Source organism: Erythrolamprus reginae, unplaced genomic scaffold (genome assembly GCF_031021105.1).
Source record: "Erythrolamprus reginae isolate rEryReg1 unplaced genomic scaffold, rEryReg1.hap1 H_3, whole genome shotgun sequence".
In the NCBI taxonomy this organism is placed as follows: Eukaryota; Metazoa; Chordata; class Lepidosauria; order Squamata; family Dipsadidae; genus Erythrolamprus; species Erythrolamprus reginae.
The window spans coordinates 865887-1010065 of NW_027248484.1; the positions used below are offsets into that span (position 1 = coordinate 865887).

The following is a 144179-nucleotide window of genomic DNA, read 5'->3' on the forward strand; positions in this document are numbered from 1 at the left end:
GTATGATTGTCTATTTATACTGACCGACACAGCAGGTTAATCTGCCTTTTTGGCTGAACTCTCCTTGTTTCTCATCTTCTCTCTCTTGGACGTAAGATTATATTAATTCTTGCTCCTCCGCAGGCTCAGCTCTGACCTTCACAAGTTTTTTACAGATCAGGTACAGAAGAATTCTTCTGAAGAATCCAGGACTAGTTTTTCCTGCATCGGAAGACAGAATCTCGATTAAAAACCGGTTCCTCTTCCTCCATTCCAATGTTTCTGTAAGACCAGGTCTATCTCTCGTCTGTCTGTCCCGTTGCGTACCATTGTTCAGTTGGATGGTTAAAACTGTGGCGGTACTAACTATCCTCCACCCCAATAAATTATTATCCTGTTGGCTTGATCTAAGGCGTGTCTGATTAAAACAAAAAATAAAAATTCTCTGGGTTTTTCTCGTTGTGCAATATTTGAAGTTGGTTTTTTTTTTCTTTAAAAAAAAGTTAAAATGAGGAAGAGCATCTTTAAAGCCTCGTTTAAGATTTATTTTTAGATTGGAAAATTCTTGGCTTCCAAGAAAGTAGGCAGTGAAAAATTGCTTCGTAAATGATGGCAGTTCATATGCAAAGGATACCTTCCTTAAAAAGCAGACTTAGGAAATAAATAAAATACCCGCTAACGTAGTATGCAGAGAAAGCGTGGTTGTAGTTACTGCAAGGGGGAGTAAATGGGGAGTCAGATGCATTTTGTTACGGTGGGCTATGGTGCACTTCTAAGTTGATCGTTCCAATTGGCTGAAAACCGAAACCTCTACGATAGAGGTGTGTTGGCAATATTGTTTTATCGCTTGTTGTGAGCCGCCCCGAGTCTTCGGAGAGGGGCGGCATACAAATCTAATAAATTATTATTATTAATTATTTTACGTTGGGAACTTCAACTCCCAGAATTCCACAGCCAGCAACTTCCCAGCTCTAAAACAAAATGTTTTTGTGTTTGTTTTATTGTTAGTTTAATTTAGTTTATTTAGATTTGTATGCCGCCCCTCTCCGAAGACTCGGGGCGGCTAACAACAATAAAAAACAATGTAACAAATCTAATATTAAAAAGTAATCTTAAAAAAAAACCCCAATTTAAGAGACCAATCATACCAACAAACATACCATGTATAAATTCTATAAGCCTAGGGGGAAGGGAGAAAAAAAAAATTCAATTCCCCCATGCCTGACAACAGAGGTGGGTTTTAAGGAGCTTGCGAAAGGCAAGGAGGGTGGGGGCAACTCTGATATCTGGGGGGAGCTGGTTCCAGAGGGTTGGGGCCGCCACAGAGAAGGCTCTTCTCCTGGGTCCCGCCAAATGACATTGTTTAGTTGACGGGACCCGGAGAAGGCAAACTCTGTGGGACCTAACCGGTCGCTGGGATTCGTGCGGCAGAAGGCGGTCCCGGAGATATTCTGGTCCGGTGCCAGGAAGGGCTTTATAGGTCATAACCAACACTTTGAATTGTGACCGGAAACTGATTGGCAACCAATGCAGACTGCGGAGTGTTGGTGTGACATGGGCGTATAGAGGGAAGCCCATGATTGCTCTCGCAGCTGCATTCTGCACGATCTGAAGTTTCCGAACACTTTTCAAAGGTAGCCCCATGTAGAGAGCGTTACAGCAGTCGAGCCTCGAGGTGATGAGGGCATGAGTGACTGTGAGCAGTGAGTCCCGGTCCAGATAGGGCCGCAACTGGTGCACCAGGCGAACCTGGGCAAACGCCCCCCTCGCCACAGCTGAAAGGTGTTTCTCTAATGTGAGCTGTGGATCGAGGAGGACGCCCAGGTTGCGGACCCTCTCTGAGGGGGTCAGTAATTCCCCCCCCCCCGGGTTATGGATGGACAGATGGCATTGTCCTTGGGAGGCAGGACCCACAGCCACTCCGTCTTATCTGGGTTGAGCTTGAGTCTGTTGACACCCATCCAGACCCCAACAGCCTCCAGGCACCGGCACACCGCTTTGAGTCTAAGGAGAAGGGTGGCATAGAAATCTAGATAGATGATAGCTAGATAGCTAGAGGCCAGATTCTCCTCTGATCAACTGGGCAGATTGATCCAAGTTCTTAACAGACAATGCTCTCTTTGTCTTTCGCCACAAGTCTTTCGCAAGTCTGTCGCTCCCCAGGAAATGTGTTGCAATATCTAGAGGAAGTACCATTTCATTGGTTTGCAAGAGTCTTCTACAAGTCCTTCCTCAGAAGAGAGTGTTTGTGGCTCAGAGTTGAACTGTAGGGGTGTTCGCTGCTTTCTTCCTCCCCCAACCCCATGTACTTGTTTATTAAATGTAAGGAGCTGTCCGTCTCACAAAACAAGCGACTTCAGCAAAAGAGAAAACCTAGAATGGTGATGGCGAATCTATGGCACAGGCTCACAAGACAGAGTGGTTGTGGGTTCTGCCTCCAAAGGACAATTCCACCTGTCCGTCCATCATCCTTGGGGGCGGAAGCTTTTGCCTCCCCTCAGAGAGGGTCCGCAACTTGGGCGTCCTCCTTGACCCACAGATGAGTTTAGAACACCATCTTCTCAACTGTGGCGAGGGAGATGTTTGCCCAGCTTTGCCTGGTGCACCAGTTGCGGCTCTATCTTGACTGGGAGCCTCTTCTCGCAGTCACTCATGCCCTTATCACCTTTAGGTTTGACTACAGCAATGCTCTCTGCATGGGGCTGCCTTTGAAGACTACCTTAGCTCCTCTGAGTCCGCTTCGGAATGAGTGGCATATAAGTACAATAAATAAAGAGCGTTCGGAGACTACAGGTGGTGCAAAAATAGAAACATAGAAGACTGACGGCAGAAAAAGACCTCATGGTCCATCTAGTCTGCCCTTATACTATTTCCTGTATTTGATCTTACAATGGATATAGGCAAGAAAAATCTTGAGCACCCGGTTCTTATCTAAAAAAGGTCTTAAGTAGAGGTGTTCTTAAGTAGAGGCACCACTGTAATAAAATAAATATTTGAGGGCACATGATGCTTTGCCCTGTGTCAGCTCCAGGGTGCACATGTGTGCTGACCAGCTGATTTTCAGCATTCTGGAGGATGGGGGGAGGCCATTTTCGACCGCCCCAGGCTTCAGGAAAGCCTCTGGAGCCCATGGATGCTGAAAACAGCCCAACTAGAAGTTAGAACTAGGAAACTGCAGTTGAATGTTTCCAAATGTAAAATAATGCACTTGGGGAAAAGGAATCCTCAATCTGAGTATTGTATTGGCAGTTCTGTGTTAGCAAATACTTCAAAAGAAAAGGATTTAGGGGTAATGATTTCTGACAGTCTCAAAATAGGTGAACAGTGCAGTCAGGCGGTAGGGAAAGCAAGTAGGATGCTTGGCTGCATAGCTAGAGGTATAACAAGCAGGAAGAGGGAGATTATGATCCCGCTATATAGAATGCTGGTGAGACCACATTTGGAATACTGTGTTCAGTTCTGGAGACCTCACCTACAAAAAGATATTGACAAAATTGAACGGGTCCAAAGACGGGCTACAAGAATGGTGGAAGGTCTTAAGCATAAAACGTATCAGGAAAGACTTCATGAACTCAATCTGTATAGTCTGGAGGACAGAAGGAAAAGGGGGGACATGATCGAAACATTTAAATATATTAAAGGGTTAAATAAGGTCCAGGAGGGAAGTGTTTTTAATAGGAAAGTGAACACAAGAACAAGGGGACACAATCTGAGGTTAGTTGGAGGAAAGATCAGAAGCAACATGAGAAAATATTATTTCACTGAAAGAGTAGTAGATCCTTGGAACAAACTTCCAGCAGACGTGGTAGATAAATCCACAGTAACTGAATTTAAACATGCCTGGGATAAACATAGATCCATCCTAAGATAAAATACAGAAAATAGTATAAGGGCAGACTAGATGGACCATGAGGTCTTTTTCTGCCGTCAGACTTCTATGTTTCTATGTTCTTTTGCTGGCTGTCATTTATCTTCCAGTTTTGTGATGGGCTCCTTTTTTTAGACTTAAAAAACCAGAAACTTTTCTCTGTTCAAAAGGATTCTGAACTGCGACCCCGCCAGCTGTTACGAAACAAATGGGTTTCCCCCCTCCCACTTTTCGGCGAAACCCCTCCAGACTCATGACGCCTTTGCACAATTGACACACAAGGGATTGAAGGAACTAACCACGTTCCAGGACATTCCGGTTATAATGGTGGAAAGGGCTAAAAAAACAAATAAAAGGAACTAGATCGCAGCAGCATCTCTACATTGGGTGGGTTTGTGTCTGAAGACGTGTGTGTGTGTGTGTGTATCTGAGCTTCAGCACCACCTAGTGACTTAAAGCAGAAAAATTAAAACTGGGTGCCGATTGGAGAGATTTGGCTTAGGGTTGCAAGTTGCTTGAAATGTTACATATACAGGGGGTGGACAAAAAAATGGAAACACATTGCAGCTCTTCCTTGGAATCCAGATTTATGAAGCTCTCTTTGAACAGTTTTTGTGGAATCAGGGTTCTGTACGTGTCTATTGAGCTCTGTAGTGATTTTAGGAGCTGCGGTCTGGCGATCCACTCTAACCATTCGCTTTAGAGTCCGATGGTCTCTCTCAGACCACTTCGACTTTCGACCAGACCTGTGCTTGGCTGAGGACGTTTTCCCTTCTTTCAAAAGCAGTCATGACTTTGGAGACTTGACCTCTTGAAACGCCAAACATTCGGGCACTTTCTATTACACTAGTGCCTGCCATTCGAGCACCAACAATTTGGCCTCTTTGAAAGTCTGAGAGGTCTGCCATTTCTAGAAGGTTATAACCCATTTCCTTAAATTTCTGTATATAAAAAAAGGTAGTTTAAAAAAGCATATCAAATAACAGAATTTAAAAAACATTAAAATATGTCAAGTTTTGATTGATTTGAACGTGTTCAAACATGATGCCAAAAAGTCAAGTGTTTCCATTTTTCTGTCCACGCCGGTCGTTATACCAAACGGCTAAGCCGTGGAGAAATATCTGGAGCTGAGGAAGCAAGTTCTTGCTACAGTTATGCTCATTTTTGCTTGACTCTGCCAGGCAGGGCGATCCGGTTTTTTTTTTACATGATTTCCCCCTGACTTTTAAACATTTTAATAGTTTGTTTCCTCTCCCGATTTATTCTGGTTTTTTTCACAAATTCCCTAATAATTCCCGAACTGCCGATTTCCCTGGTAATTCCCTGATTTTCAGGTTTGCTGGACACCCTGATCACTCCATAGTGCTTTTACAGCCCTAAACAGTTTACAAAGTCAGTGTCTCACCCCCAACAATCTGGCTCCTCATTTGACCCACCTCGGAAGGATGGAAGGCTGAGTCAACCTTGAGCCGGTGGTGAGATTTGAACTGCTGAACTACAGCTAGCTGTTTGACCGTTGCTGTGTCCCTAGGATACGTGATCCTCTTGGTCAACCTTCTGACAGGCAGTGTGAAAGCCGCTTAACAACCCGGGTTACTAACCTATTCAACGATTCGCTTAAAGACGGAGGGCTCGAAAGGACATACAATGGGGCAAAACCCACTTAACAAATATCTCATTCAGCAACGTAAAGGTTTGGGCTCAGCTGGGATCTTACGTACAAAAGCTGATTAAGGACAATTATCTTTCTCTTGAAATGATCCCATAAACCCTGGGCAATTGAATGAAGCTAGCAGGGTGTTTACTGGCCCATTGCCCTTCTGTCGCCAATGTGGAGTTATATTCAGCAGATATACAGTGGTACCTCTACTTACGAACTTAATTCGTTCCGTGACCAGGTTCTTAAGTAGAAAAGTTTGTAAGAAGCAATTTTTCCCATAGGAATCAATGTAAAAGCAAAGAAGGCATGCGATTGGGGAAACCACAGGGAGGGTGGAGGCCCTGTTTCCTCCCAGGAGATTCCTAGAGAGGCCCCAAGTAGGCTTCTCCCCGCCTTTTCTGGCTGTTTCCTCCCAGAAGATTCCTAGAGAGGCCCCAAGGAGGCTTCTCCCCGCCTTTTCCGGCTGTTTCCTCCCAGAAGATTCCTAGCGAGGCCCCACGGAGGCTTCTCTCTGCCTTTCCTGCTTACAGTTTCTGAGGCTTGGGATTGTAAGTGGAAAATGGTTCTTGAGAAGAAGCAAAAAAATCTTGAACACTTGGTTCTTATCTAGAAAAGTTCGTAAGTAGAGGCATTCTTAGATAGAGGTACCACGGTATTCTCATCATGCCCAGAGAGAGACATCTCTGCCTCTACCTAGGACTGAATTCACAACCACCTGACTGTGAGGCAAGAGCTCTACGTTTAGGCCACCACACCACTGAAAACCTGGTAGGACAATAGCTTGAGAAAAATAAGATGTGGTAGAAAGATCCCAGGAAGCTGAGGGAAACCATAGCCAGCTACCGCAGAAAATAAAGAATCGTGGTTTAAAGCTCTCATCCGAGACCTATAAAATACTAATGATGCTCAGCTATGCTCCCCAGGCAAGAGCAGCACACGTCCGGTATAAAGTATTTATTTTATACTCAACAATGAACACAAATCCATCTTTTTTTTCGTTTTGCTTTTTACAGTAAATAAAAACGTAATATTCCCCTTTCATGCATGATCGCCGTATTAATCTAAGCCTTTTTATTTTAATGTGAAAAAATAAAACGTCCCTTCCTCCATTTTTTGTAATTGTACGGTTTGAAACGTCCGGTGACGATGTGCGTTAAACGGAGATGAGGATTTTAAAAGTTACGTGAAGCCCGTTGAGAGCCGTTGGGGTTTAAGCTAAGTGTTGTTTTTTGTTTTTTCTTCCCTTTGCGCACGAAGGGTTAGAAATGGATCAATGGATCATCCCGTGAAAATAAATAATCTAAAAGGTCCGCAGATCCCCTTCACCTAAGGATCACTCTTGCTTCTAATACGTGCATGCTTTCTTCGCCGGCCAAAAGGGAGCAATTTTTGGAAAGGGGAAGGAGGGCTGAAAGATTGATGGATGTTTGGACTAACAAACCATCTTCCTAGGAAAATAACAGGAGTTTTACTGCAGTTCATACCCCTAGAGGGCCGAAAATTCTCTTTTAACTAAGCCTTCCACTCTTTGGGGGTTAAATGATGTATTTTTTAAAAGAAAGTTTACATTCCTGCCCCTTGCTAGAATTAATAAGATGTATCGTTCCCCCAACCCAAACGATGGCTATGATGAATCGACGTAAGTCATTTCTTGGGTTTTTTTTCCCACCTCCCCAATTAGTAGCAATTTTTTTCTTTGGCTCATCTGAAAATTCATTATTATTATTACTACTACTACTATTATTTTGGCACCTGTCTACAGGACGCCTTTGTGAATTTTCAACAACTCCCTCCACCCCGTTTTTCTTCCTCCCCACTTGTGACAATCAAAAAGTCCTTAATTGGTGAAATGGCTGGAATAAAATGGTAGCCTTTGGGGGGGAAATATATATATATATATATATATATGCCGTATACATATCTATATAAAGCAACCAACGTGTGTTCTGGTTTTATTTCGTGGGCCTGGAAAGAGGAGGGAAATACTGCTTGGAAAAAAAAACTACAGAAGGCGCCTTTTTCGGTCTGCTGCCGGCATTAAGAAAAGTCCGTTTGATGATCGCAACAACATTGTGGGTTTTTTTCCTCCTGGCTACCCCCAGCGCTTGGGGTTGGGTTTTTTTTCTTTTTACATAAATAATATAGACCAAAACATTATGAACATCTCAGCAAACCTTCTTCTTTTAAACATAACAAGGGGCTCCCTTGAACCTGTCGAGGAACGAGTGCAGGATTCGTTCCCAATTGTCTTTTTGTGGGTATCATTTTTTGTCGTCGTGGTGGGGTCTCGGGTAAGCACGTGGTCAGATGCCAAAAAGGATTCAGGAGGGTCTCAATCCAGCTCGATGGGGCTGCTGTTTTCCTGTTGCTCTTCTTCCGTTTCCTCCTCTTCCCCAGCTACCATGAGGCTGTTTAAAAGGTTGCCTGAGGAGGGAAACCCAAGAGGCTTAGGGACGCTCGTTTCGATGATGGGCCCAGGATGGAAAGCTGACCTCCCCATGCCAGTAAGAAGCTAGAAACAAGAAGGTCCATCCTGCGTCTTCAACTCACCTAATAGCCCTCCGTAGGATGACGATTGTTTTGGAGGGACGCCAAAGAAGAGCTGTCCTATTCTGTCTAGGTACTGGAGAAGAAAGCACAGGGGGAAAAGGAACATTACTTGTGGCTCATCTTAGGCACTGCTCTATCTACAGCAGTGTTTCCCAACCATGGCGACTTGAAGATATTTGGACTTCAACTCCCAGGATTCCCCAGCTGTGAGCTGCCCTGAGTCCTCGGAGAGGGGTGGCTGTTCTGTCTGGGTTCCCCCAGACCTCAACACCAACTGGAAAAACAGCCAGACACGCTGGTAAAAGCAAAAGCACTTTATAGCTTGAAAAATAAACACAGAGAAAAACCTGTTCTTCCCAACAGACAGGCTATAAAACTTTACAGCAGAGTCCTGATGTCCAGACAATACAGCAGCCTTCTTGCTGGCACACCCACCACTGTAGAGAATAAGACCCCCACCTTTTTCTCCCAAGGTTTCAGTATTCAAAGTCACAAACCAGAATTCCAAGACGCCAAAGATCACAGCCAGGTCCCAGGACTCCCAAAGATAATACTCCACAAGCCAGGAAGGGTGGGTCTGCCTTTTAGCCTTTCCAGAGAGCACCACACCCAAACCCAGCTGTTGCCTCTTTAGTGCTGAAAGTACCTAGCTAATTGGTCCCTTCGCTGGGTTGCTCTTCTCTGTCGCAGATCGATTATTGCTTGGGCATTTTCCTCTAAGGAATCCAGGCTGCTTGCTGGGGAGAGCTCCCTCTGGGGGGGGACTCTGGCTGTCCCCCCTCTTCTTCAGCCTGAGATTCCTCCTCCTCGTCTGCCTGCACCTCCTGTTCCTCATCCTCCCCCTCTGAGCCGGAAACCGACAGAAGATCAGCCGTTCCCTGAGGGGCCTCAGACGGAACCACAACAGGTGGCGTACAAATCCAATTAAATTTTAAATCTTGGGATAAAACTTACTTCGTTATACATAGGATCCCGTTTCAGCGAAGGCTGATATTGTTCGCACAATACTGTAAATACGGTCAGCTTTCCTCTGGAAGAGAAAGAGACAAGCCAACACACACGTCTCGTGTGAAACTTGGGAGAGGCTTGGAAAAAAGGGAGCGCGTGTTTGGCGGCTTCGCGAAAGGCTTACCCGTCGACCGCCAGCAGCAGAAACCAGATGAAGTTAAGCAAGGGCTGTACGAAGGGAGGCCCGCTCTCTATGGAAGGGTGCTTTTCCGTGTACGTCGTGAAAACCACCAAGGCGCTAGTTTTGTTTTTCAAGCAGAGGAATCTGAAAAGGGGAAATGAACGACAAACTATGTGTCTATGGGCATCTTCTGTCATTCAGGTCACAGATGTCTCAAAGACACTGGTGCTTTTTCCAGGAGGGGAGGTGGAGGAGGAAGAGAACAATGAGGAAGGAGGAGGATGACAAGAGGTTGAAGAGGAAGGAGTAGAGGAAGAGGAGAGAAGCAGTGGAGGAGAGGACAGGAGGAGGAGAACAAGGAGGAAAAAGAAGAGAGGAGGAGAAAGAGGACAAGAGGAGGAAGAGAACAACGAGGAAGAGGAAGGAGGAAGGTGACAAGAGGATGAGGAGGAAGGAGTACAGGAAGAGGAGAGAAGCAGTGGAGGAGAGGACAGGAGGAGGAGAACAAGGAGGAAAAAGAAGAGGAGAGGAGGAGAAAGAGAACGAGGAAGAGGAAGAAAAGAAGGGGGAAGAAGAGGAGGACAGGAGGAGGAGGAAGAAGAGGAGGCAATGAGAAGAGGAGAACAAGGAGGAAGAAGAGGAGAGAAGGAGGAAGAGGAGAAGAGGAGATACAGGAGAAGAACAGGAGAAGATGAGGAGAGGAAGAAGAAGAGAAGGACAGGAGGAAGAGGTAAGGAGGAGGAGGAGAAAGAGAATGAGGACAAGGACAGGAGAAGAAGAGGAGCAATGAGGAGAGGAGAACGAGGAGGAAGAGGAGAGTAGAGAAGGAGGAAGAGGAGAAGATACAGGAGAAGAACAAGAGAAGAGGAGGAGAGGAAGAAGAAGAGAAGGACAGAAGGAGGAAGAGGTCAGGAGGAGGAGGAGAAAGAGAATGAGGACGAGGACAGGAGGAGAGAAGAAGAGGGAGATGAGGAAGAGGGAGAGGACAGGAGGAGGAAGACAGGAGGAGGAGAAGAGCAGGAGGAGAAGTAGTATTAGTAGTAGTAGTTTCACTTCACATCCAAGAATTTTTGGATGCACCTTCAAAACACCTTCTTCCTCCTCAAGGAAAAGGAAAAAACTCAGTCCAGATGCCTTCCTGGAAAGGCATCTCTGCCACAACCATCAAAGGCGATCAAAACAACTTCCAGGGAAGATCAATCTAGCAGGTTGGGTTGAAACAGGCATAGGCAAAGTTGGCTCCTCTACAACATGTGGACTTCAACTCCCAGAATTCCTGAGCTAGCACGATTGGCTCAGGAATTCTGGGAGTTGAAGTCCACATGTCATAGAAGAGCCAACTTTGCCTACCCCTGGGTGGGAAGATCAATCAAATCTCTCACCAAATAGTTGAGGGTGAGAAACAAATGGCCAAGGTACTACTACTACTATTATTATTTATTGGATTTCTATAAGATCCAAGGATGTGGAAGGGAACACCTACTGTAACACAGCTTGAGCCACGAACATGTCCACTTCGCTGCGATACCCCTTGGCGGAGGAATATTCTACCAACATATTTGCGCAGCCCTCCCCATCCGTAGAGTGCAGGAAGTGATAGCGAGATTCACAATAGTTCTGCTCTAGAAGAAAAGTGACATGAGAACAAGGTCAGCTTCGGACGCGCGCTCCTTCAGCAGGAACGGTGGAAGCGACGTCCAGGTGGGTCCACGCCTTGCCAACTCAGCCCAACTGGCTTCCTACGCTGTGTGAGGGCAGCCATTGAGGTTGGTAAATTATGGCGTCTTAGCTTGGCACCACGTGCGTATTCCAGCCACTTCTGGGTTGTGGGACAAACCAAAGTCCAGTTAGAGTGGAGGTCACTATTTTTATAGCTTACATGTTGTTTTTATTGTTGTTGTTAGCCGCGCTGAGTCTACGGAGAGGGGTGGCATACAAATCCAATAAATTATTGTTATTTATTATTATGTGTGAGCCATTTTAATTTTGGGAAAATACAGCAAGAAGTCCGAATCAAGTAAAAAAATATACTGCTCAAAAAAATAAAGGGAACACTCAAAGAAGACATCCTAGATCTGAATGAATGAAATATTCTCATGGAATACTTTTGTTCTGTACAAAGTTGAATGTGCACAACAGCAGGCGAAATTGATTGTCAATCAGTGTTGCTTCCTAAGTGGACAGTTTGATTTCACAGAAGTTTGATTTACTTGGGGTTATCTTCTGTTGTTTAAGTGTTCCCTTTATTTTTTTGAGCAGTGTACCTTAAGTCAGTGTTTCCCAACCTGTTGTGGTTAGCTCTGGCCCAGCTCCTGCCCCAAGGACTGTGGATGTGGGGGAGACATCCACATGCTGCAGGCCTGTTTTGCCCCCGGTGGAATCTGCTGATGAAGGCTCCTCTGACCAAGAAGACATGAGTGACAGGGAGGAGGAGAGTGGGGCAGACAGCTCAGGAGATCAATTATCTAGCTCCTCCTTGGATTCAGAACAAGAGTTCATGATACAGCCACGCATGCAGAGAGCGATGCATAGGCAACAACAACTGAGAGATTATTATCAAAGAAAATGAGGCCACCTGTGGTTGGGTGGGGCTGTGGTCATTAGTGAGGCTGCTATAAATAGCAGCCTATGGGTTTGGCCATTGTGGAGGATTATCTGATCGTTGTGTTTCGTGACTGCTTTGCTGACTTTGACCTTTCGTGTGCTGATTTTCCCCCGCTATGAAACTAAACCAGAGCAAAGGGTGTTTCACTTTGTGAAAGAAGAAGGACTGTGAATTGCCTCACAGCTGCAAGCTAAGTATCACAGAACTGATAAGGGACTTGTACAAATTACCAGTTTGTTTGGAGACCAGTGCTCTTGGCTATACCAAAAGAGGGCTTGGTTTAAGGGAATTTTCATTATAAAGAACCTTGTTTTGAATTTTCAAACGTGTGTGTGTCTGAAATTGTATCTGTGCATTTTTGGGAGGATTCTATCAGAGAGCTCGACAGAACATGGGACAAACCAAAGTCCAGTTACAGCGGAGGTCACTATTTTTATAGCTTATGTGTGAGCCATTTTAATTTTGGGAAAATACAGCAAGAAGTCCGAATCAAGTTAAAAAAATGTACTGCTCAAAAAAATAAAGGGAACCCTCAAAGAACACATCCTAGATCGGAATGAATGAAATATTCTCATGGAATACTTTGTTCTGTAGAAAGTTGAATATGTGCACAACAGCAGGTGAAACTGATTGTCAATCAGTGTTGCTTCCTAAGTGGACAGTTTGATTTCACAGAAGTTTGATTTACTTGGAGTTATATTGTGTTGTTTAAGTGTTCCCTTTATTTTTTTGAGCAGTGTACCTTAAGTCAGTGTTTCCCAACTGAATTCTGGGAGTTGAAGTCCAAATATCTCCAAGTTGCCAAGGTTGAGAAACACTGACTTAAGTGTGCCATAGAAAAAGTAATTTTATATTTTCATTTTTGGGTTCTTGTGAGTATAAAGGAGGGGACGTGGTTGCTCAGTGGCTAAGACGTTGAGTTTGTCGACCAGAAAGTTTGGCGGTTCGAATCCCTAGCACCGCGTTAAGGGGTTGAGCTCCAAACTAGTATTTCTCAGCTATGTTAAGATGCATAGCCCTCAATTCATAGAAACATAGAAGATTGACGGCAGGAAAAGACCTCATGGTCCCTCTAGTCTGCCCTTATACTATTTCCTGTATTTTATCTTAGGGTGGATATACAGTGGTACCTCTACTTATGAACTTAATTCGTTCTGTGACCAGGTTCTTAAGTAGAAAAGTTTGTAAGAAGAAGCAATTTTCCCCATAGGAATCAATGTAAAAGCAAATAAGGCGCGCGATTGGGGAAACCACAGGGAGGGTGGAGGCCCTGTTTCCTCCCAGGAGATTCCCAGAGAGGCCCCACGGAGGCTTTTCCCCGCCTTTTCCAGCCCTGATTCCTCCCAGGAGATTCCCAGAGGTGCCCAACGGAGGCTTCTCCCTGCATTTTCCGGATACAATTTCAGAAGCTCGGGTTTGTAAGTGGAAAATGGTTCTTGAGAAGAGACAAAAAAATCTTGAACACCCGGTTCTTATCTAGAGAAGTCTGTAAGTAGAGGCGTTCTTAGGTAGAGGTACCACTGTATGTTTATCCCAGGCATATTTAAATTCTGTTCCTGTGGATTTACCAACCACGTCTGCTGGAAGTTTGTTCCGAGCATCTACTACTCTTTCAGTGAAATAATATTTTCTCATGTTGCTTCTGATCTTTCCCCCTACTAACCTCAGATTGTGCCCCCTTGTTCTTGGGTTCACTTTCCTATTAAAAACACTTCCCTCCTGGACCTTATTTCACCCCTTAACGCAGTGATTTTCAACCTTTTTTGAGCCACGGCACATTTTTTACATTTACAAAACCCTGGGGCACATTGAGTTTGGGGGGGGGGGCGGCTAAAAAAAGTTTGGACAATTTTTTTTCTCTCTACCTCCCTTTCGCTCTGTTTCTCTTTCTCCCTCCTTCCTTCTCTCTCTTCTTCTTTTTTCTCTCTCTCCATCCCTCTCTTTCTCTCTTCCTACCTCCCTCTCTTTTTTGCTCTCATTCTCCCTCCCTCCATGTCTTTCTCTCTCCCACCTTCCCTGTCTTTCTCTCTCTCTCTCTTTCTCTCTCTCTTGCACTCTCCCTTTCTCTCTCTCTCTCTTTCTCTCTTGATTTCTTTCTCTCTTTCTTTCTCTCTCGATTTCTTTTTCTCTCTCTTTCTTTCTTTCTTTCTCTCTCTCGTGTTTTCTTTCTCTCTCTGAGCTTCGCAGCACACCTGACCATGTCTCACGGCACACTAGTGTGCCGCGGCACACTGGTTGAAAAACATTGCCTTAACGTATATAAATTCCTCAAATTCCCCAGCCAGCAGGACCTCAGAAGGAATCTGCAAGATGTATGGCCCTCAATTCCATGAAACTGATTCTCAGAAGCAGCCACACGGGAGCATGGTAGATGTCCCCTCACACAAATTCCACTGTTGTGCGCAACTCTGAAGGATATAAACCAGGCACACTGGAAGAGCAAGCAGTCCAACTCGAGGTCCCCACCTTTCCATAACGTGATAGCCAACAACTGGTGTAGTTTCGGATGACCCAGCTTCCCCGATCCACCGCTGGACCACTTCAGGGCTCTGGAGACAAAAGCTACTCTTTCGGGTGAGTTTTGATCCATCAGGCTGAACATTTTTGCCAGGTTCTCTAGAGGCAAGTCAAAGAGGGCAATTAGGACAATATTGAAGTGACTGGGCTTTTTTTCTTTTAAGAGACAACTTTTTAAAATAATGTAGCAATCACACCCATCCCAATTCCCACTGAAGGTTCTTGAAGACAGAGACACTGAGTGGACCTCTCAGATGCAAACCTAGGAGCTGTTTCCTCTCCTAACAAGCGAATGGAGGGAAAAGATTCTTTTTTTTTAATTAAACAATTTTTTATTTATAAAATATCTGTCATCTGCACCTCTATAACTGTCTGGTTTGGTGCTGCAACCCAACAGGACCGACACAGACTTCAGAGGAGAATCAGAACTGCAGAAAAAGCAATGGCTGCCAACCTGCCTTCTATGGAGGACCTGTATTCTGTCAAAAAGAGGGTGGGGAAAATATTTACTGACCCCTCACATCCTGGACACAAACTGTTTCAACTCCTACCCTCAAAACGTCGCTACAGAGCACTGCACACCAAGACAACTAGACACAAGAACAGTTTTTTCCCCGAACGCCATCATCACTCTACTAAACAAATAATTCCCTCAACACCGTCAAACTTTTTACTAAGTCTGCACTTCTATTTCTACTAGTTTTTTCTCATCATTCCTATCACCCATTTCCTCCCATGTTGACTGTATGACTGTAATTTGTTGCTTATATCCTAAGATTTTTATTAATATTGCTTCTTCATTGCTTATTTGACCCCTATGACAATCATTAAGTGTCGTACCACATGATTCTTGACAAATGTATATTTTATTTTATGTACACTGAGAGCATATGCACCAAGACAAATTCCTTGTGTGTCCAATCACACTTGGCCAATAAAATTCTATTCTATTCTATTAAAAAAACCCATTAGATTTACATCACAATGTAACACAATACAGACAAGTAACACACACACACACACACACACACACACACACACACACAGAGAGAGAGAGAGAGATTAAGGTACAAAATGGTCTATTCAGCATTTCACATTAGTTTCCCCCTCTTTTCTTTTCCCATTTTAAAACTTTCCGGTATTTATTTAAATTTCTATTTGTTTAAATATTTCTCTTCCTTACTTTCTATCATTTGATATTGGTTCTCCTCTCTATCCAGTTATATAATTTATCCCAGGTTTCAAAGTAATCTGTATCCAACTTATCCTTTAATTCTAACGTCAATCTGTCCATATCAGAGAATGTTAAAATTTTAAACAGCATCTTAGTTTTTCCATTTCAGGACGTAGGCTACCCTTGCCAGTTAAGATATATAACATCAGATATACTCCCCCCCTCCTCACATTTATCAATAGTTATTTGGGGGGGGGGGGGGGATCTTGATGCAAAGGCTTAACCTGGAGTTCTTGGAGAGATACATCTCCCTTAATGTAGAAGATGATGTTGCCAAGGAGCAAAGTTTGTATGTTTGGTTTTATAAATAAGGGTTTTTTAGTTGTTTTAGTATTGGATTGGTACATGCTGTTTTTATCACTGTTGTTAGCCGCCCCGAGTCCACGGAGAGGGGCGGCATACAAATCCAATAAATAAGTAAATAAGTAAATAAGTAAATAAGTAAGTAAGTAAGTAAGTAAGTAAGTAAGTAAGTAAGTAAGTAAGTAAGTAAATAAATAAGGAAGGAAGGAAGAAAGGAAAGAAGTAAGTAAGTAAATAAATAAGGAAGGAAGGAAGGAAAGAAAGAAGTAAGTAAATAAATAAGGAAGGAAGAAAGTAAATAAATAAGGAAGGAAGGAAAGAAAGAAAGAAGGAAGGAAGGAAATAAATAAGGAAGGAAGGAAGGAAGAAAAGAAAGAAGTAAGTAAGTAAGTAAGTAAGTAAGTAAGTAAGTAAGTAAGTAAGTAAGTAAGTAAGTAAGTAAGTAAGTAAGTAAGTGTGGGGTTACCAGGAGGTACCCAGGCTGCAGAGAACTCCAGATCAGACACCTTATGGGGGACACTTTTCCTCCTGGCTCTTCATTTTTGTTCACAAATCTCTTGAGATAAGCAATCAAGGATAGAGGGGAACGAAAACCCCCCCGAAATGACAGGAGGTGTTCCAGATGGGCAGCTCCTCAGAGCATCTGGATCGCTTCAGGCTTACCGAATCAGACTGTCCAAAAAGCCATGGATAAAACTGTTGAGACTTAGGAATTGAGAGCTTTGGCAAACCCTCCCACGCGCGCTTATGCAGAGGATTTGAGAGGCCTGCAGAGTGCTCCTGGGGAGAAACGGGGTGGGGTGTGTGTCTAAAGCCAAAAATGGACCCATTTTGGGAGAAAAGGAGAGGTGCAGAGGGCTTGGAAGGCCTATAGAGGCCAAAACCCGACCACGATAAAATGGAATTGGAAAGCAGAAAAATTGTGGCACACAGTTTACAAGTCTAAAGGATGGGGAAAAACTCAACCAGGGAAGCCACTCACCTAATAGCTCATCCGTCACTTTCGCATCTGATTTTTCTAAGGATTCCAGAACAAGCATGGAGAGATCAGCAGCGCTATTTTGCTGAAAACAAAACAGAAAACAAACTTAAATGGAAGAGTTTGAATGAATTCCGAGGAATCAGGGGGGAAATAAAAGGCTGGTGAGGCTGGAGAAAATATACCGCTCAAAAAAATAAAGGGAACACTCAAATAACACACCCTAGATGTGAATGAATGAAATGTTCTCATTGAATATTTCATTTGCACAATTCCATTTGCACAACAGCAGGTGAAATTGATTGTCAATCAGTGTTGCTTCTTAAGTGGACAGTTTGATTTCACAGAAGTTTGATTGACTTGGAGTTATATTCTGTTGTTTATTTTTGTTATTTATTTTTATTTTTTTGAGCAGTGTATTTTTTTTTTGGGTGGTGGTGGTTGTAAATTAAATATTGCTCCTATTAAGAGTGAGGGGCCGCAAGACACTTAAAGATGGCCGAACTGGGTAATATGGAAAAAGGAAGTGGAGGGTAAGCCCCAGACAAACCAGGTTCACAAAAAGGAGGTTTGGGGTCTGTGGGAAGGGGTGAATAGCAGCCAGATGGAGAAAGGGAATGTGTGAACCAGCCTTGCATGCAGGCGCCCACTTAAAGACACTTATCTATCTATCTATCTATCTATCTATCTATCTATCTATCTATCTAATCATCTCCATCTATCCATCCATCCACCCACCCACCCACATTGTTTTATTGTTGCTGTGAGCCGCCCCGAGTTTGCGGAGAGGGGCGGCATACAAATCTAATAAATAATAATAATAAATAATAAATCAATCTTACTTGATTGTGACTGAAGAAGAGCAAAGCCCCTGAATACATGAGCTCTCTGGCTTCTGCGTATTTGTTCTGCGACATGTACCTGCAAATGAAAAGATTAAAAAAAAACCTTATTATTATTAAAAAAACAATAAGTTTAAGGCAAATGTTGGAAGTGCAAAAAAAGAATGAGGCACTTAATAACCACAGGAAGAATGAAAAGTAGCCGTAATACACTGCAAAGTGACAGGCTCCCAAGAGGCCTGGGAATTTCGTAGAGAGACCCTTTCAGAATTGCAGGAGGCCAAACAAAGAAGTCAGAGCTTGCAGAAGACAGCTGGGTAAATCTGTTGGATCTGACTTGGTTTGCCTCTCTCAGCAAACCAAGTTGCTCATTTACCTCTTAACGGAAGGTAATCTATGGTTGTTGTTTTTAAAAATAGACCCTAAGAGATCTTTCTTACAACAAAGGCAGATGAAGAGACGGCAATGGTGCTATTGATGGGGCTCTTCTTTCTTTCTTTCTTTCTTTCTTTCTTTCTTTCTATCTATCTATCTATCTATCTATCTATCTATCTATCTATCTATCTATCTATCTATCTATCTATCTATCTATCTATCGGATTTGTATGCCGCCCCTTTCCGTGGACTCGGGGCGGCTAACAACAGTGATAAAAACAGCATGTAGAAATCCAATACTAAAACAGCTAAAAACCCTTGTTATAAAACCAATCATACATACAAACATACCATGCATAAAATTGTAGGGGGAAAGAATATCTCAGTTTCCCCATGCCTGATGGCAGAGGTGGGTTTTGAGGAGCTTACGGGGCCGCCACAGAGAAGGCTCTTCCCCTGGCTCCCGCCAAACGACATTGTTTAGTTGACGAGACCCAGAGAAGGTCAATTCTGTGGGATCTAACCGGTCGCTGGGATTCGTGCGGCAGAAGGTGGTCCCGGAGATAATCTGGTCCGGTGCCATGAAGGGCTTTATAGGTCATAACCAACACTTTGAATTGTGACCGGAAACTGATCGGCAACCAATGCAGACTGCGGAGTGTTGGTGTGACATGGGCATATTTAGGGAGGCCCATGATTGGTCTCGCAGCTGCATTCATACACTCAAAGGAAAGATGTGACACCTGTCCATCAACCAGAAGATGACAAGCCAACTCTCAAGTAACCAGGAGAGTTTCTCAACCTGACCCATTTAAAAGATCTGTGGGCCACACCCAGAATTCTGCAAGTTGATGTCCACACGTCTTAAAGTGGCTGAGGTTGAGAAACACAGCGCTGGAATGTCCACAGTCATCACAACAAAGTGAACTGCAACACTTACAAACCTGCCACCAAACTGAAACGTGGCTTGGAATCACTAACTTTGCAACAGAAAATAACTTTTTGGGGCTGGGGGACGCCCATTTTTCTGAAAAATGGGCCCATTTCTGCAAAAAAACAGGTTGCAAAGAGGTTTTGGGAGGCTTGAAGAGTGTTCCTGGGTGCATCTCACACACCGGTGCATGTTATAGTCCGAAAAATATGGTATTTCAGATCCTGCAGAATGCAGCTGCGAGAGCAGTCATGGGCTTCCCCAAATATGCCCATGTTACACCAACACTCCGCAGTCTGCATTGGTTGCCGATCAGTTTCCGGTCACAATTCAAAGTGTTGGTTATGACCTATAAAGCCCTTCATGGCACCGGACCAGATTATCTCAGGGACCGCTTTCTGCTGCACGAATCCCAGCGACCAGTTAGGTCCCACAGAGTGGGCCTTCTCCGGGTCCTGTCAACTAAAGAATGTCGCTTGGCGAGACCCAGGGGAAGAGCCTTCTCTGTGACGGCTCCGACCCTCTGGAACCAGCTCCCCCCCGGAAATTAGAATTGCCCCCACCCTCCTTGCCTTTTGTAAGCTGCTTAAAACCCACCTCTGCCGTCAGGCATGGGGGAATTGAGACCCTCTTCCCCCTAGGCCTTTACAATTCTATGCATGGTATGTATGTATGTATGTTTGGTTTTTATATTAATGGGTTTTTAATTGTTTCTAACATCAGACTACTATTGTACACTGCTTTTATTGTTGCTGTTAGCCGCCCCGAGTCTCCGGAGAGGGGCGGCATACAAATCCAATCAATCAATCAACCAATAAATCAATCAATTTCTCTGTCTCTTGGCACGTGGCTCCAAATAAGCTGGGGGTTCTTTTTGGAAAAGATGCCCACACAACTGTACTAATATTATGGAGGGAAGGGCAGGAGGTGAGGTAACAAATGGTCAAAAATAGGAGGGCTGGTTGAAAATATTTGCAGCCTGCATATATCTGTAGAGCTGCTGCTGCTTGGACACAACCGCAGACCATTTAAGTAAAGAGCCTGTTTTGCCACAGAATCCGTCACATTGGTTCCATGCACTGCCCATGTGCTTAACAACCCTGAATTACGTTTTGCACAAGGGATTGCAATCTGTGCAATTTTTAGCACCCGAGATTCTAGAATAGCAATGCCTCAAAGGCGTTGACAGACCTGTGATGGAAACCCTGCTTCTGGAGAAACATAGAAGAAAAAGACCTCATGGTCCATCTAGCCTGCCCTTATACTATTTTCTGTATTTTATCTTACAATGGATATATGTTTATCCCAGGCATGTTTAAGTTCAGTGACTGTGGATTTATCTACCACGTCTGCTGGAAGTTTGTTCCAAGGATCTACTACTCTTTCAGTAAGATAATATTTTCTCATGCTGTTTCTGATCTTTCCCCCAACTTTCCCCCAAGACTTCATGAACTCAATCTGTATAGTCTGGAGGACAGAAGGAAAAGGGGGGACATGATCGAAACATTTAAATACGTTTAAAGGGTTAAATAAGGTCCAGGAGGGAAGTGTTTTTAATAGGAAAGTGAACACAAGAACAAGGGGACACAGTCTGAAGTTAGAAACATAGAAACATAGAAGACTGACGGCAGAAAAAGACCTCATGGTCCATCTGGTCTGCCCTTGTACTATTTCCTGTATTTTATCTTAGGATGGATCTATGTTTATCCCAGGCATGTTTAAATTCAGTTCCTGTGGATTTATCTACCACGTCTGCTGGAAATTTGTTCCAAGGATCTACTACTCTTTCAGTAAAATAATATTTTCTCATGTTGCTTTTGATCTTTCCCCCCAACTAACTTCAGATTGTGTCCCCTTGTTCTTGTGTTCACTTTCCTATTAAAAACACTTCCCTCCTGGACCTTATTTAACCCTTTAACATATTTAAATGTTTCGATCATGTCCCCCCTTTTCCTTCTGTCCTCCAGACTATACAGATTGAGTTCATGAAGTCTTTCCTGATACGTTTTATGCTTAAGACCTTCCACCATTCTTGTAGCCCGTCTTTGGACTACCGATATTTCTCATTGGACTTACGCCTTTAACTGTTTCCAGGCCTCTGGAAATGAGGGAGAAACATAGGAAAGTGATAGTTCCATTCCAAGGAAAAGGAGGATTTAGAATCCCATCTGTGAAATTGTAGGAGGAAGAATACCGCAACACTTTTTTTAAAAAGGCCGACAGGAAAAAAGTCTAATTGTGTTCATTGTATCATTAACAAAAAGAAAACTGTAATGGTTACAGCTAATAACCCTGATCCAAACTATGCCTTCTTTGTTTCCTTTTACATCCTACAATGTATCTTTCTGAAATATACATATATTTGAGCTTCCCAGCAGATTCCTTTGGCTCATTCTCAGCCCAACTAATAATCAGCGAGTGTTTGTGTACTAACAGGCAATAGTGCCAACAAAACTAAAGCAGGGGAGATTATTGAAAGATTATGAGATTATTGTCACTATTTCAGTCATCCCGAGCTTTTTATTTTCAAAACAGAGCCGGTGTAATTTTTCAGGGGGAGAATTCACTTTTGCTACTTATTTAATTCCAATCTTACCCATATTTCTCATGCAACGATGCCTCAATTTTAGGGCTACGTTTGAACAATACGCCGTAAAGCCAATCTCAGCCAAGCCAGGAAATGGCATTTTGCCTGTTCCAATCAGTTGCATGGTAGAGAATTACTCGAAACCAGCACACCAAATACGTTTGTCATATTCCATTTAAAGGTCACACACATTTCTCCTAGTTTGGCAGAGGAGGTGCGCAGCGCACGCCATTACAACTCAGATCATAGGTTAATTATAATCCTGACACTTTAAGTATTTAAACAGTGGATGATTTACTGCTGCTTGGGGATATTGAGACAGTTGAGGACACCAAACAGATAGAGTGGCACCTCTACGTATGAACTTAATGCGTTCCGTGACCAGGTTCTTAAGTAGAAAAGTTTGTAAGAAGAAGCAATTTTTCCCATAGGAATCAATGTAAAAGGAAATAATGAGTGTGATTGGGGAAACCACAGGGAGGGTGGAGGCCCTGTTTCCTCCTAGGAGATTCCCAGAGAGGCCCCACGGAGGCTTCTCCCCGCCTTCTCCGGCCCTGTTTCCCCTCTGGAGATTCCTAGATAGACTCTACAGAGGTTTCTCCTTGCCTTTTCCGGCCCTGTTTCCTCCCAGGAGATTCCTAGAGAGGCCCCAAGGAGGCTTTTCCCTGCCTTTTCTGGTTACAGTTTTGGAGTCTCGGGTTTGTAAGTGGAAAATGGTTCTTGAGAAGAGGCAAAAAAATCTTGAACACTTGGTTCTTATATAGAAAAGTTCGTAAGTAGAGGCGTTCTTAGGTAGAGGTACCACTATAGATAGATAGATAGATAGATAGATAGATAGATAGATAGATAGATAGACAGACAGACAGACAGACACAGACAGACAGATGATAGATACCATAGATAGATACCATAGATAGATAGACAGACAGACAGACAGATGATAGATAGATACCATAGATAGATAGACAGACAGACAGATGATAGATAGATAGATAGAGAGAGAGAGAGAGAGAAAGAAAGAAAGATAGATAGATAGGTAGGTAGGTCGGTCTCAAATCAGGAGCTAGTGTCTTCTCAGAGCTCCGTTTTAGGAAAGTACAAAGTATTAACGAAAAAAAATATATCTGCAGAATAGCTGTCTCCATGCTAGGCTGGGAATATATCTTCCAGAACTCCCAAAAATGAAGAAAGGTGACCAACACTATCAAGAAAATACAAGATTAGGGAAAGGAAGCTGAAAAACAATGCTGAGATTTACAGGCAGTCCTTGACTTAACAACCACAACTGAGCCCAGAATTTCTGGTGCTCAGTGAGACAGCTGTTAAGTGAATTTTGCCCTGTGTTAAGTGAATTACTGCACTTCCTACATTACTAAATTGGTCGTAAAATGAATCTGGTTTCCCCATTGACTTTCCTTATCCGAAGGCTGTGTGACCCAAGGGATGGTGTAACCGTCGTAAATGTGAACCAGCGGCCAAGCATCTGAATTTTGATCACATGATGTTGCAGGCGCCGTAAGTGTGAAAAAGGTTCAAAAGTCACTTTTCCCAGGTGTCGTTGTAACTTTGAATGGTCATTGAAGGAACAGTTGTAAGTTGAGGACTACCTTTAATTCTTACATATGACTGTAACCCATAAGAACATTAGAGGTTTTTTTGATCTTGCTTAGAAGAACAAATACAAAGGCTAGAGCCGATGAGAAGAAAATTGACTTCTGCTGTTATCCTTTAATTACTAACTACATTTAATTGCTGTATTTTTCAGATTATTAAGACGCACTGATGTATAAGACGCACCAAGATTTCAAAGAGGTAAGAAAAAAAAAGTTTTTGTCTTCCCTGTCCCTCAGGGGCACTCTGCAGGCCTCCCAAACCCTCTGCGCACTCAATTTTTGCAAAAAACATGCCCATTTTTTGGAAAAATGAGATGTAAAGACAGGACTTTGGAAGGCCCCAAATGGCTGTATTTGGTGCATAAGACACACCGACATTTCTAGGGGAGAAAAAAGTGTATCTTATACTCTGAAAAATATGATACTTTATCATTGTCCTTGCATGTATATATACAGTATACTCATACAATGAAATCCACATACCCTGTTTCCCCGAAAATAAGGCATGTCAGAGGTTTTGCAGAATTTGCTAATATAAGGCACCCCCCGAAAATAAGGCGTAGTCAAGTTTACATACGGTACGGTGGAAAAACATACGGTACCATTCAAAGCTGTTCATAGCGGTACCGTAATAATGTGGCGTCCCCTGCTGGCCCCTTCCATCGCTTTGTACCGTCCAGTACAGCAGACACAGTCTGCTGCTGTCTCACCGCCATTACAGTCTCCACTACAGTGCGTAGACTGTAGCTCCTCTGGTGGCCGGAAGCTGCAATAGCGGGAGTATACTATTGTACCATATAAGTGCCATCGTTTGTGTGTGTGGGTGCCATACTGACAGGTACCGTACTGTAACCAGTGTACCGTACAGTACACTTTCTTTGGGGGTGTCAACTTTTCTGCCTGTGAATTTGTCTTATTTGAGAAATATAAGGCACCCCCCGAAAATAAGACGTAGCACAACTTTTGGAGCAAAAATTAATATAAGACAGTGTCTTATTTTCGGGGAAACACGGTAATACCCAAAGACCAGGCTCAATACACATAACAATCCCAACCCCCCCATCACAAATTCCCCCCTGAACCGCCCAAACATCCACACAACAGACCAAGTAATACTGTCCAACAACTCACTGATGGTGATCATCCTTTAATTCATTGTTAAGTGCAATTATAGCTCTGGGATAAAAACTATTCAGAAAATGTGTTTTAGCACATCACAGACACTACCACGCAAGAAAAGCAGTGTAGTCCAAACTCAAATACTTCTTGTCAGACTGGCCATAATGAGGCCCTGCTAATTACTGCCAGCATGGATTCGAAATAATTACAGAAGTTTTGCAAAAGAGAAGCTGGTATCTTAACAAGAGGACCGAGAGAAGCAAACTTTCCTACTCATCAATATTCAAGAGTGATTTTTGTCTCTTTTTTTCTTGGACCATTCAGTCAGACAACCAGGTAGATAACTATATCCTTCTAAACTCTTGGTAAAATAAAAAAAATCAACATTTTAGCTTCTGGTTCAGAAAAAATTACTTCCAGGAACTACCGACCCATTTCCAAAACGGTATGATTGGGAGGTGAAATATTCTGGCAAATATTTTGATCTATCATAGAAACATAGAAGTCTGACGGCAGAAAAAGACCTCATGGTCCATCTAGTCTGCCCTTATACTATTTTCTGTATTTTATCTTAGGATGGATATATGTTTATCCCAGGCATGTTTAAATTCAGTTACTGTGGATTTATCTACCACGTCTGCTGGAAGTTTGTTCCAAGGATCTACTACTCTTTCAGTAAAATAATATTTTCTCATGTTGCTTTTGATCTTTCCCCCAACTAACTTCAGATTGTGTCCCCTTGTTCTTGTGTTCACTTTCCTATTAAAAACACTTCCCTCCTGGACCTTATTTAACCCTTTAATATATTTAAATGTTTTGATCATGTTCCCACTTTCCCTTCTGTCCTCCAGACTAGACAGATTGAATTCATGAAGTCTTTCCTGATACGTTTGATGCTTAAGACCTTCCACCATTTTTGCAGCCCGTCTTTGGACCCATTCAATTTTATCCATATCTTTTTGTAGGTGAGGTCCCCAGAACTGGACACAATATGGGGTCTCACCAACGCTCTATACAGCGGGATCACAATCTCCATATTTAAATGTTTCGATCCTGTCCTTCTGTCCTCCAGACTATACAGATGGAGTTCATGAAGTCTTTCCTGATACGTTTTATGCTTAAGACCTTCCACCATTCTTGTAGTATCCATAATATATTTTCACTAAATTCAGTGTCAAACTTTTATTTTATTTATTTATTTATTAGATTTGTATGCCACCCCTCTCCGTAGACTCGGGGCGGCTAACAACAGTAAAAAGACAATATGAACAAATCTAATATTAAAAGTAATATAAAAAACCCCAATTTAAGAAACCAATCATACATACAGACATACCATGCATAAGTTTTATAAGCCTGGGGGAAGGGAATATCTCAATTCCCCCATGCCTGACGACAGAGGTGGGTTTTAAGGTGCTTACGAAAGGCGAGGAGGGTGGGGGCAACTCTGATATCTGGGGGGAGTTGTTTCCAGAGGGTTGGGGCCGCCATAGAGAAGGCTCTTCCCCTGGGTCCCGCCAAACGACATTGTTTAGTCGACGGAACCCGGAGAAGGCCATCTCTGTGGGACCTAACTGGTCGCTGGGATTCGTGCACCAGAAGACGATCCCCGCTGTTGATTGCTAGCAAATTTTCTTGTATTTGGTGTGATGGGTACAATGACTTTTGGATCCTTAATCTATTTTTCAGCTTGCCATCAACCCATCAAATTTTGAATCTCAAAAATGTCCCTTCTTCTACAACTCCTTATCACTCCATAATGAATGCAAAACGCGTACAATCTTTTACATTATCCATGGTTTTAATCTTATGTGAATGACAAATAATAAAGAGCACGTAGAAAGAAGTTTCAACTCTTTCCCAGATTCACCGAAAGTCCAACCATAAGCTTTCTATAGGACAGGGGTAGGCAAAGTTGGCTCTTCTAGGACTTGTGGACTTCAACTCCCAGAATTCCTGAGCCAATCATGCTAACTCAGGAATTCTGGGAGTTGAAGTCCACATGTCATAGAAAAGCCAACTTTGACTATCTCTACTACAGGAGTACTTAGGCTAACCTATATAATGGGTGGTGGGTGTGAAGACTTTCAATAGCATTACTGTGTTCTAATTAGGTGCCAGGTTTTGTGATTTACTATTGATGCATATAATAGGTGTGACAGCTGTCAAAAAGAAGACAGTTGAGCAGTTCATCTGACCAGTTTGGAAAGATGCTAAATCTGTCATAACACAAATCCGAGAGTTCGGAACACCATGAGCCCAATTCGGCTTATTCAGAATTAAATAAGGCTGCTTTCAAAGGGACTTACCTCCAAATAAAGACAAACAGATTTATTGTGGCAGGAATTTTGACAAGCTGGAGTCCACTTTGTCAGATGCCTCTGAGGAAGTGAGATCCAACCTACAAAAGCCTACAGAACAACAGAATTCTTAGCCTTTTCTTAGCACTTGTGTCTTTCCCTTTTCAGGCACCATTAAGACCAGCGGTTCCCCAACTACGGCCCGCGGGCCGCATGTAGCCCACTGAAGCCATTTATCCGGCCCACGGGTGAGTGACGCAACACAGTGCTCCATCTAATTTTCTATGAATAAAATGTGGTATTTTGTTAGCAACTAATATCAATCATCAAAAAAGTTGCAAAAGTTTTTTTTTCTAATTTTGTCATCCAGTTACATTCATTTTCTTTTAATTAAATTCCCTCCTTAATGGTCCTTCAAAAAGTACACCAATTATATTTCTAACTTATTAACCATTATGCCAAAGTGCTTCCTTCTTTCTTTATACATTTTTCTATAAGCCAAGAAAACCTACAATCAGATGTTAACAAAAGAAAATTAAAAACAAAACATAAACATATATGAATTTCAGACTTCTTCCCTCCCCCTAAACAGTACGTTCCCATTCTGTTTTTACTTTAAAATAAGGTATGTGCAGTGTGCATAGGGATTTGTTCATAGTTTTTTTTAATAGTCCGGCCCAACAGTCTGAGGGTCAGTGAACTGGCCCCCTGTGTAAAAAGTTTGGGGACCCCTGATTAAGACAGCTGCCCTCAATTTAGTACTCTCCAAAACTGTAGAAATATTCAGCCAATACCACCATAGGATGGAAATCTGGAATCTTGGAATCTCAACACAACAGAAAAGCATCAGTTTGGAGAGGGTCGCATTATGCTGTTAACTATCACTGGGCTGCAATCAGATATAAAATGAGCAAAATAAATCTTGATTGATCACATCCATTATTTTTTTTTGGCTGAGGTGAACAGCAGCTAAATAGGATTTTCATTCGACTTCCCAAAAATCTATTCCTTAAGCCAGTGATTTTCAACCTTTTTTGAGCCGCGGCACATTTTTTACATTTACTAAACCCTGGGGCACATTGAGCGGCGTGGAGCGGGTCTAAAAAAAGTTTGGACAAAAAAATTCTCTCTCTTCCTCCCTTTCGCTCTATTTCTCTCTCCCTCTTTCTCTCCCTTCCTCTTTCTCTCTCCATCCCTCTTTCTTTCTCTTCCTTCCTTCCTCTTTTTGCTCTCTTTCTCTCTCTGTCTTGCTCTCTCTCTTTCTCTTTCTCCTGCTTTCTTTCTCTCTCTTTCTCTCTCTCTTGCTTTCTTTCTCTCTCTCTTGTTCTCTTTCTCTCTCGGTCTCTCTTTCTCTCTCTTGCTTTCTTTCTCTCTGACCTTCGCGGCACACCTGACTATGTGTCGCGGCACACTAGTGTGCCCCGGCACACTGGTTGAAAAACACTGCCTTAAGCGACCACGTTTCTGAAAAACAACCAATCTTTTTCAAAACCGCTTAGAGTGGCACCAGGTACCATGTTATTTTTTTTGGCATATTCATCATCTCTAGGGTGAAACAATTTCACTATATTGATAGTCAAATTGTTCCAAATTCATTTGAAAAAGGCCTATAAATAAATGCACTTTGATAGATTATCTAATACAATCCACAGCCATTTGGTGAGTTCATGGAAATTTCTAGAACAGCAGGCAAGCCAAACACTTACAAAGAAAACGACACCTCAAAAGTTGCAGTTGGGGGCATTATTGATCTTATTGTATATGTATTGAAGGTTTGCACAGATATTGCATTTTTCTGTTCTTTTTCAAAGCCTCTTCATCTCACTTTTTATTCTCCTGGGCTTTTAGGCATCCATCCATCCATCGCTATCTCTCTATTTCTAAAAATATGCTGCTCAAAAAAATAAAGAGAACACTGAAACAACACAATATAACTCCAAGTAAACCAAACTACTGTGAAACCAAACCACTTAGGAAGCAACACTGATCGACAATCAATTCCACATGCTGTTGTGCACATTCAACTTTGTACAGAACAAAAGTATTCAATGGGAATATTTCATTCATTCAGATCTAGGATGTGTTCTTTGAGTGTTCCCTTTATTTATTTATTTTTGAAAAGCATATATACATTGAGGGCCGTAATTCAGCAAAGCAGATTCCAGTGCAACACAATTTTCTGATGTTATAGGCAATTTTTAAGATGCTACAAAGTCCACTTGTATGTTTGTGTGTACATCCACCCATCTCGAATGGAATGTGTGCCGTTCTGCACAGAAGTATCACAAAGAAGCCTTTTAAGTTATCCTTTGGCCCTACCTACCGCCAAAAATGAAGTTGTATATATTTTTATTGCAGCTCATTTAATTACAAGCAAGGGGATGGATGGGCGGGAGGCTATTTTCAAGCTTATTGCTCTTTAATACTGAGTCTTCGGAGAGGGGCGGCATACAAATCCAAATAATAAAATAAATAAAATAAAACTGCCTAAAGTCAGGCTGTGTGAAACTCACGGTTTGCAAGCCACATGCATCACCCGCTGGCCACGCCCGGTTTAGCAAAGGAGAAGAAAGTCACGATACGTCACGTGGATGACAATGTGAAGATGCAAGTTTGGCAGCTCTGGTTTAAACCATCCATCTTAACAGTTCCCGACCAGCCTATTTCTATACATTCCAGATTAGATTAACCCTCTTTTTCAATCCTCATTACCTTTGATCTGGATATGAAATCACTACTCAAAGGTTTTGGGCTTCATGCCTCAAGCGTCAAAGGCCCCAACCATAAAGGCCAACAGAAGAATCTTTGAAACTGCAAGAGCACGAGAGAATGGACTATCTTGCCCAGAGTCACTATGGATAGTGAGATGGGTGAGATAGGAAGAAATCAATCAAGGAATCTGGTGGACAGGATAATGAATGAACAAGATGCATTGCTCCTTGGGTTCACACCTGCTCCCATTCCCAAAGAGAGATTCAACCTAGAAATAAGGAGGAACTTTCTGATGGTTAGGGCAATCAGCCAGTGGAACAGCTGGCCTGTGGAAATTATGAATGCTCCAAAACTTGAGACTTTCAAGGGGTGATTGGACTGCCATTTGTCCGAAATGGTGTAGGGATTCCAGCTTGGGCAGGGGGTTGGACTAGATGACCTACAAGGTCCCTTCAAATTCAGCAAAAAAACATGTGACATATATGTATGTATGTATGTATGTATGTATGTATATATACATATATATGTAGACATGTGCATCGGTCCTATTATTGGCGTGGCTTCTCTGTACGAGATCTCGAACAGATATGGGCTATGGAGTCCTTCTTCTGCCTCCCCCCGCAGCACTTTCCCATGTTTGGGCCCAAGCGGTCCCTTTAAAGCACTGGAACTGCTTCCCTTCACAATCAGGAGGGCTGTAAGTTTGATCCTAGGTAGAGGCAGGTGTAGGGTCTCCTGCTTGGGCAGGGGGTTGGACTAGATGACCTCCAAGGTCCCTTAAAACTCTGTTAAATGTTAAGGGTGGTCTTCAACTCCCAGAATCCCCCTTGGAAGTTGAAGTCCACCCATCGCGCTGCACCAATAAGGGTTACTCCCTCCCCCACAAATCATTCCTATGAGTGGTGATCCTTATTACCCCTATTTAGGCCAGCCATGGAGGGGAGAATGGGCTATGGAGTCCTTCCTCTGCCCCCCCCCTCCCTGCAGCACCTTCCCACCCCTGCCTTGGCTTCCCATGTTTGGGCCCAGCTGTCCCTTTTAGGGCACTGGAGCGGCTTCCCCTCACAATCAGGAGGGTTGTGAGTTCGATCCTAAGTAGAGGCAGGTGTAGGGTCTCCTGCTTGGACTAGATGACCTCCACGGTCCCTTCCAACTCTGTAAAAGGTGATCTTCAACTCCCAGAATCCCCCTTGGGCACTGGAGCTGCTTCCCCTCAAAATCAGGACGGTTGTGAGCTCGAGCCTAGGTAGAGGCAGGTGTAGGGTGTCCTGCTTGGGCAGGGGGTTGGACTAGATGATCTCTAAGCTCCCTTCCAACTCTGTTAAAGGTGCTCTTCAACTCCCAGAATCCCCCTTAGGGCAGGGGTAGGCAAAGTTGGCTCTTTTATCACTTGTGGACTTCAACTCCCAGAATTCCTGAGCCAATCATGCTAACTCAGGAATTCTGGGAGTTGAAGTCCAAATGTCATACAAGAGCCCACTTTGCCTACCCCTGCCCTAGGGAGTTGAAGTCCACCCACTGCGCTGCGCCAATAGAGCTCCCCCCCCCCATTCCTATGAGCGAGGACCCCTCCCTAGCCCGGCCAAGGCAGGGGAGAATGGGCTATGGAGTCCTTCCTCTCGCCCCCCCCCCCCCAGCACCTTCCCACCCCTGCCTTGGCCAGACCCGGCGTACCCGCTCCCCCCCGCCTCCTCCTCGACCAATGGGCTTTCGAGGGCCTGGAGAAGGACACGCGGCGCAGCCAATGGCGTGCGGCCGGTGCCCGGGCGCGCCAATGGAAGTGTCTGGAAGGCGGGAGGTGCGGGAGGAGGGCCGCCCTCCCCTTCACGCACCTGAAGAAGAGAGTCCGATACATCTGGTGCGCCTCGTAGTAGTCTCCCTTCTCCACGCTGGCGCGGAGTTTCCCCTCGACGCGCTGGACGCCTCCCCGGTTGCGGCCGCTGTTGCCGCCGCCGCCCTTCAAGGCCTCCTGCTCCGCCGCCATGACTGCGGGGCGGGGAGAGAAACGCCGAGGCGACCCTGGCCGGAGCTACCTCACGCGACGTCACGCACGCTTCCGGCGCCGCCCACTCAACAATGGGGCGACGGCGGCCGGCGAGGGACCTCTCGCGGGAGGAGGGAGGGGGGACGAGGGGGGGGAAAGGGGAGTGACGTCGCGGTCATGTGATCGCCACCTGCCGGCGCGGAGGCGGTCCCCGCCGGCGTCTCCTAGGCGACGCCGCCACAAGGATGCAGCTTCTGCTGGACCAGAGCATCCTTCAGGCCGAGGTGTCTGCGCCGGCCCAGCTGCATGGGGGCCCCGTTTTTCTTTTCAGCAGCTGGGCTGCTTTCATACCTGTTTGGGTTTTGAGGGATACTTGGGGAAGGCCAACTTCTTAATGAAGTCGGCCTTTATTAAGGCCAAGTTTATTTATTTATTATTTATTTATGTATTCGATTTTTTTAATGTCACCCTTCTCCTTAGACTTAGGGTGGCTTACAACATGTTAGCAATAGCACTTTTTAACTTTAAAGTTAATGAAGAGACTTAACAAGGTATCTTGACAAATGTATCTTTTTCTTTTATATACGCTGAGAGCATCTGCACCAAGACAAATTCCTTGTGTGTCCAATCACACTTGGCCAATAAAATTCTATTCTATTCTTAATGAACTCAATCTGTCTAGTCTGGAGGACAGAATGGAAAGGGGGCAGGGTTGGTCAGCAGGCAGGACGGAGTGGAACGCAGTTCCACTGGTGGAAATGAAGATGCGTGTGCAGCTCCAGCTGATTGGCGACTGTCACTTAATAATAATAATATAATAATAATTTATTAGATTTGTATGCCGCCCCTCTCCGAAGACTCGGGGCGGCTAACCACTTCCTGGATTACTGGTCTCCATTGGGCTCTCCTTTTTCCCCCTGCGTCTGCATCTGCGCTCCTTGCTTTTTTCCTCTTTCCTCCTTCCTGGCCTTGGACGAGCTTCCCTCTCTCCTGCCCGGCTCCCCTCCAGCCTCACGCGGCCACCTCCCGCCTGAGGTGCAAGGAGAAGACATGGGTGGAAGCGGCGCTGGCAGCATTTATGCTTCTGGCAGCACCCGTGTGCCTAGCAACCCAGCCTGAGCCGAGGGGGGCGACCGAGGAAGGAGAGCGCGGGAAACACGAAGCAAATTGTCACTCCAGCGAGCGACACTGGTAAGGTTTAAGTCGAGGACGTAACAGGTCACTTGAACAATGATGATCATTCAAGCCACTCCCACCTGATCACATGGCTGGCAAGCCACTTCTATCTACACCAGTGGTTTTCAACCTTTTTTGAGCCACGGCACATTTTTTACATTTACAAAACCATGGGGCACATTGAGGGGAGGGGGGCGGCTAAAAAAAGTTTGGACAAAAAAATTTCTCTCTTCCTTTCGCTCTATTTCTCCCTCCCTCTTTTTTTTCTCTCTCCATCCCTTTTTTTCTCTTCCTTCTTTCATCTTTTTTGCTCTTTCTCTCCCCCTCCCTCTATGTCTTTCTCTCTCCCACCTTCCCTCCCTCTCTCTCTCTTTCTCTCTCTTGCTTTCTTTCTCTCTTGTTTTCTCTCTCTCTTTCTTTCTCTCTTGCTTGCTTTCTCTCTCTCTCTTTCTTTCTCTCTCTTTCTTTCTCTTGTTTTCTTTCTCTTTCTGAGCTTCACGGCACACCTGACCATATCTCGCGGCACACTGATCTACACATCACTAAGCCACACCCACAAAATTAGCCACACCCACAGTGTGGCAGTAAAACATTTTGCTGCCCATTACTGGAAAGGGAGGGACATGATCGAGACATTTAAATATGTTAAAGGATTAAATAAGGTTTGCGGGGGGGGGGGAAGTGTTTTTAATAGGAAGGTGAACTCAAGAACAAGGGGGCCCAATCTAAGGTTAGTTGGGGGAAAGATCAGAAGCAACGTGAGAAAATGGTCTTTCGTAAGCTCCTTAAAACCCACCTCTGTCGTCAGGCATGGGGGAACTGAGATAACTTCCCCAGGCCTATACTGTTTATGTATGGTATGTTAGAAACATAGAAACATAGAAGACTGACGGCAGAAAAAGACCTCATGGTCCATCTAGTCTGCCCTTATACTATTTCCTGAGTTTTATCTTAGGATGGATATATGTTTATCCCAGGCATGTTTAAATTCAGTTCCTGTGGATTTACCAACCACGTCTGCTGGAAGTTTGTTCCGAGGATCTACTACTCTTTCAGTGAAATAATATTTCCTCACGTTGCTTTTGATCTTTCCCCCAACTAACTTCAGATTGTGTCCCCTTGTTCTTGTGTTCACTTTCCTATTTAAAAACACTTCCCTCATGTTGTGTGTGTGTTTTCTTAAATTATGGGGTTTTTTAGTTTTAATTATTAGATTTGTATTGTACATTGTTTTTCTATTACTGTTGTGAGCCGCCCCCCCGAGTCTGCGGAGAGGGGCGGCATACAAATTTAATAAATAAATAAATAAATAAACAAACAAACAAACAAATAAATAAAAAATAATGCGATTTGACTGAAAGGGGCTTCAGCGAGGGCAAAATGGACTTCCCCAAGGCCGAAAATCAGCTTGCTATTGTATGCATGTGCGCTGGAACTGACACAGGACAACGCCTCGTGTGCCCTCTGATGTGACTCCGGTGTGCCACCTGTGGCAGGCATGCCATCGGTTCGCCAACACTGGTCTAGGCTTTTAGGAAAGAGAGCCCTGCAAGGGAACACGCCCATATAGAGGTTCAGCCTCAACCGGTCTGGGCGTTCCAAGTGAGGCTTTCCCTGTGGGAGTTGCCAAGTCAAACGAGATTAACTATGCCGAATCCCAGAGACAAGACCTACTTAAGGCAATTGTTAGAAACATAGAAGATTGATGGCAGAAAAAGACCTCCTGGTCCATCTAGTCTGCCCTTATACTATTTCCTGTAGTTGAGTCTTCGGAGAGGGGCGGCATACAAATCTAATAAACTATTATTATTAATTATAAATTATTATTATTATTATCATCATCATCATCTTAGGATGGAGATTTGTTTATCCCAGGCATGTTTCAATTCAGTTCCTGTGGATTGACCAACCACGTCTGCTGGAAGTTTCTTCCAAGCATTTACTACTCTTTCAGTCAAATAATATTTTCTTCTATATTTCCCCCAACTAACCTCAGATTGTGCCCCCTTGTTCTTGTTTTCACTTTCCTATTAAAACACTTCCCTCCCGAACCTTATTTAATCCTTTAACATATTTCAATGTTTCAATCATGTCCCCCCCTTTCCCTTCCCAGTTGAAAGCAAACCCAAGGGATGTTTTATACTCTTGTGTGAGGATGGAATATACCAACCACGTCTGCTGGAAGTTTGTTCCAAGGATCTACTACTCTTTCAGTGAAATAATATTTTCTCACGTTGCTTTTGATCTTTCCCCCAACTAACTTCAGATTGTGTCCCCTTGTTCTTGTGTTCACTTTCCTATTAAAAACACTTCCCTCCTGAACCTTGTTTAACCCTTTAACATATTTAAATGTTTTGATCATGTCCCCCCTTTTCCTTCTGTCCTCCAGACTATACAGATTGAGTTCATTCAGTCTTTCCTGATACGTTTTATGCTTAAGACCTTCCACCATTTTTGTAGCTCGTCTTTGGACCCGTTCAATTTTGTCAATATCTTTTTGTAGGTGAGGTCTCCAGAACTGAACACAGTATTCCAAATGGGGTCTCACCAGCGCTCTATATAAGCGGATCACAATCTCCTTCTTCCTGCTTGTTATACCTCTAGCTATGCAGCCAAGCATGCTACATGCTTTTCCTACTGCCCGACCACACTGCTCACCCATTTTGAGACTGTCAGAAATCACTACCCCTAAATCCTTCTCTTCTGAAGTTTTTGCTAACACAGAACTGCCAATGCAATACTCAGATTGAGGATTCCTTTTCCCCAAGTGCATTATTTTACATTTGGAAACATTAAACTGCAGTTTCCATTGCTCTGGCCATTTATCTAGTAAAGCTAAATCATTTACCATATTGCAGACGCCTCCAGGAATATCAACCCTATTGCACACTTTAGAGTCATCGGCAAACAGGCAAACCTTCCCTATGAAACCTTCCCCTATGTCACTCACAAACATATTAAAAAGAATAGGACCCAGAACAGACCCTTGTGGCACACCGCTTGTAACCTGTCTCTGCTCAGAATACTCGCCATTAACAATAACTCTCTGATGTCTACGCTTCAGCCAACTTGAAATCCACTGAACTATCCAGGGATTAAGTCCAATCTTCACTAATTTATCTATCAGTTCTTTATGTGGGACCGTATCAAAGGCTTTGCTGAAGTCCAGATAGGCAATATCCACGGCACCACCTTGATCCAACACCTATTTCCTTGGGAAATAGTTCTGACTTGTCATTCTAAACCCAGGAAAGGTAATACTGAAATATCCGCTTTGAATGTACTCCACTGTTGTCTTTCTTGAAGATACTAACCCCATGGAAATCAGAAATAATGGACGTACTGTTACCCTTGAATATTTTGAAATTTTTCCTTACATGCATTACTTTCATGTAGATTTCTGTGTGACAGAAATAGAATAAAGGTTCTGTTTTTGGTTTTGCCTGCTCCCTATGTTTGCTAATACTTTTAAGGAGTTTGATTCCTCCCCAACCACTTATATTATGAGAAGCATTCAGTATAAATATCCAAAAGGAAACTTTATTCTTATTTCCAAATATTACATGCACTTTCAAAAATTAAAATTCTTAAACTTTTTTCAATAGCTTCTGGTCAGTTAGGAGGCAGCAAAGGATACCAAAGACAAATCTTTTGAAAAAGCATTTACAAAAATACATTGCACAAAGTCCTATCTCATTTAAAAAAAAATAAGTTAGTGTTATGCAAAACAAACAAACAAACCCTGCCCTTCCCTATCTAGATTTATACAGGATAATTTGGAATCATTTTCTTAAAACTGTCAACAGGTTTTACTAAGCTTTTCTCAATAGCCACTAGTTCTACTGTAAGCTTAAGTCAGCCGAACAAGTGGCATTAAAGAATAAAACTTGCTTTTATAAATATTTGAGGACTCTTGTGCAACATGTGGGGGAAAAAAAAAAAACCAGCATGTCTTTTTTTTCTGAAATCAAAGTTCACCTTCCAAAAACCCAGGACTCAAAGTACCATTTTCATAGGGGAAAAAAAAGGCTTTTCTGAGCCAGATCCTGACAACATTTCAAAATTAAATTTTAAAAAGGAAGCTGAATTGCCAAGGATTCTGTTTAACGACTTTAAGGGAATTTCCCCACAGAATTTAATAATAGTTCCAGGTGCCATCCTGAATTTGATAATCCCATTTTTATTATGTGCATATGCATGCTTGAAAGAGAAAAAAAAGGTAAATATACATCCTTCTTTTTTGTTTTTGGAGAACCGATTGAAACCGGTGGCTTTTGTGCTTTTCCATATATTTGGCCTTGCGAAGTTTCCCCTGAATTTTTCAGAGATTAGCAGCAATCCCAAAGGACAGAGAGAACTCTGAGAAGAGTAAACTGCACAAAACCCAACATGCGAATAAGCTCCAGGCCTGAATTTTACTGGCAAACTGCTTTCTTTGACCTTTAGTGTTCCTGCTTTAATCTTCTATTCCCGACTCCGTCTCTACATTTCCTTTTCATTATGTCCCGTCACACGGTAGCCAACTACTATTATGGATCTGTCTAATTCAATCCCATCCAAACCATTCTCAATGTAACCATGTCCTTAATCCACCTACCTCACTCGGTGCTATTTTGCCTTCAACAATGAGTCGACTTACCAATTCGCTCCATCTCTATTTTCTTACTAGAAACCCATTAAATTAGACCCAAGCCCTTACTATGTTAAACAATCACCGCTCATATTCATTTGGATGTTAAAGGATTTTTTTTTTGTTTTCCAAAATATATTTAAGGGAAAATGTTCTAAACCTGAAAGATGAATATAAAAGCAAACTTTGGTTGAAATCAGAAATCTTCAATGTAAGAATTAAATGTTGTACTGGAGCTGATGAAGTAGCTTTGAGGATGAGCTACTAAGGATTTTCCTCCAGGAAAACTCTGAGCAGTGGTAACGGGTTCGAGGTTTGTGCTGGAATTGCATCTGATTGGGAACATGCTAACTTTCACCAGCTATGTTATCTTAATCATATCCAGGTGCAGAAAAGTGTCCCAATATTACAAAAAACAAAAAACAAACCAGATTCCTAAGGGTCATAAGGAAAAATAATAATAAAAACTGTATGTTCTGACTTATTAAAAGAGGGGTTAGTGATTTTGCTAATTGGGCTTAGGAATGAGAGCAGTGGCATTCAGGGTTTTTTCGCCTCCTTGAGAAAGAACATTTAAAAACATAAGGTTGTCTGGCAGTTACAAGCTGAGCATCTTGAGCAAATAACCATTAGGTTTGGGATACAATTTTGTTGGCAATCTTCTACGTTTAGCCGAGGAAAAAGTAACACAACCTTTCGGACGTCGCACCTCTTCATCTTTTAAAGACTCCAGTGTTCAAAATTTCCCTTTATAAACTTAAAAACAGAAATTATGTATAACCAGAGTAGGAAAATAAAGCGTAGTGTTCATTCAGCAATTCGCCCGTGCACTCTGAAGCGATAGAGGCACGTATATTCTGCATGGCCCCAGTTGGAAAATATTCTGAGCTCCACTATTTGGAATGCTTTTTCAGTGGTCTCCTAAAAGGAGGGGAGAAAAATAAACAAAAATGGTATTAGAAATCCACCGGAGGGAGTCCTGAGTTACAACCACAATTGAGCACAAAATTTCTGTTGCTAAATGAGACAATTTAGCCCCGTTTTATAATCGTTCTTGCCATAGTTAATCATTGCAGTTGTTAATTTAGCAACCAGGTGGGGGTTGCAACTTACCTCTGCTAATGGAGTTGATACGCTCGCAGTTCTTTGTTGTTGTTGTTATTATTATTATTATTATTATTATTATTATTATTATTATTATTAATTTATTAGATTTATTTATTAGATTTGTATGCCGCCCCTTTCCGTAGACTATTATTATTATTATTATTATTATTATTATTATTATTATTATTATTATTATTATTATATTATTATTATATTGCGGCTAACAGCAATAATAAAAAAGCATATAATAATAATCCAATACTAAAAACAGTTTAAAAAAACCCCCATTATTATAAAAACCAAACACACATACAGACATACCATGCATAAAATTGTAAAGGCCTAGGGGGAAAGTGTATCTTAGTTCCCCCATGCCTGCGGCAGAGGTGGGTTTTAAGCAACTTACGAAAGGCAAGGAGGGTGGGGGCAATTCTAATCTCTGAGGGGAGTTGGTTCCAGAGGGCCGGGGCCGCCACAGAGAAGGCTCTTCCCCTAGGCTCCACCAAGCGGCATTGTTTAGTTGACAGGACCCAGAGAAGGCCCACTCTGTGGGACCTAACTGGTCGCTGGGATTCGTACAGCAGAAGGCGGTCCCTGAGATAATCTGGTCCGGTGCCATGAAGGGCTTTATAGGTCATAACCAACACTTTGAATTGTGACCGGAAACTGATCGGCAACCAATGCAGACTGCGGAGTGTTGGTGTAACATGGGCATACTTGGGAAAGCCCATGATTGTTCTCGCAGCTGCATTCTGCACGATCTGAAGTTTCTGAACACTTTTCAAAGGTAGCCCCATGTAGAGAGCGTTACAGTAGTCGAACCTCAAGGTGATGAGGGCATGAGTGACTGTGAGCAGTGACTCCCAGTCCAGATAGGGCCGCAACTGGTACACCAGGCGAACCTGGGCAAACGCCCCCCTCGCCACAGCTGAAAGATGTTTCTCTAATGTGAGCTGTGGATCGAGGAGGATGCCCAAGGGTGAGTGGCGGGGCACGCAGGTGTGTGTTGCAGGCGCTCATGTGCACCAGAGTAATATTTGGCTTATGCGCATGCACGGGAAGACATTCTCATGAGAACATGCGAGTGGGCGCGTGAGATTCCCGTGATATTTTTGCTTTTGCACATGCGCGGAAGCAAAAAAAATCATTAAAAAATCACTGAAAATCTTGCGCGTCCATCCGTCCTCTCACACGATTTTGTTTCCTGCCATGTGCAAAGCCAAATCTCGCTCCAATGCGCGCTAATAACACAGTAGCTAAGAGAATCTGGACTTGGCTTGCTGGAAGGTTACAAAACGGGAATCCCGTGACGTTGGGGACACTGACATTAAAATAGGACTGGCAGTTGCCAAGGGTCTGAATTTTGATCATGTGACCACAGGGATGCTGCAGTGGTGGTTAAGTTTGAAAAATGGTCATGAGTCACTTTTTTCAGCGCCGCTGTAACTTCAAACAGTCACTAAACGAACTGTTGTTAAGTCATCAACCTAACTTCCAGCAGACGGTGGTTGGTAAATCCACAGTCACTGAATTTAAACGTGCCTGGGATAAACATAGATCCATCCTAAGATAAAATACAGGAAATAGTATAAGGGTGGACTAGATGGACCATGAGGTCTTTTTCTGCCGTCAATCTTCTATGTTTCTTTTTTTTTTTTAATAGTTTTTATTATATTTCAAAGGTAAAAAAGGAAGAGCAAATATATCTTATTTTACATCACTGTTTCGACATATACTTATATAATCATTGTGCTTATCTTCTTAATTATTTTGTAAAGATATTCCATGTCATTTCATAGAAACATAGAAGTCTGACGGCAGAAAAAGACCTCGCGGGTCCATCTAGTCTGCCCTTATACTATTTCCTGTATTTTATCTTAGGATGGATATATGTTTATCCCAGGCATGTTTAAATTCAGTTACTGTGGATTTATCTACAACGTCTGCTGGAAGTTTGTTCCAAGGATCTACTACTCTTTCAGTAAAATAATATTTTCTCATGTTGCTTCTGACCTTTCCCCCCAATTAACTTCAGATTGTGTCCCCTTGTTCTTGTGTTCACTTTCCTATTAAAAACACTTCCCTCCTGAACCTTATTTAACCCTTTAACATATTTAAATGTTTTGATCATGTCCCCCCTTTTCCTTCGGTCCTCCAGACTATACAGATTGAGTTCATTTAGTCTTTCCTGATACGTTTTATGCTTAAGACCTTCCACCATTCTTGTAGCCCGTCTTTTCAAAAACGAAAAGGTTGTTATATCAACAATTAAGAATAAATTCTAAACTTTCTATCTAAATACTTTGTACATTCTTGCCCTTCATTCAGCCATAACCCCCCCCCCCCCCCATTTAACTGTTTTGTAACAGTTCCGGATTTCTTTAATTGTTGGTATGCGGCATATGGCGGCCGCGGTTTTTAAAAGGTTTTATGCTGACATACACTTTATCTAAGGTCAGTTTGGATTGAGTTTAATATCAAATCGATTGAAGATTTTCAGAATCTAGTATTTGTTCACTATCATTGTTATTTTCATGTATCTTCTATGTTTCTATGTTTCAAGGATGAACATATGTACTATTTTCATGCTAGATGTTTTTTTTTATGCGAAGCGTTAAAAAAAAAAAGAGTTTTATCTTCTGAAATGGTTGACCTACCGAGACGGGAAACATCTGTAATGGTTCTCCATCCTGATCATAAGTATACTGGCCCAGAAGTATTCCCTCTTCTTGATACTCGTTTTCAAGACCCTGTCGATACAAATGGTCCGCATAGCTCTGAATTCTTGATAAAGATGAGCGGGTCAGTTTTAATGGTCAGACTCGGTGGCCTCCAAAAAAGACTATTGTTTATTTCTTTTGCTGCCCATCTCAATAATTCAGCCCTTAAACCTTCCACCCTCTTTTCCATTCCTGATCTCAGAGTGAACAATCACTTCCACATCTGTAGAGTTCAAAGTAGCTACTTTATTGAAGAGATGAGGGGGAGGAGGAGTGAGAGAGGGGTGAGAGAGGGAGAGAGAAAGAGAGAGAGAGAGAGAAAAAAGAGAGAGAGTGAGAAAGAGAGAGAGAGAGAAAGAGAGAAAGAGAGAGAAAGAGAGAGAGAGAGAAAAAGGAGAGAAAGAGAGAGAGAGAGAAAGAGAGAGAGAAGGAGAGAGAAAGAGAGAGAGAGAGAGAAAGAGAGAAAAAGAGAGAAAGAGAGAGAGAGAGAAAGAGAGAGAGAGAGAGAAAGAAAGAGAGAGAGAAAAAGAGAGAAAGAGAGAGAGAGAGAGAGAAAGAGAGAGAGAGAGAAAGAGAGAGAGAGAAAGAGAGAGAGAGAGAGGAGAGAGAGAGAGAGAGAAAGAGACCCACCTGGACTCTTCTAGCAATTAACTAAGGAATCTTAGCCTGAGAAAGATTTTAAAAAAATACGTAGAGCTATTAGAAAGCCTTTAATCATTATCACAAACCCTGAAGCAACTTTAGTTGAACCCTAAGACAACATTCCTTTCATTTCGCAGTCGGCATCACTTACATATACTAAGAAATCCTTTGGGGCGCTGATAATGTTGCCGGCGGGTGAAAGCGATTTTGGGATGTGTTCCAGGCAGAAAGATGTGGGATAAACCATCATCGAAAGCCTGACCACCAGGTAACCCTGTGATCCTTTGAAAGCCCAGCAGTTTCCGGGATACATGTCAGGCTGTGGATAAATTGCAAACAGACAAGATGATGGAAACAACAGAGAACTGGTTTGGTGTAGTGGTTTAGGGCAGAGGCTGGGTTTAGGAGACAGTGAGTCTGAGGACTACTTGTAGACATAGTCCTTGACTTACGATCACAATTTATTTATTTGGATTTACAGTATATGCCGCCTCTCTCCAAAACCTTGGGGTGGCTTACAACAGTGTTTCCCAACCTTGGGCACTTATTTATTTTATTTTATTTATTTATTCTTTGTCCAATATACAATACATATGGAAGAGAATAGACATTAAGTAATATATAGGACGATAGAAAGTAAAAAGAAGAGAAGTAGATGGGAGGGAGAGAGTATATATGATATAAGAGATAAGGAGAGAATATATATTCTCTTCCATATGTATTGTATATATATATATATAAGATATTTGGACTTCAACTCCCAGAATTCCCCAGCCAGCATTCACTGGCTGGGGAATTTGGAGAGTTTATTTATTTTTATTTATTATTAGAGTTGAAAGGGACCTTACAGGTCATCCAGTCCAACCCCCTGCCTGAGCAGGAAACCCTACAGCACCCCAGCCAAATGGCAGCCCAATCTCCTCTTGAAAGTGTCCAAAGTTGGGGAGTGCACAACCTCCGCTGGCAGGCCGTTCCACTGGTTGATCGCTCTCACTGTCAGGAAATTCTTCCTTATCTCCAGGTTGAATCTTTCCTTGGTCAGTTTCCAACCGTTGTTCTCGTCCGGCCCTCTGGTGCCCTGGAAAACAGTGTGTCCCCCCTCCTCTCTGGCAACCCCTCAAGTACCTGTATACAGCTATCATGTCCCCCCTAGCCCTTCTTTTTACTAGACTATCCATGCCAGTTCCAGCAACCTTTCCTCGTATGGCCTGGTCTCTAGTCCCCTTATCATTTTAGTTGCTCTTTTCTGCACCCTCTCTAGTCTCTCTATATCTTTTTTTGAAGTGTGGCGACCAGAACTGGATGCAATGCTCCAGGTGCGGTCTGACCAGGGCCTTATAGCAGTGGTCCCCAAACTCGTCCATTTTAAGACTTGTGACTTCAACTCCCAGAATTCCCCAGGCAGCAAAGCTGGCTGAGGAATTCTGGGAGTTGAAGTCCCCAAGTCTTAAAGTGGGGGAGTTTGGAGACCCCTGCCTTATAGAGTGGTATTATTACCTCTCTGGTTGAAGTCCAAATATCTTCAAGTGCCCAAGGTTGAAAAACACTGACTTACAACATAGAAAAGTACAAAATGCAAAACAAATTCAAATACAAGTCCAATATTAATCATTTTTAAAACCCAATTAATAATCTAAAAAGCCATTTAAAACCATACACTCACACTCATTCATACCCCAGTCAACTTCAAATTAACGGCTGGGAGTAAAATGTTAAACCTCGACGGCCCCCAGGCCTGCTGGCGCTATTCCCTTACCTGGATCACGACGCGGGGAGACTGGGAGAAATACCACAAGGGAATTCCAAAGAGGCTTAGCAGTGCCGTTTTGGTTTCGTAGGTCTCCGAGCAGCGAGTGCTCAAAAATGCTGCCACCTTGAAAGAAACACGGAGGGAGGAGAAGATAAGAACCTAAGAAGAGCCCTGCTGAATCGGGCCAAAGCCCATCGAGTCCAGCATTCTGTGTCCCACAGTGGCCCACCAATTGTCCATGGGCATCTTGAGCAGGAAGAGAAGGCAAGACCCCTCCCTTTCCCTTGACCCCCCAACAAATGGTACTACTCAATCAATATCAACTTTATTTGATTAGTCAATCGACCATATCAAAGCGAAGAAAAGGACCACATCGGTCGTCATAAAACTGTGACTGGTTAAAATACAATAAAATTGGCTAAAATAGAGGATATTTGAATAAATAATAAGTTAAAATGCAGTATAATATGCTAAAACGGAGTAGTAAAACATGAGAATATAACTCGTGCAAAGGATTATATTAAACAAATCTAAGATACTGATATAAAATATTCTTAAGTGAGTTCATCTCCTTTGCATGCCACCCCAATATGTTCTATAAAACGTATTCTCATCTGAACAGCCCCGACTATAAGCTTAGCGGTTCTAGAAACTACATATATATTTGTACCCTGAAGAAAATATGATGATTGTTTATTACAGTCCCAGTGTATGATTTTGTCAAGTAGGGACTGTAAATACTGAGGTCTTACTGAGGAGTATAACAAATGGCACCCAAGGGAACCCTGCCTGCCTCAACCAACAGAGAGGCGGCACTTGGACATCCATGGACAACAGATCTTTTAGGTTTGCTTATCGCAGCAGCTTTAAAAATAAAAGTCTCGTTCTTGGCTTAAGAAAAGCTGGACAACTGTTTGTCTGAAATGTTATAGGGCAGTGATGGTTAATCTTTTTGATGCTGAGTACCAAAACCACACATGTGTGTGAATGCATTCATTCATTCATTCATTCATTCATTCATTCATTCATTCATTCATTCATTCATTTGATTTGATTTATATGCCGCCCCTCTCCGCAGACTTGGGGTGGCTAAAAAGACAATATAAACAAATCTAATATTAAAAAATCACTACCCCTAAATCCTTCTCTTCTGAAGTTTTTGCTAACACCGAACTGCCAATGCAATTTGGGAAGTTGGGAAACAGGCCCTTTTCGGCCTCCAGTGGGTGGGAGAATCTGCCTTTGCCTTCCCCAGGCATTGAATTATGGGTGGGGGGACTTGCACATGTATGATAATGTGCATGGGGACTCTTTCGGCACCCGAGTGAAAAAACGGTTCACCATCCCTGGTGTAGGGATTCCTGCGTGAGCAAGGGGTAGGGCTGGAAGACCTCTGAGGTCCCCCTGAAGCCTGATATTCTTCTGTTCTGTTAAAGAACAGAAACAACTCTTTCCTAACTCTTGACCCCCTCACCTCCAGATTCCAAAGCAAAATCCACGATGCCTGTCTTGTCTTGAGAGTAGAGCCGCAGGGCGTTGTTGACAATGACCTGAGCTTGCTGCAAAAGGAGAGAGAGAGGGAGAGAGGGTCCAAGTCAGCCTTTAGATAAATCTAAAGGGGAGTTGGTTCCAGAGGGCCGCCACAGAGAAGGCTCTTCCCCTGGGTCCCGCCAAGCGGCATTGTTTAGTTGACAGGACCCGGAGAAGACCCACTCTGTGGGACCTAACTGGTCGCTGGGATCGTATATAGTCTTGTAAATGAAAAATATTAATTAAAAAAAAAAGAGCGCAGGTTTGTCACCTCTGTGCTAAATCGACAGCATGGAATAGCTTCCCCGCTGCGGCTTACCGCTTCCGTGATGCCTACAATCCCAGCGTCGTTGACGACATTTGCCACGATGTCTGTGGTCGCCTTGGAATTTGAGAACGACCTCTGGAGAGTGATGTTCCTGAGAATTTGCATCTCCAGATCTCGCAACAAAACCTGTAGGTCTGTTTTGGTTACGAATCTGGAAGTTAGCCACTGAAGCAGAGATTCTGAAAAATCGCCTTTCGGATCGCCCGAAAACATAACCCGGATCGATTCTTTGATCTGGGCATCCACCTAAAAGTAAAAAGAAAGCAACAAACGTATGACAACTTAACGACTGATTTCAAAATAAAGGTGTGATTAGGTAACAATATTTATTTATTTGTTTCTTTATTTCTTTATTTGTTTATTTATTGACTTACTTACTTACTTATTTACTTACTTACTTACTTACTTATTTATTTATTGGATTTGTATGCTGCCCCTCTCCGTGGACTCGGGGCGGCTAACAACAGTGGTAAAAACAGCATGTGACAATCCAATACTAAAACAGCTAAAAACCCTTTTTATAAAACCAATCATACATGCAAACATACCATGCATAAATTGTAGAAGCCTAGGGGGAAAGAATATCTCAGTTCCCCCATGCCTGATGGCAGAGGTGGGTTTTAAGCAGCTTACGAAAGGCGAGGAGGGTGGGGGCTATTCTAATCTCTGGGGGGAGTTGGTTCCAGAGGGCCGGGGCTGCCACAGAGAAGGCTCTTCCCCTGGGTCCCGCCAAGCGACATTGTTTAGTTGACGGGACCCCGGAGAAGATCCACTCTGTGGGACCTAACTGGTCGCTGGGATTCGTGCGGCAGAAGGCGGTCCCGGAGATAATCTGGTCCGGTGCCATGAAGGGCTTTATAGGTCATAACCAACACTTTGAATTGTGACCGGAAACTGATCGGCAACCAATGCAGACTGCGGAGTGTTGGTGTAACATGGGCATATTTGGGGAAGCCCATGATTGCTCTCGCAGCTGCATTCTGCACGATCTGAAGTTTCCGAACACTTTTCAAAGGTAGCCCCATGTAGAGAGCGTTGCAGTAATCGAATCTCGAGGTGATGAGGGCATGAGTGACTGTGAGCAGTGAGTCCCAGTCCAGATGGGGCCGCAACTGGTGCACCAGGCGAACCTGGGCAAACGCCCCCCCCTCGCCACAGCTGAAAGATGTTTCTCTAATCTCTAATCTCTTTATTTTGGGTATGTGCCAGCTAACCGATGGAAGACAAACATTCCAGTGGTTAATTAAAAAATGGGTAATGTTGAAAACAAGTCAAGCAATCCATTCTTTCTTCCCAGGTCAGTGGCTTTCAAAAGTGAACCCATCTGGAACATTATGTCAGAACAAGGCGTGCTCATTCAGGATTGCTCGTGCATTCTCTTTCTGAGCTCACCTTTTGGTGAAGGGCGTCGATCGAGTGGCAGCAGCTCTTCACATCCTGCAAACTCAGCAGTTCCGTCTTTAGACGTGCCAGTTCAAGTTCCAGGTGCTTCATCTTGGACAACAGGCTCTGGCTGTGCTCATCCATGTCACTGAGAAGCAGAAAAGAAAGAGCGATAGGTGTCAAACTCTGTGGGCTAGAATGGAGATAGGAGCGTCTGCGTGAAACAAAGAAACATAGAAGACTGACGGCAGAAAAAGACCTCATGGTCCATCTAGTCTGCCCTTATACTATTTCATGTATTTTATCTTAGGATGGATCTATGTTTATCCCAGGCATGTTTAAATTCAGTGACTGTGGATTTACCAACCACGTCTGCTGGATGTTTGTTCCAAGGATCTACTACTCTTTCAGTAAAATAATATTTTCTCATGTTGCCTTTGATCTTTCCCCCAACTAACTTCAGATTGTGTCCCCTTGTTCTTGTGTTCACTTTCCTATTAAAAACACTTCCCTCCTGAACCTTATTTAACCCTTTAACATATTTAAATGTTTCGATCACGTCCCCCCTTTTCCTTCTGTCCTCCAGACTATACAGATTGAGTTCATGAAGTCTTTCCTGATACATTTTATTTTTAAGACTCTCCACCATTCTTGTAGCCCGTCTTTGGACCCGTTCAATTTTGTCAATATCCTTTTGTAGGTGAGGTCTCCAGAACTGGACACAGTATTATTCCAAATGTGGACTCACCAGCGCTCTATATAAGGGGATGACAATCTCCCTCTTCCTGCTTGTTATACCTCTAGCTATGCAGGCAAGCATCCTACTTGCTTTTCCTACCGCCCAACCACACTGCTCACCCATTTTGAGAGGGAGCATTATTTACCTTAAATACTGAATGGAGGGTGCACATGTTATAAAATTGGGAAATCTGTCTGTCTATATCAGGGACAGGCAAAGTTGGCTCTTCTATGACATGTGGATTTCAACTCCCAGAATTTCTGGCCTTGCATGATTGGCTCAGGAATTCTGGGAGTTGAAGTGCAGAAGTCACAAAAGAGCCAACTTTGCCTACCCCTGGTCTATTTATATATCATCTGTCAGTACCGGTTTATTTATTTATTTATTTATTAGATTTGTATGCCGCCCCTCTCCGTAGATTCGGGGCGGCTAACAACAGTAAAAAGACAATATGAACAAATCTAATATTAAAAGTAATGTAAAAAAACCACAATTTAAGGAACCAATGATAAATACAGACATACCATGCATAAATTTTATAAGCCTAGGGGGAAGGGAATATCTAAATTCCCCCATGCCTGACGGCAGAGGTGGGTTTTAAGGAGTTTACGAAAGGCAAGGAGGGTGGGGGCAACTCTGATATCTGGGGGAGTTGGTTCCAGAGGGTCGGGGCTGCCACAGAGAAGGCTCTTCCCCTGGGTCCTGCCAAACGACATTGTTTAGTTGACGGGACCCAGAGAAGGCCAACTCTGTGGGACCTAACTGGTCGCTGGGATTCGTGCGGCAGAAGACGGTCCCGGTTCTTCTATTATCTATCTATCTAGTTTGTCTATCTCTTCTATCACCTATTTTTTGTCTGTCTATCATCTCTCTCGCTCCTTACAGTGGCTCTCAACCTTTCTAATACTTTAATACAGTTCCTCATGTTGTGGTGATTCCCCCAATCATAGGTCTAGCGCTAATTCTCCCGCCAGAGCTTTAACCTGATTGGCAGTGAGGTCAGAGTGACACCCCCACTGTAAACACCTGATTAGCTGGAGTGTAAAAATATGTTCCAAGGTGCCAGGATAGAAGCCTTAGTTTCTAACCGCAGATGAAAATTTTGTCTTTTCCTATGGTCTTAGGCGACCTCTGTGAAACGGTCGATCGACCCCACAAAGGGGTCCTGACCCCCAGGTTGAGAACCACTGGACTCTAACAGAATAACCGAGTTGGAAGGGACCTTGGAGGTCATCTAGTCCAACCCACTATTCAGGCAGAGGGCCCTCCCTTGGAGAAGGGTGGCATACAAATCTAATAAATAAACAAATAAATAAATATACCATTTTAGACAAATGTTGTCTAGACCAGTGTTTTTCAACCAGTGTGCCATGGCACACTAGTGTGCCGCGAGACATGGTCAGGTGTGCCGCGAAGCTCAGAGAAAGAAAACAAGAGAGAGACAAAGAAAGAGAAAGACAAAGAGAACAAGAGGGAAAGAAAGCAAGAGAGAGAGCAAGAGAGAGAAAGAAAGAAAGCAAGAGAGAGAAAGAGGGAGGGAGGGAAGGTGGGAGAGAGAAAGAAATAGAGGGAGGGAGGGAGAAAGAGAGCAAAAAAGAGGAAAGAAGGAAGAGAAAGAAAGAGGGATGGAGAGAGAGAAAAAAAGAGGAAGGGAGAGAAAGAGGGAGAGAGAAATAGAGCAAAAGGAGGAAGAGAGAGAATTTTTTTGTCCAATATTTTTTTTAGCCACCCCCCCCCCCCCCTCAATGTTCCCCATGGTTTTGTAAATGTAAAAAATGTGCCGCGGCTCAAAAAAGGTTGAAAATCACTGGTCTAGACTCTTGTTAAAAATCTCCACTGTTGAAACACCCACTGTATTTACAATGTTCCCTTGATTTTTGCGGGTTCAAACTTCGTGAAAAGTCTACACCACGGTTTTTCAAAAATATTAATTAAAAAAATACTTCGCTGTTTTTTCCCCTATACCACGGTTTTTCCCGCCCGATGACATCATATGTCATCGCTAAACTTTTGTCTGCCTTTAATAAATATTTTTTAAAATAAACTTTAATAAACATGGTGAGTAATAATCTAAATGGTTGCTAAGGGAATGGGAAATTGTAATTTGCGGGCTTAAAGTGTTAAGGGAAGGCTTGTGATACCGTCCATAGCCAAAAATAGTGTATTTACTTCCGCACCTCTGCTTTGCGGAAATTCGATTTTCGCGGGTGGTCCCGGAATGCATCCCCCACGAAAGTCGAGGGAACACTGTATATCTATATTAAGTATGTCTGTCCGTCCATCCATCCATCCACCTACCCATCCCAACATACCATTGATTCTCACGAATAAACATCCTCCCATTCTTTTTTTTTTTTAAAGAAGAAATATTATCAACTTTACAGAATTTTTTTGTAATATTTATTGGTTCCCAATTCAATATACAGGTTGCAGCCGTACCTCCTTGTTTTTGCTTTGGTTAATTCAAATTCTCTCTGGAGGCCCTGGAAAACAACACAAAATTAGTTTCCTCCTCTGTACTTGGAATAGAAACATAGAAGACTGACGGCAGAAAAAGACCTCATGGTCCATCTAGTCTGCCCTTATACTATTTCTTGTATTTTATCTTAGGATGGATCTATGTTTATCCCAGGCATGTTTAAATTCAGTGACTGTGGATTTACCAACCACGTCTGCTGGAAGTTTGTTCCAAGGATCTACTACTCTTTCAGTCAAATAATATTTTCTCACGTTGCCTTTGATCATTCCCCCAACTAACTTCAGATTGTGTCCCCTTGTTCTTGTGTTCACTTTCCTATTAAAAATACTTCCCTCCTGGACCTTATTTAACCCTTTAATATATTTAAATGTTTCGATCATGTCCCCCCTTTTCCTTCTGTCCTCCAGACTAGACAAACTGAGTTCATGAAGTCTTTCATGATACGTTTCATGCTTAAGACCTTCCACCATTCTTGTAGCCCGTCTTTGGACCCGTTCAATTTTGTCAATATCTTTTTGTAGGTGAGGTCTCCAGAACTGAACACAGTGTTCCAAATGGGGTCTCACCAGCACTCTATATAAGGGGATCACAATCTCCCTCTTCCTGCTTGTTATACCTCTAGCTATGCAGCCAAGCATCCTACTTGCTTTCCCTACCGCCCGACCACACTGCTCACCCATTTTGAGACTGTCAGAAATCACGACCCCTAAATCCTTCTCTTCTGAAGTTTTTGCTAACACAGAACTGCCAATGCAATACTCAGATTGAGGATTCCTTTTCCCCAAGTGCATTATTTTACATTTGGACTCTAAACTTTTACCCTTCGTAGCTTTAGATTCAGGTTTCTCACAGATGTGCCAATATGGCTCTGCTAATAAATTGGACCTTTGAGGAATCCTGTGCTTCAGACTCTGATTTAATTTCGGATGCTATTTGGAACCCTGACACTAAGATTTAGCGTTCCTGCCTGGAGCACAGACGGAATTACAGTTTGATTGATGTTGCTGGGATAGTAACAGGGAAACAGGGTGGTAAAATTCTTAGAATTATTACAGGGGGAAAAAAATTTACTGTTACCTCTGATTTTTCCGAGAGTTTTGCCAGAAGACTTTCTAAAGTTGCGAGGCGCCAGTCGTGCTCTTGATGCAAAGTCAAAAAATTCTTGAAAGATAAAACAGATTTTTTTTTTGTTTAAAAAGTACCTTTATAATGAAAATCTAGCACTTTTGTCATGAAAACACTGAGGATTATTTCCGTATTTATATACTGCACAGACAGTTAAGGCAGGGCGTCCGGGGGATAGCATTTTGAAATTCCCTGATATTTCCTGACATTTCCCTGTAACTTGAGATCTAGTTAAGGCACGGTCGTAGATTACATCATACCAAACGGCTCAGCCATGGAGAAATATCAGTAGCCAAGGAAGCAAGTTATTTCCACAGTTATGCTCATTTTTGCTTGACTCTGCCAGGCAGCACGATCTGGTTTTTTTTTTTTACATGATTTTCCCCTGACTTTAAAACATTTTAACACAGTTGTTTTCCCCCCGATTCCCGTTTTTTTCACGAATTCTCTGATAATTCCCGAACAACCGATTTCCCTGATAATTCCCTGATTTCCCTGTTTTCCAGGTTTGCTGAACACCCTGTAAGCGTACCAACAAAATGGCTATCTTTAAACTTTTTTCACCTTGAACCTCTATAAATAGAAAGACAACGATCCTTTTAGGTCAAAGGAACAAAATGACATCATTCCAAAAATTCACATGTGAAAAGTACTTTAGTTGATTAGGATCTATGTTGAATCTGGCAAATTTATAGATTTATATGTTTCACCTGGTCGAATAATTGAGTTGAATGAGGGCAAACAATTATAATTTACTCAACAATTACTTTACAGTGCCAAAATGAATGATTAGATAATAATAATAATAATAATAATAATAATAATAATAATAATTTATTAGATTTGTATGCCGCCCCTCTCCGAAGATTCGGGGCGGCTCACAACGATAAAAACAATATTATAAGGGCACAAATCTAATATTAAAAAACTAAAAACCCTATCATAATTAAAAACCAAACAGCGCATACATACCAAACATAAATTATAATAAGCCTGGGGGAAAGATGTCTCAAATCCTCCATGCCTGGCGGTATAGGTGGGTCTTAAGTAGTTTACGGAAGACAAGGGGGGTGGGAGCAGTTCTAATCTCCAGGGGGAGTTGATTCCAGAGGGCCGGGGCTGCCACAGAGAAGGCTCTTCCCCTGGGGCCCGCCAAAGGACATTGTTTAGTCGATGGGACCCAGAGAAGGCCAACTCTGTGGGACCTCATCGGCCGCTGGGATTTGTGCGGTAGCAGGTGGTTCCGGAGGTACTTTGGTCCAATGGCATGTAGGTTCTTAGCTCATGCAAGTTTTAATTTCTTGCTTAAAACTTTTGCCCTAGAAAAAACATCTTCCTCCAGTATGCACACTATTTTGTAAGTTTATAGTATTTTCATAAAAATCGGTGCACAGAATTATTATTATTATTATTATTATCATTATTACTACTATTATCATCATCATTAATTAAATTTGTATGCCGCCCTTCTCCAGACCAGTCGTACCTCAGAGTGCGTTGTTCCATCCGATTTGGCCTCCGTAAGATGCTGGCTCATAATGTTTTTGACGAGCATCAACATTTCACTTCGGTCATTCCTTTGGGCGACTTGTTCCTGAAAGCTTTGGACCAGGAGTAGCATTTTATTGTATTCTTCATCCTGGTGACGCCACCTCTCAGATAACTGGGCCATTTGTTTCTCCAGCTCACTTACACGATCTGCATCAAAGAACTTCAAAGTCACCTAGATCGGTGGGGTTTTTAAAAAAAATAATGACAAAAGGCTTATTTATTTTCACTGCCTCCGGCCATAAATAAACTCACATTAATAAAATCACCAGAAATGAAAGCAGAAGTTTCCAAACTTGGCAACTTTAAAACTTGTGGACTTCAACTCCCAGAATTCTCCAGCCAACTATGCAATTGTATGTATGTTTGGTTTTTATATATTAAGGGGTTTTAAATCTGCTTTTAGTATTGGATTTTATTGTACATTGTTTATGATTGTTGTTAGCCGCCCCGAGTTTTCGGAAAGGGGCGGCATATAAATCCAATAAAACTCAAACTCAATGCAATTGCAATTAAGCTATGCTGGCTGGAGAATTCCAGGAGTTGAAGTCTACAAGTCTTAAAGTTAGAATAGAATAGAATAGAATAGAATTTTTATTGGCCAAGTGTCATTGGACACACAAGGAATTTCTCTTGGTGCATATGCTCTCAGCGTACACAAAATAAAATATACATTTGTCAAGAATCATGTGGTACAACACTTAATGATTGTCATAGGGGTTAAATAATCAATGAAGAAGCAATATTAATAAAAATCTTAGGATATAAGCAACAAGTTACAGTCATACAGTCAACGTGGGAAGAAATGGGTGATAGGAATGATGAGAAAAACTAGTAGAATAGAAGTGCAGATTTAGTAGAAAGTCTGACAGTGTTGAGGGAATTATTTGTTTAGTAGAGTGATGGCATTCGGGGAAAAACTGTTCTTGTGTCTAGTTTTCTTGGTGTGCAGTGCTCTGTAGCGACGTTTTGAGGGTAGGAGTTGAAACAGTTTGTGTCCAGGATGTGAGGGGTCAGTAAATATTTTCCCCGCCCTCTTTTTGACAAGTTGCCAAGTTTGAGGAGCCCTGAATTAAAGTATCACTTGAATGAAGCATTAAAATGAAACCAAAATGGATTAAAAGCAGCAAAACAACCAAATTTACTTTAGACAAAGTTTGCTGATATAAAACCAGATTCCTCCACCACCTAAAAACAGACAATGATAGTTTTCTTGAAGATAATTCCAGATTTTGGAAATCCCATTGTGGGGAAAAATGAATCCAAACCTTTTCTGGCCAAAATCTATGGCACAATTCTGGCCTCTTAAAGCTTATTTGGGTATTTATTTACCTACACCATGTTTATATCACCCCATCCGCCAGCACTGAGCAGTTAACAGCAGAGCCTTAAAAATAGCCCTCCATAAATGGAAACACAATCGCCTTGAACCGAAGTAAAATATCCTTGTCCCTGTTTGAAGTTATGATAAAGCCCTTCATGGCACCGGACCAGAATATCTCCGGGACTGCCTTCTGCCACACGAATCCCAGCGACCAGTTAGGTCCCACAGAGTTGGCCTTCTCCGGGTCCCGTCAACTAAACAATGTCGTTTGGCGGGACCCAGGGGAAAGAGCCTTCTCTGTGGCGGCCCCGACCTTTTGGAACGAACTCTCCCCAGATATCAGAGTTGCCCCCACCCTCCTAGCCTTTCGTAAGCTCCTTAAAACCCACCTCTGTCGTCAGGCATGGGGGAATTGAGACTTTCCCTCCCCCTAGGCTTATAAAAAATTATGCATGGTATGCTAGTATGTATGATTGGTTTCTAAATTGGGGTTTTAAATTAACTTAAATATTAGATTTGTTTACATTGTGTTATTATTGCTGTGAGCCGCCCCGAGTCTGCGGAGAGGAGCGGCATACAAATCTGATAAATAAATGAATAAATAAATAAATAATAAATGATGGGCTCAAAAAAACCCTCTAGCAAGGCTGCAGTTTTTCCCTAAACTTTTTAAGACAGTGATGGTGAACCGTTTTTTGCTCAGGTGACAAAAGAATGTTTGCACACGCAATAGAACATGCGTGTGTGCTCACACCCACAATGCAATGCCCTTCCCAATGTACATGTGTTCACACACACACACACACACCTTGCATGTGCCATAGGTTTGCCCTCGTGGTCTTAAGACATTAAGAAATTGGACGTCAGGGTTGGCCAAGCTTACCTCTGGAAACTGACCAGCGGGCCCTGGAGGAGGTTCAGGTGCAACTCTTCTTACAGAGTCTTCCCGCCTGGTCACTCTGACTAAGCTTGTCCATTTCAAAGCTGGCAACAATGAAAGGAAATTTTCGGAACCCCAGCACCATAAACCTGAATGCGGTGAAGAGGAAACATTCATGAATTTATTTATTTTTATGTATTTGTTTGTTTGGTCAAGTACACATTGGTGGTATAGAAAGATATAATAATATTCATATACATGATACTAATAAAAAAGAAACATTAGGACAGGGGACGGAAGGCACGCTGGTGCACTTATGCACGCCCCTTACTGACCTCTTAGGAATCGGGAGAGGTCAACAGTGGAGAGTCTCAGGGTAAAGTTTTAGGGATTAGGAGATGATACTACAGAGTCTGGTAGTGAGTTCCGGGCATCAACTACTTGGTTACTAAAGTCGTATATCCTGCAGTCGAGTTTAGAGCGGTTTACATTAAGTTTGTATCTGTTGTGCTGTGCTCGTGTGTTGTTGTGGTTGAAGCTGAAGAGGCCATTGACAGGAAGGACATTGTAGCAGATGATTTTATGAGCTATGCTTAGATCGTGTTTAAGGCGACGTAGTTCTAAGCTTTTTAAAGCTAGGATTGTAAATCTAGTTGCGTAGGTCCAAAGATGGGTTACAAGAAGGGTGGAAGGTCTGAAGCATAAAACGTATCAGGAAACACTTAATGAACTCAATCTGTATAATCTGGAGGACAGAAGGAAAAGGGGGGACATGATCGAAACATTTAAATATATTAAAGGGTTAAATAAGGTCCAGGAGGGAAGTGTTTTTAATAGGAAAGTGAACACAAGAACAAGGGGACACAATCTGAAATTAGTTGGGGGAAAGATCAAAAGCAACGTGAGAAAATATTATTTCACTGAAAGAGTAGTAGATCCTTGGAACAAACTTCCAGCAGACATGGTTGGTAAATCCACAGTAACTGAATTTAAACATGCCTGGGATAAACATATATCCATTGTAAGATAAAATATAGGAAATAGTATAAGGGCAGACTAGATGGACCATTTTTCTGCCGTCAGTCTTCTATGTTTCTATGTAGGGTATTCTGTTGTGAGTGGAGGAGTGGAGGGCTCTTCTGGTAAAGTATCTCTGGATATTTTCTAGAGTGTTTATGTCCGAAATGCGGTGTGGGTTCCAGACAGATGAGCTGTATTCAAGGATTGTTTGGGTAAACTCAGTCGAAGACTACCTATATTGCAAGAGTTGTGGGAGGCTGATGGAACACAGCACTAGACGGAGATTATCCTCACAGGTAAGATGAACGAGAGTCTTTTTCTCAATACCTGTTTACTCACCAAGCAGTAAAAGTAGGGGGAGTAAGAACAGCAGCAACCTGAACATCTTTGGAAGACATCTGGAAAGCAAAAGGCAAGGGCTGCACTGTAAAATTGTCCATCACTGACATTATTATTATTATTATTATTATTATTATTATTATTATTATTTAGATTTGTATGCCGCCCCTCTCCGTAGACTCGGGGCGGCTTACAGCAATGATAAAAACAATATATAATGGCAAATCTAATAGTTAGAATCTAAAATAACAATACATTTAAAAAGTCTAAAAAACAAGAAACCTGAATATATATATATATATTTCAAATTCAGCTTAAACATGTGACATATATATATATATATATATATATATATGTATGTCACATGTTTTTTTTTTTTGCTGAATTTGAAAATTAAGGGAGACTAGGATAGATCTATTTCGGCCTTATTTTGGCCTCATCAGCTAGCCATACCCACTGGGACTTGAACCTGCAACCTTTGCCTTGTAAGGCAGAGAATTATCCTCTAGGCTACAGTATCCAATCCCTTCAGCATATATATATGTTTTCGTAGATTTTCACGGGTATATGTATGTAGATTGTTCTGAATTCGGGTTTTGCCCCATGTAATATTTTGAGTGTCTATGCGACGTTTCGGTGAAATCACATTCACATTTGATTGGTTGGTGGAATCACATTTAGTTGAAGGATTGACATGGTGATGATTATGATATGTTATGATAGAGATAGAAAAACACCCCCTCAGCATGAACAAACGAGATGACATGTCCCGCCTACCAGAGATTTGGAAACCAGCCTTAAACAAAAAAAACATATCATAATCATCACCATGTCAATCCTTCAACTAAATGTGATTCCACCAACCAATCAAATCATTAAAACATAGCCACCGAATCGACTTGCTACGTTCAAACCAAATCTCCACCCCCACCACTATATTTAAGGAACAAAGGGCAGTTGCAAACAAACTACATTTACAGCAGCACGAAGCTTATAACTTCAGCCTGATGATGGTGAATATGATTTCACCGAAACGTCGCATAGACACTCAAAATATTACACGGGGCAAAACCCGAACTCAGAACAATCTACATACAAACATACATACATACATACATACATACATACATACATACATACATACATATTAGTCTCCCTTAATTTTAAAATTCCAGCTAAAAAACATTTGACACCTACAGAATATAGTTGTCGGCTATAAATAAATTAACTGCCTTGAAATGGTCCTGGGTTGGGCTTAGAGGCAAAAAGGAGCTGTGACGTTCCTTCAATATACCAGGGTGATACGACATAAAAAAACAAAAACAAAAAAACATATAGCCCCTCCCTGGTACAGAGCTGGAAGGGATCTGATCTGATAGCTCAACTGCTAATTCTCTGCCTTACAAGGCAGAGTCCACCGGATCGAATCCCAGTAAGGAATTAATTGCCTTAACATTTTATGCATAGTGGCTTAATAAATAACAACAAAGTCAGTGGCCCTTCTCAAAACTATATGAAATTTAAATGGTTTTAATTCAATTTAAATCACATTTAAGTTTTGCAGCAAACAGCCCACCCCTCAAAAACCCACTAAAGCAAGTTCTGACCACGACTAGCTGCAGTTTACGATTAGGAGCACCTTTGCACAGTTTGCAATGAACTACTTTTTTAAAAATCCAGCGCATGAGACCCAATGCCATACGAAATGCTTACAGACCTTGTAAGGAGAAAAACATTCAGCAGAGAAATTAGGGTCGCGAGCTGATACCATCCGGTGCCTAGCCACCAGAAGGCCCGGGCGGCCGCCTTCCCTAAATTAGAGGAGAAAGCCAAGATGAGTGAGAGAGCGGTCAAGGGTCATTCAGAGCGGTTGTTTTTCAAATTTTTTGGGGATCCTCGGGGAAACTTTTCTTGATCAGCCCCAACGCGGCCCAGGAGGAGCCACTGGGCGCCGCGGCAGAATCCGGGCATCCATAAACGGCGGTGAAGATGGAAAAAATGGTAAGGCAGGTGTGAAGACATCACCGTGGGAACGATGCCTGGATGTTCTTGGGTTCTAAAATTGGACTCAGGCATGTAAGTCACAGGCTTCGCATTGTGATGTCATGGCTCTTCCATCATTCCCTTACCTGCTTGTTTTTAATTTAATTTATCCCCCGCCTTTATTTTTACAAATAACTCAAGGCGGCGAATAGGAAGATGGGACTAGAACTCAAGAGTCTCCTGGCGAAGGGCTCAAAGTCACCCAGCCACCTTTCATGCCGAAAGTGGGACTCGAAGTCGCCATTTCCTTGTGATTGGCCCAAGATCACTCAGCTGGTTTTCATAGGTGAGGTGGAACTAGGTTTCTAGTTCTGGTGGCTTAACAGCTAGATCAGGGGTCCCCAAGCTTGGCCACTTGAAGACTTGTGGACTTCAACTCCCAGAATTCTGGGTGGAGAATTCTGGGAGTTGAAACATAGAAACATAGAAGACTGACGGCAGAAAAAGACCTCGTGGTCCATCTAGTCTGCCCTATTTCCTGTATTTTATCTTAGGATGGATATATATTTATCCCAGGCATGTTTAAATTCAGTTACTGTGGATTTACCAGCCACGTCTGCTGGAAGTTTGTTCCAAGGATCTACTATTTCAGTGAAATAATATTTCCTCACGTTGCTTTTGATCTTTCCCCCAACTAACTTCAGATTGTGTCCCCTTGTTCTTGTGTTCACTTTCCTATTAAAAACACTTCCCTCCTGAACCTTATTTCACCCTTTAACATATTTAAATGTTTCGATCATGTCCCCCCCTTTTCCTTCTGTCCTCCAGACTATACAGATTGAGTTCATTAAGTCTTTCCTGATATGTTTTATGCTTAAGACCTTCCACCATTCTTGTAGCCCGTCTTTGGACCCGTTCAATTTTGTCAATATCTTTTTGTAGGTGAGGTCTCCAGAACTGTGAAGAAGATTTGTGAATCTTCTCCAGAAGATTTGTGAAGCCCACAAATCTTCAAGTGGCCATGTTTGAGGACCTCTGCGCTAGATTAAAATGGCTAAGCAAAGACCCCAGATGTGTTAAGGGCACACAGATACCAGCTGGTTCTACTAGGTCTCACTGCCGTCCAGGTTCAACCAGGAGTTTCTTTGGAACATGACCAACTCATTCTGCAGGCTCATGGCCTACGATGGTTGGACAGTTGGCCCACCAGGTTTGATCTTTTCACCCAAGCTTCCCAAGTTTGAAAACAACCGGCTCGGGTGGAGAAGAAAAGAGAGAGGAGGGTTAAAGAAAGATTATTATACGACAGGAGTTTCCAAAGGGAAGGAACATTTTTTGTAAGTGACGATATACGTGCAACTGTAAGGAAAAAACACACAAACACACACCAATTCATAACACGTTTATGTTGATTTCTTGCATTAGCAGACTCAAAACACGCTCGACATAGACATAAGAGTCATGCAGCACGGGATTCGGTTTTAAACATTTAATTTAGTCGTTTTAAATTAATAGCGCAGGGTGTTGCCTTTGCAGGAGGGGCTGCCCAGCGGAAGGCCATGCTGGAGGACGAAGTCAGTTCGCGGAAGCTTTTGCAGAATTATACAGCCGCTCTCCAAATCGTGGGCAGCCAGCACCTGCTCTCATTTTGGGAAGGCGGGAAGCACACAGGTTGTTATGCGACACACACGATCCGTTGTTAATTAGGACGAAGACAAAGGCATCCCCATTTTTTCAGGGGTCAAGCAAGGAAGGACAGAAAAGCAAACCCTGCCACCGCCCAGGCCGCTTGAAACAAGATGCATTTCCTTACACGCTAATGCGTAACGGAGAGAAATGGGAAAACTGCAGCGGCCACCGTGTAGTTTGCGTATCGCAGGTTTAAGTCCTCGAATTATGGCCAGTTTCCATTGCTAAGCAAGCTGGAGGTGAAGTGGGCCTGATTTTATGAGCTGCCCCCCCCCTCCAGGGTGAAGCATATCACTGCAGTTGTTAAATGAACCATGTGGTTGTTAAACAAATCCACCTTCTCCCATTGGCTTAACTTTTTAGAAGCCATCTCTCTCTCTCTCTCTGCAATCACATTCCAGAACAGTGCAACTATCATAAATACAGTGATACCTCGTCTTACAAACCCCTTGTCATACAAACTTTTCGAGATACAAACCCGGGGTTTAAGATTTTCTGCCTCTCCTTACAAACTATTTTCACCTTACAAACCCACCGCCGCCACTGGGATGCCCCGCCTCCGGACTTCCATTGCCAGCGAAGCACCCATTTTTGTGTTGCTGGGATTCCCCTGAGGCTCCCCTCCATGGGAAACCCCACCTCTGGACTTCTGTGTTTTTGCGATGCTGCAAGGGAATCCTAGTAGCGCAAAAACGGGCGCTTCGCTGGCAACGGAAGTCCGGAGGTGGGGTTTCCCAGCGAGGGGAGCCTCAGTGAAATCACAACATCGCAAAAACACAGAGGTCTGGAGGTGGGGTTTCGAGGACTTCAGTGTTTTTGCGATGCTGCGATTTCACTGATGCTCCCTTCGCTGGGAAACCCCACCTCCGAACTTCCGTTGCCAGAGAAGCGCTCGTTTTTGCGATGCTGGGATTCCCCTACTGGGATTCCCCTGCAGCATTGCAAAAACACAGAAGTCCAGAGGTGGGGTTTCCTATGGAGGTGAATCTCAGGAGAATCCCAGCAGCGCAAAAACGGGGACTTCGGCTGGCAAAAGGGGTGAATTTTGGGCTTGCACACATTAATCGTTTTTCCATTGATTCCTGTGGGAAACATTGTTTCATCTTACAAACTTTTCACCTTAAGAACCTCGTCCTGGAACCAATTAAGTTTGTAAGACGAGGTATCACTGTATATGCTAGTTCCCAAGCAATAGCAATAGCACTTAGACCAGCGGTTCTCAACCTAACTAATGCTACGACCCTTTAATACAGTTCCTCATGTTGTGGTGACCCCCAACCATAAGTCGAGCGCCAATTGTCCCAACAGAGCTTTAAGCTGATTGTCCACATATGAAATGCACTGTTTGCACTGGCGGAGAGGGGCGGCATACAAATCTAATAAATTATTACTATTATTATTATTATTGAAGCTGTGTCAAAGCCGCCGACTCAACTTCACCAGCGGTTATCGCAAGGTGCAGGAATCGAAAAGTTAGGCTGATTTTCATGCGAAAAGCTTGCGTGCGCATCCACCCACACACGCACACAGGAATAACCTGGGGTCACAACAGCCAGCCAAAGGAGAGACAAAATCTTCCGGGTCACAAGCCATCCTGCTGTTCTCGTTCTTTGAAACACACGGAGGAAGAAGTAACCTGGTACGACACAGATGGGGGTGTGAAGGTAGGCAACAGAAAGGGGATTTCGGTCAAAGCCATCCCTCTGGGCTTCTACACGGCCAATTAAATCCCGATTTTTTTTATAAAAACAAACAAACCAGCATCTGGCTAGCGGAAAATGAGAGCTAACATTATTATCTGCCAATTTGACAGAGTCATTCTCTTGCTTGAATGAAGTTATGCCTTCTGTCTCTTAAAAAATACAAGACAGGTTTTGAGGGACCAAAAAAAGTTCTTGTTCCAAAATTCTAAACTTTTCTCAAAGGTGAGAAGCCCCATCGCCCCGCTACCCATTTCCCTAGAATCTAATACTTAAATGTAAGGATTCAACTATAAACACTTCTTAAAGTCTCATTTAAAGTAATAAGTTGATTTAAAGTGTTTTTAATGTATTCTTTTTTCTGTATTGAAATTTTACTTCTAGAATAAGTGGGGAAGATACAACCCCATTTCTATGTTAAATGTATGTTTGTCAGTTTTGTCTATTTTATGAAAATTAATAAAATATATTGGAAAAAAACCCCAAACACTTCTTAAAGTCTGTACCAAGGTAGGTGGCGGCACCCATCGATTTTGCTTGATTTATTAACAACAACAGAAGAAAAATAACTTAACGTCGGACTTTAATTTCCATCTAGGAAAACCCAGGGATAGAAGATCACCAGCAGATCCCAAGTATATTATTTTATCTGATTAGAAAGTAATATTTCTAGCTCAAAGTGTTTAACTGTGTAAACTGTGTTTAACTGTGGGGAAATTATCTGCAAATTATCAAGCTCATGACAAGACATGTCATTGTCTTGTTTCACTGCACTAGATCAAGTTGTATTTCACTAAAAGCGAAATTCCTTTGTCCTTCCTCTATGCTTTTTGACTACGATTCCCTTAAGCATTACTTTATTTCTAATCCTCTAATGCATTATTTTATTCTTAATCCTCCGGGGAACCAGACTGTTTGGCTTTCTTAAGGGTTGTGCAACATACTGTATGTAGAATTAGAATGGCCTTGCCTCAACAATAAGGTTTTGTGTGTTTGTCTCTGTGTGTGTGTGTGTGTGTGTGTTTGTGTGACGATCTAAATCTACAGCAGGCATCTTCTGGGGAATGGCACAATTCTCAACAGAAGCTTCGATGTAATCTATGCAAGGAAAAACTTTAAGTTTAGCAATTGCAGAGGTTCGGATGAGGGTGAAAATCCAAATCCTTCTGACTACAAACTTTTATTAAAAGGTACAAGCTTTTGTGAGTAGTGGTGGACATCATCAGGTGCATGAAGTGTTGTGGTGACGTATCTAGGGCTCTGTCTATGAAGAATCTCAAACAGCCAAGTTAAAGCACTATAGCTTTGATTTTAAGATTATAAGATTATTTTTTTTAATTTATTCATTTGTCCAATACACAATACATATGGAAGAGAATAGACATGAAGTAATATATATATAAAGATAATATGTAAAAATAGAGGAGAAGATATATGAAAGGAAGAAAATATATATGATATATGAGATAAAGGAAAGACAATTGGACAGGGGACGAAAGGCACACTAGTGCACTTATGTACGCCCCTTACTGACCTCTTAGGAACCTGGAGAGGTCAATCGTGGAGAGTCTAAGGGAGAAATGTTGGGGGTTAGGGGTTGACACTATGGAGTCCGGTAATGAGTTCCACGCTTTGACAACTCGATTGTTAAAGTCATATTTTTTACAGTCAAGTTTGGAGCGGTTAATATTAAGTTTGAATCTGTTGCGTGCTCTTGTGTTGTTGCGGTGGAAGATGAAGTAGTCATTGACCGGTAGGACGTTGCAGCATATGATCTTGTGGGCAATACTTAGATCATGTTTTAGGCGCCGTAGTTCTAAGATTTTTAGACCCAGGATTGTTCGTCTATTTTCGTAGGGTATTCTGTTTCACGTGGAAGAGTGAAGGGCTCTTCTGGTGAAATATCTTTGGACGTTTTCAAGGGTGTTGATGTCCGAGATGTGGTATGTTAAAGATGTTAAAGATACTGTTTTTATCAACAGTTTAAGGAATATTAATAATGAATTTAATTAGAGGATAATGGAGTTTATCTGGATGACAAAATTAGAAGGAACGGAATAAGGGTGTGTGATGGAAACTGAAATTAAATTGATGGGATTTAAAAACGTATAACTTGATTAAATAATATTTACTAACTCGAGACTATTTTATTGTAACAAAATAGAAGGTATATTGCTTTTTGTGTGTTCTGGTGTGGAGGAAAAAATTATCTTGGAGAAGTGCAACTGTTCTTCATATGTTTTAGCCCAGGGGTAGGCAAACTTGGCTCTTCTGTGACTTGTGGGCTTCAACTCCCAGAATTCCTGAGCCAATCATGCTAGCTCAGGAATTCTGGGAGTTGAAGCCCACATGTCATAGAAGAGCCAACTTTGTCTACCCCTGTTTTAGCCTCCAGTCCCCTAATCCAGTGTTTCCCAACCTTGGCAGCTTGAAGATATCTGGACTCCAACTCCCAGAATTCCTGAGCCAATCATGCTAGCTCAGGAATTCTGGGAGTTGAAGTCCACATGTCATAGAAGAGCCAACTTTGTCTATCCCTGTTCTAGCCTCCAGTACCCTAATCCAGTGTTTCCCAACCTTGGCAACTTGAAGATATCTGGACTCCAACTCCCAGAATTCCCCAGCCAGCATCCGCTGGCTGGGGAATTCTGGGAGTTGAAGTCCAAATATCTTCAAGTTGCCAAGGTTGAGAAGCATTGCCCTAATAATCCTGGTTGCTCTTCTCTTTCTAGAGTCTCACCATCTTTTTTATAATGGAGTGACCAAAACTGGAGGAACCATTCTAGGTGTGGGGCATTTGGCTATCGTAGATTTTTTGGGGGGAGGGGGGACTCTCCCCCCACAATATTTATGAGGCCCAAGAGGCAAAAAAAGGAAAGAAAATGATTAAAAACCAAGCGGTACATATGAACCTGGGTAAGAAAAGACGTGCCCCATGCTTCTCGCTATCCTTTTGGACCGTGAGGATTGCAAGTGGGCTGTTGCGTATGTTTCAAGGTATTTCTTCCCCTTACAGTCATCACCTGCAGGTTTTCAAGAAGAATGAATACACAGGACATTGATCAATTAACTGCGCCGTGCAACATAGCCAGACCAATTTTCAGTACAGAAAACAATTGCGGTAAGCTGGGCGGGACAATAAATGTCACTGATAAATCAATCACATTTATTTATCAATTGACAAGACAATCGATAACCCCTTCCCAACCCGCCAATGCAAAACAGGCTAAAGTGTTCAATTTGAGTCGCTCGTCCAAGTTTGGATTAGTTGTTGTTGTTGTTGTTCCAGGTTTGAAAGAGCTGTGTTGCATTAAAACCTTGGTTTTTTTCATCTCAAAGTGGAGATTAGAAACGTTGAAGGTCCGAATCTTCAGGAAGTCCTGCACCCAAGTGGGGATTTATAAAGCCCTTCATGGCATCGGACCAGAATATCTCCGGGACCGTCTTCTGCTGCACGAATCCCAGCAACTGATTAGGTCCCACAGAGTGGGCCTTCTCCGGGTCCCGTCGACTAAACAATGTCGTTTGGTGGGTCCTAGGGGAAGAGCCTTCTCTGTGGCGGCCCGACTCTCTGGAACCAGCTCCCCCCGGAGATTAGAACTGCCCCCACCCTCGTTACCTTCCGTAAATTCCTTAAAACCCACCTTTGCCGCCAGGCATGGGGGAATTGAGATATCTCCCCCGGGCCTATACAATTTATGCATGGTATGTTTGTATGTATGTCTGATTAACAATGGATTTTTTAAAATGTCTTTAAATTATTAGATTTGTTATGAATTGTTCTATTGCTGTTGTGAGCCGCCCCGAGTCTACGGAGAGGGGCGGCATACAAATCTAATCAATCAATCAATCATCAATGGAGCGAAGGACAAAAAAGCAGGAGTCCAAGATTTTTCTGACCCCTGTAGGCATATCACAAATTCTGCTTCCGGGTCACTGACAACTTCCATGTTTAGGCTGGCAATCTTGGCTTTAGGTGCCCTTTAAAACCAAATCTCACAGACGGCTGCATGTCTATTAAAAAAAAACAAGAACCCTGTTTTTTTGAGACAATCCAAGCAAATAATGGAAGCTCCCTGAAAATTATAACATGCTGCGGAATCAACAACCGGCGTGCAAAGTTTTTCCGGCTTCCACAAGACCAATGGAACAGGGATGCAACATCGGGCATTGTAACCAGGGCTTAGTTCTTAAACAATGTAAGCAGGCTGTACTTACACATGGATTCTCCGTTCATACCCAAGTGGCTTTCATCCCTGAGAAATTCTTTTACATTCATGCTTCCACAGTAGTTAGAGTGAGCTGCAAGAGAGAGTGAGAGAAAGAGAGAGAGAGAGAGGGAGAGAGAGAGAGAATTTGAGTCTACATTGTATTGTGTGCTAGTGAAAAAAAAAAGAGAGAAAAAGAATAGCCTTGAGATGAATGCAGCATGTTTTTAAAAAGTTTTTCTTTTAACGTTCAGAAGCAAAGAACAAAACAGCAGGGAAAGCAACATTAGCCATCAAAGCAGGGGTGGGTTCTCCTCCGTATGGACCGGTTCGCCCAAACCACTAGTGACCCGCTGGTGACGTCACCATGATGTCACCGAACCGAATCAGTCGGTGCCAATCTATGGGTACCGCCATCTTTTTAAAAAATATTTTTGGGAAACTTTATTATTATTATTATTTCTTCTGCATATGTATAGAAGCTAAGTTTCCGGCTCTGTGCATGCAGTCACTATTTTGTTTTCAGCAGGTTTTTTTTTTTTTTAAAATGGAGTTTTTTTGGTACTGCGCACGCCGCGCGGCCAAAGGAGGAAACGAACCAGCAGCGTAGTAAGTTGGAACCCACCCCTGCACCAAAGCGATTTGCCATCCAATACCTGAGTGAGGAATGGGTTAAATTAGGTCTCACCTGGTCAGAAGTAAGCAACCTAATACTCTATTAGGTCATTACTGAAACAAAGAACAGAGGGAATTTGTCCCCCCACCCAAAATAGTTTCCTAGAACTAAGTAAAGCAGGAGAAAAAAGTGAAAGAAATTTGAACATTCATCATGGTATAAATAGAGCTTGTGTTTGATACTGTTATTGGAATTCTTTCAGAAAAGCTCCATGGTTTTGGTATAATAAATCTACTTGTTCGAGCCTTCGTATTGGAAATATATTTTGTTTTCTCAGCCAACAGAGTTCTGACAATAAAAATGGGACAGCCAAATCCTTTTATTGGAAATGGGGGGAAAGTCCTATTAGATGTGTATATTTATACATCTAGATTATACTAGTATACGAATCCCAGCGACCGGTTAGGTTCCACATAGTTGGCCTTCTCTGGGTCCCGTCGACTAAACAATGTCGTTTGGCGAGACCCAGGAGAAGAGCCTTCTCTGTGGCGGCCCCGACCCTCTGGAACCAGCTCCCCCCGGAGATTAGAACTGCCCCCACCCTCCTTGCCTTTCGTAAAGTTCTTAAGACCCATCTCTGCTGTCAGGCATGGGGGAACTGAGACATCTCCCCCGGGCCTATAAAGTTTATACATGGTATGTTTGTGTGTATGCTTGGTTTAAATAATGGGTTTTTTAGTGTTTTTTAAATTATTAGATTTGTTCCTACATTGTCTTTGTTATTGTGTTGAGCCGCTCCGAGTGTACGGAGAGGGGCGGCATACAAATCTAATTAATAATAATAATAATTATTATTATTATTATTATAATTATAATAATAATAAACAGCTGCTGGTTGCATCAGGGAAGGGCTTATGGGAAAGCTGGATGGAGGGGCCCTTTTTTAAAAAGTTGCTTTTCCCTCCAGAGAGACAAGTCTGTTTTATATAGGCCGCCTTCATATTTTTAAAAAGTGTATTATAATAGGCTCTTAGTTCCTGCAGACAATTGTTACTGAAAAAGGAATTAAATCCATCTTGAAGGAAACAGGTGATTACGAGCAAGGCAAAATGAGACTTATCTAGCATTTGGCCCAATCAAACAGAATATATAAAGTGACCATGCTATTTCTTCTGATATTCTTCACTTACAAGCAAAACAACCCCAACAAAAAAACCAAAACTAATTTCAAAATTTTCATGGACATTAAGAACATAATACTTGGGATAAAATATAGCAGACAAGCAGTAACAGGTCAGGAATGGCTAAAATAAACATATATATTATAACCACCCAGTGCAAAACACCAAAGAAAGAAAGTCCAGGATTTAAAGAGGAAGAGAACATAGTTAAAGAATTAAGTGACCAAGTTCATTAAGTTAAAGAATTATGTGACCAAGATCCTTAAGTTAAAGAATTAAGTGACCAAGTTCCTTAAGTTAAAGAATTAAGTGACCAAGTTCTTTAAGTTAAAGAATTAAGTGACCAAGTTCTTTAAGTTAAAGAATTAAGTGACCAAGTTCCTTGAGTTAAAGAATTAAGTGACCAAGTTCCTTAAGTTAAAGAATTAAGTGACCAAGTTCCTTAAGTTAAAGAATTAAGTGACCAAGTTCTTTAAGTTAAAGAATTAAGTGACCAAGTTCCTTGAGTTAAAGAATTAAGTGACCAAGTTCCTTAAGTTAAAGAATTAAGTGACCAAGTTCTTTAAGTTAAAGAATTAAATGACCAAGTTCTTTAAGTTAAAGAATTAAGTGACCAAGTTCCTTAAGTTAAAGAATTAAGTGACCAAGTTCTTTAAGTTAAAGAATTAAATGACCAAGTTCTTTAAGTTAAAGAATTATGTGACCAAGATCCTTAAGTTAAAGAATTAAGTGACCAAGTTCCTTGAGTTAAAGAATTAAGTGACCAAGTTCCTTAAGTTAAAGAATTAAGTGACCAAGTTCTTTAAGTTAAAGAATTAAGTGACCAAGTTCCTTGAATTAAAGAATTAAGTGACCAAGTTCCTTAAGTTAAAGAATTAAGTGACCAAGTTCTTTAAGTTAAAGAATTAAATGACCAAGTTCTTTAAGTTAAAGAATTAAGTGACCAAGTTCCTTGAGTTAAAGAATTAAGTGACCAAGTTCCTTAAATTAAAGAATTAAGTGACCAAGTTCCTTGAGTTAAAGAATTAAGTGACCAAGTTCCTTGAGTTAAAGAATTAAGTGACCAAGTTCCTTAAGTTAAAGAATTAACTGACCAAGTTCCTTAACCAACTTTTCGTTTCAAACCACACCATCCATCATGCCGCTGCAAAAAAAAGAAGTAGAAAAAAGGAGGATGCAACACCCGTGTGCTGAATATTGTTATTTCCCGAGAAAAAGCAGGCAAAGGAGTGCAAAAAAAGAAGCCAGCAGATACCCTGAAGTTGTAGGTGAATGTCGGAAGAGACACGACAGAACCCTTTCCTTGGAGGTGTGCAGGGCGGGTGCAGAGAGCTTAAGGAAAGCTTAAAACGGAAAAATACCTGTACAATCATAGCCCAGTTTCAGCAAGATCATCTGAAACAGATGTACTATGACAGATGCGAAAGATGTTGAGGCGTGCTTGGCTGCTCGCAGGACCTTACTGCTGTAGTAAAGGAGGCCCCCTATTGAAAAAGCATCGGGACATATGATTATTTTGCTCTGGTTTTCTAGGGGCTGAGACGGTGGGAGAGAGAAAGCAACAAGTGCAGGGTGTCAAAACTGACGCGCCAACTATGGTGAGTCTGCACTCTAGCAAGAAGCGATCCTGTTCTTTCAGAGTTCAATCACAGAAAATGAAGTGGGAAAGGAAGGGTAAACAAACAGCATGTTCAGGGTTTATTTGTAGCTCTTCTTTCCTTAGTGGTGCGTTGAAGTATAATTCTGGAACTGAGCAAAATTGGAAGCTTCCTCTGAAATCGAAAGACTTAGCAACGTGAGAAAATATTATTTGACTGAAAGAGGAGTAGATGCTTGGAACAAACTTCCAGCAGACGTGGTTGGTAATCCACAATAACTGAATTTAAACATGCCTGGGATGAACATACCGTATATCCATCCTAAGAAATAGTACAAGGGCAGACTAGACCACGAAACATAGAAGACTGATAGCAGAAAAAGACCTCCTGATCCATCTAGTCTGTCCTTATACTATTTTCTGTATTTTATTTTAGGATGGATTTATGTTTATCCCAGGCATGTTTAAATTCAGTTCCTGTGGATTTACCAACCACATCTGCTGAAAGTTTGTTCCAAGGATCTACTAATCTTTCAGTAAAATAATATTTTCTCACGTTGCTTTTGATCTTTCCCCCAACTAACTTCAGATTGTGCCCCCTTGTTCTTATGTTCACTTTCCTATTAAAAACACTTCCGTCCTGAACCTTATTTAACCCTTTAACATATTTAAATGTTTTGATCATATCCCCCCTTTTCCTTCTGTCCTACAGACTAGACAGATTGAGTCCATGAAGTCTTTCCTGATACGTTTTATGCTTAAGACATTCCACCATTAGCCGCCCCGAGTCTATGGGGAGGGGCGGCATACAAATCCAATAAATTATTATTATTATTAATTATTATTATTCTTGTAGCCCGTCTTTGGACCCGTTCAATTTTGTCAATATCTTTTTGTAGGTGAGGTCTCCAGAACTGAACACAGTATTATTCCAAATGGGGTCACACCAGCGCTCTATATAGTGGGATCACAATCTCCCTCGTCCTGCTTGTTATACCTCTAGCTACGCAGCCAAGCATCCTACTTGCTTTCCCTACTGCCTAACGAGGTCTTTTTCTGCCGTCAATCTTCTATGTTTCTAAGGGATATTCACTGGATTTATATTTTTGGCTTCGATCCCTAGAGTAAACTCTTGAGGTTGAACACAAGAACAAGGGGGCACAATCTAAGGTTAGTTGGGGGAAAGATCAGAAGCAACATGAGAAAATATTATTTGACTGAAAGAGTAGTAGATGCTTGGAACAAACCTCCAGCAGACGTGGTTGGTAATCCACAGTAACTGAATTTAAACATGCCTGGGATAAACATACAGTATATCCATCCTAAGAAATAGTACAAGGGCAGACTAGATGGACCACGAGGTCTTTTTCTGCCGTCAATCTTCTATGTTTCTAAGGGATACTCACTGGACTTGTATTTTTGGCTTCGATCCCTAGAGTAAACTCTTGAGGTTGGCAGGGAAGAGGACGAGTTGGCGGTAAGGGCTTCCTTCCGTTCGGACAGCATGCTGCAGTCGTTGCAGGTGTACCCGTTGCTGAGTTCGGCCTGCTTCTCCATTGCTGTAATATCGCCATTGCCCTGGACGGAAGTCGTATCCCCACCTGTGGGCAAAGAAAACCGTCTACGAAACCAAATCCTACTGGAGTGGCGAGAAAAGCCATCGAAGTGAAAACATACAAGCCGGATTACCTTTGAGTTCCCCATCGTCATCGAGACCTGAGAAGAGATAACTTGTTTTGAGTCCAAGGAAGTCAACAAGCTATAAAATTTTTGCTATTTCTAAAAACACAAATGAGAAGTACAGTAACCCCTCGCTACTTCGCGGTTCCTCTGTCGCAGATTCGCTGCTTCACGGGTTTTCAAAGGGGGCTTAAATCCATTAAAACCATTAAAAAAATTTAAATCCATTAAAAATCCATAAAATTCTTCTACAGTACGACTGTACCCTATTAAAGAAACCGGTAGGATATCTCATGTAGCTCCAGCCGAGAAACATTATAGAATGACTGTTTAATGAAGTTATCTGAAGTTAGTTGGGGGAAAGATCATGAGAAAATATTATTTTATTTTACTGAAAGAGTGGTAGATGCTTGGAACAAACTTCCAGCAGGCGCGGTTGGTAAATCCACAGTATAAACATAGATCCATCCTAAGATAAAATACAAAAAATAGTATAAGGGCAGACTAGATGGACCATGAGGTCTTTTTCTGCCGTCAGTCTTCTATGTTTCTAATGCAAAAGGTGGGTTTTTAAAGTCCAAATACTCGTTAGATACATTAAAAAATATCTTTCCCCTACACTTCACGGAAATTCATTTTTCAAAGGTGGTCTTGGAACGCATCCCCCCGTGAAAAACGAGGGATTACTGTAGAGGTGGGAGAATTTATTCTGGTTTTTTTTCACCTGATAATTCCCCGATATTTCCTGAACTGTTGATTTCCCTGATAATTCCTCGATTTCCCTGTTTTCCAGGTTTGCTGGACACTCTGTGTGTTAAGAGCCTGCACCTACCCCAGAAATGGTCAACAGCCGTCTGTTCCTTTATTGAAGACTCGTCCAGTAACGTTGACATATAAGACCCATCACTTGTGCGGCTGCTGAAACTACTGTGGCTAAAAGCAGCAGAGTCCGGCATTTTTCTCCGGTAAGTGGTTCTTACCGAACTGGACTGTTTCATCGTAGTTTTATGCTGTTTGATAATCCTTAACAGAAGAAGAAAAAGTAAGAGGCAAAGAGGCAAAACCCAACAGGGTTAAAATGCAGGAAAATACAGTGGTACTTCATGATACGAACCCCTCGTCTTACAAACAACCTGAGATACGAACCCGGAGTTCAAAATTTTTTTGCCTGTTCTTACGAACTTTTTCCTTCTTACGAACCCGCCGCCGCCGAAAAGCCCCGCCGCCCGGCTGTCGCTTTTTGAAACAGCCGGAGGGCTTCTCAGCGTCCTCCTGAACCCGAACGCCAAACCCAGACTTCCGGGTTTGGCGTTCGGGAGGCCGCTGAGAAGTCCCCCGGCTGTTTTAAAAGGTGACAGCCGGGCGGCGGGGCTTCTCGGCGGCCTCCCGAACACCGAACCCAGAGGTTCCTCTCTAGGAATCTCTTGGGAGGAAACAGGGCCTCCACCCTCCCTGTGGTTTCCCCAATCGCACACATTATTTGCTTTTACATTGATTCCTATGGGAAAAATTGCTTCTTCTTACAAACTTTTCTACTTAAGAACCTGGTCACTGGACGAATTAAGTTCGTAAGTAGAAGTACCACTGTGTCCTATTTTTGTATCTATCCTTTGCTGTGAGCCGCTCTGAGTCTGCGGAGAAGGATGGCATAGAAATCTGATAGATAGATAGATAGATAGATAGATAGATACCTAGATAGATAGATAGATAGATACCTAGATAGATAGATACCTAGATAGATAGATAGATAGATAGATACCTAGATAGATAGATAGATAGATACCTAGATAGATACCTAGATAGATAGATACCTAGATAGATAGATAGATACCTAGATAGATAGATACCTAGATAGATACCTAGATAGATACCTAGATAGATAGATAGATACCTAGATAGATAGATAGATAGATAGATAGATAGATAGATAGATAGATAGATAGATAGATAGATAGATACATTGATACATAGAAAGAATGGTCAATAAATGCTTACTGGGGTGACTGATCTGCAAACATCTTTTTCCCAGCATAGCTGCTGCCGCTGCTGAAAAGACCCTCGTCTTTCGCACTCCCATGTCCCGCTGCAGACAAACGTAAGCTGCGCCTTGACATTCTTGGTGAGTCAAAGACGGGGTCCAACTTGTGTGCGGTTTCGAACTCTAGGGCGGTCAGCGAGTAACTTGAACTGCAAGAAAACACAGAGACGTTTTGAGTTATCCGTTGCATAGGACTGCCATCTGCATCTCCACAGGACGGAGATACGTAGATATATATATTTGCTTGGTTCTTTCGTAGCCATGGTAGCTGATGCAGCTTTTCCTGTGTGTTAACTTCCTAAAACAGATCCTAGGCACATGCATTTATTTAAATGTATTTAATATTAGCTACTGCAACATCGGAGCTGTCTAAAATAACTGAAGAAACAAGAAGTGGCAAATGGTGATCACTATCCGAAGGAAATGTAATTTTGAAGTTTTTGTGATACATCTTTTCTGGAAGTTTATTCTGGCCATTCCGTGGTTTACTTTAAACCAGGGGTCCCCAAACTTGGCATCTTTAAGACTTGTGGATTTCAACTCTTAGAATTCTCCAGCCAGCTTTAAAGCATTATTATTATTATTATTATTATTATTATTATTATTATTATTATTATTATCGTTATTGTTATTATTAATTAAATTTGTATGCTGCCCCTCTCCGTAGACTCGGGGCGGCTCACAACAGTGATAAAAACAATACATGGTAACAAATCTAATAATTAAAATCTAAAATAACAGTTTTACATTACAAAAAAAAAGAAAAAGCATGGTCTTTTATCAAGCTATTATTTTGTTTGCATGGATTGGTGAACCACCCTGACTTACTGTTGTGAAAATAAATGAATAAATAAACCACAAGCAAGCAAACAAACAAACAAACAAAGCATATGTGATTCTTAGCTAGGATGTTAGGCATTGTATTGTTGCAATTATTATACTATTATAATAGTATCCGGAACCGCCTGCTACTGCACGAATCCCAGCGGCCAATAAGGTCCCACAGAGTTGGCCTTCTCCGGGTCCCGTCGACTAAACAATGTTGTCTGGCGGGCCCCAGGGGAAGAGCCTTCTCTGTGGCGGCCCCGGCCCTCTGGAATCAACTCCCCCCCGGAGATTAGAACTGCTCCCACCCTCCTTGTCTTCCGTAAACTACTTAAGACTCACCTATACCGCCAGGCATGGGGGATTTCAGACATCTTTCCCCCAGGCTTATTATAATTTATGTTTGGTATGTATGTATGTATGGTATGTTTGTGTGTGTGCCTGTTAGTATATTGGGGTTCTTTTAAACTTTTTCTTTTAAAATATTTAAACTATTTGGATTTGTTGTGATTTGTTTATGCCATGTTGTGAGCTGCCCCGAGTTCGCGGAGAGGGGCGGCATACAAATCTAAATAATAAATAAATAAATAATAAATAAATATGTGCTGTTTGGTTTTTAATTATGATAGGGTTTTTAGTTTTTTTTAATATTAGATTTGTGCCAGTATAATATTGTTTTTATCGTTGTTGTGAGCCGCCCCGAGTTTTCGGAGAGGGGCGGCATACAAATCTAATAAATTATTATTATCATTATTATTATTATTATTATTATTATTATTATTATTATTATTATTATTCAAATTGAGAGAGCATCCTTCTCATCCACATAGTGACCCTCTGGTGGCATACAGTTAAAAACTGAAAATCCATTAAAAAAAAGCTTCCAACGTATCTTTTTGGCAACCAAGCGAGAGGTTCTTAGGACCCTGAATTTAGTTTTCAGACGGTACATAAAGTGCCAATTGCAATTTTTTTTATTTTTAATGGTTGCAAATAGTTCCCAAATGGTACAGTTTTTAATCTGTAACTCCTTGATTTATGCAGCTGCTCTGCATGGACGGTTAATCGTCTTATTTTCCACTTGGTTTTATATAATGCCAAACTCTCTGGTTGTTCCTGCATGCCTTCCGCTTTGCATGTACAACCCAAACAATGTTATTTGGGTGTGGTTGTGAAATTCTTGATTTATAGTGACTAATAAAAGTCTGAGTCACTTTCTCAATCATCTCTTCTGCTCCCATGGAACCTGCCAAAAAAATGTACAGTGATACCTCGTCTTACAAACGCCTCGTCATACAAACTTTTCGAGATACAAACCCGGGGTTTAAGATTTTTTTGCCTCTTCTTACAAACTATTTTCACCTTACAAACCCACTGCCGCCGCTGGGATGCCCCGCGTCCAGACTTCTGTGTTTTTGTGATGCTGCAGGGGAATCCCAGCAGCGCAAAAACGGGTGCTTCACTGGCAACGGAAGTCCGGAGGTGGGGATTCCCAGCGAAAGGAGCCTCAGTGAAATCACAGCATCGCAAAAACACAGAAGTCCGGAGGTGGGGTTTCGTGTTTTTGCGATGCTGCGATTTCACTGAGGCTCCCTTCGCTGGGAAACCCCACCTCCAGACTTCCGTTGCCAGTGAAGCGCTCGTTTTTGCGATGCTGGGATTCCCCTGCAGCATTGCAAAAACACAGAAGTCCAGAGGTGGGGTTTCCCATGGAGGGGACCCTCAGGGAATCCCAGCAGCACAAAAACGGGTGCTTCGGCTGGCAAAAGGGGTGAATTTTGGGCTTGCACGCATTAATCGCTTTTCCATTGATTCCTATGGGAAACATTGTTTCGTCTTACAAACTTTTCACCTTACAAACCTCATCCCGGAACCAATTAAGTTCGTAAGACAAGGTATCACTGTACATGAAAACAACCCTCCCCCCCAACTGCTTTTCTTCAAGTCTATGGAAGGCCCGCAGAAGGTGTTTTGGGACCGACTTTGGGAGTTTCATGCCCGGGTTTGAAATGCAACCACAGAAGCCACAAGACACAGAACAACACAAGGATCTTTACAGTCCGACTTTCTCACCTGAGGGCATAAGTATAGCCAGTGTTCTCTGGCAGGCACTGGGGAGGGTTATACATGTGAAGCCGTGAATAATCCATGGTGGCTATTTCAAATCATGCTGCAAAAAGGGTGAAAACCCAACACTGTAACAGTGCAAAAGAGACAAAGAGAAGAGAGAAAAAGCTTGATTCCTCTAGCCTTGTTTGTGGAATCGACGGGTGTTTGGAGAAAGTGAAAGGAGAGAAAAAAATTCACGCATACACATGACACTATCTGAAAGAGCAGGCCTGTTTTATGACTGCCAATGTTAGATATCCCTTATCAACACTCACATGAACCTCAACATCCTTCCTTTTCTTTCTTGTTTCTCCCTCTCCCTCCCTCCCTGTCTTTTTCTTCCTTCCTTCCTTTTCTTTCTTTCTTTCTCTCTTTCCTTTCCTTTCTTTCTTTCTCTTTTCTTCCCTTCCCTTCTTTCTTTCTCTCTTTTCTTTCCTTTCTTTCCATTCTTTCTTTCTCTCTTTTCTTTCCTTTCTTTCCCTTTTCTTTCTCTCTTTTCTTTCCTTTCTTTCCCTTCTTTCTTTCTCTCTTTTCTTTCCTTTCTTTCCCTTCTTTCTTTCTCTCTTTTCTTTCCTTTCTTTCCCTTTTCTTTCTTTTTTCTTTCTTTCTCTCTTTTTCCCCTCTTTTCTTTCTTTCTTTCCCTTCTTTCTTTGTTTCTTTCCTTCTTTCTTTCTTTTCTTCCCTTTCTTTCCCTTCTTTCTTTCTTTCTTTCTCTCTTTTCTTTCCTTTCTCTCCTTTCTTTCTTTCTTTCTTTTCTTTCCTTTCTTTCCCTTCTTTTTTTCTTTCTTTCCTTCTTTCTTTCTTTTCTTTCCTTTCTTTCCCTTCTTTCTTTCTTCCTTTCTTTCCCTTTTCTTTCTTTCTTTCTCTCTTTTCTTTCCTTTCTTTTCCTTCTTTCTTTCTTTCCTTCTTTCTTTCTTTTTGTTCCTTTCTTTCCCTTCTTTCTTTCTTTCTCTCTTTTCTTTCCTTTCTTTTCCTTCCTTCTTTCTTTCCTTCCTTTCTTTCCCTTCTTTCTTTCTTTCTTTCTCTCTTTCCCTTCTTTCTTTCTTTCCCTTTTCTTTCTTTCTTTCTCTCTTTTCTTTCCTTTCTTTCCCTTCTTTCTTTCTCTCTTTTCTTTCCTTTCTTTCCATTCTTTCCTTCTTTCTCTCTTTTCTTTCCTTTCTTTCTCTCTTTTCTTTCCTTTCTTTCTTTCTCTCTTTTCTTTCCTTTCTTTCCCTTCTTTCTTTTTCTTTCTTTCCTTCCTTCTTTCATTTCTTTCCTTTTTCCTTTCTTTTTTCCTTCCTTCCTTCTTTCTTTCTCTCTCTCTTTCTTTTTTCCCTTTTGCTTCTTTCCCTACCTCTTCCACATTAATGATGTCATTTCCCTATCTATCCTATTACAGAATAATAAGGCCGTGCATGCTACAACCCTGGCTATATTTTGCAATGACTAGGCAGCGGTGCTCTGAAGTTGGGTAGAAGTAGATATTATTTTCTAATTTATCCAAGCATAACATTACTGAGATTTTATTGCCCCCACCCTCCATCAAGAACATCCAATCAGGTGAGTTGTGTCAAAAGAAAGGGATGCTGTTTTTTGAAAGGCCAAGTTGTTTTCTTTACAACTTTTGTTTAGCGCCCTAGGAAAAACAGACAAGGCATCGGCTCAGCTTTCAATTTTAAAGACACAGCCTCATTTTGCCCGAATGAGATTTTTTTTCTATTCGTCCTCTGGGAAAAACATAGAATATCTCACCAGAGAAAGACCAAAACATTGCCAAACATGTATAGATCACAAATCTGTATTTTAGAAAGTTGTTTCAGTTTAGGATTAAACTGTGTCCTCTTCGCCGACGATGTAAAACTCTTCAACACCACCGATAACACAACTACTCTCCAAAAAGACCTTGACGCTGTTTCTGAGTGGTCTTACACATGGCAACTCCAAATCTCAACTAGCAAATGCTCTGTCCTACACATTGGGAAGAAGAATCTGAACTCCAAATACGAACTGAATGATCAAATTATCACAGATAATCCCCACTCGGTTAAAGACCTTGGTATGCTAATAACAAGAGATTTAAGTGCCAAAGCCCACTGCAACAATATAGCCAAGAAGGCTTCAAGAGTTGTAAACCTATTCCTACGTAGCTTCTGCTCTGGGAATCTCACACTACTTACCAGGGCTTACAAAACTTTTGCCAGACCCATCCTCGAATACAGCTCATCTGTTTGGAACCCATATCGCATCTCAGACATTAACACCCTTGAAAATGTCCAAAGATACTTCATCAGAAGAGCCCTTCACTCCTCCACTCGAAATAGAATCCCCTATGAGACTAGACTTTCAATCCTGGGCCTAGAAAGTTTAGAACTAAGGTGCCTTAAACAAGATCTAAGTATTGCCCACAAGATCATATGCTGCAACGTCCTGCCTGTTGGCGACTACTTCAGCTTCAACCACAACAACACAAGAGCACACGACAGATTTAAACTTAATATTAAATGCTCCAAACTTGACTGTAAAAAATATGACTTCAGTAACCGAGTTGTCGAAGCGTGGAACTCATTACCTGACTCCATAGTGTCATCCCCAAACCCCCAAAACTTTACCCTTAGATTATCTACAGTTGACTTATCCAGATTCCTAAGAGGTCAGTAAGGGGCGAGTACAAGTGCACTAGAGTGCCTTCCGTCCGCTGTCCTATTGCTCTCCTATATCTCCTATACCTTTCTTCTATTCCTATATCTCTTCTTCTATTCTTTCATTGATATGTTCTATTACTTTATCTTCTTTTCTATTATTTCTTAGATATATGTTACTATGAGTGTCTCCTCTATAACCTTCATCATGTATTTTATTATGTGTATATAGATATATACCCACTAAAACCCTCCTTGTGTATTGGACAAAATAAATAAATAAATAAATAAATAAAATAAATAACTGCGGAAGCTACCTTTCACACTGAGAAGAGTTCATAAAATATTTTCTGTCTGATTGGAACGCTTGAAAACTCTTGAAGGCAGCAACAGACCCTGGATGTAATTGAACTGCAGTTTATGGTTTCAGCCTTGATGTAATACTGAATATCAGCTCTCATTTATGAATTATTGCAACTATCAAGTGCAGCTTGAAAACCTAGGGCAAAATGTTAAACCAAACCAGCTTTTGACCTGCAAAATCTGCAAATGGCTAAAGCAGCCCAGCCCAAAATGTTTTGAGTTTTGTAAAGTTGTATTTTTGCTCTAGAAAATCAGCTCCTATTAGTTTTGGGGAGAAAAAAAAGGGTGTGTGTGTGTTAAATGATACCAGGAACTCAACTGAATTGTTTTTCTGCTTCTTTGGGTTTGTTTTATGTATATATGCTGCTGTTTTGATTGCTTACTCCATAGGAAATGGTAAGGGTCATGAGAGGACAGTACAGACCCTAACTGGGAATCCTCACTGTGTGAAATTAAAACAACAAACTTTGGAGGAAGGTGGGAGAAAAAAGAGCTACAGGATTTGCACTTAAAACAAGCCTCAGTTAAAATGTAAAGCATTTTAAAGCATGCTTTACATTAGGAAACAGAATACAAACATATTGAACGTTACAACATAAACATGCTGAAATTTTGAGGGACAGTTTTATCGCCTATACATTTGTCAGGCCTCCTTTAAAAAGAAAAAGAAGGGTTGATTTAATTTTGAGCTGTAAGAATACAGCTCTGGAGTCTCTGCTTTTATTAGATGAATGAACGTTTAGCCTGGAGAGACGTTTGAATAATTCAAAGGTTGTTAAAGTTTGGTCATGATTCTGAAAGGAACCATGGGCATTTTAGAAAGGACTCACAAGATTTTTTGTTAAAGCTGATCAGATTTGCCAGCAAATGGCGAATATTGGCAGAAAGTTAACTTGGAGAGAAGGAGAAATTTACAAAACTAGCCAGTTAGCTACTAGTTTAGGCTAGTGCTAAAATCCATCAACCACATCAGTTTTCTTAGTTTTAGTCATTAAGCAGTTACACAAACTTGCTGACCATTTTATGTGGCTGTAGTATCACAAAGTTTAAAGTCCCTGGGCTTGATTTGAGCTTAGCACCAAACCTAGATTTTTGGCTTGGCAAGTGATGACCCATTACAGCAGTGGTCCCCAAACTACGGCCCGCGGGCCACATGAGGCCCACTGAGGCCCTTTATCTGGCCCGCGGGTCTTTTCCAAGGCTGCAGTGGAAAAGCAGTGAGAACGTCCCCCTCAATCTCATCTCACCCAAGGTAAAGTAAGGCTTGCTGAAAGCCGAGCTGGGCACAACACACACACATACACGTACACACCCTCCTTCTCCTCCTCCTCTTTGAGTTGCTAGCTCCCGTTTTCTGAATGGGGATTGAATGGGAGTCCGGGGTTGGAGGCTTGTCGGGCGAGTCGTCCACGGGGAGAGAAGAGGGAGGGTGAAAGAGGGAAAAGAGAGAGAGAGAAGTGGAGAGAAAGAAAGAAAAGGGAAAGAGAATGGAAAAAGAGCGAGGGAAAGAGAAGTGGAGAGGAAGGAGGGAGGGAGGGAAAGAAGGAAGGGGGAGAAAGAGAGGGAGAGAGAAAGGGAGGGAGGAAGAGAGATAGTAAGAGAGAGAGTGATGAAGGAGACAGAGCAAGAGACAGAAAGAAAGCAAGAGAGAGAAAGAGAGAAAGAAAGCAAGAGAGAGAGAGAGAGCAAGAGAGAGAGAGAGAGACAGACAAAGAAATAAGGTATGTGCAGTGTGCATAGGAATCTGTTCATAGTTTTTTTTATAGTCTGGCCCTCCAACAGTCCGAGGGACAGTGAACTGGCCCCCTGTGTAAAACGTTTGGAGACCCCTGCATTACGGTATAGCCCAGGGGTAGGCAAAGTTGGCTCTTCTATGACATGTGGACTTCAACTCCCAGAATTCCTGAGCTAGCATGATTGGCTCAGGAATTCTGGGAGCTGAAGTCCACAAGTCATAGAAGAGCCAACTTTGCCTACCGCCGGGATAGCCAATACAAAATCGTGAAATAAATGTAATGTGTAAATGGGCCGAATAAAGAGAAAAGCAAATGAGGCTACATACAAAAAGACAAATAAAAGCTGCACAGAACAGTTGGGTATTTTAGAAGCATTGTGCAAATAATTAAACCCCCCAAGAGTAGAGTTATTTCCCCATCCTTTTTTGCACTGGAACCAGGGGGAGGGAAATATATATGGGGCTACCTTTGAAAAGTGTTTGGAAACTTCAGATCGTGCAGAATGCAGCTGCGAGAGCAGTCATGGGCTTCCCCAGCTATGCCCATGTTACACCAACACTCCGCAGTCTGCATTGGTTGCCGATCAATTTCTGGTCACAATTCAAAGTGTTGGTTATGACCTATAAAGCCCTTCATGGCATCGGACCAAAATATCTCCAAGACCGCCTTCTGCCGCACGAATCCCAGCGACTGATTAGGTCCCACAGAGTGGGCCTTCTCTGGGTCCCGTCAACTAAACAATGCCGCTTGGCGGGACCCAGGGGAAGAGCCTTCTCTGTGGCGGCCCCGATTCTCTGGAACCAGCTCCCCCCAGAGATTAGAACTGCCCCTACCCTCCTTGCCTTTCGTAAACTCCTTAAAACCCACCTTTGTCCTCAGGCATGGGGGAATTGAGATATCTCCCCCGGGCCTATACAATTTATGTATGGTATGTTTGTATGGATGTCTGCTTAATAATGGGGTTTTTAAAATATTTTAAATTGTAAATTATTAGATTTGTTGTGAACTGTTTTATTGTGCTGTGAGCCGCCCCGAGTCTACGGAGAGGGGCGGCATACAAATCTAATAAATAAATAAAATAAATAAATATAAATATATTTACACACCTAGTTTAAAGAAAATAGCATGAAAGCTAAAGGAAGGCCAAAGCTGAACTCCAACATGCAAGGCTAGATGTTTGAACAATCTGGAAGATCTCTGTGATGCTTTCACCAACATGCCAAGCAGGCTGCAAAACCCATGATTAAGAAAACAACATCCACTCCCTGTTGTTCTAATTCGGGCTCAGAAACGGAGGTGTTCACGGGAGAAGAAAGCATTTCTGGCACAGGCGTCACCGTGGGTAGAAAGATGCCCTCTTCCCATCTCTCCTAAAACTGGTGAAACAGTTACAGCTAACAGCAACTTTCAAACCCTGCTTCAATTCAGGACCACACTTCCCTCCTGAACCTTATTTAACCCTTTAACATATTTAAATGTTTCGATCCTGTCCCCCCTTTTCCTTCTGTCCTCCAGACTATACAGATGGAGTTCATTAAGTCTTTCCTGATACGTTTGATGCTTAAGACCTTCCACCGTTCTTGTAGCCCGTCTTTGGACCCGTTCAATTTTGTCAATATCTTTTTGTAGGTGAGGTCTCCAGAACTGAACACAGTATTATTCCAAATGGGGTCTCACCAGCGCTCTATACAGCGGGATCATAATCTCCCTCTTCCTGCTTGTTATACCTCTAGCTATGCAGCCAAGCATCCTACTTGCTTTTCCTACCGCCCGACCACACTGCTCACCCATTTTAAGACTGTCGGAAATCACTGCCCCTAAATCCTTCTCTTCTGACGTTTTTGCTAACACAGAACTGCCAATGCAATACTCAGATTGAGGATTCCTTTTCCCCAAGTGCATTATTTTACTACCAAAGTTACTCCAAGCTAAGGGTTTTGAAGTCATCATCCGTTCAGGTTTCATTCAGTCTGCATTGGCTGCCAATCAATTTCCGGTCACAATTCAAAGTGTTGGTTATGACCTTTAAAGCCCTTCATGGCATTGGACCAGAATATCTCCGAGACCGCCTCCTGCCGCACGAATCCCAGCGACCGATTAGGTCCCACAGAGTGGGCCTTCTCCGGGTCCCGTCAACTAAACAATGTCGGTTGGCGGACCCCAGGGGAAGAGCCTTCTCTGTGGCGGCACCGACTCTCTGGAACCAACTCCCCCCAGAGATTAGAACTGCCCCTACTCTCCCTGCCTTCCGTAAACTCCTTAAAACCCACCTCTGCCGTCAGGCATGGGGGAATTGAAACATCTCCCCCTGGGCATGTTTAATTTATACATGGTATGCTTGTGCGTGTGTCTGTTAGTATATGGGTTTTTTTAAATCTTTAAATATTTTAAACTTAGTCGGATTATTTATGATTTGTTCTACTTTGTTGTGAGCCGCCCCGAGTCTTCGGAGAGGGGCGGCATACAAATCTAAATAATAAAAATAAATAAATAAATAAATCAAACTAAAAGACCGACAGTAATTGGCTCGTTCGAGGAGGCCTTCAAAGCCGCAAGGGTTAAGGGAAATCATGGTGAATGGGTCATATGTTCTGAGAACAGGGCCAATATTGTCGACTTTCCCAAAGCCGGAAAGCGACATCCTCAACAAGTGAGCCAGGAATATTAGAAACAATTGTAATATCTAGTTTTTGCTCTGGTTCCCTTGAGCCTAAACATAGCTGAGAGAGACACACGGTTACTTAGCAAACAACAAGGCATCAACAAATCTAATTTGGACTTGGCTACTCGACAGCTGCTCTCTTCTTCTTCTTGGAAGCCCACATATGAAATATTAGGCTATGAAGGAATGGTTTTTTTTAATTGGCAGAAGCACAAACTGTAGTTATGTCCTACAGGAACTGAGCCCATAGCTATTGTTTGCATGCAAGCTGTTTAACTACCAAAACTGTTGAAATTGGGAACCTTCCAAGAATCCAAAACAAAAATATATTTCATATTTTCCCCCCAACCTGGCAGTTGAACCAGAAGGACGTTCACCTTCTGTGGCAAATATTGGTTTCCATTGGAGCAGTGATTGAGTTATGGAAGACAGAGATCCTACATGTGGGAAGTTATGGAAGAAAGAAGGACTACATGGACAATCACACTACTATATGGACTATCCCAAGATGACTTGCCAACTTGGAGATTAGGACTGCCCACACGCTCCTGGCCTTTCGCAAACTCCTCAAAACTCATCTTTGTCGTCAGGCATGGGGAAATTGATCTGTATGAGATGTATGATTGTTTTTATATTAAGGGTTTTAAATCGTTTTAGTACTGGATTTGTATTGTTTTTGTTGTGAGCCGCTCCGAGTCCTCGGAGAGGGGCGGCATACAAATCTAATAAATAAGTAAGTAAGTAAGTAAGTAAGTAAGTAAGTAAGTAAGTAAGTAAGTAAGTAAGTAAGTAAGCAAGCAAGTAAGTAAATACAAACAAACAAATAAATACAAACAAACTAACAAGTAAGTAAGTAAATAAATAAACAAATAAATAAACAAACAAACAAATAAATAAATAAATAAACAAATAAATAAACAAACAAACTTGGGAGAGTCAAGGAGAGCATCCCCTCCGTGAGCAACATTTTGCTGTCACAAAAGTCTTTCTGAAGATGTTGACATAAATATGAGGAGCCAGGAGTTTAGGTTATCTTCCCCAAACTATACTGCTCAAAAAAAAATAAAGGGAACACTTAACACAATATAAATCAAACATCTGTGAAATCAAACTGTCCACTTAGGAAGCAACACTGATCGACAATCAATTCCACATGCTGTTGTGCACATTCAACTTTGTACAGAACAAAAGTATTCAATGGGAATATTTCATTCATTCAGATCTAGGATGTGTTCTTTGAGTGTTCCCTTTATTTTATTGAGCAATGTATATTTGCTGGATCAGTGTTTCCCAAACTTGGCAACTTGAAGATATCTGGACTTCAACTCCCAGAATTCCCCAGCCAGCATTTGCTGGCTGGGGAATTCTGGGTGTTGAAGTCCAAATATCTTCAAGTTGCCAAGGTTGGGAAACACTGTGCTGGATTACAGTTTCTTTCATCTCTGGCTGTTGTGGTCTTTCCCTAAGAGATTCATCTTGGTTACAAATAAACGATTGGTCCAGATCACAACCACACCGTGGGGAAAAGTAAGGATCCCTCAAAATTTGCACCGATTAATTTTTCTCACAGTTAGGAAATTCCTCCATAGTTCTAGGTTAGACCTCTCTTTTGATAAGTGTCCATCAGTTATTTCTTGCCCTGCCCTCAGGTGCTTTGGACAATAGGCTGTCTCTCTATTTTGTCACACGCCATCAAGTTCAAGCAATTCATTTGCTCAAATCTTCAAAGGAGAACTGCCCCAGGGATCAACATATGATAGGACTCGCTTTGTCTGGCAAACAATCTCTATTTCTTTTCTGTGTGCGGTAATTATAATATGCAAGTAATGCAGTAGGTCAGCTTTGGGGACTAAATGATGCTTTTCAAACCAGAATGGCTGGTTCGCACATTGCAGTAGGCCCAACAAGCCAACTTAAAAAGAAAAAAAGAAAAGCTTTATGTAATAAAAGTTTTTCTACTCCTAGTTTTACTCTCTGGGTTTGGGTTATTGGGAAAAAGTGATCAGAAGCACACGTGGAATGTGCGAATACCCTCTTTAAAATATAAGCAAGTGGTATAAAGCTGTAAACAAAGCTCATGTGCTTCGTTTCAGAGCTCTTATAAATCTGTTAAGTTCAGAACCATGGACATCCTTTTCCTTGTGTGGAGGTAAATACACGTGAAAACAACACAGCTCTATGTTGAACTAACACCCCCTTCCCAAAAAAATTCTACTTTCCTTGCACTGCGCAGCTAATATCTGTTTTATGGGGATACCTAATATGGCACATCAGGGCTTTTCAGAAAATTGGTAACTTAATTATTGTGGCTCTGCAGAAGGGAAGAATAAGCAATAAAACTCGATCCCACTTGTAAAGTGAAGGAAATATTACTAGTGCACTGATCAAAGTTTCGAGTGAACCACTGGCTCTAAAATGTAGGTATTCTTGAAAAATGTGGGCGTTTTCAAAGTGCGATAGGGTCAACCACGCATTCCAAGGCAATCCTGAAATTCAACCAGATTGCAGTGCACATTAAAACAGAGTTAATCCGAGCAACAACAAGCAGCCTGCAATTTTGAACCTGCCTCCTATTTTAAGAGCTGACAACCTAATTAATTTCTGAATTCTATTTATTTCTTTAGCCTGAACAACTCACTTCTCCAGGCAGATGCCTCAATTGCTTTTACAAGGCAAGGGATATCTAACATTTTGCAGTCAGTTTCACACGTTATTGTGTTACTAATTTACAACAACAGGCTGAACAACAAGAGCTTAGAGCAAAGCAGAACCATCAGTTGAAAGAATGAACACAATCGCCCAAAATAATAATAATTAAAAAAATTAATCGCACGTGAATGGGCTCAAATCTAGCGCACAGCAAGCCTGATCTGCATTATTCCCTGGAGTGGAATACACCTTTCAATACATGAAATATATCTCTCTTTTTTTTTTACAAAAAAAATATTCCAAACTTAGAGATGCAATTCTACTCATAATGCTAGCAACAAAACCCAGCTCTTGCAAACAACTCTTGAGCATCTGATACACCCACGTTAGATAAAAGACTTTCTCAGATAAGATTCCTGCAAGCCAGGGTGATTGACAGAATTGTCAATTGTTTTATGCATCAAACCAGGTCCCTGGCTGGTTAAAAAAAAAAGGCCCCCTGCTCACCAAGCCTGGCTAACCAAATTAAATCCTTGATTTGACAGGGCTAAAAAGAAGTTGCTGGAGCAGAGATCATTTCTACCCAGCCAGCAGTAAACTGCAGCAGGGATCCACTGTTCAAACCTGAAACTTTTCCAAATCCAGCATGGTTCGAACCCTTGTAGAAGGCACGGGGATGCCTCAGACTGGCATCCTTTCCTAAAGCAGAATTTGCCAGGGAGAAGAAGTTTTGCGAGTTGACAGCAGGCTCAGCCGCCTGTATTCCGCCCTGCAGAATCCCAAAATGGCTTCCCAGCTTCAACAAAGCCTGAAGGATCAAATCTAATTTAATCCAGCCTCTTAAACTCCTCCCTGTCAGTCACAGCCAGGCTTCCAAAGGATTGGCCTGAGTGAGGTCGGGCCAGCCTACCGCATTTAACTCCTTCACTCCCTTTTCCAGCAATGCCAAAGTTTGGAGATTGTTTGCTAAGGCTGTATTTATAGCTACAAGAGGTTTCCTTCGGGGTTTAATTCTGTTTTAAATAGCTTTCTTTAAAAATAATAAGGTAATAATAATGTGTTAAACTTGTAACCAATAATGTGTTAAACCAACTAAACAATGTCGGTTGGCGGGCCCCAGGGGAAGAGCCTTCTCTGTGGCGGCCCCGACTCTCTGGAACCAGCTCCCCCCAGAGATTAGAACTGCCCCTACCCTCCTCGCCTTTCACAAACTCCTTAAAACCCACCTTTGTCGTCAGGCATGGGGGAACTGAGATATCTCCCCCGGGCCTATACAATTTATGTATGGTATGCTTGTATGTATGTCTGTTTAATAATGGGGTTTTTTAATATTTTAAATTGTAAATCATTAGATTTGTTATAAACTGTTTTTATTGTGTTGTGAGCCGCCCCGAGTCTACGGAAAGGGGCGGCATACAAATCTAAATAATAATAATAATAATAATAATAATAATAATAATAATAATAATAATAATAATAATGCTGCCTGACTCTCAACGAATCTGGGCAGCTCAGAACCACCAAAGAAATTGCAATAAAATCAATTACAAAATTAATCAGTAAAATCAATTGATGTGGAGAACTTGTTGTGAGATGTCTCGAGTATTTGGAGAGGTGCGGCATAGAAATCCAATAAACAAACAAACAAACTCCTAAAAAGATAAAGAACCTTGTGCTGCCGATCCTATCAATCCTTTCTTGCATTTATTATTGATTTAGTCCAGTTGCAAAATCCAGCGATCACAATGTTTTGGAAAAAGAGGGGGGAAATTAGTGGGGATTAGCAAGGATTAGCAGAATGCAGCTGCGAGAGCAATCATGGGCTTTCCCAAATATGCCCATGTTACTCCAACACTCCGCAGTCTGCATTGGTTGCCGATCAGTTTCCGGTCACAATTCAAAGTGTTGGTCATGACCTATAAAGCCCTTCATGGCACCGGACCAGGGTATCTACGAGACCGCCTTCTGCCGCACGAATCCCAGCGACTGGTTAAGTCCCACAGAGTTGGTTTCCTCCGGGTCCCGTCAACTAAACAATGTTGTTTGGCGGGACCCAGGGGAAGAGCCTTCTCTGTGGCGGCTCCGACCCTCTGGAATCAGCTCCCTCCAGGGATTAGAACTGCCCCCACCCTCCTCGCCTTTCGTAAACTCCTTAAAACCCACCTCTGCTGTCAAGCGTGAGGCAACTGAAACATCTCCCCCTGCCTATGTAGTTTTTGTGTATAATGACTGTATGTATGTTTTTTATATATTGGGGTTTCTTGTTTTTTTAGACTTTTTAAAATGTATTACTGTTATTTTAGATTCCAATTATTAGATTTGTTTTTATCATTGCTGTGAGCCGCCCCGAGTCTACGGAGAGGGGCGGCATACAAATCTAATAAGTAATAATAATAATAATAATAATAATAATAATAATAATAATAATAATAATTCTATTTTTATAAAGCAGGTGAATCCCTCATTTTGGAGTCCTAAGAAATACAATTCCATTACACTTTCCAGAGACATTTTAAACGAAGGATCCCCCTGCTAAAATACAGAATCAAAAGTTGATATGAAGAAAGGGCTTATCTAAATAAATTCTCCAGACAGTGTCATCCATGCAAATTACCGACATTTCTCCATTCCCATCCATGCAAATTACCGACATTTCTCCATTCCCATCCATACAAATTTGCCATTTTAATGTCAGGAACACTTCCTGCCCATTCTGACATGCATTTTGGGACCATTCATTTTTCTAACTCTTTGCCTGGTCAAATAAACAGGAGCTGGCACTGGACAAAATGCTACAGCTAAATTTTAGCATTTAACTATGGATACGGCCCATGTCTTCACGAGCTCCTGAAATTAGCCAAGGTGTGGTGATTCATTCCTAGGCATCTTGTGGTTTGTACAGACTGGTCTATATCTTGTTTTGCCAATGAAAAACAAACAAACAAACACCTTCCCGGAGCATACCTCTCACTTCTGCCACCTGTTGCTCACCTAGTGATGGTTCTCACCTAGTCCCAAGGTAGCTCCATTCTTGCAGCCTCTCTTGCTTTTCCGGACCCCTTAAAACTTTAGGATTCTGAAAACCGTTTCAGAAAAAAATGAGCTATTAATAGGGCAGATATCGCCATGTGCCTCCTGGCATAGATGCCCCATCTTGGCAAACTGCCTTTGATTCACTGAGTTATGCCAGCAGCAACCCGCAAGATGCCAAGCCAAGGTGGTTGCACCAATGCAACAACCCGAGTCCAGATAGACAGAGTGCTGTTTTGTTTACCAGCTGTCTGCACCCCCCCCAGCCTGCTCTGGAGCAAAGACGCACCATTAGTGGAGGTACAGATAAACTTTGTTGGGTTTTCTTCCCCCTTTAATGGCGTGGGCATTTATCTGCCAAGGAAACAGGAGGTACCAGCTGTTGCTATTCAGATCAAAACACTAGTAAAATTGTGTGAGCCTGGAACAACTTTGCAAGACTAACAATCCCCCCATTCTCATGTGAGGGGGAGCATACGGATAAAACACCTCTCCTGGTTTGTTTATCAATTTAGACGCTGCCCACCACACTATCCAAGTGAATCCGGGTGGTTTGTAGATACAAACCATAAAACCATGGCGGGGGGAGAAGAAATAGAATTTAAAACAGGTTTTAAATACAGCCCAGGATAAAATAAGAGCAGAGTTAACAATGCAGAGTTTATGATGTAAGCCGTCCTGAAACCGTTTGGAGAAAGGCAGCTTAGAAATGCAAGCAAGCAAGCTAGCAAATGAATGAATGAATGAATGAATGAATGAATGAATGAATGAATAAATGAATGAATGAATAAATAAATGTATGTTACAAAGTGAAAGACTCTATACAAGAGTTTCTGCTTCTTTGTTACCTCGCAAGGAACAATCAATATAGCACAACTGAATGGATGGCTACAAAGGATTTTTTTCAATTAGTTTTCCTAGAAATCTTCATTTTTACAATCTTTTATTTCTTCCCTTTCCTAGCCTGTTCTATTATTAAAAGCAAAGATGCTCATCAGCAAAAATAAAAAGAGGAGGCTCCATTTCAGCTTGTGTACTTGTCAGAGGTTATTCTGCCGCAAGACTTTGGGGGTGAACAATTGAAAAATACATTTTTCTACCCATGGCTGACTGCTGTATGCTTGCTTGAATAATTACATCTGACTTTTTGAAAAGATACACAATTCTGCCTTGAGGCTAGGTTTCCAACAGTCTTTATTAGATTTACTAAACCCAAGCATGTGAATCCTTAACAATACACTAAATTTGGGGGGACTTAAAATACTGGGTACAGCTAGACTGTTTAATCTGTATCTAAACTAATATATTTTGCAAACTTTGTGGGTTAATAACCAGTTTAAATGGTTGTTAAGTGCAACCTATGATTAAAAAAAACATGAATTGGGAGGAAATGCTTTGCTTAGGATATCCACAGTTCGTTTGAAAATAGTTTATGAAATTAAAAAGGACAGAGATAAGTGTGTCCTTTTTCAGCAACACAAGATTTTAAAGGTAAATAATGAGCCAACAGGCAAAATCTAGAACCATCATTGTTACACATCTTAAATAAACAGAAACATTAAAACATTAAAATATGTATTAAAAAGGACAGAGATAAATGTGTCCTTTTTCAGCAACACAAGATGTAAAAGGTAAATAATGAGCCAACAAGCAAAATCGAGAACCATCATTGTTACACATCTTAAATAAACAGAAACATAAAAAATATGTATCGTGGAAGAAACAGGGAAAAGGTAAACATATTAACATTAGTGAGATGCATTAAATTTCTTAGAACCATTGTCAGTCCAAAAAAACCATGTATATTACAAAAGAAAGAGGAGAAGAGAAATGAGGGCAGGATTAAATAGGATTCATTAATTTCAATGTTATTTAAAGTTAGACCTCTCACAAAGTTCAGTTATCCATAGGTTACAAAGAAGTTGAACAGAAGTGAAACATATCAACAACAAAACATACCGATAAGGCATCGTAAACCAATAGTAATCAGTCATAAGATGGTCAGCAAAAGAAAATGGATGCATTACAAAGAGCAAAAGACAAAAAATGGGTGGTAGGAGGTAGCAAAAATATACAGTATTAAGAAAAGGAATTATTGTTGCTTCCCCTTCAAATTACCTTGAAAAACCCTCAATATTTGGCAGTGTAGTTCTTTTAATGGATAGCCAGATAAGCAAATTCTGACCCAAGATGGAAGAGGGAGTTTGTTGTAAATTGCCTATGACCAGAGCCCTCTGCTAATAGGTTACCTATAATGTATAATTAAGCTTAATGGTAAAAAAAAAAACCTAGATAAAGGGAGATAAACAGATAAAGGGAGCATATACAACCCTAGATAAACGGAGCATATACAACCCTAGATATTTATGCACATAAAAAATAAATATTCTGTATTTATTTATTTATTTATTGGATTTGTATGCAGATAAAGGGAGCATATACAACCCTAGATATTTATGCACACAAAAAATAAATAATCTGTATTTATTTATTTATTGGATTTGTATGCCGCCCCTCTCCGTAGACTTGGGGCAGCTAACAGGAACAAAAAACAGCATGTAAATGCAATACTAAAACAGCTAAAAAACCCTTATTAAAAAACCAAACATACACACAAACATACCATGCATAAATTGTAAAGGCCTAGGGGGAAAGAATATCTCAGTTCCCCCATGCATGACGTCAGAGGTGGGTTTTAAGGAGCTTACGAAAGGCGAGGAGGGTGGGGGTAATTCTAATCTCCGGGGAGTTGGGGGAGTTGGTTCCAGAGGGCCGGGGCTGCCACAGAGAAGGCTCTTCCCCTGGGCCCCGCCAAATGACATTGTTTTGTTGACGGGACCCGGAGAAGGCCCACTCTGAGGGACCTAACCGGTCGCTGGGATTCGTGCGGCAGAAGGCGGTCTCGTAGATACCCTGGTCCGGTGCCATGAAGGGCTTTATAGGTGATAAGCAACACTTTGAATTGTGACCGGAAACTGATCGGCAACCAATGCAGACTGCGGAGTGTTGGTGTAACATGGGCATATTTGGGGAAGCCCATGATTGCTCTCGCAGCTGCATTCTACACGATCTGAAGTTTCCGAACACTTTTCAAAGGTAGCCCCATGTAGAGAGCGTTACAGTAGTCGAACCTCGAGGTGATGAGGGCATGAGTGACTGTGAGCAGTGACTCCCGGTCCAAGTAGGGCCGCAACTATTTGCTAGGAATATAGATAAGTTTTAACACATGAAGTGTGTTTATGTGTGCCACTGAGTCATACTTTCCTTGGAAATATTTGTCAGACATTTGCCACTCCCTGCTTCCTAGAGCTGTGTGTGTGTGTTAGTGTGTGTGTGTGTATGAGTAATTCTCAAGTTACAACCACAGTTGAGCCCAAAATTTCTGTTGCTGGTGGAACATTTGTTAAGTGAGTTTTGTCCCATTTTATCACTTCTCTTGCCAGTGTTGTTAAATGAATACAGTGGTCCCTCTACTTAAGAACTTAATTTGTTCCTTGACCAGGTTCTTAAGTAGAAAAGTATGTAAGTAGAAGTCATTTTTCCCATGGGAATCAATGTAAAAGCAAATAATGCGTGCAAAACCATTAGGGAAGAAATAAAAGCTCGTAATTTGGGTGGGAGGAGGAGGGGGAGGAAGAAGAAGAGGAGGAGGACAGTTGCTGCCAAAGGATAAAGGTGAGGTGAGGGGAATCAAAAAAATCCAAAAGTTTAAGGCTTAAAAAAAAAAAAAAGAGGGACTCTGAGTCGGCAAGGAGGAGCACGCGGCTCCCATACACCCACCAGAGAGAGAAACCCAGGGGGAACTACTTCAGCTTCAACCACAACAACAGAAGAGCACACAACAGATTTAAGCTTAATATTAACTGCTCCAAACTTGACTATAAAAATATGACTTCAGTAACCGAGTTTTCAAAGCGTGGAATTCATTACCGGACTCCATAGTGTCATCCCCAAACCCCCAACACTTTACCCTTAGATTATCCACGGTTGACCTGTCCAGATTCCTAAGAGGTCAGTAAGGGGCGAGTACAAGTGCACTAGAGTGCCTTCCGTCCCCTGTCCTATTGCTCTCCTATATCTCCTACACCTTTCTTCCATTCCTACATCTCTTCTTCTATTCTTTCATTGATATGTTCTATTCCTATATCTTCTCTTCTATTCTTTCTTAGATATATTTCACTATGAGTATCTCCTCTATAACCTTCATCACGTATTTTACTATGTGTATACCCACTAAAACCCTCATTGTGTATTGGACAAAATCAATCAATCAATAAATAAAATAAAAGGAATGGCAGGGCCTTCGTGCCACTCTCAAATTTCGTGGGAAATTTTTCAGGGCTCGGGTTCTTAAGTAGAAAATGGTTCTTGAGAAGAGGCAAAAAAAATCTTGAACACCCGGTTCTTATCTAGAAAAGTTCTTAAGCAGAGGCATTCTTAGGTAGAGGTACCACTGTATTTGCAGTTATTAAGTTAGTAATAAGGACCAGCACAACTTGCACACTTCCAGGGGAAAGGGAAAGATAAGTGTTGGCATGGTTGCCAAAAGAAAGGAATCTTCATGCATATGTTCTGGGAGTGTGTTGAAGTTCAGAAATTTTGGAAGGAAGTGCAGAACGAAATAAATAAAATGCTAAATATTAACTGGACAATTACAAAATAAATAGCGATATTAATTAAACAAAGAGAACTAATGGCACGATGGAATAAGGTGGAAGGTTATATGCTGAGTAGAATCTGTGATGAAAATGTGAAAAATAAACTCCAATCACTCTTTCAATAATAACAAATGCAAAGTAGAGCTAAGGAAATAAAAAAATATAAACTAGCAAATACAGTGATACCTCATCTTACAAACGCCTCATCATACAAACTTTTCAAGATACAAACCCGGGGTTTAAGATTTTTTTTGCCTCTTCTTACGAACTATTTTCACCTTACAAACCCACCGTTGCCTCTGGGATGCCCCACTTCCGGACTTCCGTTGCCAGTGAAGCACTTGTTTTTGCGATGTTGGGATTCCCCTGCTGGGATTCCCCTGCAGCATCGCAAAAACACAGAAGTCCAGAGGTGGGGTTTCCCATGGAGGGGAGCCTCAGGGGAATCCCAGCAGCGCAAAAACGGGTGCTTCGGCTGGCAAAAGGGTTGAATTTTGGGCTGGCACGCATTAATCGCTTTTCCATTGATTCCTATGGGAAACATTGTTTCGTCTTACAAACTTTTCACCTTAAGAACCTCGTCCCGGACCCAATTAAGTTTGTAAGACAAGGTATCACTGTATTTGAACCCCCCACAATTGGTGGTGGTGGTGGGATTGTCAGTCGGGTGATGGGCACATGCACTGTGCACTGTTTTATGTTTGTTTATGTAACTTTATGTGCAAAACCAATAAAAAATATATTAAAAAAAAAAGTTAGTAACAGGGTTGCTAATTGAAATCTGGCTTTCCCATTGACTTTGCTTGTCAGAAAGTAGCAAAAGCTGATCATGTGACTCCGCAACACTGCAACTGTCATAAATGTGAGCCAGTTGTCAAGCATCAGAATATAAATCACCGGACTGTGGAGCTACCGCAATAATAATTAAGTGTGAAAAATGGTCCTATGCAGTAGTGGGTCTCATCACTACCGGTTTGCTCATACACACAGAAGCGTCCTGGGCAGGAGGGCGGAGCATCCTGGGTGGGAGGGCGGAGCCTCCCGCCGCCGCTACTGGTTCACTTAAACTGGACCAAACTGGGAGCAACACATCGCTGGTCCTATGTCACTTTTTTCTTTGCCGTCGTAACTTTGAATAGCAAAGTTAATGAATTATTGTAACTTGAGGACTACCTTGACTTATGTATATACAAAATGTCTGTCTCTCTCTGTGTGTATATATAGACAATCCTCAACTTCTTCCTTTTCATTATCAGCAAAAATATGTTACACACACACACAAACACACACACACCAGGCCTGGAGCAAGTGAATGGCTCCATCTTATCCCGGCCATATGGATGAATGTTTATAATTGTGTTATTGTTTTATTGCTGTTTTTGTATTGTTGAATGGATGTATGTTTTTTAAATTAAGAGTCTTATCATTGTTTTTATTGTTTTATATTGCTGCTTTTATGGTTTCATATTGCTGTCAGCTGCCCAGAGCCTGTGCGAAGTTGGGCGGCACACATCACAGTAACACACACACACATACACCCACTCACTTTTCTCTCTCTCTCATAGCAGTTAGAGTTATATACCACTTCATAGTGCTTTTACAGTCCTCTCAGCATTTAGTTAGCACATTGCCACTAACAATCTCTCTCTATGTGTGTGCATCTATGTATGTATGTATGTATTTATGTATGTATGTATGTATACCCACATTAATTGAATTGAATGCCTGGGATAAGCATATGTCCATTCTAAGATAAAATACAGAAAATAGTATAATGGCAGATTAGATGGACCAGGAGGTCTTTTTCTGCAATCAATCTATGTTTCCATATATATGTACAGTACTGTATTATTATTATTATTATTATTATTATTACTACTATTACTTATTATTTATTTATTAGATTTGTATGCCGCTCCTCTCCGCAGACTCGGGGCGGCTAACAACAATAATGAAACAACATGTAACAAATCTAATATTTAAATTAATTTTAAAAACCCTTATTATTATTATTTTTTAAATAGATTTGTATGCCACCCCTCTCCGAAGACTCGGAGCGGCTCACAGTGGGAACACAAAATACTAATCCAATGATTAAAAAAGCAGAACAGTTAAAAAAGCCCTTGATTAAAAACGTCCATGCAACCCAAACAAACCACACATTAAAAAAATGTGTGTGTGTGTGTGTGTGTATTTATATATAGTGCTCAAAAAAATAAAGGGAACGTGCAAATAACACACCCTACATCTGAATGAATGAAATATTCTCATTGAATATTTCATTTGCACGACTAGTCCATTTGCACAACAGCATGTCAAATTGACTGTCAATCAGTGTTGCTTCCTAAGTGGACAGTTTGATTTTACGGAAGTTTGGTTTATGTGAAGCTATATTCTGGTTTTTTAAGTGTTCCCTTTATTTTTTTTGAACAGTGTATATACATACAATTTATTCCAGGTTTATTATGTATACCGCTTGAGGTAGTAGGGCAGGTAACTCTCTTTCTCACCTGCAGGTCTTATTTACAGCCTCTCGGGGAGGAGCTGTGCCGCCTCCTTTCCTTCCACCCTTAGCCAGGATGGAGAGGGGAGACACCCCCCCCCTCTGAGGGAGGGTTCAACCCACTTTACACGCCCCTCTTCGCTCCCCCCCGCCTCAGCCTTGTTCGTGGCGGGGAACCAATGGCCCCTCTCCCCGTAAAACCACCCCCCTCTATCCGCGCGTCAGTTCTCCACGGCCGACCGAGGCAACAGGTGAGCCGGGCGACACGAGAGCGCGCACGCCCACCCCCGACGTTACCTGACGGGCCAGCCGCGCGCGTCCTCGCGCCGTTCGAAGCGCCCGCCGCGCGCTCCTGAGGGAGGGGAGGAGAAGGAGGAGAGGGGAATTTTAAAAAAACCAAACAAACCACCGTCGCTGCGCGCGTGCGCGCAGGCTCCCCGGCCGTTGGGTTTCGAAAGGGGCTCGCGCTGTGAGGGGGAGCCACGCCCACTCCGCGAGCAGCTGCCCTGTTTATGTCGGGGCTGCCTGTGGATGATGGGCGTGGTAGCCCGCGAAGAAGGGGGGCTGTGGATGATGGGCGCGGTAGTCCGCCAAGGGGGAGGCGGCTGTTGGCGCTGGGGATGATGGGAGTGGTAGTCCACGATTCTACTGGGGCTGGAGCCACAGTCAGGGGTGGTGTCACAAGCCAGGAACCTGGATCCCACCTGGATCCCAAGGTGGCTTAGCACCACCAATCTTGAGTTATCCAGAAGCCACGATGTGCCTTGTGTAGCCTGCACCCTTCCACAACAGTTCACAACAATCCTAGCTCTGATCTTGGTTTGTACTCCGCCAACTCAGGAAGCAGTTTAAGCTCCTTGGAGTTGCTGATCCAGTTCTACAGAGGGAGCATTGAGTCTGTCATCTGCACCTCTATCACTGTCTGGTTCGGTTCTGCAACCCAATAGGACCGACACAGACTTCAGAGGAGAATCAGAACTGCAGAAAAAACAATGGCTGCCAACATGCTTTCCATTGTGGACCAGTAGATTGCACTGGTCAAAAAGGGCCTACTCACCTCTCGCATCCTGGGCACAAACTGTTTCAACTCTTACCCTCAAAATGTGGCTGCAGAGTACAGCACACCAAGAAAACTAGACACAAGGAGAGGTTTTTTACCGAACGCCATCACTCTGCTAAACAAATTATTCCCTTAACACTGTCAAACTATTTACTGAGTCTGCACTATTACTAGTTTTTTTCCTCATCATTCCTATCACCCATTTCCCCCTACTTATGACTGCCCAATTGTGGTTGTAAATCGAGGACTATATCGTTGTGCCAACTTCCTTCTAGGAGGTGTTAGCACAGGCCATTTTAACTAAGGAACTTTTTTTTCTGATTAACGGATTCAAATAAAAAAGCAGCATTCAATTACAGATAGTTTGAATTCTTACAAGGGGCGAGTTCGGAGCCTGTGCTTTTTTCTTTTTAAACAAACAGCAGAGAGATGTCAACCTTTTGAGATTTACCAGAATTTTGCTGTGCTCAATTCTGAAAAAAAGACGTAAGTCATAACCTCTACAGATACCAGTACCTCTATTTATCATTCTTTGGCAGTTCAGGTGATTCTGTCACTGGGAATTTCTTCTGGAGATTGCTGGGACTGATAATGGAAGGGTCTGATTTTCTATTTTCGTTTTCCGCTGAAAACTTATTATTTTTTACAAGGCAATGCAGTCTATCTAATATCCTTTCCCCCTGATCATCTGGACTTGTGTTTAAGGTTTTAAACCTTTGCAAAATGCAAAGTAAGAAAATAGGTCCATGCTGGAAAAAGAGAAACAAAGGAATTTTCTAAACACCCAGCAACACCCCAGGGCCTCAACACGTAAGAATTTATTGGCATTTAAAATGCTTAGATATCTCTTGCATTTAAAAATTCTGTTATTTTCTGAATGTCTGGCTTGCAATCCAGAAGCCACAATCTTTTCCCTCCATCTCTGAGACACAGTTTATACAGACACAATTATTTTATCACAAAATGTAAAGCTGTATTTAGAAATCAAACGGCAGCATTCAAAATACTGTATCATAAAAATGGAAGTGTGAATTAAAATCAGAGCAATTAGCAAAAGCATAACCAATGAACACCGAAACTAATTTTAAAGACTCTGAGAAAAAGCTATCTTCATTAATAATCCATTTTAAACTTCTTATCCAACTTTGTTCTCAAATTATGTTTATGTACAACACTGCTCTTATTTCATCATAAATCAAAGTACTATGAAAACATATTCAGGGAGGCATTTAGATTTGATACACACCATGAATTTCAAGGCATTCCTTGCTTTTTTGCTCCTGTGGCTGTGTATCTAGTATCACATATCAGAAATTGGTTCGATCTACTGTTAATTTTAAAAAAGCTATCCATTTTAACAATGTTTGCAGAATAAAAGAGCTTTCACTCTGTTAGATGTGGATCATTCCCGCTATATTTCAAGTTGACCTAGCACACCACCATTCTGTTATTTAAACTTAAGCGACAAATATTTGGTTTTAGGATCTGCAGCAATAAATATTATTGAAGGTGGGTTTTTTTGAAGTGTTCATGTATGCAAGGAAAATATGAATTTTAGCTTCTTCCAGTTTAAAATGTCTCTGTTTATTGAAGTGCCTCTTTTCTGGGGAACAAATGGAAAAATTCCCATTTTTAATTAATTAAGGCACAATTAATTAAGGCACACTGATGCACTTAGGATTCAGAATAGCTCCATCCTGTTGATTCAAGGTGCAGAAGGAGCTGGTCGCAGTAGATTGGAGTGCGATGTTTGTGTACAACTCCTTCGATTTCCTTCGCCAAGAGGTTTGGATAGAGAGTGCCCCCTTCTTTCAACGTATCTGCAAAATAGAAGTTGCTGGAGTTATGAAAATGGCTTGGCCTTCCGGGCATTCAATTTCTCAAAAACAAATTTGGAACATGCTGTGGTTAGCTTTGGCCCAGCTCCTGCCCCAAGGACTGTGGGTGTGGGGGAGACATCCACATGCTGCAGGCCTGTTTTGCCCCCGGTGGAATCTGCTGATGAAGGCTCCTCTGACCAAGAAGACATGAGTGACAGGGAGGAGGAGAGTGGGGCAGACAGCTCAGAAGGAGATCAAGTATCTAGCTCCTCCTTGGATTCAGAACAAGAGTTAATGATACATCCACGCATGCGGAGAGCGATGCATAGGCAGCAACAACTGAGAGATGATTATCAAAGAAAATGAGGCCACCTGTGGTTGGGTGGGGCTGTGGTCATTAGTGAGGCTGCTATAAAGAGCAGCCTGTGGGTTTGGCCATTGTGGAGGATTATCTGATTGTTGTGTTTCATGACTGCCTTACTGACTTTGACTTTTTGTGTGCTGATTTTTCCCTGCTTTGAAACTAAATCAGAGCAAAGTGTGTTTCACTTTGTGAAAGAAGGACTTTGAATTGCCTCACAGCTGCAAGCTAAGTATCACAGGACTGATAAGGGACTTGTATAAATTACCAGTTTGTTTGGAGACTAGTGCTCTTTGCTATACCAAAAGAGGGCTTGGTTTAAGTGAATTTTCATTATAAAGAACATTGTTTTGAAGTTTCAAACGTGTGTGTGTCTGAAATTTGTACCTGTGAATTTTTGGGAGGATTCTACCAGAGAGCCCGACAGAACAGAACACCAATGAGCTGTAATTATTTCCTGAGAGCGTTCCACTAGGAAGTTGGAAGTGATTATCAAACTACGTCAAAGTGATTAACTAAATTTTATTTTTTAAAAATCTTAGGAAAATCAGAGCTTACTGAACGGCACAATTACCTAAAACAGCTGATTGGATATTTTGGTCAGGGTCATCCAGGTGAACTAACAACTCTTGGTAGAGAACCTTAATGTTGGTTTTCAGAAGAACTTTTGTCTCTGAGTCGTTTATACATCTGAACCAACTGGTCAAGGCATCAGCAGCTGCCAAGCGGACATCATGCGAGACGTCATCCAAACGCTTCAAAATTTCTGAAAAAAATAACATGCAGGGTCATTTCCTGGACTTCCTCAATATGGCATTCTCTGGCAATTTACATGACAAGGACATAGCTTCCCTCTACAGCGTGGTTCCCAAACCTTTCAGTCCACCACCTCCTTGGTGCGAAAACACTCTTGCTTAGCAACCAAAATTTTGGGCTCAATTGTGGTCGTAAGTCTCTTTCTTTCTTTCTTCCTTCCTTCCTCTCCTTCCTTCCTTTTCTTCCTTCCTTTCTCTTTCTTTTTCTCCCTTCCTTCCTTCCTTTCTTTTCTCCCTTCCTTTCTCTTTCTTTTTCTCCCTTCCTTCCTTCCTTTTCTCCCTTTCTCTTCCTTCCTTCCTTCCTTCCTTCCTTTTCTCCCTTTCTCTTTCTTTTTCTCCCTTTCTTCCTTTTCTCCCTTCCTTTCTCTTTCTTTTTCTCCCTTCCTTCCTTCCTTTCCTCCCTCCCTCTTTCTTTCCTTCCTTTCTTCTTGTCAAGTTTGAAAATCACTGTTACTAAACAGCCAGATTCTCATTCTAGGGAACGGTAAAAACAGTAGTGGGTTCTAAAATCGGTTGCCAAAGGTTTGTGAGTGGGTGGGCAGCCTTTGACCGCTACTAGTTCGCAGAACCAGGCTGCACTGGGAGCAACCCACCGCTGGGTAAAAAGATTGAGCCATCCTGCCATTTCTCCCTCTAAAATACCTGGATAAATTTTGCTGAGTTCAGACTGTTTTTTGCAGTTGTCTAAAAAAGTCCTGACAATTCGACAAGACATCAAACGGGTCATTTTGGAATCTTCCTCCAGTGTCACAATGATCTGAGGCATCAGGGCATCTTGGACATTTTGTAACTAGGAAAGCAAAAAAACACTACATTTAGAAAGAAGACATTTGTTAATTGGCATTTGACATTTGACTTATTTTCTCTCAAGCCAGATCCGTTAAACAAAGAACACAACAAATCAAGCTAAACGTAAGAATTGGGCAAAGATTAAAGCAGATAATTTAAAGAAAGCATCCTTGTAGCAGCCACCCAACTGGGTTTATTTCTAAAATATGTACTTTTTGTTTATGGAGAAGAGGCGGGAGTATATAGTATCATTTTATAGGCATCTCATTTGAACCAACGATCAGAGAAAAGTTCCTTGTTTTCACTGGCAGGAAGAGACTTGCAAAGGATACAGGGAACGAAGGGGAGAAGCAGGCAAATTAGCTAGCTTGTTCCTCATCTTTAAATGGAATTTTATTGCACTGGGTGTCCCTGTTGCTTTTATCCACCCTTTTACTTTATTTATTTATTTATTTATTTTATTGGATTTGTATGCCGCCCCTCTCTGCAGACTCGGGGCGGTTAACAACAATAATAAAGCAGCATATAATAACAATCCAATACTAAAACAGTTTAAAACCCTTATTATAAAAACCAAACATACATACAGACATACCATGCATAAAATTGTAAAGGTCTAGGGGGAAAGGGTATCTCAATTCCCCCATGCCTGGCGGCAGAGGTGGGTTTTAAGCAGCCTACGAAAGGCAAGGAGGGTGGGGGCAATTCTAATCTCTGGGGGGAGTTGGTTCCAGAGGGCCGGGGCTGCCACAGAGAAGGCTCTTCCCCTGGGTCCCGCCAAGCGACATTGTTTAGTCGACGGGACCCGGAGAAGACCCACTCTGTGGGACCTAACTGGTCGCTGGGACTCGTGCAGCAGAAGGCGGTCCCTGAGATAATCTGGTCCGGTGCCATGAAGAGCTTTATAGGTCATAACCAACACTTTGAATTGTGACCATAAACCGATCGGCAACCAATGCAGACTGCATTATTAACTTTGTGTAAAAGCTGTAGAAAGTTCAACTGAAATGACAACGCAAGGTCAAAAGCACCGCACAGCCCCAAGAGAGGGACTCACAATTATATTTCTCAGATGGCATCTGTCACGTGCTGCAAAAATGATGACTTTTCAAGCAGAGAGTTTTAAGAACAGTATGTGATATTGTGCGGGAAGGAAAGACAAAAATTAAAAAATGCCCCTAATAATTTTGGAATAAATAACTAAACAAATAGAAGGGAGGCCTTTGCCTAAAGTAACTCTCGGCATTGAGAATTTATTTATTTATTTATTTTTATTTATTTATTTATTTTGTCCAATGCATAATACACATTGAGGAGAAAGATATGTAATAATATAAGCAAAGAAAAGAATAGAAGAAAAGATATAAATGTATAGGTGAACATATTTGAAAGGAAGAAAAGAGAAATGAGATAAGGAGACACAATTGGACAGGGGACGGAAGGCACACTGGTGCACTTATGCACGCCCCTTACTGACCTCTTAGTAACCTAGAGAGGTCAATCGTGGATAGTCTAAGGGAAAAATGTTGGGGGTTAGGGGTTGACACTACTGAGTCAGGTAATGAGTTCCACGCTTCGACAACTCGGTTGCTGAAGTCAAATTTTTTACAGTCAAGTTTGGAGCGGTTAATATTAAGTTTGAATCTGTTGCGTGCTCTTGTGTTGTTGCGACTGAAGCTGAAATAATCATTGGCTATTCTGTTTTTCTCAAGAGCTGCCCTTCCCGCATTCTGAAATCCAAACTGCCCTGATTTCTGCAGATTGTGTGTGATTTTGAAAGCAACGGAATAAAATTTAATCAGCGTCTTACCCTTTTGCCCATTGGACAGGTTTGGAAAAGGTGACAAGTTAGTTCAAGTTGGCATTCCCTTATTACTCCAGGAGGTGGTGCTCCTGCCCAAATTTCAATGCAACGTCCCCTCTAAATCTTGCCTTGTCCATTTGAGCAATTGAACGGTATCCCTGCCGTCCCCCGCCCCCTTTCTCTTGCCTCCTCTGCCCGTCTATATTCCCCCTGCTTTATGTCCAAATTGATTCAAAGTTCTGAGCAAGAAATCGAATATTTATACTAATGGAAAAACCCGAAAGCCCCGCGGACCTCCTGGGGATTTTGAATCTAATCTTCCAATGATTCAGTCTGACACTTAAGTCAATATTACTGTCTTGGCTATAAGCAGCTATGATATCCAAATCTCAACAACATCACTGTGTTCCTCTACAACATAAACATAGAAACATAGAAGACTGACGGCAGAAAAAGACCTCATGGTCCATCTAGTCTGCCCTTATACTATTTCCTGTATTTTATCTTACAATGGATATATGTTTATCCCAGGCATGTTTACATTCAGTTACTGTGGATTTACCAACCACGTCTGCTGGAAGTTTGTTCCAAGGATCTACTACTCTTTCAGTGAAATAATATTTTCTCATGTTGCCTTTGATCATTCCCCCAACCAACTTCAGATTGTGTCCCCTTGTTCTTGTGTTCACTTTCCTATTAAAAACACTTCCCTCCCGAACCTTATTTAACCCTTTAACATATTTAAATGTTTTGATCATGTCCCCCCTTTCCCTTCTGTCCTCCAGACTATATAGATTGAGTTCATTAAGTCTTTCCTGATACGTTTTATGCTTAAGACCTTCCACCATTCTTGTAGCCCGTCTTTGGACCCGTTCAATTTTGTCAATATCTTTTTGTAGGTGAGGTCTCCAGAACTGAACACAGTACTCCAAATGTGGTCTCACCAGTGCTCTATATAAGGGGATCACAATCTCCCTCTTCCTGCTTGTTATACCTCTAGCTATGCAGCCAAGCATCCTACTTGCTTTTCCTACCGCCCGACCACACTGCTCACCCATTTTGAGACTGTCAGAAATCACGACCCCTAAATCCTTCTCTTCTGAAGTTTTTGCTAACACAGAACTGCCAATGCAATACTCAGATTGAGGATTCCTTTTCCCTAAGTGCATTATTTTACATTTGGAAACATTAAACTGCAGTTTCCATTGCTTTGACCATTTATCTAGTAAAGCTAAATAATTTACCATATGACAGACCCCTCCAGGAATATCAACCCTATTGCACACTTTAGAGTCATCAGCAAATAGGCAAACCTTCCCTACCAAACCTTCCCCTATGTCACTCACAAACGTATTAAAAAGAATAGGACCCAGAACAGACTTGAAGATCAACGTCCCTGATTAAGTCCACTTCAGGCCTGGCCTTTTCAAAGCCTAATGGGCAAAACTCTCCCATAGAGGTTGAAGCTTGCCATTCATTTTTTTAAAGCTTTACAAAAGGTTGACTTTAAGTTGAGCCAGGCCATCTCAAAGCTTGTCCTGCTGCAAATTACATTTTTTTTGTCCTTTGAATCAGGATCTCTCAGCGGCCCAGGTCCTGTGTTAAAAGATTGTTTTCAGCTGTTTTGTGTCTTTTAAAATCCTGAATTTTTCAGAGGATTTAATTGGGTAAGATGTGTATCAGTCAGCCTAATGGTCCGGACTCATTTTCATCAGACGTTGAAAAGCGAGAGCAGGTTGACTTCTCACTGAACAATGGGATAGAACCAACTTGAGCCTTTGAAGTTAAAAGGAGATTAGAAGCTTGAATTTTCCCCCAAACAAAAAATGCTCAAATTTCAAACAAACTCGCCCCTCCCGGCCCAACACATCTGAGGGTTTCAGACTGGGGATGATGGGGGGGGGGGGGAGGGAGTTAAGATATCATTCTTTCCTTGTTGGCTCACTTGCTGACTCCTTTTTACCTCTAGCACAGCTTTTATTTTTGGGCAGAATCCCAGGCTAACCTATCCTTCCTAAGCACTAGTTTGGCAAGGCTTTAAAAACTATTTTAATTTAATTTCATAAGCTCACATGTTCCCCAGCTTACTGTAGATTCCAGAAGGCTTATATCCAACCTCCTTTTAAAAAAATGAATTAAAAGCAGTAATAATAACCTCAAACCTCATCTCAACTCCAGAGAGCCAACCCTCTATTTGGCACCTGCTTTGAGTGCCACCCTCGGCACTGAAAAAGGCTCCTTGGTTTTAGTGCTGCTCCAGAACAACAGGAGGAAAAGGGTCGAAGTCACAAGAATCAGAGGAAGGAAGGCTGATCGTATTGATTTATAAAACCTGCTTCTGTCTTCTCCCTTCATAGCCTGATGCTGGGAGCTTTTCTGGCAGAATTATTATTTAGAATTATCTATCTATCTATCTATCTATCTATCTATCTATCTATCTATCTATCTATCTATCTATCTATCTATCTATCTATCTATCTATCTATCTGATCTATCTATCTATCTATCTATCTATCTATCTATCTATCTATCCGATCTATCTATCTATCTATCTATCTATCTATCTATCTATCTATCTATCTATCTATCTATCTATCTATCTATCTATCTACCTACCTACCTACCTACCTACCTACCTACCTACCTACCTATCTATCTACCTATCTATCCTATCTATCTATCTATCTATCTATCTATCTATCTATCTATCTATCTATCTATCTATCTATCTATCTATCTATCTATCTATTTATTAAATTTGTATGCCGTCCCTCTCCGCAGACTCGGGGCGGCTCACAGCAACGGAAAACAATATACAATATTTATTGGCCAAGTGTGATTGGACACACAAGGAATTTGTCTTGGTGCATATGCTTCCAGTGTACATAAAAGAAAATACAGATTTGTCAAGAATTATGTGGTACAACGCTTAATGAATTGTCATAGGGGTCAAATAAGCAATGAAGAAACCATATTAATAAAATCTTAAGGATACAAGCAACAAGTTACTGTCATACAGTCATAAGTGGGAGGAAATGGGTGATAGGAATGATGAGAAAAATCTAGTAGTAATAGTAGTAAAGACTTAGTAAATAGTTTGACAGTGTTGAGGGAATTATTTGTTTAAGAAGAGTGATGGCAGTTGCTCCCTTCTGGGATATTCTAGATCACGGACATCCAACCTTGGCAACTTTAAGACCTGTGAACTTCTGGTTGGCTAGAGAATTCTGGAAGTTGGAGTCGACAAGTCTCCAAGTTGCCAAGGTTGCTTGTGGACTTGTGGACAAGTCTAGTGGATTTCAACTCCCGGAATTCTCTAGCCAGCAACCTTGGCAACTTGAAGACTTGTTGACTTCAACTTCCAGAACTTGTCAACTTCAACCTCCATGGTTGTTGGCTAGAGAATTCTGGGAGTTGAAGTCCTCAAGACTTGGGGACTTCAACTCCCAGAATTCTCTGGCCAGCCAGAAGTTCACAGGTCTTAAAGTTGCCAAGGTTGGATGTCCGTGATCTAGAACATCCCAGATGGGAGCAACTGCCATCACTCTTCTAAACAAAGGATTCCCTCAACACTGTCAAACTATTTACTGAGTCTGTACTACTACTACTACCAAGTTTGCTGGCTGGGGAATTCTGGGAGGTGAAGTCCACAAATCTTAAGGTCACCAAGTTTGCTGGCTGGGGAATTCTGGGAGTTGAAGTCCACAAATTTTAAAGTCACCAAGATTGCTGGCTGGGGAATTCTGGGAGTTGAAGTCCACAAATTTTAAGGTCACCAAGATTGCTGGCTGGGGAATTCTGGGAGTTGAAGTCCACAAATGTTAAGGTCACCAAGATTGCTGGCTGGGGAATTCTGGGAGTTGAAGTCCACAAATCTTAAGGTCACCAAGATTGCTGGCTGGGGAATTCTGGGAGTTGAAGTCCACAAATCTTAAGGTCACCAAGATTGCTGGCTGGGGAATTCTGGGAGTTGAAGTCCACAAATTTTAAGGTCACCAAGATTGCTGGCTGGGGAATTCTGGGAGTTGAAGTCCACAAATTTTAAGGTCACCAAGTTTGCTGGCTGGGGAATTCTGGGAGTTGAAGTCCACAAATTTTAAGGTCACCAAGTTTGCTGGCTGGGGAATTCTTGGAGTTGAAGTCCACAAATCTTAAGATCACCAAGATTGCTGGCTGGGGAATTCTGGGAGTTGAACTCCAGAAGTCTTAAAGTTGCCAAGGTTGGACATCCCTGTTCTAGATGGCTAGATTCAACCTAAAGCAGCGATAAGATACAGCACAGCTTGAAACGCTGACCTGCATTTCGAGGTGACAGTGTTTTCCTTGCTGGCTTTTCACTGAGGCTGATCTGATGTGATGTTTGTGGGGAAGGAGCAAGGGTGTGTGTGTGTTTGTGTGTGTGCACACAGGACATTTTACCTCTTGTGGAGAGAGCAGCTCACTGTAAATCAGCGCCCAGAGGCAAGCCACAGCCGTGGTGCGGATGGCAGCTGCTGTTCTTCCCGCCTGCCACTGGAGATTAGGAGACAGGATGTCTTTTATCACAATCTCAAGGTAGTTACCAAACTGCCTGGAGCCAAAAACAAAAGAAAGAGACGAATGAAAAAGCTTTGTGCAAACGTGCAGGAATGACAGGGAGGATGAAAAGGCACATTTTTAGACTTGAAAACAAGAGAGCCAGAACAGGAAGAAGGGTGCAGGAACAAGAAAATGGGGAGGGGGTTTTTTTCTCGAGGGGGGGGAGAACGAAAAGCCTAATTGATGACAGGATACGTTGACAATATTTCATTACTTCGGATTTCTTTAGGGGAAGGGGAACAAATGGACTTTCTATAGGCAATATTTCAGGAAGAGCGGAAGGAGGGAGAAACATCTCCCCTGTCCTCTTCCTGGACCCCTTGACTCTCAGGTTGAACCCACCCAGGTTAACCTCAAGGAGTTTTTCTGTTTAGAAGTACAGTGATACCTTGTCTAACAAACTTAATTGGTTCCGGGATGAGGTTCTTAAGGTGAAAAGTTTGTAAGACGAAACAATGCTTCCCATAGGAATCAATGGAAAAGCGATTAATGCGTGCAAGCCCAAAATTCACCCCTTTTGCCAGCCGAAGCATCTGTTTTTGCGCTGCTGGGATTTCCCTAAGGCTCCCCTCCATGGGAAACCCCACCTCCAGACTTCTGTGCTTTTACGATGCTGCAGGGGAATCCCAGCATTCCCAGCGAAGGGAGCATCAGTGAAATTGCAGCATCGCAAAAACACCGAAGTCCTCAAAACCCCACCTCCGGACCTCTGTGTTTTTGCGATGCTGCGATTTCCCCTTGCTGGGAAACCCCACCTCCGGACTTCCATTGCCAGCAAAGCGCCTGTTTTTGTGCTGCTGGGATTCCCCTGTATCACCACAAAAACACGGAAGTCTGGAGGTGGGGTTTCCCATGGAGGGGAGCCTCAGGGAAATCCCAGCAGCACAAAAAACGGTGCTTCGCTGGCAACGGAAGTCCGGAAGCGGGGCATCCCAGCGGCGGTGATGGGTTTGTAAGTTGAAAATAGTTTGAAAGAAGAGGCAAAAAAATCTTAAACCCCGGGTTTGTATCTCGAAAAGTTTGTATGACGAGGCGTTTGTAAGACGAGGTATCACTTGGGGGGGGGGTCCCAAGACTGGGTGCCATGAGCGATGCTTTTGAACAGGAAAGGAAGGCCAAGGTGATTAGTTGTATCACGTATTAAATTGCATTGATCGGTTAAAGACCTTGGTATACTAATAACAAAAGATTTAAGTGCCAAAGCCCACTGCAACAATATAGCCAAGAAGGCTTCAAGAGTTATACAGTAAACCTATTCCTACGTAGCTTCTGCTCTGGCAATCTCACACTACTTACCAGGGCTTACAAAACTTTTGCCAGACCCATCCTCGAATACAGTTCATCTGTCTGGAACCCATATCGCATCTCAGACATCAATACCCTTGAAAATGTCCAAAGATACTTCACCAGAAGAGCCCTTCACTCCTCCACTCGAAACAGAATATCCTATGAGACTAGACTTTCAATCCTGGGCCTAGAAAGTTTAGAACTAAGACGCCTTAAACAAGATCTAAGTATTGCCCACAAGATCATATGCTGCAACGTCCTGCCTGTCGGCGACTACTTCAGCTTCAACCACAACAACACAAGAGCACACAACAGATTTAAACTTAATATTAACCGCTCTAAACTTGACTGTAAAAAATATGACTTCAGTAACCGAGTTGTTGAAGCGTGGAACTCATTACCGGACTCCATAGTGTCATCCCCAAACCCCCAACACTTTACCCTTAGATTATCTACAGTTGACCTATCCAGATTCCTAAGTGGTCAGTAAGGGGCGAGTACAAGTGCACTAGAGTGCCTTCCGTCCCCTGTCCTATTGCTCTCCTATATCTCCTATACCTTCCTTCTATTCCTATATCTGTTCTTCTATTCTTTCATTGATATGTTTTATTACTTTATCTTCTTTTCTATTATTTCTTAGATATATTTTACTATGAGTATCTCCTCTATAACCTTCATCATGTATTTTACTATGTGTATATAGATATATACCCACTAAAACCCTCCTTGTGTATTGGACTAAATAAATAAATTAATAAAAATAAATAAAATAAAGTGTCATGAGATAAATACAGGCAGCCCTCGACCTACGACACCAGTTCAGCCTAAAGTATTTGTTGCTAAGTGAAACATTTGTTAGGTGATTTCCCCCTCCTCCACATTTTATGACCTTTCTTGAAAGAGTTGCTAAGCGAATCACTGCAGTTGCTCAGCTAGCAAAATGGTTGTTAAGTGAATCGGACTTCCCACGTTGACTTTACTTGTCAGAAGGCTGGAAAAGGGGAATCACATGACCCCGGGAGACTGCGGCCGTCAGAAATATGAGTCAGTTGCTAAACGTCTGAGTTTTGATCACATACAACCTTTCTATCTATAAATCAGTTCGATTTTCATTTTGAGTTTAATCCGCACATTTCTTAGAAGCTGGCCTCCTAGCTGCCTGAAACATCTCTTTCTGTCTCTGTCTTTCTTTTTCTCTCTCTCTCTCTCTCTCTCTCTGTCCCTCTCTCTCTCTCAGTCTATCTTGGTCTTTCTTTCTTTCTTTCTTTCTTTCTTTCCTTCCTTTTCTCTATCTCTGTCCCTCTCTCTGTCCCTCTCTCTGTCTCAGTCTATCTTGGTCTTTCTTTCTTTCTTTTCTCTCTCTCTCTCCCTGTCTCACTTTATCTTTCTCCTTCTGCCTCTGTCTGTCTCACCCACACTCTCTAACAACAACAACAGAGTTCGAAGGGACATTGGAGGTCTTCTAGTCCACCCCCCTGCTTGGGCAGGAAACCCTACACTATTTCAGACAGATGGTTATCCAACATCTTCTTAAAAACGTCCAGTGTTGGAGCATTCACAACTTCTGGAGGCAAGCTGTTCCATTGATCAATTGTTCCAACTGTCAGGAAATTTCTCCTTAGTTCGAAGTTGCTTCTCTCCTTGTTCAGTTTCCACCCATTGCTTCTTGTTCTACCCTCAAGTGCTTTGGAGATTAGTTTGACTCCCTCTTCTTTGTGACAACCCCTGAGATAGTGGAACACTGCTATCATGTCTCCCCTGGTCCTTCTTTTCATTAAACTGGACATACCCAGTTCTTGCAACGTTTTTCATATGTTTTAGCCTCCAGTCCCCTCATCATCTTTGTTGCTCTTCTCTGCACTCTTTTTAGGGTCTCAACATCCTTTTTGCATCGTGGTGACTCTCTGTCTCAGTCTCTCTGTCTCTTTTTCTCTGTCTCATTCTTTTTCTGTCTGTCTGTCTGTCTAGTTTCTCTCTCTCTCTCTCTGTCTTAGTCTATCTTTCTCTTTCTGTCTTTCTCTCTCCCTCCCCCCTCTCTCTGTCTCAGTCTCTCTCTTTCTGTCTCTCTTTCTCTCCCTGTCTCAGTCTCTCCCTCTCTCTCCGTCTGTCTCTCTCTCTCTCTTTCTGTCTGACTCTTTGTCTCTCTCTGATAAAAATACATTTGCTGCAGGTAAAATTCACTTCTGAAGAACCAACAAAGCTTGCCAAGCTTCCAGCAGGACGTGATTCAGTAAGAGGCAAAAACCTTTCCGATGTTCCAAGTCAGTGAGGACAGATCTGTTCTTGTGGTGCCCTTAGCCTTCGAAGGGACGTCTGGAGAAAGTTCCAAATATGGGGCTAATAAATATAGCGTTTGAATAATATCAATGCTCAACCGACCAAATTACACTGGATGTTCTTTCTTGCTCCACCGAGGACAACCTTCCCATTTTCCTATAGAGTGACACAAGGTCGCTATTCAGATCGGGACAATTTCAGCCTTGATCACAGGGGGGAAAAGAAAGGCTGGAGTCAATCCTCAGAGGGTAGGAACGATGCAATAAATCTCTCTCATTCTGACAAGACCTTGTACGAGGGGCATTATTTATTCATTATACAGAATATCTCATTTCTAAAATAGTCACAGGGATACACGTAAATAATTCATAATGCAACTTTGCTCGGGTCTTGAAAGGAGTTCTTTCAGCCTTCCCCCATTATTTTTTTTTTAAAATGGTGACCTTCGGTTAAACAAAGATGACTTTACAAAGATCTAGCCATTTCCATTTTGAACAGATTTGGATCCCGATTAGGAATATGGATCCAAATATGCCCATGGGGCTACATGGGGCTACCTTTGAAAAGTGTTCAGAAACTCCAGATCGTGCAGAATGCAGCTGCGAGAGCAGTCATGGGCCTACCTAGGTATGCCCCTGTTTCACCAACACTCCGCAGTCTGCATTGGTTGCCGATCAACTTCCGGTCACAATTCAAAGTGTTGGTTATGACCTATAAAGCCCTTCATGGCATCGGACCAGAATATCTCTGAGACCGCCTGCTGCCACACGAATCCCAGCGACCGATTAGGTCCCACAGAGTTGGCCTTCTCTGGGTCCCATCGACTAAACAATGTCAGCTGGCGGGACCCAGGGGGAGAGCCTTCTCTGTGGCGGCCCCGACCCTCTGGAACCAACTCCCCCCGGAGATTAGAACTGCCCCTACTCCCCTTGCCTTTCGTAAGCTCCTTAAGACCCACCTGTGTCGTCAGGCATGAGGGAACTAAGACATCTCCCCCGGGCATATACAATTTATGCATGGTATGTTTGTATGTATGTGTGTTTAGAAAATGGGGTTTTTAAAATGTTTTTAGTAGAAATTTAGATTTGTTGTAAATTGTTTTTTCACTTTGTTGTGAGCCGCCCCGAGTCTGCGGAGAGGGGCAGCATACAAATATAAATATAAATATAAATATAAATATAAATAAATAAATAAATAAATAAATAAATAAATAAATAAATAGATTTCTTGCCTGATGTTTGATGAGGAACCCAATCGAGAGCAATCATGGGCTTTTCCAAATATGCCCATGTTACTCCAACACTCTGCAGTCTGCACTGGTTGCCGATCAGTTTCCGGTCACAACTCAAAGTGTTGGTTATGATCTATAAAGCCCTTCATGGCACCGGACCAGGATACCTGCGAGACCGCCTTCTGCCGCACGAATCCTAGCAACCGGTCACGTCCCACAGAGTTGGTCTTCTCCGGGTCCCATCGACTAAACAATGTAGCTTGGCGGGACCCAGAGGAAGAGCCTTGTCTGTGGCGGCCCCGGCCCTCTGGAACCAACTCCCCCCAGAGATTAGAATTGCCCCCACCCTCCTTGCCTTTCGAAAGCTGCTTAAAATCCAACTCTGCCGCCAGGCATGGGGGAACTGAGACCCTCTTCCCCCTTGGCCTTTACAATTTCATGCATGGTATGTCTGTATGTATAATGGGTTTTTAACTGGTTTTAGTATTGCATTTTGTTATATAATGTTTTATTGCTGTTGTTAGCCGCCCCGAGTCTGCGGAGAGGGGCGGCATACAAATCCAATAAATAAATAAATAAATAAATAAATAAATAAATAGATAGATAGATAGATAGATAGATAAATAAATAAACAAACAAACAAACTGAGACATCTCCCCCTGCCTATGTAGTTTTAGTGCATGATATGACTGTATGTATGTTTTTTATATTGGGGTTCCTTGTTTTTAATTTTTTTTAAATGTACAATTGCTATTTTAGATTTTAAATTATTAGATTTGTCAATACATATTGTTTTTTATCACTGTTGTGAGCCGCCCCGAGTCTGCGGAGAGGGGCGGCATACAAATCTAATAAATAATAAATGATAATAATAACATTGCCTGGAAAAAACGAGTTTGCTGGTTTTCTGCTATCCAAACGTTGTGGCATCAGCTATTTTTTGCACTTTGGCAGTAAATTAACAGGAAGACAGCAATTGACCATTATGGGCGGCACTCTTTTTATAAGGGAGTCCACAGCATATTCCTATACTAAATCCGCTGCTTAATTTAGGGTCTCGGCTTTGCAGTTGAAGGATTGGAGACCCCTGGATTGGTGTATAGAACTGGAGATCCCTGTTCTGCATGCTCCCCTCTTCCAGTAGGTGGCATGTGAGAACCAGCCGCGCAAAGAATAAAAAGCTCTACTCTCAATAAAATCCTACCATAAAGGCCTGGATGGCTTTGCTCCCAGGATGGCTAACTGGATACCTCTCATTGTTCTCTACAGAATTGCAGAGTTGGAAGGGCTCTCTCTCTCTCTCTAGCTTACGAAAGGCAAGGAGGGTGGGGGCAACTCTGATATCTGGGGGGAGTTGGTTCCAAAGGGTCGGGGCCGCCACAGAGAAGGCTCTTCCCCTGGGTCCCGCCAAATGACATTGTTTGGTCGATGGGACCCGGAGAAGGCCAACTCTGTGGGACCTTATCGGCCGCTGGGATTCATGCAGTAGAAGGCGGTTCCGGATGTATTCTGACCCAATCCCTTGTAGGGCTTTAAAGGTCATTACCAACACTTTGAATTGTGACCGGAAACCGATCGGCAGCCAATGTAGGCCGCGGAGTGTTGCAGAAACGTGGGCGAATCTAGGAAGCCCCACGATGGCTCTCGTGGCCTCATTCTGCACCATCTGGAGTTTACGAACACTTTTCAAAGGTAGCCTCATGTAGAGATTCCTGTTCCTTTTTCTTACTCAGCATGGAAAACACAAATGCACAAAATGTTGCATGTCACAACGACAGGGTGGTGTTTTTTTTAGCCAATTAGTTATCGTGTTTTGCAATCTCCCCAGAGAACCATCAAGCAGACCGGAAAGGCAATCAACCTGAACCAACTTCTCAAAAGAAGGCTACTTTCCTTCATTTATTATTATTTTCCTTCACCGTGAAAACCTACACAGCTGTTTTCTTCTTCCGAGTGATTTCAAGGCTCCGGTTTGGGCTTCAAGGTGGTCTGGGCTAAATGACCCATGGGAACGCTTCACATTTCCCCCCCTTCCCCTGTAATGGCTTGTTCTAATCCTTTAAATAAAATGTGTCAAAACCACAAAAGGAGAGATTTGCAAGAGCCACTCACTGTGGAATGTCCTCCAGGAAGGCAAATCATGTTTAAAAAGTGCAATTTTTTTTAAAAAATTGTAAGACTGGAAATAGTCTCCCTCCCCCTGTCTCATAGAAACATAGAAGACTGACGGCAGAAAAAGGCCTCCTGGTCCATCTACTCTGCCCTTATACTATTTCCTGTGTTTTATCTTACAATGGATCTATGTTTATCCCAGGCATGTTTAAATTCAGTTACTGTGGATTTACCAACCACGTCTGCTGGAAGTTTGTTCCAAGGATCTACTACTCTTTCAGTCAAAGAATATTTTCTCACGTTGCCTTTGATCTTTCCCACAACTAACTTCAGATTGTGTCCCCTTGTTCTTGTGTTCACTTTCCTATTAAAAACACTTCCCTCCTGGACCTTATTTAACCCTTTCACATATTTAAATGTTTCGATCATGTCCCCCCTTTTCCTTCTGTCCTCCAGATCATAGTTCCCTCTAAGCTGAGCAGTGAGCAATCGGTCACTTAAAAATCATCATCAACTCAGAGTTTTCCAAACCTGCCCAGAAGCCGAGAGGGAAAGAGTGAGAGGGAAGGAGAGAGAGAGGAAGAGAGAGAAACAGATAGAAAAAAGAGAGGAAGGAAAGGAGAAAGAAAAAGAATGGGAGTAAGGAAGAGAGAAAGAAAATCAAAATCTCGTTTGAAAGTAGCTCAACTATTTAAGTGGCATTTTGATATTGATAGAGTTGCCCTATTATGAGCTCACTGTTATCGACACACAGTACAGTATTTTATTTTGAAATTCTCTGAGGCAAAACAGGGTGGGTTTTTTATTTGTTTGTTTATTTATTTATTTATTTATTATTTCTGTGCCGCCCAGTCCCAAAGGGACTGCCGCTCAAACACTATACTTTTCCGCCCCCCCCCAAAAAAAAATAAAAATTAGAGGGAACACTGCTGCAGACTCTGCAGATTGAGTCCATGAAGTCTTTCCTGATACGTTTGATGCTTAAGACCTTCCACCATTCTTGTAGCCCGTCTTTGGACCCGTTCAATTTTGTCAATATCTTTTTGTAGGTGAACACAGTATTATTCCAAATGGGGTCTCATCAGCCCTCTATATAAGGGGATCACAATCTCCCTCTTCCTGCTTGTGATACCTCTAGCTATGCAGCCAAGCATGCCGTCTCCGGCATTTTTGTCTTTCCTCAGAGTCAAATTCATCCTATTTCACACGTCTCTCCTCTTGCCTCACCCCATCTCCATTAATCGGTCCTGCCTCCAGGACCCTGTTGGCTTGGTGGCCAGGAAGTCTCCCTATGCCAGTGATGGTGAACCGATGGCACAAGTGCTAAGTGGAGCCATATCTGATGAGCCTCAGCTCCTACATGCATGTGTGTGTGCCGGCCAGCTGATTTTTGGCTCACACAGAAGCTCTGGGAGGGCGTTTTTGGCTTCCAGAGAGCCTTTGTGGGGATGTGAGAGGCCATTTTTACCCAACCCCAACCCCAGGGAAGCCTTTGGAGCCTGGGGAGGGTGAAACATGAGCCTACTGGGACCATCAGAAGTTGGGAAACAGGCCATTTCCAGCCTCCAGAGGGCCTCCAGGGGGCGGGGAACCCTCCCCGGGCATTGACCCATGGGTGTGGACACTTGCACATGCGTGATAGCATTTTGGCATCCAAGGAAAAAAAGGTTTGCTACCACTGCCCTACGCAATAAGACTATAACAGGAGGTTGGTTCTTGCAGCAAGGAGTTTCAAACCGGGGCAGCCCCCCCCCCCGGCCTTTCTTTGATTCTAGCCAAACTCTAGAGAGGAAATGTTGCTGGGGAGAGAGAGAGAGTGAGAGAGAGAGAAAGAGAGGGAGAAAGGGAAAGAGGGAGGGAGAAGAGAGAAAGAGAGGGAGAGAGAGAAAGGGAAAGAGGGAGGGAGAAGAGAGAGAGAGAGAGAGAGAGAAAGGGAAAGAGGGAGGGAGAAGAGAGAGAGAGAGAGAGAAAGGGAAAGAGGGAGGGAGAAGAGAGAAAGAGAGGGAGAGAGAGAAAGGGAAAGAGGGAGGGAGAAGAGAGAAAGAGAGGGAGAGAAAGGGAAAGAGGGAGGGAGAAGAGAGAAAGAGAGGGAGAGAGAGAAAGGGAAAGAGGGAGGGAGAAGAGAGAGAGAGAGAGAAAGGGAAAGAGGGAGGGAGAAGAGAGAAAAAGAGGGAGAGAGAGAAAGGGAAAGAGGGAGGGAGAAGAGAGAGAGAGAGAGAGAGAAAGGGAAAGAGGGAGGGAGAAGAGAGAAAGAGAGGGAGAGAGAGAAAGGGAAAGAGGGAGGGAGAAGAGAGAAAGAGAGGGAGAGAAAGGGAAAGAGGGAGGGAGAAGAGAGAAAGAGAGGGAGAGAGAGAAAGGGAAAGAGGGAGGGAGAAGAGAGAAAGAGAGGGAGAGAGAGAAAGGGAAAGAGGGAGGGAGAAGAGAGAAAGAGAGGGAGAGAGAGAAAGGGAAAGAGGGAGGGAGAAGAGAGAGAGAGAGCGAGAGAGAGAGAGCGCTAAAATCTCCCACCAAAGCCGAAAGTTTTAGGGGTATGTTTTCTACATGAGAAGCTTGCACAATCACAAGCGCGGATCTGAAATCGTAAACACAACCTGGGTGGTAAAATCAACATTAATCTGAAGTCTGTTGACAAGGTTTGGATGGTGGCCCCTGGATGTTTCTAGTTTTGTACATTGTTCTGGCGTAATTTTCACCTTTCTGTTAGGTGGCTTTGTTATCAATGTATTTATTCCTCAAATTTGTAGGACTGCCCATCTCCCACAAAGTGATTTTAGTCATAGCGTTAAGACTTATATACCACTCGGGTGCTTTACAGCTCTCTGTAAAGCGGTTTATAGAGTCAGCCTCTTGTCCCCAACGATTTGGGTCCTCGTTTTACTGACCTCGGACGGATGGAAGGCTGAGTCAACCTTGAAACTCGAACTGCTGACAGCTGGCAGTCAGCAAAAGTAGCCTGACATACTTGCATTCTAACTAATGATATGCACCACCATGGCTCAATTTTGGGCAAACAATGAAAAAAATGAAATTTTGGGAAAAGTGGCTTTCTTTAGCTGCGTCTTAGCTGGGATTCAATCTGATTTGCCTGAGAATTCTTATAACTGTGAGAAAAAACAGTTTACATCTCATCTTTAAATATCTGATACAAAATCCAATGGGGCAAAATGTCTAAAGCCGTATTTTGCCAACCTGGCCCGACTCTTCAGCTGTGGCGAGGGGGGCGTTTGTCCAGGTTCGTCTGGTGCACCAGTTGCGGCCCTATTTGGACCGGGACTCACTGCTCACAGTCACTCATGCCCTCATCACCTTGAGGCTCGACTACTGTAACGCTCTCTACATGGGGCTACCTTTGAAAAGTGTTCGGAAACTTCAGATCGTGCAGAATGCAGCTGCGAGAGCAATTATGGGCTTCTCTAAGTATGCCCATGTCACACCAACACTCCACAGTCTGCATTGGTTGCCGATCAGTTTCCGGTCACAATTCAAAGTGTTGGTTATGACCTATAAAGTCCTTCATGGCACCGGACCAGATTATCTCAGGGACCGCCTTCTGCCGCATGAATCCCAGCAACCAGTTAGGTCCCACAGAGTGGGCCTTCTCCGGGTCCCGTCAAGCAAACAATGCCGCTTGGCGGGACCCAGGGGAAGAGCCTTCTCTGTGGCGGCCCCAGCCCTCTGAAACCAACTCCCCCCAGAGATTAGAATAGTCCCCACCCTCCTTGCCTTTCGAAAGCTCCTCAAAACCCACCTCTGCTGTCAGGCATGGGGGAACTAAGATAATCTTTCCCCCTAGGCTTCTACAATTTATGCATGGTATGTTTGTATGTATGATTGGTTTTATAACAAGGGTTTTTAGCTGTTTTAGTATTGGATTTTTACATGCTGTTTTTATCACTGTTGTTAGCCGCCCCGAGTCCACGGAGAGGGGCGGCATACAAATCCAAATAATAATAATAATAATAATAATAATAATAATAATAATAATAATAATAATAATAATTTAAGAACCTAAGAAGAGCCCTGATGAATCGGGCCAAAGCCCATCGAGTCCAGCATTCTGAGTCACACAGTGGCCCATTTAAGATGGGTGGACTCCAGTCCCCAGAACAGCTGGCTGGGGAACTCTGGCAACTGAAGTCCACACGTCTTAAAAGTCGGCTAGGTGGACAGACGCTGACCTAAAGGGTGTGAAATCAGACTCTTACCCATTTGCATTGACCGTCTCGCCAGGGCTCTGAAGCAACTGGGATAGAATAGAAAACAACTTCAGACGCATCCGAGGGTCCCTGGAAGTGTGAAGGCAGGTTTTAAGAATGGAAACAAAATCCTTCAGGACTTCGGCAATCACAGGCCCTAGGAAGAGAAAAGGGAAACAGTGGAGTTTTGTGGAATTAGCCTCCGAAAGGAGCAATCCGCTAGATGGAAGTGGGGTTAATTCTGGCAATCAAATCTCAGTTGAATAAGGTGAATTAAGAACAGGCTTCCGGGAATGCAGCGTTGCTGGAACGGAATAAACGACTGCATTGCCTCGTTTCGCCTGGAACAGAACAGTTAGCAAACGGCTTCCAGAATAAGCTAGGTACTTCAAACCTATTCTGGGGTGGTTCTTTCCCTTGTGGTACATCATCTCCCTGGAGAAAAGATCAGCCCCACTTTGACACTCTTTCCTGAAGACCTGGTTTCTGCCAGTGGGTCTGGGGACCCCAGGGTGATGTGGAGCCCATCAAGTGGCTGGTCTGATGGTTGTCGCTAGGGAGGTTGGGGGTTTCTTGGGTTTCATACTAAGGCAGTGATGGCGAACTTATGGCACGTGAGCAGTTGCAGTAGCTTTGTTAAAGCATGCAGTTAAAACAGTTAGTTAAAACAGAGCCGGGGTGGCGCAGCAGGTAGAGTGCAGTACTGCAGGCCACTGAAGCTGACTGTGGATCTGAAGGTCAGCGGTTCAAATCTCAGCACCGGCTCAAGGTTGACTCAGCCTTCCATCCTTCCGAGGTGGGTCAAATGAGGACCCGGATTGTGGGGGCAATAGGCTGGCTCTGTGAAAAGTGCTATTGCTAACATGTTGTAAGCCGCCCTGAGTTTAAGGAGAAGGGCGGCATAAAAATCGAATAAATAAACAAACAAACAAATAAACAAACAAACAAACAAACAAATGTGTTTGCCAGCCAGCTGATTTTTGGCTCGCACTGGGAGGTTGTTTTTGGCTTCCAGAGAGATTCTGGAGGGATGGGGACATTTTTACTCTCTCTCGGCTCCAGGGAAGCCTTTGGAGCCAGGGGAGGGTGAAACATGAGCCTACTGGGCCCACCAAAAGTTGGAAAACAGGCTGCTTCCCGCCTCCAGAGGGCCTCCTGGGGGGCGGCAAGAGATGTTTCTTCCCTCTGCAGGCATTGAATTGTGAGTGGGGGCACTCGCACATGCGCAATAGTGCGCCCCCATGCTCTTTTGGCACCCGAAGAAAAAAAAAGTTCTCCATCATTGTACTTTACCTTTGTAAGCCACCCAGAGTCACTGTGAGTAAACTGGGCAGCCAGCTTACTAAATAGATAAATAAAGCTGCCTTCACATCCCTCGGTCCATGTATCCCAGGGCAGAGAGTTTCAGGCCCCGCCTGCTTCTAATCTTCTCACCTGACTGAGTAGCAATTACATCCAACTGCAGGAGTTCGGGGGAGTAGCAGCTCCAGTCGTCGTGAGTCGAGGACAGCCATTCCATCAGCTGGGATATGTGCTGCTTGTATAAGTCGGTGACATCCCGAATGTTCTGGACCTCAGCCAGGGCCCTCATCGCGTCCTCTAACTGTTGGAATGGGACAGGAAAGAAGGGAAGGATCAATGCAAGGCGTCCTCGCCTCACGGCCACAACTGAGTCCCACGTTCCCGTGGCTAAGTGAGACAGTCGTTAAGTGAATTTTTGGCACCATTTTAAGACCATTTTTCTTGCCTCGGCTGTTAAGTGAATCAGTTGGCAAGCCAGCCACATGGTTGTTAAATGAACCTGGCTCCCCATGTTGGCTTTGCCTGTCAGGAAGTCGCAAAAAGGGGATCACAGGACACTGCGACCGTCATAACTATGAGTCGGAACCGCCTGCTACCGCACGAATCCCAGCGACCGATAAGGTCCAACAGAGTGGGCCTTCTCCAGGTCCCGTCGACTAAACAATGTCGTTTGGCGAGCCCCAGGGGAAGAGCCTTCTCTGTGGCGGCCCCGGCCCTCTGGAACCAACTCCCTCCCAGAGATTAGAACTGCCCCCACCCTCCCTGTCTTTCGTAAACTACTCAAGACTCATTTATACCACCAGGCATGGGGGAGTTGAGATAGCTCTTCCCCCAGGCCATTACAAGTTATGCATAGTATGTTTGTCTGTAGGTTTGGTTTTATAATAGGGGTTTTTAGTTGTTTTTTATTATTGGATTGTACATGTTGTGTTTATTATTGTTGTTAGCCGCCCGGAGTCTGCGGAGAGAGGTGGCATACAAATCCAATAAATTATTATTATTATTATTATTATTATTATTATTATTATATTATTATTATTATTATTATATTATTATTTGCGCAAATTTTGATCACGTGACCACGCAGAGGCTGGGAAGACCGTAACTTCAGTGTGTTTTAGTGACCCACTGTCTAGAGCGCTGGTGAGACCCCATTTGGAATAATACTGTGTCCAGTTCTGGAGACCTCGCCTACAAAAAGAGATGGATCAAATTGAAAGAGTCCAAAGAGGGGCTACAAAAATGGTGGAAGGTCGTAAGTATAAAACGTATCAGGAAAGACTGAATGAACTCAATCTGTAGAGTCTGGAGGACAGAAGGAAAAGGGGGGACACGATCGAAACATTTAAATATGTTCAAGGGTTAAATAAGGTCCAGGAGGGAAGTGTTTTTAATAGGAAAGTGAATACAAGAAGAAGGGGACACCATCTGAAGTTAGTTGGGGGAAAGATCAAAAGCAACGTGAGGAAATATTATTTGACTGAAAGAGTAGTAGATGCTTGGAACAAACTTCCAGCAGACGTGGTTGGTAAATCCACAGTAACTGAATTTAAACATCCCTGGGATAAACATAGATCCATTGTAAGATAAAATACAGGAAATAGTATAAAGGCAGACGAGATAGACCGCGAGGTCTTTTTCTGCTGTCAATCTTCTATGTTTCTATGACTCTGAACAAACTGCCGTTAGTTGAGGATGACCTATAGATGGATCGTGACAAACCTCTGTCCTCCACAGTGCTTTGGAAATGAAAGGGAGCCGGCAATTGGAACATGCCAGATGCTTGCATCTGTTGGGAGTTTCTTAAAGCAGCCACATTCTGGGAAAACACACATCTGTACGAGGCTTGAGCCTACATATCCACTTCCCCCTGAAGCATTCGACCTCCCTCCAAAGAAAATTTAGGAGATACAGTCATACCTCGTCTTACGAACCTAATTGGTTCCCGGGGGAGGTTCGTAAGGCGAAAAGTTCGTAAGACGAAACATTGTTTCCCATAGGAAACAATGTAAAATGAATTAATCCGTGCAACGAAAAACCCCCCGCAAAAAAACGCCGCTGCCCGGCTGTCACCTTTTGAAACAGCCGGGCGCTTCTCAGCGTTCTCCCAATGCCGAACCCGGAAGTTCGGCAAAAGTTCAGGTTCGGGTGGCCGCCGAGAAGCCCCGCCGCCCGGCTGTCACCTTTTTAAACAGCCGGGGGGCTTCTCAGCGTCCTCCTGAACCCGAACGCCAAACCCGAATTTCCGGGTTCGGCGTTCGGGAGGCCGCCGAGAAGACCCCCAGCTGTTTCAAAAGACGACAGCCGGGCGGCGGGACTTCTCAGTGGCCTCCCGAACGCCGAACCTGGAAGTTCGGGCTTGGCGTTCGGGTTCAGAAGGACGCTGAGAAGCCCCCGTCTGTTTCAAAAAAGCGATAGCCGGGTGGCGGGGCTTCTCGGCGGCGGGGGGTTCGTAAGACGGAAAAAGTTCGTAAGAAGAGGCAAAAAATTTCTGAACCCCGGGTTCGTATCTCGGGTTGTTCGTATGGCGAGGGGTTCGTATCACAAGGTACCACTGTACTTATGCTGCTAAATCAGTGATCTGGTCCACAAAAATTTCCATTTTTGTGGAGGTCGGGGTGTGTGTGTGTTTCCTTTCCGGTGAATGCCTATTTGAATGCTTTTAGCAATTTAGGACTTGCCTAATGAGCTTCCTTTTCTTTAAAACGGATTTATCCAGGAATCTTAAAAAATCAGCATCCCAAGACTAAATGATTAGACTCTCTTCTTCCTAAACAAGTCTAGGCATCCGGATTCCACAAGGCAAAGTACCCCTTTGACCTTTTATTGGGCGTAAAATACTGTTCATGCTAACCTGCGTTTGATTTTACAGTTTTAAAACTTAAGTTTCAAAATTATGGCTTCTGGGGGGTGGAGGGGGGGGGATAAATTGCCTGTCGGTGGCAAAGAGCTGTCAATTTCAGGGTAGTTTATTGTGCCCAGAAGCAACCAAACAGGAAGCCGAATAGCCATTTAACGGAGGAGGAATTGAGTCCGGCAGCCAGGTTTGCGTAGGCCACCAAAGAGTTCCCACAAAAAAGATGGCAGCCTCATTTAGTTGGAATTTGACTGGAGAAGAAAGTGATTTATGGCATCGTGATAGTCATAAACTAAGATAGCAGGAGGCGGGGTGGTGGTGGAGACATCCATTATCGGAAGCATCTCAGGGCTCCGGGCTACGATTGTAAAGGATGTCAGGGACTTGTGGTGGTCTGAGCACTAGCGGCCTTGCTGAGCTCCAGGGCTTGAAAGACGGCGTTGAAGGGGTGACTTGATCGAAGGGTATAAAATCATGCATGGGATAGAAAAGGTGGATAGAGAAAAATCCTTTTTGTCTATCACACAATACGAGGACGAGGGGGCACTCCCTAAAGCTCATAGGGAAGAAAGTGAGGACAAATCAAGGGAAATATTTCTTCCTTGGTTGATGGAATTCCCTTCCAGAAGAGGTCGTGACAGCTATCAACCTGGAGAGCTCCAAGGCAGGATTAGACAGATTCATGGATGCCAAGTGCATCATAGGTGGTTATTGAAACGGATGCCCAAATGCTGCCTCTGTGTTGGTTGAGGCAGGCAGGGTTCCCTTGGGTCCCATTTGTTGGGGGTCAAGGGAAAGGGAGGGTCTTGCCTTCTCTTTCTGCTCAAGATCCGCATGAAGACAATTGGTGGGCCACTGTGGGCCACAGAATGCTGGGCTCGATGGGCTTTGGTCTGATTCAGCAGGGCTCTTCTTAGGTTCTTATGTTCTAGCTCCGTTATTGCTGGCAGAGGGTTGTGAAGGCTACTGCAGCCAAAAATGGAGCTCTCCCAAACTTAGTTTTCACTGGCAGAGGCACTATGGGCCAGTCCTTGACTATTTCCAGGGCAGCCCTGTGGGCTGGATCTAAACACCCCATAGGCCTGCCCCTGGGCTTTGAGTTTTGATACCTTGGGCTTAGAGGAATGCCAAAGCACAGAACACATACATTGCACGAAGGAAAAACAAAATTCTCTACATGGCATCCCAGTTGCAAAAAATGTGAAGACCTGGCCAAGGACATGGCTGCAAGTGTCCTTAACTGTTGTCCGTTAGGGCGAAGTACTGGATCAGTGAACTGATTGCAGCTGCGAGAGCAATCATGGGCTTTCCCAAATATGCCCATGTTACACCAACACTCCGCAGTCTGCATTGGTTGCCAATCAGTTTCCGGTCACAATTCAAAGTGTTGGTTATGACCTATAAAGCCCTTCATGGCACCGGACCAGAATATCTCCGGGACCGCCTTCTGCCACACGAATCCCAGCAACCAGTTAGGTCCCACAGAGTTGGCCTTCTCCGGGTCCCGTCAACGAAACAATGTCATTTAGCGGGACCCAGGGGAAGAGCCTTCTCTGTGGCGGCCCCGACCCTTTGGAACCAACTCCCCCCAGATATCAGAGTTGCCCCCACCCTCCTCGCCTTTCGTAAGCTCCTTAAAACCCACCTCTGTCATCAGGCATAGGAGAATTGACACTTTCTCTCCCCCTAGGTTTATAAAAATTTATGCATGGTATGCTAGTATGTATGATTGGTTTCTTAAATTGGGGTTTTAAATTAACTTAAATATTAGATTTGTTTACATTGTATTATTATTGCTGTGAGCCGCCCCGAGTCTGCGGAGAGGGGCGGCATACAGATCTGATAGATAGATAGATAGATAGATAGATAGATAGATAGATAGATAGATATTTAAATTTGTTAGAAGATTTGAGGTTTAAAGGAAACGCTTTATAGGGCCAGGTATCAAATGAGGACTGAACGTTGTCATGGCCAACCCTGTACTTTGCATATATGTGGCTATTTTTTTTTTATTCGTAGCCTCTGCTAATCAATTCTGGATTTGCAAAAAAAGGCAAATGTTAATGTAAGAGCTCGTTCCAGATGTCGAACCATACCCTGCAACAAAAGAACCTTCAGCAGACCGGCATTCAGGGGTGTTACCTTCACATGTAAATGTCCAGCGGTTGGTATTGCCATGATGGTCACCAGGACCTTGGTGAGCTGGAGGCTTATTTCTTTGCAGTCTTCCTGGCACAGCTCCACGAGACTTTCCACGCAGCAGAGCAGCTGCTCCAGATAAAAGGCCTACCAAAAACATCAAAAAGAAAACGGTCATTCTTTGCTTCCCAGAAGACGGAAATGGAATTCCCCTTCCTGTGCTGCTCTGCTTGGCTCAAGCGATCTGGTGTGGGCCATTTCCCACGGATGGTCTTAGCCAAGAAAACCTACCTGCCTCTTCCTCTCCCATGTCCAAAGGAACACAGCAACAATGTACCTGTGGAGGTGAAAACACCTGCCATGCTTATACAGAGTTCCCCTGGAGACAGGCTTACATTTAAAAAGAAAGTTTTTTAAAAAAAATCAATAGCATTTACACCTATATACCACTGAGCAGTGCTTTTGCAGCCCACTCTAAGCAGTTTATAGAGTCAGCCTTGAGCTGGTCAGGACTGAACTCCCGGCAGTGGGCAGAGATAGCCAGCAACATATCATTGTAACAACGGCACCACTATGAATGACTTCCTTCCTTCTTCCTTTTTTCCTTCCTTCCTTCCCTCCCTCCATCCCTCCCTTTTTCTTCCTTTTTTCCTTCCTTCCTTCCCTCCCTCCCTCCTTCGCTTTTTCTTCCTTTTTTCCTTCCTTCCTTCTCTCCCTCCTTTTCTTCCTTTTTTTCCTTCCTTCCTTCCCTCCCTCCCTCCTTCGCTTTTTCTTCCTTTTTTCCTTCCTTCCTTCTCTCCCTCCTTTTCTTCCTTTTTTTCCTTCCTTCCTTCCTTTTTCCCTCCCTCCCTCCCTCCCTCCCAGGAGACATATCCCAGGATAATGTTGCAAGATCCAATCTAGGTCAGTCACCAGCAGAGGTGATATTCTGCCGGTCTGTAGCGGTTTGAGCAAACCTGTAGCGCCAACTGTGGGTGGGCAATCACATTTGAGCCGGGGTGGTGCAGCAGGTAGAATGCTGCACTGCAGGCCACTAAAGCTGGCTGCAGATCTGCAGGTCAGCGGTTCAAATCTCATCAAGGTTGACCCAGCCTTCCCCCGGATTATGGGGGCAATATGCTGGCTCTGTTAAAAAGTGCTATTGCTGCCATGTTGTAAGCCTCCCTGAGTCTAAGGAGAAGGGCGGCATAAAAATCGAATGAATAAATAAATAAATAAATAAATTTGCAAACCTGTAGGGAAGGCATGTGAATACCAGCCCTGGTCACTAGGGTGAGAGGCTTACAGCTTCTGGACTTGTTCTAGAGCCCCTCTTTAGGGAACTTCTCTCTACTGAAGATGAGCAAGAGTCCGAAAGCTCAGAAGAGTAAACCTCTTGTCCTGGTGACCGACCCCGATTAGCTCTTGTGCGATGCCCTTGGGATTGTACATGCGCCTGAAGACAAAAGTGCTAAACTTCAGAGAAAAGATGTCTGCGGACTGCAAAGATGCCGATGTACTCTAACCACTGCGCCAAAGTGGCACAGTGATTAGAGTGCAGCTCCCTGCTAGTTGTAGTTCAGCGGTTCAAATCTCACCACCGGCTCCAGGCTGACTCAGCCTTCCATCCTTCCGAGGTGGGTCAAGTGAGGACCCAGATTGTTGGGGAGGCAAGAGGCTGATTCTGTAAACCGCTTAGAGGGGGCCGGGAAGGCATTGTGAAGTGGTATATAAGTCTAACGGCTATTGCTTCGTTCAAGGTTGAGTCGGGGTTCTCCTCACCTCCTCAGTCCGCTGACTGACTTCAGGGTTGCAGAGTGCATTGCCGAGGGAGGCCAAGTGAGGCTGCAAGACTTGGCGGGGGGATCCCCGGATAACCGCCGCCAGAATCGTCAGGTAAGACGCCATCGGTGCCCTTTCGAGATCGGAGAGGATTAATTTCAGAGAGACAGCTGGGCTGACAAACGCTCCAACCAGCTCCGTTGCTTTCAAACACTGTTAAAAAAAAAATACAGAGAAACTAGTTGTAAGATGCTAAAGACCAAATGAACTCAACAGAGCTTTCTCCCCACTTAAAAAAAAAAATATGAAGAATGGAGGATGACAACTGCTTTCTCCCTTTTTTCATGCTTCAGGAATTCAGGCCCCATCCCTCATTCACGGTTATGTGCCCAGGGGAGACGATTTCATTCAGGTGTAGCAAGGCAGCCTAAAATAAGCACCCCCGTGTCTTCTCTCAGCACCACCTCTCCAACTTCCCCCTCGAATGAACGGAAGCTCTCAGGCCCTCTTAGACAGAGAGCCCCCCCCGCCCCCCGGTGGGATTTATAGCATCCTGGTAATGACCTTTAAAGCCAGGGGTCCCCAAACTTTTTACACAGGGGGCCAGTTCACTGTCCCTCGGACTGTTGGAGGGCCGGACTATAAAAAAACCCCCTATGAACAAATTCCTATGCACACTGCACTTTTTGAAGGAACATTAAGGAGGGAATTTAATTAAAAGGAAATGAATGTAACTGGATGACAAAATTAGAAAAAAAAACTTTTGCAACTTTTTTGATGATTGATATTAGTTACTAACAAAATACTGCATTCTATTCATGGAAAATTAGATGGTACACTGTGTTGTTTGAATGTATGTTGAGAGAAAAATTTTAAAAAATTACCCCCCCCCCCAAAACAGTCCTTCCTTCCTCTGTCCCTCCATTCATTTCATTCTTCCTTCCTTTCTTTCTTGTTCCTTCCATTTCTACTTCCTTCCTTCCCTCCTTCATTCCTCTCCTCCTTCCCTTCCTCTGTTTCCCTTTTCTTTCTTTCTCTCTCTCTTTTCCCTGTGCTCTTGTCACTCACCGGCAGGCCGGATAAATGGCCTCAGTGGGCCGCATGTGGCCCGCGGGCGGTAGTTTGGGGACCACTGTTTAAAGCCCTACATGGCATTGGGCCAGAATACCTCCGGAACCGCCTTCTACTGCACGAATCCCAGCGGCCGATAAGGTCCCATGTCGTTTGGCGGGACCCAGGGGAAGAGCCTTCTCTGTGGCGGCCCCAGCCCTCTGGAACCAACTCCCCCCAGAGATTAGAACGGCCCCCACCCTCCTTGTCTTTTGCAAATTACTTAAGACCCACTTTTGTCACCAGGCATGGGGGAGTTAAGTTATCCTTTCCGCCTAGGCTATTACAAGTTATGCATGGTATGTTTGTGTGTATGGTTTTTTATAATAAGGGTTTTTTAGTTGTTTTTATTAATTGGATTGTTCATGTTGTTTTACCAGTGTTGTTAGCCGCCCCGAGTCTGCGGAGAGGGGCGGCATACAAATCCAATAAATAATAATAATAATCCTTTCACCCAACTTGAGCCGAGGTGGCGCAGCAGGTAGAGTGCTGTACTGCAGGCCAATGAAGCTGACTGTAGATCTGAAGGTCAGCAGTTCAAATCTCATCACCGGCTCAAGGTTGACTCAGCCTTCCATCCTTCCGAGGTGGGTCAAATGAGGACCCGGATTGTGGGGGCAATAGGCTGGCTCTGTTTTTTAAAAAAGGCTATTGCTAACATGTTGTAAGCCGCCCTGAGTCTAAGGAGAAGGGCGGCATAAAAATTGAATGAATGAATGAATGAATGAATGAATGAATGAATAAATAAATAAATAAATAAACTGTCCCACTGCCAGCTTTGAAGAAACGAAGAAAAGATTCTCCTTTAAGATCAGGGGGGTCAAACTGGATTTCTTCGAGGGCCCGATCAGCAGTGTCCTTCTCCTCCATCGGCCGACTTTGGGGTGGTGGTGGAAGAGAGTGGGCAGTAGGTCTCCTGCAGTACCCAGACAGCCAAAATGGAGCGTGGGGAGGCCACATGCAACCCCCCACACCTCATTTTGGCCGGCAGAGTCCTGCAGGAGGCCGTCCGGGTGCCCTGTTTTGGCTGAAAGCGGCACTGCGACCCATGATCACCAGGGTCATGTGATCGCCTTTTGCGACCTGACAAGCAAAGTCAATGGGGGAGAGATCAAAAGCAACGTGAGAAAATATTATTTTACTGAAAGAGTAGTAGATCCTTGGAACAAACTTCCAGCAGACGTGGTTGGTAAATCCACAGGGACTGAATTGAAACATGCCTGGGACAAACATATATCCATCCTAAGATAAAATACAGAAAATAGTATAAGGGCAGACTAGATGGACCAGGAGGTCTTTTTCTGCTGTCAGTCTTCTATGTTTCTATGTGCATAAACACTCCTGGTTTCTCTTCAGATCGTATAAATCTTTCGCCTTTTACTGTATTACTAACTTAAGAGGTAACTTAAGAAGAACCGTGTTACTAACTGCAGTAATTTGCTTAATAACGGTGGAAAGGCAGGCTGTGAAATGGGGAATAACTTACTTAGGAACTGTTTCACTAAGCAACAGTAATTTGGGGCTCAATTGTGGTCGTAGATCGGGGACTGCCTGCGGTCCCTAACTGGAGATGCTTAGGGGTTAGACAAACACGGGAATATAGAAGTCAGTGCTTTACACTATGGCCTCTTCCTATTTGTAAAGGTCAAGAGATGATGCCATGAATGGCTCCCAGGGATATAATTCTGCTGACAGATAGCAATATCTGGAGAGAACTGTATTTCGCTTCCAATGTTGGTTGCAAACCACAAGACAAAGGAAACCAGAAAGCCGGGAGAACGAATCTTTATCAGAGCTATTGCCAGGAATCCACATACCTTATTACTGTGGGAGGATTATAGGCAGAGAAGGAGAAAGAGATAATGTGGTGAAATTAATTAGGAAGGTTGTGAACTACGCATAACTTGCAAATGGAATTTATCCCCCAAAGGCGTTTTTTACATTTTAATCTCCTGCTTATGATTTCTGAAAGGCTCTTAATACTCCACCTTGGCCAGCGCCACAGGTGAAGCACAGTTTGTACAATCTCATCACGGATCGGCACAATAATCAAACAGAAATAGACCTTTGCTTAATGGTACCGTATGGAGTTTTTCCTTGTATGGTTTGACCCGGATGGGTTGATTAACAAAATTAACGGCCTTGTGGGTCAGCCCCCATACATTCTAAAAGTGGGGGAGGTGGGGGGAGGTGGAATTGCGGCCCAGAAGATTTTATTATCAATCACGAGTTGCCTGATACTGTGACGTGGAAAAATTATCCGAAAAGTCGGTTTGACATCTTTTTCATCCCACAAGTTAATCATCACACCTTAAGTCCAATCACAATGTGTATGTTGGGTTGGTTACTTGGGAAATCTGCCTTCATTCTGCCCAGCGATGGTGGTGGATTGGGCAGAGGGAAAATGGCTGGTGATTGGCCGAAACTCACGCAGTTGGCTTTTATATCTAAGGCAGAAGTAGAACTCACCGTCTCCTGATGATTAGTCCATGGATAGGCAAAGCTGACTCTTCTAGGACTTATGGACTTCAACTCCCAGAATCCCTGAGTCAATCATGCTAGCTCAGGAATTCTGGAGATGAAGTCCACATGTCGTAGAAGAGCCCGCTTTGCCTACCCCTGGATTAGTCCAAAGTCAGCCAACTAGTTTTCGTGCATAAGGCAGGGCTAGAATTCATTGTCTCCTGGTGACCAGCTCAAAGTCACCCAGCTGGCTTCCATGCCTAACATTTGTATTTGTATTTATTTGTATTTATTAGATTTGTATGCCGCCCCTCTCCGAAGACTCGGGGCGGCTAACAACAATATAAAAAGACAATGTAAACAAATCTAATATTAAAAACAATCTAAAAAACCCCAAATTTAAAGAACCACTCATACATACAAGCATACCATGTATAAATTCTATAAGCCTAGGGGGAAGGGAACATTTCAATTCCCCCATGCCTGACGACAGAGGTGGGTTTTAAGGAGCTTGCGAAAGGCAAGGAGGGTGGGGGCAACTGTGATATCCGGGGGAAGCTGGTTCCAGAGGGTCGGGGCCGCCACAGAGAAGGCTCTTCTCCTGGGTCCCACCAAACGACATTGCTTAGTCGACAGGACCCGGAGAAGGCCAACTCTGTGGGACCTAATTGGTCATTGGGATTCATGCAGCAGAACATAGGACTAGAACTCACAATCTCCTAGTGATTGACCCAAAGTCACCCAGCCAGCTTTCATGCCTAAGACAGGACTAGAACTCTGTCTCCCGGTGGCTGGCCCAAAGTCACCCAGCCAGTTTCCATACCTAGGACTAGAACTCACAACCTCCTGATTTCTCACCTGGTGCCTTAACCACTAGACCAAATATTCTCACTGCATCAAATCCTGTTAGAATAAGGTACAAGGTTGTTAGGGTTTGCCATTGTAAACTACCTATTGTAGTCTCTTGTATTTTCACTTTAAATATTTTGGGCTGGTTCGCCATAAGAGGGCGCCAGTACTCCTTCCCTCAATGATGCTTTAACGCTCATTCGCTTTTGCTTTGCCTTGAGAGGGGAGTGTATTTGCTTAGTGCTTATTATATTGGATGGCTTAGTGCTCATTATGGATTGTTTCTATTTTGTATACATGTAAATAGTACTTATTAAGCATAAGTAAGTCTGTGTCTCTTTTTATTTTGGCTTTGCCACACATCCACACTCTGCTTAAATCCTCTGCTCAGTGTATGTCAAAGGTCTCATAGCCTAGCTATACCGAGACATACCAACAAAATCTCTGCAAACTGTCTAGGACAGCGGTCCCCAAACTACAGCTCGCGGGCCACATGCAGCCCGCTGTGGCCATTTATCTGGCCCGCGGGTCTTTTCCAAGGCCGCACTGGAAAAGCAGTGAGAATGTCCTCCTCAATCTCATCTTACCCGAGGTAAAGTAAGGTTTACCGAAAGCCGAGCTGGGCACAACACACACACATACACGGACACGCCCGCCTGCTCCTCCTCTTTGAGTTGCTAGCTCCCGTTTTCTGAATGGGGATTGAATGGGAGTCCGGGGTCGGAGGGTGGAGGCTTATCGGGTGAGTCTTCCGCGGGGAGAGAAGAGGGAGGGTGAAAGAGGGAAAAGAGAGAGAGAGAAGTAAAGAGAAAGAAAGAGAAGGGAAAGAGAAGGGAAAAAGAGTGAGGGAAAGAAGTGGAGAGGAAGGAGGGAGGGAAGGGAGGGGGGGAAGGAAGGAAGGGGGAGAAAGAGAGGGAGAGAGAAAAGGAGGGAGGAAGAGAGATAGCAAGAGAGAGAGTGAGAAAGACAGAGCAAGAGACAGAAAGAAAGCAAGAGAGAGAAAGAAATAAGGTATGTGCAGTGTGCATAGGAATCTGTTCACAGGTTTTTTTATAGTCCGGCCCTCCAACAGTCTTAGGGACAGTGAAGTGGCCCCCTGTGTAAAAAGTTTGGGGACCCCTGGTCTAGGGTAGCAGAACCTCCTTTCCCCAGCAGAGTTTTGAAAGGAGCGCACTTACGTTGCTAACGATGCTACTTTCCTCATCGGAACACACGCGGTACAACGTCCGCAGGAGGAGTTCCATGTGTTGCGTGATGTGGTCCTCCGCGTGCTGTAACAATATAAACAGGAGCTGAGATGCTTTTACTCGGGTGCCTTTGACCCAGTCGGTGATATCGTGGCAGAGGCCGGGAAGTATTTTGAAGATGTTTCTGGTTACCAGCTCCCGACATCCCAGGTCTGGACGAGTTACTAGGTGAAAAAGAAGGAAGGGAAGAATTCAGGGGGAGGCAGCAAGAGACTCAAACTCTTCTGATATTCTCAGTTTGAAATACAGGGGTACCTCTACCTATGAATGCCTCTACCTACGAACTTTTCTAGAGAAGAACCGGGTGTTCAAGATTATTTGCCTCTTCTCAAGAACCATTTTCCACTTACAAACCCGAGCCTCTGAAACTGTAACCGGAAAAGGCAGGGAGAAGCCTCCGCGGGACCTCTCTAGGAATCTCCTGGGAGGAAACAGGGCCAGAAAAGGTGGGAAGCCTCCACGGGGCCTCTCTAGGAATCTCCTGGGAGGAAATAGGGCCTAAAAAGGCAGGGAGAAGCCTCTATGGGACCTCACTAGGAATCTCCTAGGAGGAAACAGGGCCTCCACCCTCCTTGTGGTTTCCCCAATCACACGCATTATTTGCTTTCACATTGATTCCTATGGGAAAAATTGTTTCTTCTTACAAATTTTTCTACTTAAGAACCTGGTCACAGAATGAATTAAGTTCTTAAGTAGAGGGACCATTACAACTGAACTTTTGCTGTCTTTTAAGTTCGGGTTTTATGATACCATTTCCCTCATATTTCATCACACATTTTCATTTGTTGCTTCCATTTGTACCACTCTCTCTCTCTCTATTTTTCTTACAGAGACACACGTAATATGGCCATTCGTGAAAGATACATTTTTCGGAAGTGAAAACACATGATGTTACCAGCAGTGCTTTTTGTTAAAACAATGTTGGTCAAAGAAAGATGATGGTCAAAGGCGGGTGAGGGAGGGGAGAAGCCTTGGCACGTCTCAGGGTCTCCCCTGTGACTCTCTGTTTGTGTGGCTAATACAAAGCAAAACTTAACACAGGATGCAATATATATATTGTTGTGGTTAGCTCTGGCCCAGCTCCTGCCCCAAGGACTGTGGATGTGGGGGAGACATCCACATGTTACAGGCCTGTTTTGCCCCTAGTGGAATCTGATGATGAAGGTTCCTCTGACCAAGAAGACATGAGTGACAGGGAAGAGTAGAGTGTGGCAGACAGCTCAGAAGGAGATCAATTATCTAGCTCCTCCTTGGATTCAGAACAAGAGTTAATGATACAGCCACACATGCGGAGAGCGATGCATAGGCAACAACAACTGAGAGATTACTATCAAAGAAAATGAGGCCACCTGTGGTTGGGTGGGGCTGTGGTGATTAGTGAGGCTGCTATAAATAGCAGCCTGTGGGTTTGGCCATTGTGGAGGATTATCTGATCGTGGTGGTTCGTGACTGCTTTACTGACTTTGACCTTTTGTGTGCTGATTTTTCCCCGTTTTGAAACTAAACCAGAGCAAAGTGTGTTTCACTTTGTGAAAGAAGAAGGACTGTGAATTGCCTCACAGCTGCAAGCTAAGTATCTCAGAACTGATAAGGGACTTGTACCAATTACCAGTTTGTTTGGAGATGAGGGCTCTTTGCTATACCAAAAGAGGGCTTGGTTTAAGTGAATTTTCATTATAAAGAACATTGTTTTGAATTTTCAAACGTGTGTGTGTCTGAAATTTGTACCTGTGAATTTTTGGGAGGATTCTACCAGAGAACCCGACAGAACACACACACACACACACACACACACACACACACACACACACACACACACATATATATATATATATATATGATATGTCTTTGTGAAGCACCTACTTAAATGGAAGAATCTTCAAAAGTACTCTGAGCTATGACTTCTTTTTGTCATGGAAAGAAAAGCATTGGGATTATGGAAACTGACAGCTCGCAACAAAGAGGTCAAAGACAAAAATCTCTGCTGAGAAGATGAAGATGAGAAAGGCGTCCTTTTTGACCAGAGGCGCTGTGTCCCCCCCACCCCACCCGCAGCCCCCCAAAACAATTTTGACTGGTCCTTTTCAACAGTCCCCTTCATTCCTAATGCGCAAATGCATCTATTTCATCACCCGTATCTCACAGCTGTTAAAAGCTTCTCTCTCCCCACCTTCCCTTAACTTGTCTCTACCCACAGCCCAAGGTGGTGATTTTCCCCTCCCCCCTCCCCTTTTTTTCTCTAGAAAATCAGTCTATTGTTCGGATGCCTTTGAGCTCTTTCTCTCCTTCTCCCACTGACCTGCAATCTCTGTCAAACAGAGATCAAAGAACAAAAAGAGAGACGTGTCAGGTTCATTAGCTTGCAGCTAGCAGGAGTCTAGAGGTGAAAGAGAATCCTTGGTGGAAAAGCCACCAAGGGAAACTGACAGGTGTGCCTTTGAGAGGTAAAAGAGTTCACTCGCTCCCAAACCATTAAACAAACAGCTGATTGATTGAAAATATGTCATTTACAGGCAAATATTGGAAATCTAGGTGTATAGTCTGGGGGACAGAAGGAAAAGGGGGGACATGATCGAAACATTTAAATATGTTAAAGGGTTAAATAAGGTCCAGGAGGGAAGTGTTTTTAATAGGAAAGTGAACACAAGAACAAGGGGACACAATCTGAAGTTAGTTGGGGGAAAGATCAAAAGCAACGTGAGAAAATATTATTTCACTGAAAGAGTAGTAGATCCTTGGAACAAACTTCCAGCAGACGTGGTTGGTAAATCCACAATAACTGAATTTATTTATTTTATTTATTTATTATTTGGATTTGTATGCCGCCCCTCTCCGAAGACTGCCTGGGATAAACATACTGTATATCCATTGTAAGATGAAATACAGGAAATAGTATAAGGGCAGACTAGATGGACCAGGAGGTCTTTTTCTGTCGTCAGTCTTCTATGTTTCTATGTTTCTAAACCAAAGGGCAGAAAAATTAGCCCAGAAGATATTAATAGGCAAGTTAATTTGCATCTGACTTTCTGTGATTTTTGAAAACAAATAAAACAGCAATAGCACTCAGACTTTTATACCGCTTCACAGTGCTTTACAGCCCTATCTGAGGCTGTTTACAGAGTCAGCATATTTCCCCCAGCAATCTGGATCCTCATTTTATCAACCTTAAAAGGATGGAAGGCTGAGTCAACCTTGAGCCGGTGAGAATTGAACTGCTGGAAGCTGGGTGGAAGATGAACTACATGGGGCTACCTTTGAAAAGTGTTCGGAAACTTCAGATCGTGCAGAATGCAGTTGCGAGAGCAATCATGGGCTTCTCCAAGTATGCCCATGTTACTCCAACACTCCGCAGTCTGCATTGGTTGCCGATCAGTTTCCGGTCACAATTCAAAGTGTTGGTTATGACCTATAAAGCCCTTCATGGTACCGGACCAGATTACCTCAGGGACTGCCTTCTGCTGCACGAATCCCAGCGACCAGTTAGCTCCCACAGACTGGGTCTTCTCCAGGTCCCGTCGACTAAACAATGTCGCTTGGCGGGACCCAGGGGAAGAGCCTTCTCTGTGGCAGCCCCGGCCCTCTGGAACCAACTCCCTCCAGAGATTAGAATTGCCCCCACCCTCCTTGCCTTTTGTAAGCTGCTTAAAACCCACCTCTGCCGCCAGGCGTGGGGGAATTAAGATTTCTTCTCCCCCTAGGCTATTACAATGGTATGCATGGTATGTTTGTATGTGTGTTTGGTTTTGTATATTAAGGGGTTTTAATTTGCTTTTAGTATTGGATTATTATTGTATACTGTCTATGATTGCTGTTAGCCGCCCCGAGTTTTCGGAGAGGGGCGGCATATAAATCCAATAAAACTTGAAACTTGAACGGTATTTTTAAAATATGGGTAAAGCTGGTTGCTTTCAAACCTCAGGCTGTAGGCTTCACTTCTGAACTTCAAAGCTGTAAATGAGATTCTTAAGTGAACGCAAACACACACTCTCATCCAACTTTGGCCATCTTCTTTTTGGGAGAATGGAAGCCTAATCCCCCAGTCTTCCTTGGAGGTATGTGTCTTTCTCCAGTTACTTAAATAAAAAGAATTGTTCATTCTCCAACTCAGTCTGGGAAGAAGGTGTAAGGACACTAACAAGAGCAGAAACACAAATTGAATTTTAAAAATCTTGAAAGTGGAAAAACAATAACATTGTCCCGTGTTTGGATTCAGCTTTCCAATGAAAATATATATAGCTGCAAAACACTATGAAGAGATACATGTCTAAGTGCTATTGCCATATATAGTATGCTTATATATTGAAGAGACTATGAAAGCAATATTATTTCACATTTAGTGTTGAACTCTGGCAGATTTGCCAAAAAAGCTGCCCACCACGGAAGGCTTATCTGCCACATCTTTAAGTTTAACGTAGAGAACAAGACCCGCATCAGAAAGCCATCGGAAAATTCTTAAGAGAAGGGGGTGCAAATTTACTAGGTCAAATTTTAAAAGGTCACACAATTATCTGTTAACTTTTGTTACTGGAGCTGTACTCCTAAAAATGTCACAACGCTTCTAAATCAGACAAATTCCTAGTGTAAATAATAAACAGATTGAAAGGTAGCAGGTCATAACAGGGTTTGTTTCTTAACAATGGCAAACTGTTAATCTGTTGATCAACCTGCCAGTAATCTGTAAGACTTCTGGTTAGGAGCTGGGGCAATTATAATATTTAAGAAAGTTCATGACATGAAAGAGCCTGCTCAACTGGGCAGATTTTAGATTAAATTTATGCAAACTGACTGGCCTATTTTAAGAAAACCATTTCTCATTTGGGAATGGAATAAGAAACCACAAGGGTCGTTCTATTTGCATCTTACTTTTATATTTTCCCTTGAAAGTATTCCCTATACCTCATTTTTTAAAGTTATACCTTAAAACCTTGGGGAAGTAATTTGCAAAAACAAAAACAAAACAACCTCATGACCATTTCACACTGTACTCACATCCTGGTGGATAATAAGAAGGCTCAGCATAAAAATCGAGTTTATCCTTAATATCATCTTCATTTTCTTTTTCCCACTGCAAGCCCACTTTCTTCCAGTAAGTTAAAGCCAGCTCCCTAAACACAAGCAAAATAATCACAAATATTGTCGATACAAAATACATATCCTGAAAAAGTGGTTACGTAAAAAACAAAATCTGTTACATTTTGTTTTAAAAGAATCCACACCCTGGAGGTGATTTCTGACTAAATCTGGTCCCGATTGTGCTTTTAAGTCAAAGGCTACATGTATGGGCAATGTTGTTGTTTTTTTTTTTACAAGTGTGCAATGTGGCACATTTTAAAAAGGGGTGGAAATGCAATGGAAATGCACCCTTGTGGGGTGCCTCAGGGGTCGGTCCTCTCCCCCCTACTATTTAATATCTACATGAAACCGCTGGATCAGATCACCCAAGGGCATGGGGTGAGGTATCATCAATATGCAGATGATACCCAGCTTTACATCTCCACCCCTTGTCCAGTCAGCGAAGCAGTGGAAGTGATGTGCCGGTGCCTGGAGGCTGTTGGGGTCTGGAGGGGTGTCAACAGACTCAAACTCAACCCTGATAAGACGGAGTGGCTGTGGGTTTTGCCTCCCAAAGACAATTCCATCTGTCCGTCCATTACCCTGGGTGGGGGAATCACTAACCCTCTCAGAGAGGGTCCGCAACTTGGGCGTCCTCCTCGATCCACAGCTCACATTAGAGAAATACCTTTCAGCTGTGGCGAGGGGGGCATTTGCCCAGGTTCGCCTTGTGCACCGGTTGCAGCCCTATCTGGACCGGGAGTCACTGCTCACAGTCACTCATGCCTTCATCACCTCGAGGCTCGACTACTGTAACGCTCTCTACATGGGGCTACCTTTGAAGAATGTTCGGAAACTTCAGATCATGCAGAATGCAGCTGCGAGAGCTATCATGGGCTTCCCTAAATACGCCCATGTCACACCAACACTCCGCAGTCTGCATTTGTTGCCAATCAGTTTCCGGTCACAATTCAAAGTGTTGGTTATGACCTATAAAGCCCTTCATGGCACCAGACCAGATTATCTCCAGGACCGCCTTCTGCCACACGAATCCCAGCGACCAGTTAGGTCCCACAGAGTTGGCCTTCTCCAGGTCCCGTCAACTAAACAATGTCGTTTGGCGGGACCCAGGGGAAGACCCTTCTCTGTGGTGGCCCCGACCCTTTGGAACCAACTCCCCCCAGATATCAGAGTAGCCCCCACCCTCCTCGCCTTTCGTAAGCTCCTTAAAACCCACCTGTCGTCAGGCATGGGGGAATTGAGACGTTCCCTCCCCCTAGGCTTATAAAATTTATGTATGGTATGTTAGTATGTATGATTGGTTTTTAAATTGGGATTTTAAATTAACTTAAACTTAAATATTAGATTTCTTTACATTGTATTATTATTGCTGTGAGCCGCCCCGAGTCTGCGGAGAGGGCCGGCATACAAATCTGATTAATAAATAAATAAATAAATCTGACATCATTGACCAAAGACAACAGCTCTGCTGGTGCAAGATAGACAGTCTGTATTTGACTTACTTATTCTCATGCATTTCATCAGTCAGGCCGCTGAGTAAGAGAGGGATCAATTTATGGAAATAGGAATAGCGATCCCGCAGGTGCAACAGCCATTCCCCAATAACGCTGACCACAGCCTCTCTGACCTGAACGAAAGACCAGGGGGGGGGGGGAAAGGGTGGAGGGAAAAAATCTATGTCATGCATTTCGCAATTCCATCCAAATCAAATGATTTTGCAGGAAGCGTTGAGTTTACAAAAACGAATGAATTTAAACATTACCTGTGGAATTTCATCAAAACATCGCTGGGCGAGGTGAGAAAGCACATCATCCAGCGATTTGACGTTGCCGAATTGGATCACGGATCCCGTGGCGTGAATGACAGCGACGCGGACCTTGTAGTGTTGATGGGAAATGGCCTGCATTAAGGGATTGATCAAGCTTTCCGACTGCAGGTGAAAATTATCTGGAAGGCGGAAATGTTTTATTTAGCGACTGGAAATGGTAGAGTTCACACAATGCAACGGGATGGGGAAAGTGGCTCTTATGATTACATTAGGCTTTGTTCTAAGCCAGGTTCTTAATTGACCCAAGGCTGATAGCAAAGACATGAATAAGGCTGACTTTAAACTGCTTTAAATCTGCTAAATGCTTCCCCAGATGAGGTACACTTGCAATGTACTGCAATCTTTTCCCAACAGCACATTACATATAATGACCCATAGCTACTTTATCATATATATGGTTCCATATATGTATTGTGTGCATGTGGGCTGATATACATTGTGTGGGACATGTGGTATGTGAACGCATACAGTATATAAATGTAATACATTTTATACACACACACGTATGTACATACAAATAATTAATAGTGAGAGGGTGGCATATAAATTTAATAAACTATATTGACCCATACATACGTACAATAGTTATTATAGCCTATATATGGAACATCTATCCCTCTATCTGTCTGTCTGTCTGTCTTTCTATCTATCACCTATATCTTTCTATTCTATCGATTATCTATCTGTCTGTCTGTTTGTGTATCTATCATCTACCTAACTATCATCTATATCTACCTATCTGTTTATCTGTCTGTCTGTCCATCCATCCATCAAGCCAGCCAGCTATCTTTCCATCATCTATATTTTTCTATTCTATCAATCATCTCTTCTGTCTGTCTGTCCGTCCATCCATCTTCTATCTATCAGCCATCTATTTGTCTGTCTATCATTTATCTTTCTATTCTATCATCTATCTTTATCTATCTATCTATCTATCTATCTATCTATCTATCTATCTATCTATCTATCTATCTTCTATCAGCCATATATTTGTCTGTCTATCATTTATCTTTCTATTCTATCATCTATCTTTATCTATCTATCTATCTATCTATCTATCTATCTATCTATCTATCTATCTATCTATCTTCTATCAGCCATATATTTGTCTGTCTATCATTTATCTTTCTATTCTATCATCTACCTTTATCTATCTATCTATCTTCTATATATTTCTATTCTATCGATCATCTATCTATCTCCATCTGTCAGCCTGCCTATCTGTCTACCTACCTCCATAGAATCATAGCCTCTAAAGAAAGGCCGCCATCCCACCTCCCCCGTCAGTCGGGCGGCCCCTCTCTCATGCTCCCCTGCCGGGCCCCAGGTGCGAGAGCTGCGCGGGGCCTCCACCTGGCAGGGCGGCTGCGGCTGCGGCGGCTGCCTGACACCCCTCTCGCTTGGCGGGAGGGAAGGGGTCGAGCAGGGCCGCTCGGAGGACGGCCACCGCCTCGGGCAGGAAGGGCGCCAGGTCGCGGCGGTCGCAGCGTCGGAGAAGGTCGGTGAGCAGCTGCAGGAGGCCGAGGCGGAGCTCCTCGCAGGTCTCGCCGGGGCCCTGGGGCAGCCCGAGCCGCTGAGCCAGCGCCGGCATCAGCACGGGTACCGCCTCGGCCGGGTTGGCGCCCTGGGCCAGCCCCACGCGGAGCAGCTCCAGCGCCAGCTCGCGGCACCGCTCGGCCGGGTCGCCCGCCAGGCAGCGCGTCAGCGGCCGCACCAGCAATGGCCCGAAGACCTCGCGCACCGCCGGCGGAGGCCCTTCCGTCAACGAGGCCCTCAGCTCGCCCAGCGCCCGCAGCCGCGCCGACCGCGACTCAACCTGCAGCCCGAGCAGCTGCCGCGACACCGCCTGGCCGAAATCGGCAGCCGAAGCGGCGTGGGTCTCTTCGTCCGGCTCGGCCATGCTGAGGGAAAGCACACGTTGCTAGGCCCGTTGCTAGGCCGCCGGCCCGTTGTTAAGGGCCCGCGCGGCGGTGTTTTGCGACAGGCGACGCGCTTGACGGGCCCCGCGCTTGACGGCCGCGCCGGAAGGCCGGGCCAGCTTCTGCCTCAGGCTTCCTGGGTGGGAGGGGGTGGAAAGGCAGAGAGAGGGACTTCAATTCCCGGCATTCTCTAGAACAGGGGTAGGCCAAGTGGGCTTATCATGCTAGCTCAGGAATTCTGGGAGTTGAAGTCTACATGTCATAGAAGAGCCAACTTGGCCTACCCCTGGATGCTGTGTTCAAATACAATGTGCAAGATTCCAACAAATGTTTACAAAAAAGTGCCTTCTCCCACCCTGATTTTCTGTGATGTTGGAATGACTTTTTTTAAAAAAAATAATAATTAGAATTATTAGCATGTCATCCAGGAGGATGACTCTGCTTATGGTTTGTAAATGTATTCTTTGACATATCTAATAGAATAGAATTCTTTATTGATCAAATGTGATTGGACCCACAAGGAATTTGTCATTATTGCCTATTCTCTCATGTACATAAAAGAAAAGTTCACCAAGTCCACCAAGAATCATGAGGTAAAAAACACTTAATGATTGTCATAGGGTGCAAATAGGCAGGAAACAGTCAATATTAATATAAATCGTAAGTATACAAACAATAAGTTACAGTCTTACATGAGTGGGAGGAGATGAGTGATGGGAACAATGAAAAGATTATTATTTTTTAAATATTTTTTTATTATAATACAAAGATTAAAAAGAGCAGGCATATGATGTTGTATTATTCCACAATATATACAATATATCCCCCTCCCTCCCCATTGAACTGTTAGCCACACAGTTCTTTTAATATATATATACATATATATATATATGTCAAATTTTTTTTAGCTGGAATTTTAAAATTAAGGGAGACTAGGATGGTCCCATTTCGGCCTTAAAACACACACACACACACACACACACACACACACACACACAGATTGTTCTGAGTTCGGGTTTTGCCCCGTGTAATATTACACGGGGCAAAACCCGAACTCAGAACAATCTACATACATATACCCGTGAAAATCTACGAAAACACACGCACGCACGCACGCACACACACACATATAAATATAAATATAAATACACAGCTTCTGGCATCAGCGGTTGTCGAACATTTGTTCTATCATTCAATTAATCTAAAGTCAGATTGATTTGATCTTAATTTTGTATCTCGGATTGATTTTAGGAACATCTGGTTTATTTACTACCATTTTTTTTCTTGTATCGACCCAGTCATAGAATTTCTTCCAAATTTCATAGTATTTTGATTCTTCTTTGTCTTTAAGTTTTTGGGAACAATGAAAAGATTAATTGTAATAGTAATGCAGCTACAGTGAATAGTTTGACAGTGTTGAATTATTGAATTATTTGTTTAGCACAGTGTTTCCCAACCTTGGCAACTGGAAGATATTTGGACTTCAACTCCCAGAATTCCCCAGCCAGCGAATGCTGGCTGGGGACTTCTGGGAGTTGAAGTCCAGATATCTTCCAGTTGCCAAGGTTGGGAAACACTGGTTTAGAAGACTGATGGTGTTTGTGGAAAACTGTTCTTGTGTCTAGTTGCCTTGGTGTGCAGAGCTCTGTAATGTCGTTTTGAGGGTAGGAGTTGAAACAATTTATGTTCAGGATACTAGGGGTCTGTAGATATTTTCACTTTTGACTCATGCAGTATGCAGGTCTTCAATGGAAGGCAGGTTGGCAGTAATTGTTTTTTCCGCAGTTACTATATTACAAAATACACATTGTTTTTTCAAAAGAACTTTGACAGTGATACAATATACTGTATATGAATATAAATAAACATCTTCTATTTATATTTATACAAATAGATACATTTGTAACTTTCAACAACTCTATCAAAAATACTCTGCTTGTTTTACTATTTATTATTATAATGCTTTTATTTAAAACAAAGTTATATATGACAGTTGCTAACATTCAATTTACAACAACACAAAGATTGGAACTTCAGCCTGATGATGGTGAATGTGATTTCGCCGAAACGTCGCATAGACATGCAAAACATTACACAGGGCAAAACCCGAACTCAGAACAATCTACATATATATATATATATATATATATATATATATATATATATATATATATATATATGTTTTCGTAGATTTTCACGGGTACAGGTATGACGGTCTTGGTATATTCGGGTTTCTTCCCGTGTAGGATTTGGAAATTTCTGGCGACGTGTTCGCCTGAGAACAAGGACAGAAACACCAGCCTGAAGATGATGAGTGGGACCTCATCGAAACGTCGCCAGAAATTTCCAAATCCTACACGGGAAGAAACCCGAATATACCAAGACCGTCATATATATATATATATATATATATATATATATATATATATATATATATATATATATATATATATAAAAATCCATAAACTACAGTGGTATTGCAATTATTACTCAATAGGATGCTATTTTTTAATTTATTTTATTTTATTTTTATTTTGTCCAATACACAATGAGAGTTTTAGTGGGTATATATCTATATAGACATAGTAAAATACATGATGAAGGTTATAGAGGAAATACTCATAGTAAAATATATCTAAGAAATAATAGAAAAGAAGGTATAGTAATAGAACATATCAATGAAAGAATAGAAGAAGAGATATAGGAATAGAAGAAAGGTATAAGAGATATAGGAGAGCAATAGGACAGGGGACGGAAGGCACTCTAGTGCACTTGTACTCGCCCCTTACTGGTAGTAAAGGTTGTCTATTCAGTCATTTTTGTGATATTATTTGAGTGCAATGCCAAAAAGTCTATTTCAGGGTTCGAGTCTTTTTTCTTTTTTTAAGTCACATTGATCAACTCTGCCATTTATCCAAACTGAGTTAATTTTGTAATCTTCCACTCCTCATTCCACTGCTTTTTCATTATTATTTTTTTTGGCATATCTCACCTCCATTGCGACAGACAGCTTGAATTTCCCTTATTTATTTTCTAATTCCTTGTCCCTAAATCCCAGTGAGAATTTGTTTAAATCATGACATCTGCCTATACAGTAAAACCTTCTGCACCACTGTATGAATATGAACCCATTTCTTTCACTTTTTCTTCACGTTTATCGGGCATGATAAAAAAAAATCCCCTCCTTTTTTTCATCCTTCTGACCCTAGCTTGACATTCACTTTTGAAATTAATTTTAAATTTATTATTAAATTAAATGCATGGATTATATTAAATAAATTAAATACAATTCATTTTTAACCTAAATTAAATTCACCTTTTTAAAAAAAAAGACAATTTAATTGGTGCCACACATTACAGGGACAATTCCAAGCAAAACCCATTTTTTTCATTTGGAGAGAGAAACAAACGATCCACCGCCACATCGCCCACCCTTATATCTTCATTTT

At 42.7% G+C, this 144179-nt stretch overlaps 4 protein-coding genes across 9 annotated transcripts in view; 1 reads left to right on the top strand and 3 right to left on the bottom strand.

Moving 5' to 3' along the window:
• Positions 1-446, top strand: part of LOC139155560 (arf-GAP with dual PH domain-containing protein 1-like) — a 28491-nt gene extending 28045 nt beyond the window's left edge. The window contains exon 11 of the mRNA XM_070730742.1: positions 1-446. This exon is cut by the window's left edge and continues 2375 nt beyond it. The gene's annotated coding sequence lies outside the window, so the exon portion shown is untranslated.
• A 6000-nt stretch (positions 447-6446) lies between these two features.
• On the bottom strand, positions 6447-31375 carry LOC139155561 (Golgi to ER traffic protein 4 homolog). Its single transcript, XM_070730744.1, has 9 exons — positions 31136-31375; positions 17667-17745; positions 16828-16909; positions 14258-14407; positions 10670-10808; positions 9190-9330; positions 9012-9087; positions 8058-8130; positions 6447-7931 (listed from the first exon to the last, which is right to left on the bottom strand). Exons 1-9 carry the CDS (start codon positions 31285-31287, stop codon positions 7840-7842), a joined length of 984 nt encoding a protein of 327 aa, XP_070586845.1. The 5' UTR covers positions 31288-31375; the 3' UTR covers positions 6447-7839.
• A 4608-nt stretch (positions 31376-35983) lies between these two features.
• LOC139155553 (SUN domain-containing protein 1-like) lies at positions 35984-96242 on the bottom strand. 6 transcript variants are annotated; one of them, XR_011557088.1, is made up of 22 exons: positions 96150-96199; positions 72657-72848; positions 71494-71684; positions 70671-70697; positions 70388-70582; positions 68746-68868; positions 65598-65681; positions 64292-64402; positions 61217-61315; positions 57725-57818; positions 56008-56066; positions 54652-54797; positions 52383-52619; positions 50849-50932; positions 49732-49775; positions 46563-46701; positions 45162-45416; positions 44787-44871; positions 43319-43435; positions 41714-41881; positions 40858-40950; positions 35984-38014 (listed from the first exon to the last, which is right to left on the bottom strand). XR_011557088.1 is itself a non-coding variant. In XM_070730737.1 (22 exons), exons 1-22 carry the CDS (start codon positions 75672-75674, stop codon positions 37901-37903), a joined length of 2742 nt encoding a protein of 913 aa, XP_070586838.1. In that variant the 5' UTR covers positions 75675-75758; the 3' UTR covers positions 35984-37900. The 6 variants fall into 6 exon arrangements, 1 of the variants encoding a protein (XP_070586838.1); XR_011557087.1 differs by lacking the exon at positions 96150-96199 and adding an exon at positions 90810-90918; XR_011557086.1 differs by lacking the exons at positions 68746-68868; positions 96150-96199 and adding exons at positions 75598-75694; positions 86286-86455.
• A 1621-nt stretch (positions 96243-97863) lies between these two features.
• On the bottom strand, positions 97864-140740 carry LOC139155545 (dynein axonemal assembly factor 5-like). The gene is made up of 13 exons (XM_070730726.1): positions 140165-140740; positions 138746-138930; positions 138486-138610; positions 136900-137015; positions 131842-132074; positions 126242-126454; positions 124484-124627; positions 119617-119785; positions 118192-118339; positions 106921-107071; positions 100551-100698; positions 99668-99859; positions 97864-98732 (listed from the first exon to the last, which is right to left on the bottom strand). The coding sequence occupies exons 1-13, from the start codon at positions 140709-140711 to the stop codon at positions 98587-98589; spliced, it is 2517 nt and encodes an 838-aa protein (XP_070586827.1). The 5' UTR covers positions 140712-140740; the 3' UTR covers positions 97864-98586.
• Positions 140741-144179: the final 3439 nt, after the last annotated feature.

Excerpts from the sequence above, each read along its gene's own strand:
- LOC139155561 (XM_070730744.1), bottom strand. The coding sequence starts at position 31,287 with ATGGCGGCGGAGCAGGAGGCCTTGAAGGGCGGCGGCGGCAACAGCGGC. Across the intron at positions 16,910-17,666 it reads TCTTCTTCAGTCACAATCAA|CAAAATAGCGCTGCTGATCT; the intron begins GTAAGATTGATT and ends TTTTGTTTTCAG. Across the intron at positions 9,331-10,669 it reads GTGGCTCAAGCTGTGTTACA|ATTCCTCTGCTTGAAAAACA; the intron begins GTAGGTGTTCCC and ends TCCCCTTTTCAG.
- LOC139155553 (XM_070730737.1), bottom strand. The coding sequence starts at position 75,674 with ATGGATTATTCACGGCTTCACATGTATAACCCTCCCCAGTGCCTGCCA. Across the intron at positions 72,849-75,597 it reads GGCTATACTTATGCCCTCAG|TTCAAGTTACTCGCTGACCG; the intron begins GTGAGAAAGTCG and ends GTTTTCTTGCAG. Across the intron at positions 45,417-46,562 it reads TCGACGCCCTTCACCAAAAG|GTGGATGCCCAGATCAAAGA; the intron begins GTGAGCTCAGAA and ends TTTTACTTTTAG.
- LOC139155545 (XM_070730726.1), bottom strand. The coding sequence starts at position 140,711 with ATGGCCGAGCCGGACGAAGAGACCCACGCCGCTTCGGCTGCCGATTTC. Across the intron at positions 126,455-131,841 it reads AAAGTAGCATCGTTAGCAAC|TGTTTGAAAGCAACGGAGCT; the intron begins GTAAGTGCGCTC and ends TTTTTTTAACAG. Across the intron at positions 119,786-124,483 it reads CTGGACATTTACATGTGAAG|TTAGAGGACGCGATGAGGGC; the intron begins GTAACACCCCTG and ends CCATTCCAACAG.